Genomic DNA, 144,179 nt, shown 5'->3' with positions numbered 1-144,179 from the left:
TGTTATACAGACACACATACAGACACATAAGATAACATAGGTAAGCAGATAAATAAAAATATCACCTGCATAGACCATTTCCATTTCTGAACACAAAGTTGTTAGTCAAACGTATCCATCATATAACACACCTATAAGCTCTGCTTTGAAATTGGAGTTCACAAATTAATGTAATAAAATAAATCCATGACAATAGAAAAGATACAGAGGTGACGAAAAACACCTGAAAGTCATGATTAGCTACACAACACTCATGCAGATGGTATTTCACATCACCATACATACATGTATCATGGTGTACCGCTTAGTGGAGCTTAATTTCTGGTTAATTGAAGTCCATAGTTTTTTATTTTGAGAAAATATTTTAAAGATTTCATGGTGAGATTTTTTTATGCTTCCTTTACAGGCTTTCTCTCGCACTCAAAATACCTGCTCAGAAAAGCAGAAAAGCATTTAGATTTGCTTTTCTGCTGTTTAATAATGTATTTCTTAGGTTGGTTTGTTTCCACCTTTCCATACATATTTGGATACAGGTCCTGTATGCTAGCAGTATGGCTAACAAAGAAACTGTGAGATGTACAGCTATACTACAGTTTGGCTAATGACCTGCAGCTGGATAGCGACCTAACTGTGGAGCACTTCTACCTGTTGATGCTCTCACATCACCACAGAGGAGACTAGCTATAGAAAACTATCCACCAGTCTACCCGTTAAAAGCTATAATGCCCATGGTACGTCTATTAACTTGATGTGTCATGAACAGAAGCAATAATGTCATACAATTGTGTTACTAACTGCAACTCACAACAAGGAATAAGAAGCAAAAAGCATGGAATGTGGACTTTAAGTAACTACGCAGTGAAAGGTTCAGGTTCTACCTCTGCCAAAAGAATAACTTTAATGGTATCTCATTAATAATTATATAATTATTATCCATGTTTACCCCAAATGTTTTCCTTTGCAGCATAACAAAATGTCTCGCAAAGCATTTAAGACTTTAAAACAAAACAACCAACAACCTGAATTATATAATAATAACACGTAAAAAAAAATTCCTTCAACATTATTATTGGGTGATTCCAAATATCAAGAGCTTGATATGGGTCAAAAAGTTAAATAGAAAACGTGATTGGGAACTTGTAGTGTCGTAATCAAGTTACAAAACAAACTTTCTAGTAACTATCAAAACAAGCCAAAAGGGTCAGAGTCCAACTCTTTAACAGAGAAACTAAAATATTTTTTTTAACAGCAACATAAATTAACAGATAAGTGCAAGGGTGATAAGTAAGTAAGACCAGTCCATGGTGAGATCCAGAAAAACTGAGTTGGAGAAATATAGATTAGAATGTCACAGCCAGGACACGAGGTGAGGGAATAATATTCAGTTCTGAAATTAGTCGTAACTAATGTTGAGTACAAGTCACAAAAGCATGCTAATAGTTTCCTCAACTGTGTGTCTCTGTAAATATAAGTATATTAGGCATGAAAGCTACTTGCAAGAGTAGACACTGGCAGACAAGACCAGACAAGGAATCAGTTATACATATCAGTGCGATATACAGGAGCACTGAAGATCCTCATTATGTATCTCTGAGCTTTCCTGGTGGGACTAAGTGGTGTGTCCTACAGGTCAAAGAATCAACAATGGACACTCAGCCCATTGATAAAAAAAAAAATAAATTACAAAACATAAGTGTGGTTTATTCATCTTGCAAATTAAGCATTCTGTCAGCAATAACTGTCTTAACTTACGCTTCATGTAGGAGATGCATTCTGTACACACACATCTGTAGCAATTGGGATTTCTGTGGAATCTAATTCTAAAACACTGTTTTATGGAGAAAGTCTCTAAAGGTGCATTACAGCATGAACATCAGAAAGACTATGACAAGACACGAGTTGCTCAGTAACAAGCCAAACAAGTGAAAAAACAATGACCCAGCATAAATGTCCCCTTGTTATTGCACCATATTTATCATGCCAATAGTTGAACATAGAGGTTCCAATTTTGTAAGAAGTAAGAAGTTAGACCTAAACCTAACTCTGAAAATTAAATTTACACTTTCGTAGGTCGGCAATCTACTACATCTATGACACACAGTAAATGGTAAGCTGTAAGAATCTAGCAGGAGATTTCAGTTACTGAACTGGTCAAAGACACAAAGTGGACAAAACCCCTGGGAGGGGCAAAACCCAAACACGTAGCGTTGCCCTCCAGGAACTTTACATATACTGAAGTCGATTTTCACAAAAAATAGAAACTAAGACTTAAAGCCAGCCACTTAAAGCCAGTGAACCCCTGGTGGGCAATGCTACGTACCTGTAAGTTTTGCCCTCCATGGGGTTTTGTCCAAAATCAAAAATCTCCAGCAACACTGACAGAATATGTCAGAAATACAGCATAAAGTGTTAATTATTATGTATTTTGTTCTAAGCATAGAAATTCAGAACAAGTAGTAGTAGAAATGTGAAATCAGCAAAGTTCAGTTAATCATGACTCTACACAAAAGATTCAGGAGTTACTAGAATCATTCAAAAATATTAATACCATAACAAAGTACAGTTGATCCTGTCTGACAGCTCCCATCCTCTACACTCTGAGTTCCATGTGCTGCCTTCAGCTTTAGTCTGTTTTGTGTCAGTTTTACCTGTGTCAAGTGCTACTGTGCTGCTACAAAAATAATTGCCCCCCAGGGACAATAATGTTGTTATTGATTGATTAATTGATATTACATGGCATTTCTACCTTGCTTGTTTATTTAGAATAAGCTTAAAATCAAGATACAAACCTGTATCTTTCTGACCCAGTTCCATTTGGTACTGCAAAATGTGAGACCTGAACCTAACGCTGTTCAATAATTTTGCTTTACCTAATTAATGAATGACTTAGTAGTATAATTTGTCACACAACTTTGGGCATGGAGTGTCAAGTTACAACACACATTGATGCAGACAGCCTTTCGTGGATGAACAAATAGATAGTAAATGACATCAGTCCTACGACCAGTGACTTTTCACTTTTCCGTTGTTCTAATAAAATGTTGAATAATATTAAAGTTCCGCAGCTTGCTTTCAGTGGCTCAAGTGAACAGAACTTATCCATACCAATGCTACACATAAGAAGGCTGCCTTAACCCTAACAAACATCAGAGTGCTCTTTTCAAACATGCATTTCAAATGGCCATGCACTTTCCACATCAATGTCTTAAATCAGACATGCAAAGTGTGGACACTGTACTGTACCTCTAGTTGACACACAGTATGTTGCTGGATGTGACTAACTCCTGCAGGAGGAGACAGTGGGCGAGGATCGAGACATGGAGGCTCCGTGCTGGAGGTTTCAAGTACAGCAGATTTAGGGTCTGGGGTGAAATGAGAGGGAGCAGGGAGGGACAAAAATCCTGGGCAACTGAAGTGGTAGAGTGGGCCAGTGAACTCATCTTTCTCTGTAGGCAAAACCTTCCTGGCAACACAACGAACCACCTTTACTACTTTCTCAGGTGTCAGACTCTGGTCATCTGTAGTATCCATCTGGTTGGTGCTGGTGCTCAAGAGTTTGATATTTACTTCGGTTGTACCACTGACCGTGCTTTTATCAATCATGCCATTGTGTTCTCGCTCGCTGTTTACAATTGCCTCTGGGCTCAGAGGAGCTTGTGGTGATTCAGGACTCTTAATTTGGTCTGCTATCTTTAATGATAGCCCAGAGGTTTTGAAGCAATCAGGCACTTTAACAAATGTCCTGACTTTGGGTCGGGAGGGACTCGTGACACGGCCTGCTGACTCCATAAAGGAAACTGATGAAGGGAGGATCTTTTGCCCGGAATAACACCCTGCCAGGGTCTAGAGCTGGAACTGACTTGACCCGGTTGGGTAGCCCATCATCGTCTGACTACTCGCAGAGAAGAAAGAGGAGATATAAGGTAAATAGTAAATGAAAGTCCAAGGATCATGTTGTTTGGGAAGCAGAAAAGGTATATTTTTATAGCTTTTGGGCACATCCAAGCATTAAATGTCATAAGCATGGCCAATGGCATGATCCCAAAGGGATCATGCCATTGGAACTAATAAAATGACTACATCTACTTAGACTTTTGCTGCAGCTTGTTCTCTTCTTTGATCTAAATTAGTGGACATGAAAAATAACCTACACCAAATACTTCCCACTATGACACTGATGAAACACACACTATGCAAGCCTCGGAAGAAGTTTCTGACAGCAATTTTTGTTTAAAAATAATTTTTGTAGTCCAAAATTTGTTTCTTTAAATACAGTCTTCCCTAATATTTCAAGAACTCAACATTGACTAGTGTGCACTGGGTAAGTACTTGTAAGTCGCTTGTTAATCCACAAGGTAAAACACAGAAAAACTATGCAGTTTAACTTTACATAACACTAAAATGAGACTTCCCTTTGCTCCCAGAAGGTGAAGTGAGATGAGAATGCCATGCTGATCTGCTTTCATGGGCTGGGATGGATTTGATGACAGCAGAAGGAGGTAGAGAGAAACTGAGAGAGGTACAGTGGTGAGAATACAGATGCATGTACAGGAAATTAGAGCAGGAATACAGAAACGAAAACAACCCCACACTGAAAAAACATCAAACCTCTAAAAAAAAAAAAAAAAAAAAAAAAAAGGGAATCACAGATTATCCTACTGAAAGAGGAAATGTTGATAAGCACTCTTGTGAATAGAAAACTAAAACATACTAAGCTGAATAGGACCAACATTTTTAAAAAGCAAGATCAAATCTGATGCCACTAAATCTTTCACTTTTTACGCACTGTACCAATAAAAGAGCAATAATGACATCAATGCAAGCTTACATAGGACATATTTAATCATTTTTTTGATTGTCTGTTTGCACAGTATATTTTATTCTACTACTTACTGAACTTCTTTGTCACAAACATTTGCTATCCCCAGATTAAATTAAATCCAATACTAGATTGAATGCTTTATTCTTAAACTCTTTTGATGTCTTGCAGCATTTCTAAGAATCTTGTGCTGTTCATTTTTCTTTGATGTGAAAATGTTGCCACTTTATTGGTTCCTTACCAGTTAGCACCTTTGCTATAGATCAATTTAGCATAATATCGGCTAATACAACGATGACTGGTCAGCACATTATCCTTTTTTAATCTAACTATACTTTGCAGTATGATCAAGTAGTAACAGCAAATAGTAGTTGACCTTTCTTTTTGCCCACAAATAGAAAGATAGGGTCATGGGTTTTTGTAATATTCAACATTGGCCACATTTTATCTGATTTTGATGTCACTGTGGTGGAACAGACATAACTCTGCATTTGTGGAAGCTTAGATAACAACAAACATGGCTGACAGCGATGATGAAGGTAAAACCTCTGCTCCCTTTTCCTAACCTTTCTTCTCATTATCATTTGAACCAATCGAGGTGTACATAAATTGCATAAAAGCTAAAATATCCATCATTTGGTCTAATTAGCCCTGTCATTTTAATCAAAGTCATTTGATTTGTCATTCAAAGGAGAATTTATCACTTATCATTCTGGTATCTTTATTAATACATTATGGTAAACTTGTATCAGACTCAGCCATGTTGTATTGCTACTACCACACCACAGGTATAAGCTGATACCTCTCATCTGAATCTAAAAGCTGTTAACTTTGTATTACATGTTCAAAAGTTATCCTTTCTGTGCACAATTACTGTCAGCCTAGCCTTTAGCTAATTATTCTATTAAATGTTATAATAACCTTTATAATGAGTAAAAATGTTCATGAGTCATCTTATGCCTGATTTAATAACAAATAGTTCAACTTATATCTATGGTTGGAAGGTTATTGAATTCTTTTGTCAAAGTCGCCAACTTTTATTGACCATGATTGATTTGTAATGTCAATAAAAGAATGAATCATCCAAGGGATCAATACTTTTTATAGACACTATAACTATACAACTATATGTTGTAAACAAATATGAATTAGAACAACTAGTATATTTGAAGAAACCAGAAATATAAAGCTCCATCTAATCTGCTAATAACATGCCTTTAAAGTCCATTCGATCTTCAATACGTGGTTCAATACAACCTCCAGTACAAGCTCTGCTCCGTCATTCTGCTGTTCCTACCACAAGTTTCAGTAGATGTGCAGGCTATAACATTTGATAAGGAGAGATTTGATTGTGTTGTGACAGGTCCTCTTTTTCTGTGTGAGACAAGTTTTGAGCAGCAGCAAGAAAGAAGAGGAAGGCAGTGCAAAGAAAAGTAGAAGCCAAGTGTAACATGCTACCGGAAATACAATGCTGCCTTTAAGTGCTTGAAAGTGTGAAAACATTTATTTGCTAGTTTTTAAGTATAATCACAAATGTTGCATCATGAACGGATGATGCAACAAAAACAGAAAGTAAGTCCAGCCCTAGACTAAATGTAAACATGTATCCTGTTAAGGCAAAAGCAAAGTGCAAACTGATAAATCTAAAGGACTTTAAAATGTCAAAAATCTGTTGAAGACGACATCTTATAATTGCAGTTAATTTTTCAATATAGATCGAGTTTGTCCCCGTTTTGTTCTACTGCAGGTGCTTTATTTTTTGAGGTTTGTAAACACTATACATTATGTTTTAAGGGTCTGACTCAATAACTCAAATAAGAGTTGCACATGCATTCTAAATGCATGTTCATATTCTTTCCAGTTGCCAGTAGCTATTTCACATAATATAATGTAATTAGAAAGAGATGAATAACTCATTACTGGACCTGTACAACCTGCACCTGTTGTCTGTCTGACACTGTGGGGTTAGCTAGATGTGCTTTGTGTAGACTGTCAGCTTTAAACTAAAGCCTAGGTAAATATATATAGTATGAACTATGTAAGAGTAACATTACATGTTCTATATATAGACTACCACTTTGAGGGGCTCAAAAGTAATTCAGCAAACTAACCTCAAAAATCTTATTTTAGTTTTAACACTTCCTAGGATAATCTGTTACAGACAGTGACTGCTGAATATATTACATTGACAAGATGTTCAGTCAATTCAGGGAACAGTCGTCATTAATCAATAAATACCTGTAAATATTTGTTTTTTTCTCTAATGAGGCCTGTTGTTCTGCAGCATTGTTTATTGCATTTAGTACTTCAGATTATATCTAAAATTTGTCTGCACAGTGACACAGGAGTTGTAGAAGTAATTTAAAATGAAGTCACTTTGTTAGTAAGTTCTGAAACTGCTATTTAAATTACAAAAATTCTTTAAAATTGTGGCCAAAATGTCAAGTCAAACTGATTATGGATTGATAGATATAGATTGACTTTAGTACAGATGAAGAAAACAACTTTTCAGTTTACCTATCCTTCTAAAGAAGAAAAGCGATTTATATATTTGTGATATAGTGCTCAATAAATGAAGGTAGAGGAGAATCAGATTATTCATCTGCTGCATGTATATACAGCTTTACAGTACAGTCAGTCCCAGTCCTGTTTGTTATTGTCCAGTCCTGTTTGTTATTGTGTACTGCCCTCCTGTCCTGTACTCTAAGTTTTTAACTGAATTCTCAGACTTTCTATCTGATTTAGTTCTTAGTGCAGATAAAATCATTATAGTGGGTGACTTTAATATCCATGTAGATGTTGATGATAACTGCCTCAACACTGCATTTAATTCACTATTAGACTCCATTGGTTTTACCCAAAATGTAAAACCAACTCACTGTTTTAATCACACTCTTGATCTTGTTCTGACATACGGTGTGGACATTGATCATTTAATAGTTTTTCCCCAAATCCCTCTTTTATCTGACCATTTTTTAATTACATTTGAATTTGAAGTACTAAACTTTACTACACCTACGGCTAAGATTCACTACAGCAGATGTTTATGTGAAAATACTGTCAGCAAATTTAAGGAACTTATTCCATCTTTTAAGTACACTCGTACTTAGACTGCTTCCTCCCTGTAGATCATTCTGAATTCATTTCAGTAATTAATTCCTCTAAATCATCAACATGTGTCTTAGATCCTATCCCAACTAGACTCCTTGAAGATGTCTTACCTTTGATCAGCACATCCATACTAGATCAGATCAATCTATCTTTACAAATAGGCGACATACCACAGGCTTTTAAGGTTGCTGTAGTCAAGCCCCTACTCAAAAAGTCTACTCTGGACTCAGACCACCTGTGCAGCAATAACTTGTATGAAGATGCTCTTCCAGTCAGGATTTAGAGTACATCATAGTACAGAAACAGTACTGGTAAAGATCACTAATGATCATCTGTTAGCATCAGACAATGGACTACTCTCTATACTCGTCTTAAATCGTGATCTATAGATAACAACATTTTATTACACAGACTGGAACATGTCATTGGGATCAAAAGAACAGCAATAGAATGGTTTAAATCATATCTATCAGATAGATTCCAGTTTGTACATGTTAATGATGAGTCTTCCATACACAGCAAAGTTAATGGTAAATGGTACTTATATAGCGCTTTTCTACCTAGCTGGTACTCAAAGCGCTTTACACTGCGTCTCATTCACCCATTCACACCTGACTCACCGGGGGCAACAAGGGGTTCAGTATCTTGCCCAAGGACACAAAGTTAGCTATGGAGTTCCACAGAGATCTGTGCTTGGACCGATTCTTTTCACTATATATGTGTCCACCTTAGGCAATATTATTAGGAAACACTCTATAAATTTCCATTGTTATGCAGATGATACCCAGCTATACCCATCTATAAAACCAGAACTAATCAATTAGTCAAACTTCAAGGATGCTTAAAAGACAAAGGATGAAGGATGTCTCCTAAATCCAGACAAGACGAGAGGTTATTTTGTTTGGGCTTAAAAATCTCAGAGACACTATGTCTACTCACATTCTCACCCTTGATGACTTAGTATTGGCCTCAAGTAATACTGTAAGAAATCTCAGTGTTATCTTTGACAACAGGATATCTCCTTCACTTCATACATCAAAGAAATCTCTAGAACTGCCTTTTTTCACCTGAGAAATATTGCTAAAATTAGAAGCATCCTGTCCCAAAGTGACGCTGAAAAACTAGTCCATGCATTTGTTACTTCCAGACTATTGTAATTCATTATTAATAGGATGTCCCAATAACTCTTTTAAAAGCCTCCAGGTAATCCAAAATGCTGCAGCCAGAGTTCTGACTGGAATTAGCAAGAGAGATCATATTTCTCCTACGTTATCTCTCCATTGGCTCCCTGTAAAATCCAGAATTGAATTAAAAATTCTTCTCCTCACTTATAAATCGCTTAATAATTAGGCTCCATCTTATCTCAAACACCTCATAGTTCCATATTTTCTAAGCAGAACTCTCAGTTCTCAGACTGCAGGTCTACTTGTGGTTCCTAGAGTTTCCAAACGTAGAATGGGAGGCAGAGCCTTTAGCTATCAAGCCCCTCTCCTGTGGAACCAGCCCCCAGTTCAGGTTCGGAAGGCAGACACCCCCTCCACATTTAAGACTAGACTTAAAACTTTCCTTTTTTATAAAGCTTATAGTTAGAGATGGATCAGGTGACTCTGAACCATCTCTTAGTTATGCTGATATAGGTTAGTCTGCTGGGGGAACTCTATTGTTAAACTGAGCTCCTCTCCTCTCTCCTTTCTCCTATATCAATGCAAATGCCACCATTTCATGTCATTAACTTTGTGTCTTCTCTCTCCTGTAGTTGTGTTTCCTCCTCTCTGTCTCCCTCTCTCTGTACTTGTCTGCAGGTATCCTCAGCCTGGAGCTGTACATCTCCAGAATCCTGACCTGCCCAATGTTCTTGCTGCTTGTTGTTGTTTTTGTTGCCTGCCGTTCTTTTCCGTCTTCTCTTTCCACTCACCTCAACCGGTTGAGGCAGATGGCCGCCCATTATGAGCCTGGTTCTGCTGGAGGTTTTTTCCCCTCTAGAGGAAGTTTTTCCTCTCCACCATTTGAGCAAGCCTAAAGCTTGCTCAAATGGGATTGTTGGGTTTTCTGTATCATTTTTTGTATAATTATTCTCTGTAAGGTCTTAAACCTTGCAATGTAAACTGGCTTGAGAACGTCTGCTGTGATGTGGCTCAATAAGTTGAGCAGTTGAGGTCAGGTCAGCTGCATAGCAGCTCTACCATCGGTGTGTGTGTGTGCTTGTGCGTGTGAATGGGTCAATGAGACGCAGTGTAAAGCGCTATATAAGTGCAGACCATTTATCAGTAGCAACCAGCTTATGGCACCAGCGGCTGGGTCACACTACCAAGTTAAAAGAACTGAAAGATCTGGTGAATGGAGTGGACTTCTCCACAGAAACCGAGGTTTCTTTCTGTGAGGCATGTGTGGAAGGCAAACTGTCTAAACAGCTACACAAGTCGATTGGAGGGATTCGTTCCAAACACAGAACGCAGCTGATTCATAGTGATGTCTGTGGTCCCATGCAGACTGAATCTCTTGGTGGAGCAAAATATTTTGTGACTTTTATTGATGATTATTCCAGATGCTGCAAAGTGTACTTCCTGAAACACAAGAATGAGGTGTTAAATTCAAAGAACTTGAAAGAACATTCACAAATGGACAGTGTGGACAAGCTGTTAAAAGACTCAGAACAGACAATGGGGGCGAGTACACATCAAGAAAGTTTCAAGAATATTTGAAAGCTCAAGGCATCCAACATTAAGTGACTGTTCCTCACCACAGAAAAATGGTGTTGCAGAGAGAAAAAACAGGACATTAGTTGAAGCAGCTAGATGATGCTGTCAGAACAGGCTGCCTACATCGGTCCTAAAGCACCCTATGAGAGATGGTGTGGAAAGAAAACCTGACATGAGTCACATGAGGGTTTCGGATGCATTGCTTATGCATATATTCCAGATGAGAAGAGAAGCTTCGTTTTGTAGGCTATGCAAGCACTGCTAAGGGTTATCGCCTATAAGATGAAGAGAAAAGGAGGATTTTAATCCGTCAGGATGTCATTTTCAATGAATGGGATTTACCAAAAGATAGAAAAGCTGTAGGTTCAAGGTGGGTGTTCAAAGTCAAGCATCATAGTGATGGACAAGTGGAGAGATACAAGTGCAGACTTGTAGCCAAAGGCTACTCACAGCTGTATGGTGCCGACTATGATGAGACATTTTCACCAGTGTTGTGTTTCAGCTCTATTCGCGCACTACTATCTTTTGCAAATCAAAACAATCTACATGTAAATCCGATGGATGTTGTAACTGCATTTCTAAATGGACACCTGGAAGAAGAAATCTATATGGAGCAACCAGAAGGATACATCAAACCAGGACAGGAACACTATCATCGATCTGGACTGAAGCAATCTCCTCATTGCTGGAGCAAAGCCTTCACAGAGTTCATGATAGAACTTGGTTTTAAACAGAGCACATCAGATCCCTGTGCGTTTGTGAGATCAAGACAAGAGCTTGAGATCCTTGCAGTTTACGTCGATGATCTCATTCTTATAACAGAGTCGACTGAGAGAATGAACGAGCTGAAAGCAGCTCTCAAGAAGCGCTACAAGATGAAAGACATGGGTAAGCTGTCCTACATCCTGGGCATCCCTGTGGTCCAAGACAAACAGAAGAACTGTGTCTTTCTACATCAGAAGAACTATATTGAAGCCATGCTTAAGAAATACGGGATGGAAAATGCTAATCCTGTAGCAACTCCTGCTGAGACCAATGTGAAACTGAAAAAAATGATGGTGTTAGTAAACAAGTACACCAACAAAACTATCAGTCAATGGTGGGAAGTCTGCTGTATGCTTCAATAGCCACATGACCAGACATAGCTCAAGCTGTGAATGTTGTGTCAAAATTCAAAGCAGATCCCAATACTGGTCATCTGACTGCTGTGAAGAGGATATTTCGATACTTGAAAGGGACAGTGAATCTTGCCCTGAAATACGAGCGGTCAGACTCTGGATCTTTAATTGGATTTTCAGATGCGGACTGGGCTGGTGACCAAGATGACCGACGCTCAACAACAGGCAACATGTTTCAACTGAGTGGAGGAGCGGTGAGCTGACTCAGCAAGAAACAGGCAACAGTTGCACTCTCAACAGCAGAAGCTGAGTATGTTGCACTTAGTCAAGCTGCTCAAGAAGGAGTTTGGCTGAGACATTTACTATGTGATCTTGGAGTGGAGGAAACACTCACAATGATCCTGAAAGACAACCAAAGTGCCATTGCAATTGCAAAAAAATCCAGTGGATCACTCCAGGACTAAACACATAGATATTCGATATCACTACATCCATGAATGTGTGCAAAATGGACAAATAAAACTACAGTATTGTCCAAAGGATATGAAAGCAGATATTCTGACCAAGCCGTTGACCAAACAGGTTTGAAAATCTCAGAGGAGAGATTGGACTTTGTTTCATGTGAGAATAGTTGAATATCTTTGACAGGTGAATGCTGAATGCAACCTGATCATATAAAGATGTTTCCTTTGTTCAGTAAAATCAATATATAGATAAGAAAGGAAATAATTAACCCAAGGTTACTGAATACAAATAAGCGAGTTTAAAACACAGATATCTGAAATTTAAGTTGTTTTGTCTTTTAAAAGGAGAGTAGCCAACTTTTGAAAAAGAGAAGGGCTCTGTGGGTTTTGCTGCAAGTTTACATAGAAGCTGTAGTTATTGCTGGAAGTACCGCAGATTATTTATGATGACAGAAATATGTTAGGTAAAGAGCTACAACTTCTACTCTGTGTTCATCTCGTCTGTTGACATAGTTCTCATTCTATTTTGTGTCAGTAACGACAAAATCTGACAATGGGGATCACCTGGATGCAGTGAATGTGTCTCAAGTGATTGCAGTATAAAGACACTTGTGTCTGGAAAGTCCATTCACTGGTAAATCAGTGTTCCTGACTGCCGTTACACCATGAAGACAAAAGAACACTCCCAGCAACTCAGAGAACGTCTCCTGACTTATGCTTTTCAGTACCTGAAAAGCATAAGTCAGGAGACGGATACAAAAAAATCTTCAAGGCAGAACATCCCCTGGAGTTCAGTGAAATCCATCATCGAGAAATGGAAGGAATATAGCATATGTCTAAATCTGCCTAGAACAGGCAGTCCACACAAACGGAGTTATCGTACAAGAAGGAGACTGTAGAGAGACTGTACATACAACAACTGTTGCCCGGGTTCTTCACCAGTGAAAGCTTTATGAGAGAGTGGCAAGGAGAAAGCCACTGTTGAAGAAAACTCATGTTAAATCACAAGTTGAGTTCACCAATAGGCATGTGAAAGACTCCATGGTGAAGTGAAAGAGGGTTCTTTGATCTGATGAGACCAAAATGGTGACGCTATGTTTGGCGCACACCAAACACTGCACATCACCACAAACACACCATCCCCACTGGTGGTGGCAGCATCATGCTGTGGGGTTGCTTTTCAGCAGCCCTGGAAGGCTTGTTAAGGTAGAGGGTAAGATGAATGAGGCAAAATATAGGATAATACTGGAGGACAATCTTATTCAGTTGGGTTGGGTTAGGTCATGGCGTCCACAATATATCCTCCCCATTATTTGTCATATCATAATATCATAGATTTAGCTGCGCAATGACATGTTTCATACGTGCTATACCATCAGCATCTCACATGAACATACAAACAACAAATACTGAGGAAGGTCAAGCTTGCATGCAGGAGGAAGAGCTCATTCAGAGAGCTTCCTCTTTTCGTAAAATATTCAGCAACTAATCACATTTGGTGAATCAAACATTTGGGATTTGTAGGGTGTTAGAAACCCCAACCAACAAGTAGAAATGTGAATCAAATTTATTCTACCACCTTAAGCACAAACCACACACACTCTATTAACAGGAAAATATCGTGGCTGTCGGCTCTCCCACTAACTAGGAGGGAGCAGTTTACTGGTGGTTCTCTTAATTATAAAATAAGTAAAGTCTGAGCCAAAGACATAATGCCATTGTTGACAAAGACTTATAAAAGATGGATCCTAGAGACAACATGCTATGAATAATATTTCAAAAATAACTCATTCAGATTCTACTTTTAGGTACACGGGTCAGGGTTCTTATTTGAATTTGAATTTGCAGGAGTCTCAAGAATGTGGCCAAAAATAGTTTCATGCCATCATATTATGGCAGAAATATTGTAAAATGTTATTAAACAGTTTTAAGCCCATATTTCCTGAACCTAAGGTACATCTGTTTAAGTCAGTGTGGACTTAAACTAATTTTAGAAAACTCTTTACGAAACACAAGTACAGACATCAAGTATCTCCCTCGTCCAGCAGCCCTCTGCCTCAAAACCTAATTCCTCTTCCTTCATCAGAGAATCTCAGGGGAAAGGTCAGGAAGTGGCCTATTAGCTGCAAAGCAGATTCCTCAAATACCAGAGTGAGATGTAAAAGTAGAGGCCTATTTCCCATTGTTTTCTGTCAGCCTGTTTAGACAAGTGAAGATGGCTTCTTGCTTTTTTAACCACTGGTCTCCCTCACACTTCAGTCTCCATTCTGCTAAAACATTTGGAGGTTCTCATTAAGTACATAATAAAACACAATAATAACACAATGGGGATGGCTGTGGCTCAATAGGTAGAACAGTTGTCTGCCAATCACAGGATTGGTGGTTTGATTTCAAGCTGCCATGTCACATGCCAAAGTGTCCTTGGGCAAGATACTGAACCCCATACATAATACAAATGTCAACGAAAGCAGTTTAGGTGCTCTGTACAGGCAGTGTCTGTCCAAAGAATCTTTCAATTTGACTAGAGCCATTTTCACAGATGCACTCCGAACTATCTACAAAAGATCAGGTCCGGTTATTGCACAAACTTGTGCATTCACACATGCAGCACACAGCAGGAGAAAGTCCAAGGGATATACATAGTAAAGTAGGAAATAGTCCGTCTGTATAGTCAGTTTTCACCAGGTTTTCCTTTAATTACTGTATTTTCCGCACTATAAGGCGCACCTCAAAGTCTTAAATTTTCTCAAAAGCCGACAGTGCGCCTTATAATCTGGTGCGCCCTATATATGGATCAATATTGAGTCAGTCATGCAGTAGAACACGGGAATAGACGTTTATTAATGGTGCAGAAGTGGAGGCAGCAACAAGATGGCCAAGTAAAGAAGACTAAACAGAGTTTCAGAGGGAACAAAGCGAGATGGCTACAGTTGGAGGACAAACTCCTATCTTTTCTTTATGTAACTGAAAGAAACTAAAACAAATAATACACATCGTTACATGTTTGGTGTGTTACACTCGCACACGCTAGCTTGACTTGAATGAAGCTACTTACAATAACAGGCACACGTAATTTATCACATGTAACAGGTAACAACTAACAAACTTCTAATGACAATAAACATGTTAATACTTACAAAGACAAATGCTTTCCAAGGCACAAACGTATGAAGCACACTCAGCATATACATGAACCAGTTGGTTTTACTGTGCAAACTAGCTTAATTTACCGACGGAGAAAATACGTCAAAGCGATTGATTGTTCCCATTGTGCACCCGACAAACTCATGACAAACTAGTGTGGAGGACTTAAAGTACTCGATGGCTGAGGATTCTACTACACGGATTATTGCTTTGGAGTATGGACTGTGATACTTTTTCCCGGTTTGTGTTTTGTTGAATGCCGGTGTTTTTCGTTGGATTATTTTGGATTTCCTATTGGATTTGGATTATCTATGTTTCAAGGACTTTGATTTCACCAGGTATTAATATTGACTCCTTTTGTGTTTTTCTAAAGAAAAGACTGCTCAGCTGATGCTTGCGCTGTAGTTTTGTTTGTGTGCGGCAATAAACGCATTGAACTGAGTAGATTCCTTTGGCCTTATTATTGGTCCTACTAACTCCTGACACTCTGACTGTTTTGTTTACATTTCCTTTAGTGCAGCTCCATCTAATGTTGCATAACGTAACGCCAGCCTCTACTGTAGCGTCTATTCTATGCGCCTTATAATGCAGTGCGCCTTATATATGAAAAAAGTTTTAAAGTAGGCCATTCATTAAAGGTGCGCCTTATAATGCGGTGCGCCTTATAGTGCAGGAAAATACAGTAAGACAGTTTGCGCAGTAAAGACGCAAGAAGTGCTGACTGTGTGTCTCTCACAGTGCTGTAAATAATCTATTAATATGTAGCTGCTTAAATTGTTGTGGCCCGAACAAACCCCAATCCCCCCTCCACCTCCCCCCAAAAAAGGTAAGACTGGTCACTCAGAGAACCACATTTCTTCAGATTCCTTAAGTTTTGAAGCTCTAAACTCATAAAAGGTACAATTATACAGAGCAGAAAACATTAACTCTATTGGCATCAGCCAGAATCAGCTCTCATATCATGATCAGGAATTTATAGATGATATCTTAGAAACAACATAACTGACTGTTGACTGACTGACTGAATGACAGGCAGCCAAAATAGAGCACCACTGAACCCAGAGAACAGTGACTTTTCTATTTAGACATAGAAACTAAACAAGCTGCTTACATGTCTGGCCTCCCTGCGCAGGACCTCAGTGTTCCTCAGCCAGCAGCGGCTTAGCTCGCTCAACTCCAAGATTGCCTGCACCTTCAGCCTCACAGTGTCTCCAGACTGACGTATCATCTCCACTATCTCATCCCGGATCTTGTTCTCCACGTTTTGTCCATTTATTTCCACCAGTCTGTCACCTGGCACCAACCCTAGAGCCAGGTCCTTAGTGCCAGCACCCGGCTCAGCGAAGTGGACCACACGCCTGTACACTCCTCCATCAGGCTTGCGATCGAGCATAGTAGTGCGACGCAAAGAAAATCCAAAGTCCCCAGTGTTGCGCCGTTGGAGCTCCAACTCACGTGTTTCTGGTGCATTAGGTACAATCACAGCCGGCAACTGCAGATGTGCAGGGAAGGTCTTGTCTACCACTTCAGGGATGCAGACTTTTTTGGTGGCTAGTTCTCCAGGATAGTGCTTGAGGCTATGCTTGTGTAGCATGCTGAAAACTTTGCTCTCTATCTGAGGGGATGGGACAGCAGAGTTTTGGCCTGAGGGTGTGGAGCTTTCTGAAGGGCTTTCCTCTTTGCTCCTCTGGGAAAATGAGAAGCGTTTCATCATCTGACCCACCTGCGAAGAATTCTGCTTGGCAAGCGAACCAAAGTGAGCCACACGATCGCGTACTGAGCTACGATGTCCATCCTGTCCTCCTCCACCCTCACCTTTCAGGTCATCTATGGAGCTGGTCAAGCTAAGTTGGTCATCCAGAACCACACTGCTTCTGTTGCTCAAACCATCCGATTCAATGTCTGTGAGGGTGAGCTCATTGCTGCTGGCCACTTTGATGGGAATAGGGCTGGAAATCTCCAGTTTATTCTTCGACTCACGCTTAGCCTCCCTCTTCAGGTTGAAAAAACCACGCCGCATGCTCATCTCTTCCAGACTGCGCAGCTCTGCTGCAGACATCCTTTCCTTTTTATCCTTCTTTTCCTTCCTACTCCCTTCCCGCTCCTTATCCTTTTTCATCAGATTGAACATGTTGAAAAACAAACTTCTAAATTATTTTGTGCAATGTAGCTCTATTTTCCTCATCTGCTTCACAACTCAGGTGGTTTTGTTGTGAGCAACAGTAACAAATCCCCTGTAAAAAAAGACAAAGGCAAACTGTGTCAAAAACACATACTAAATAAAACAGACATATGACTTGATCATAACTATACCTTATTTAAAGAATCTGCAAGATTCTTTAAATAAATGAAACAACAACCACTAGTCTCAGAAGTATTTGAACTGTGACACAATAAGGTATGTACAGAGTAGGAATGACAATCATGTTTATTACTTTATTTATACATAGATGACTGCCATGGCTGCGTACAGATATAACTGTGCATTAAACAAATTAGAAAATGTAGAAAGAAAGAAATGTAAAATGCAGGTAACCTGTTCTGCTGCATAGAGGGTAAAAATTATAGTGTGTATGTGAAAAATAATTTAGGTAAATTGGTAATGGCCTGTAAGTTCAGATACTAAACTAAACTCGGAGTACAAAACATTCAGCTAAGAGCTTTCCTTTTAGCTAGTGCTAACTGCTGCATTTACGAGATTTTATGTTTGGTATTGTGTGTTTTCAATTATACTCATTTTAGTATTACCTTGACATTTACTGTGTTACATTTTTATGAGTCAACATAAAAATTACAGATATTCACGGTCTACACTATTCAATTGGTAAAATTAATATTTGCATTACTCGTATGTTACTTGTATTACTGGTTATAGCTTTGATGGATATCTCTCATGTTATCTTTCAGATTTTCATGGTGCATTTTGAAGGTGTGAAGCCCAGTAAGGCTAGCATTAACTTGAGAACTTAAGGAAGTTAATAGGGATATTAGGCCATACCAATGTATAGCCCAGACCATACAAATTGGCTGCTGAAAGAATTGTCAAAGGGTCACTGGGGGTCAGTTGGTAAGGCAGTCGCCGACAAATACCAGGATTGGTGGTTTGACTCCTGGTTTCCCCCCTTTCCCCCCGGTCGCTATGACGCCGCAAGTCTCAGCAGTTCTGTCCTTTTGTGTTTTTTTCTTTGCATTTTCTAATATTTTCTTCCACCCTATTTGTGTTTTTTGCTTTTTATATAAATCCATATGGAGTACTGCCACAAAGAGCACAAACTTCATTACTTTTGCACTTTATTATCTTCTTTCAACTTTTTGAGCCTGCCTCAGGGGACCCTTTGGGATGCAGTTCCATTGTTTACACTTGAGACCAGCTGTTAGCTCTTAGCCGAGCCGAGTTTCTCCATGCTGAAAAGCCAGAGATATGGAGAAAACGACGAGGCTGCAGAGCTGGAGTTACACGCCGGGAGAGAAGACGGAGGTACAAGCCATATGTACCATCCGTTATCATGGGAAACGTCCGCGCTCTCTCTAACAAGCTGGATGAGCTAACGACGCTTATGCGTCTGCAGCGCGTGTACCGGGAGAGCACCCTGCTGCGTTTCACCAAGATGTGGCTTAACCAAGACACACCAAACTCTGTGGTCTCTGTTAACGGATTCATGCTGCTGCAGGCAGACCAGAGCGTGGCGCAGAGCAGAAAGAAGAAAGGTGGCGACAGATAGTGTAACCCGAACAACATCACTGTTAAAGAACAACACTGTAGCAGGGACATTGAACTGGTGGCAGTCAGCGTTCGGCCGTACTACCTTCCACGGGAGTTCTCCCATTGAAACTGGTAGTCACCGTTTACATCCTTCCGTTGGTCGACGCCGCTGTTGCATGTGAGCGTGTGCACAGCACCATGTCTGAGCTGCACACACAACACCCACAGGCCCTGATTCTGATCTCTGGGGAATTTAACCATGCCTGCACCCCCCTCTCCGCCACCCTGTCCAACTTCACCGTATATAAACTGCCACACAGGGACAATAAAACTCTGGACCTTCTATATGCTAACGTCAAGAATGCATATACTTCTGCCCCCCTCCCCCCTTTAGGACCCTCTGTCCACAACCAGGTTCATCTCTCCCCTGCTTAAAGTACTCATTACACTTCAGTGGTGAAACAGCAGACACCACAGGTTAAGACGGTGAAGATCTGGACTGAGGAGGCAACAGAGCTAACTAAGGGACTGTTTTAACACCACAGACTGGGATGCTCTCTGCAGTCCACATGGGGAGGACATTGAAGATCTCACACACTGCATCACGGACTATATACATTTTTGTGTGGAAAACACTGTGCCAACAAAGACAGTGCGATGTTTCTCCAACAAAAAGCCCTGGGTCACTCCTGAGCTGAAGGCCCTACTAAATGAGAAGAATAGGGCCTTTCTCTCGGGGGACAAGGAGGAACTGCGCAGAGTACAGAGGGATTTAAAATACAAAATCAGAAGGTGCAAAGACAGCTACAGGAAGAAGCTGGAGCATCACCTGGAACAGAACAATGTCCGTGATGTGTGGAGAGGTCTAAAACACATCTCAGGCCTTGGTGAGGCTAGAAATGGTCGCCAGGTCACAGGTGACCAAGCTTGGGCAAATGAACTGAACCTGTTTTTTTAACAGATTTGATTCTGCCCAGCCCCCAGTCTCCACCCACATGGCCCCCTCTCCACACCTTTCTAGTCCAGGCATCTCCTCCCAGCTGCAGCTATTCACACCTCAGCACCAAGCAGTCCACTCTGCCCTTCCTCCACACGCAACAATGGGACTCCAGACCAGCCACCGCCCACCCCCCTCTGCCTCACTCTGAGCCAGGTTAGGAGGGAGTTAAGGAGGACAAAGGCCAGGAAGGCAACAGGCCCTGACAACATCAGCTCCAGGCTCCTCAGGGAGTGTGCAGACCAGTTCTGTGAGGTGGTCCTGTCCATATTTAACAAGAGCATCAGCATGGAGAAAGTACCAGTACTCTGGAGGACTTCCTGCCTGGTTCCAGTTCCAAAAGTACCTAGTCCTAAGGAGCCGAACCACTTCATACCCGTCGCCTTAACCTCCCACCTGATGAAGGCTATAGAGATGAACGTCCTCAGCCACCTCCGCACCCAGGTGAGCTCAGCACTGGACCCCCTGCAGTTTGCATATTGATCAGGCATCAGGGTGGATGATGCCATCATCTACTGCAGCATCAGGCCCTGTCTCACCTGGAGTCCACTGGGAGCACTGTGAGAGTCATGTTTTTTTATTTCTCCAGTGCTTTCAACACCATCCAGCCATCACTGCTGAGGAGGAAGCTGGAGGTGGCAAGCGTGGACCAACATCTGGCTGCTTGGACCATCAACTACCTCACAGACAGGCCAGTTTGTGAGGCTGCGTGACTGTGTGTCTGATGTGGTAGTCTGCAACACAGGGGCACCTCAAGGGACTGTGCTCTCCCCTTTTCTGTTTACACTCTCTCTGTTTACACATTGGACTTTAAATACAACTCCCACCACTGTCACCTAGAGAAGTTCTCAGATGACATTGTCATTGTTGGCTGTGTATACGGGGGAAGCAGGAGTACAGGGGGGTCATCTCTGACTTTGTGGGCTGGTGTGAAAATAACCACCTCATCCTAAACACCAGCAAGACAAAGGAGCTAGTTCTTGACTTCAGGAGGTCCCCTCCAACACACTCACCAGTGAACATCCAGGGCTCAGACATTGAGACTGTGGACACATTTACCTTGGTGTTCACATTAACAATAAACTAGACTGGTCTAGCAACACGGACGCTCTGTACAAGAAGGGCCATAGTCACCTTCACATGCTGAGGAGACTGAGGTCTTGTGGTTTGTGCAGACAGCTGCTAAGGACTTTTTATGACACTGTGGTGGCCTCAGTAGTCCTTTAAGGAGTTGTGTGCTGGGCAGGGGAAGTACAGGCAGAGACAGGAAGAGAATTAACAAACTGGTTAAGACTGGCTCTGTCCTGGGCTGCACACTGGAGTCCATTGAGGAGGTGGCAGACAGGAGGATGTTGGCTTAACTAACATCCATCATGGATAACCCCTCCCACCCCCTGCACCAAACTGTAGAGGCTCTGACCAGCTCCTTCAGCGCGAGACTGTTACACCCACAGTGCAAGAAGGAGCGCTACCGCAGGTCATTCCTCCCCACAGCCATCAGACTTTACAACACAGCACTACAGTAATAACACGATATGTACCTACACGGTGTATTTCATTCGTTGTTCCTGTTGTTGTTTCTGTCGTTTTGATCTTATACTGGTATCGTTGTTTGGTGTGAATTTTAATTTTAATTTAATTGTCGTGTAAGTTAAAGATGTTCTTCTATACTGCTGTCCTATTTAATGTCACATTGCTGCTGTAGACAAAGGAATTTCCCCATTGTGGGATAAATAAAGTATTATCTTAAAAGACACTGAACCCTAAATGCCTCAAATGCATCTGCCTATCCACAATTAGTATGTATTGAATGAAGTATGAATTATTATTATAGCAGTCTGCTCTCCAGTATGATCTGGCTCATCATATATTTCAAGTTTGTTTCTATGAATGACAATGGAACACCATAAAAAACTCATAACTTAAATTACAAAACAATAACATGCTTATTTCATTACACCTCTAAACACTGTCTCAAGTTGTTGCAACTGTACTGTCTGTGAATGGACTTACAACTCAAAATATGGACCAACTCCAATATTGTTATACTGCAGGGGACCACTGGAGGTGCTTGGCATGACAAAAATACATTCCTGGTTTTGAGAGTGAGACTGTCACTGCGTCAAACAGCCACAAACACATTGCTGGTTCTTATCTGGAATCCCAAACAAACAAAAAAAATGTCTCTTACTGCCTTAAGTAACAGTGGGTGCAGATTCTGTAGTGTCCAGTCTCAAATGTCAGTCAGCTGTTAAGAATGTTTAAATTAGCAATGTCAGAGCTGTCAGTTATGGTCGTAAAACAAGTTGGTGAAATCAAGTGTAATCGTTTAGAACTGCAATCAACAGATTAAATCGTGTAAGTCCAGTGATCTGGTAACTCTCTCGAAACAGCATGACTGTGACACTGAATCATTTGACACTATCTTGCGCAAAATCTAACGTTAAAATCAAGTTGGTTTGTAAATATTAACATATAAACAGTTTTCCAAAAATGTGTGTTCCAGTGATTAAATGTTACTTTTACCATTAAGCAGACTGTTTCAGCTTTAGTACACGAACTTAACGTTATGTTCTACCGTCATAACCAGGAATAGGGAACATTAAAATACATTAGGTAATGGAGAATATTAAAACGAAATGATCCATAACTGTTAAATCGCTCTTCCATTTCTGTTAAAGTGACGATGTTAACATCTGGCAGACTAACTAAGAAGGAGCAATCCAACTACTAATGGGGATAAGGGGGACAAAAAGCAAACCAAGACCAAGTTAGCTAAAATAACTACATTAGCTACATTAGCCAACTGAGCTACTGTTTGGTAGGCAGAGATAACGTTACCTTTAGCGTTGATAACTAATGTTTCTGTTTATTCCACGAAAGATGACGTTTCTGAAGACAAAACCCAGCAACAATTCATTGCGATTTTATTTAATTTTCAAATGAGCAATCCGCTACAGCTAACGTTAGCTAACTAGCCTAATTGGCTAAAGTCAGCCTTAGTTCTTTACCCTTATTTTTTGTGTAGTAAACAAACAAACTGGAAACCTCTGAAAACGGTTTTGTCAGCCCAACCGACTGCCTGCCTCAACTCTGCTGCCTGCTATTAAAATGCTTTGTCTAAGTAAACTATAACTATAGAACAAAAAAACTCACTGTTCTCCAGTACAGCAAAGGGTGCACCGCTGGTTCCTCCTTAATAATGGGTGCAGCTTGGCTCGTGTGGAACAGAAGCCGCAGACCACCTTAAAAGCTGGCTGCCCCTAGTGCACATCTGAAGCTTTACCATACACTACAAAGGTGCTAAACCAGCTACCCCTTCTGGACACATGCATAAGCTACAGCCTGGCTGCTGCACAATTAGGATAGTAGTCAAAACATTTTCATTGACCGCTGAATAGTACGTCGCCGCCATATTGGGCCGGTGTTATGCCGAGTTCTGCATGCCTGCCGAGATCACCAAGCGGGAGCGCGCACAGGTGAACGTAAACCCAGGAACAAATGATTTGTTAGACAAACAACGGTGTAAAATCAATTTGATCTATGTTGGAGATGTTAACGGATTATACGTCCATGCTAGTTTATAAATGTTGCTTCTGCGGCAGCTTTATTAGGCTAAACGTAATGATCAAGTATCGTAGTATTTCTATGTCGGGCTTCCCTCTAAAACGGTAGCTTTCATTGATTCATGTCTAAAAACATTGTTTGTGTGGGTAAAATCTTTGCCTTATTAAAAATGGTATAGCAGATTAGTAGTGTTGTGGTTAATGAAGGTTTTTATTGTGGTTCGTTGAATGTATGAATGTTATCAGTGTGTCATACTTTGTCAAGTCAAGCTCAATCTAATAAAATATCTGCTTATAATAACAGGATTTGCAAACTTCGGTATGATTTGAGCCACTCACACTTTTGTGAATTTTCACTGTCAGCTTAAAAGATGAACAAATGACAGCATTTGGTTATAACGTGTGTTACAGTTAAAAAGGGAGGGGGTGCAATATTTGGCAACTCTGAGTTGCCGAGATCTGAATCCCCCTCCCTGATTAGATTCAAAAGATTCAAAAAACTTTATTGATCCCAGAGGGAAATTGTTTTGCCTCATTACCACTGTTCTCAAAACAGACAGAAAGAAAAGGAACCACAACCAGGAAAGATCCAACATTAGAGTGGGGGATGCAGATTTCAGCAGGCATGAAAAGTCAAGTCTGCCCTATAAGCAAATACAAGCAAATAGGGAGTTGAGATTTTAATTCTATGACGATGAAAAAAAATTAAATACACATGAAGAAACTCTACACAACATTTCTACTACATTTCTACAACTCAGGTACGTTAACATGAGTAATATTCAGCTTGTTCAGTGTGTAGAGTGCAGGATGTTTAGACCGTCTTCCTCCGTCGTTAGCGATAATTTTACCTGTGACAGGTGTGTGTTAGTTAGCACTCTGACGGAGAAGATAACAGCGTTAGAGGAGCGCATCCAGACTTTAGAGAGAGTGAGAGAAGTGTTATGTCTGTAGCGGACAGTCTGGTTGCCGCAGGCGGAGAAAGCCAGTCCCCGACTCCGGCATTAGAGCCCTCACAGCGGGGCGAGTGGGTGACGACTCGGCGGCATACTCGCGCAGCCAAAGCTAAGTCTAAGGCAGGGGTGTTAAACTCAATTGCACAGGGGGCCAAAATCCAAAACATATTTTAGGTCGCGGGCCGAACAGGATAAACATTTATTGAGCACACTAAAACTTTTAAAACTTGACAAAAACTTATTTTGCTCTCTATAAAAACATATCCTGTCTAATTAAAAGTTAGAAATGAAGTAGGCCTAAACATTAAAAGAACAAACATTAAAAAAATGTCTTCAATCTTATGTCATTTTATATAACAAATAAACTTAAATTTTAAATATCCCAAAAGATTTTGCTCTCTATAAAAATATATCCTGTCAAAATTATACAAATTCAAAATGTGAAGATGCTGCATAACAAAACCTGGAAATATAAATAAAATTTGTGCTTTTCAGCAATAACAAATCAAATCATTCAGTCTTTGCTCTTAAGTCATTTTATCAGAGCTGCATCTGTTTTTGTCAACAACTTCGTTTATATTTGTTGTGAGGTTCTGTGTTGTGGAGATTCTCAGGATGGACTGTAGGTTCTCACCAGTGAGACGACTCCTGTGTGCTGTTTTGTTAGTCTTCATCACTAAGAAGAGCTTCTCACTAAGATTTGTGCTACCAAACATAAACAAGGTCCGAGCCTCATGTGGACGGAGCTGGGACATTTCTGCGGGAATGGAGTGAATAAACTGTGCGGCTCCTGCAGTGTCCTACTTTACCTTCCGTCATTACACTGCAGCTCAATCAGCTCCATCTGAATCTGCACAGGTGCAGTTTCCACATCGACGGTAAATGGGTTGCAAAGCAACTTAGAATTATTTTCTTGTTCGTCAAAGTCACCAAAGCTCCGTGAGAACTCAGTTTATCAGCAAAGTGCGTATTTCTGAACACCGTTGTAACGATATGGTTCAACATTACTTGGCATCGTGAGGACTAGCTTCATAATAACTTTCGGCATCATAAACTAGACTTGATTAACGCGGAATGTGTTCGGCAAGGCAGCTGAAGCGCTGCATTATGGGATCTGTAGTTTATTGTGTTACCAGCGCTTCATATCGCCGGGCCACTAATAACAATAATATAGAAATGATCTCGCGGGCCGGATATAATTACACGCCGGGCCGGATGTGGCCCGCGGGCCGTGAGTTTGACACATATGGTTTAGATGCTGTCTTCCCAACTCTCACTGATCACTCAGGTTTGTTGATGGTGAAGTGTTTGGTTGCTCTACATCCCAGGGAGCCCTCATGTCTGTGTTTCCTTCTGGCCCGCCCTTTTAGTTAGGCTGTCATAATTAGTCCTGCCGGAGTCCCTGCTGCACTATTCTAAATATACATTCACCTCAAACTTTATGTGACTGTGAACTAACTGCCACCTCTCTCTTTCTCTACCTCTCTATTTCCCTCTTCCTGTCTCTCTGTCGAGCTATGCATCTACCCTCTGCCCTCTGGACCTGTCTGACTCGTCCTGATGCTCAACTTCTGACTGGAGATCTGGTCGCCTGGATCCACCATTTGCCCTATGGGATGCGTTTGGAGACTGGAGTTGGTCACACACTACTATGAAGTCGGTCTTGGCCTCGGCGGACGTCGGAAGCTGTTTCTCGGAGGTCTCGACTCAACGCTCGATAGTCCAGGAATGGAACAAGTCTGCCTGCAATTAACTAACTGGACTCCACATTAACTTAAAGACATTAACTGTTATACTGGACTGCCTGCTGCCTACATAGCATGTAATCACCCATATGAGGATGGGTTCCCCGTTGAGTCTGGTTCCTCTCAAGGTTTCTTCCTGTTGCCTTCTCAGGGGGTTTTTCCTTGCCACCGTCGCCCTCGGCTTGCTCATCAGGGACAATCAGATTATTATGATTCATACACATTCACTGTTCATGTACTGTTCTTTGGTTGTGTAAAGCTGCTTTGTGACAATGTCAATTGTAAAAAGCGCTCTACAAATAAAATTGAATTGAATTGAATTGAATGGAGATTGAAGACGAAATGTTGAGAATGAATCAAACTCCGATCTTTTACGCAAAAGGTCGGCGAAACGCCTTGTGCAGATGAACTACTGACATTGTACTTCTGGTTTTAGTATCAAGGATATTATTTGTGTTTTAGCTCAAAACCACAGTGCGGTAATAAGAATTAGGACTTGACTTGATAGTGCCTATAGTTGCATTTGTTCAGAAGGAGAAACTATGCAAACTTGTAAGAGCTGGTTTCTGTAGAACACTAGCAGAACAAAAGGAAATAGCAGGTAATAGACCTCACCCTCCTGCAACACCCACATATGGACTTCCTCTTCCCCCATTCTCCACTCACTGCCGGACTAATTGCTCATTCATTTCACCTGTTCTTCCCTCCATTTTATAAGCACCCCTCAGTCCTCAGTTCAGGGCTGGTTTGTTGTCTTTCATGCATCATTCATGCTTGTGTCATTCATGCTCACACTACTCTGCACACTTCTCATGGATTCACAAATCATTCATGATTTGTCACTCAGCCCTTTTGGATCACTCTGGACTGCACTTCAGTTTGTTGGACATTGGTTTTGTGAGTTTACGTTTGTGAGTTTGTAAGTTGCCTGCCTTTTGCAGTGTATTTTAGTTGTTACTTTTTGTTTTGTATGTTCCCGTCCGTCCTGCCTTCTGCAGTGATTTTGGTTTGTTACTTTGTCCTTCTACTTTGTCTGTTTGTTTTGTCCACATTAGTACATAGTTTTCCGTGGTTACTTTGTATGTCAAGTTATGGTTTTGTTTGTATTTAGCCACCGTGTTTTTGGGTCTCTTTTATTTGATACTTTGTTAGATTGCGTTAGTTCCCTGTGTCCCCTGCCCTTTGATAATAAAACCTCATTTTGTTCTTACCTGTTTGGTCGCCGTCCGTCCTGTTTGTAACATGGACACTATAGCTTAAGAGGACTTTGTCCAAGAAATGGAGAATTTGGTTGAAAGAATGATGACAAGTCCTAAGGAAGACAATCACATCATATTAATGATGATGATGTGCAGCCAAGTCACAAAATCTCATAAGTAATTAGTTGCATGGCTAAAGCCAGAAAGACGAGCTTCGTGAATTCTCACAAGTGTCTAATACATAGTAATAAAAATTTCTGCTAGTTTGAGATTAGAAGCAAAGCATAAAGAACTATTAGCACATGATGCTTTTTAAAAGAAAAAATGAGAAAGAGGCCCGCTTAAAAACATGCAAAGAGCGAATCCTGAATTATCACACTCTCTCACTGGCATATTTACTCATCTGGCTCTCTTCTGTAGATCTCTGCTGCCAGACACAGTGTAAAAGCACTTTAAGTACTAGTAAGGTGGAAAAGCACTATATAAGTGCAGACCATTTATTATACCTTTTCTCATTTTCATTCTACGGTGTCTGGCAAGGTTTCTCAAATATGATCCATGATCCACAGATGCTACATAATCCACACATAATTATTTGTGAGTGACACACATAAATAATTGGTTGGTATTTATGTCTGCGGTGCACCCTTATGTTTTGTTTGCTACGCTAAATACTATGTAGAATGTAGTGTAGAATTTACATATTTTCTCAGACTGATAATAGTGCATGCTGTGTCACAAATTACAAGAGCTACAGAAAATACCACATGAAAATTACAAAGATGTTGATGAAACATATAGGAATATACACCTTACACAATTAAAGCTCATGTATCTTGGTTATCATTCTTCTTTCCTGGTCTTTGAAGAGAGGGTCTCCAGCTGATGATTTTGTTCAGTCAGTGGATATTGTCATTTAATACAGGGTGGACTGGGGAGTCTTCATGTACAGTAAACGTATGGTCCAATATGATATACTAAAAATTTGTTTTTCTAATGACAGTGTTTGTGCTAACTCTGGAAAACACCAATAATTAAATGAATAGCTGTAATTGTCATATACACTGCTGTTCTACTGCTGAGCTCCATTATTCAAAAAGGTGTCTCTATTAAGCCTGCCCTTAGTAAAATAAATGGAAGCAGATAGAATAACAAACATCTGTGAGCACACAGCAACACAATATAACAACAGCATAAGCTGAATCCTCTAAATTACACAACATAAGAAGCTTCATAGATGAAAGAAATATTGTAGAACTGTTGACTCAGAATTTTTCTTTTAGCTTTTAACTTGGAGAGAATTATTTAATGAGACACAACATATCGGTTGCCACAGCAGCTTATTCTGGATCTCCCTCCTCAAGGTCCAGGTTACATCTTGAAAGTGTCTTTATGGGTATCAATATCTTTTCAGAACACTGTTGCCTGGAGAGTTGTAACAAATATTCATATTTTATGAAATATGACAATTTACAGTAAAACTGTAAATATCTAGTCAAGGCTGCAACAGCTTATTATGGAAAACCTTATCTAAAATTGCTAAATCTAATCTAGTAATAGCATATTAGGCTACAGTGGCCTGTGCTCATGTGATGCAGGTAACAGGTTAATGTAATGTGCTGTCCTTTACAGAAAACTGTTGTTGATGATGCCAATGTCCAACAGCATTTTCTATTATTCATTTTCAGTAATAAAAAACAAAGCAAAACACAGAAATACATTTAGTAGAATATTTGACATTGAGCAGAGATGGAGAAGCTGCAGGATGACAATTCAATTCAATTCAATTCAATTCAATTCAATTTTATCTGTATAGCGCCAAATCACAGCTTCTGCTGGCACTTCTCAAGGCACTTTACTGTGTAAGGTTTAAGACTTTACAGAGTATATTTGTAAAACATTACATAGAAAACCAATAATCCCATTGGAGCAAGCTTTAGGCAACAGTGGAGAGAAAAAACTCCCTACAGAGAAGGAAACCTCTAGCAGAACCAGGCTCATGGTGGGCTGCCATCTGCCTCAACTGGTTAGAGTGAGTAGAAAGAGAAGAGAGAAAAGAACAGCAGGCAACAAAAAAACAGCAAGTAGCAAAAACATTGGGCAAATCAACTGGATTCTGGAGATATACTGCTCCAAGGCCAATGATACCTTCAGGAAAGTTTGTGGTTTTGCACACCAGGTCTTTCTTGTTGATTCCCCCACTCTTCCACCATATTCTCAAAAAATTCTCTTTTGTGAGCAAAGTGATTTTTCTGAAAACAACTGTTTCCAAGCAGTTTTATTCTGCCAGTCTGGGGTAGGTAATAGTCACTAGTCCAGAGAACAGTAGTAACAGCAAACAATGTGCCTTGAGCCAAACTTTTTCCAATATTAGCCTTAACCTGAAGAAGACTGTCCCTTATGGCACTTTGCAGTTAAGCACAGTAACCCTCAAAATCCTCAGAAATCCAGGCCTCTTAACAAATTAAAATGGCATATCTCCTGCAATGAAATATGAAATGGATTAGATATCATACATGACAAGGATTAAGGCTATTGATTTTTACGGGTTAGTAGCAAGACAAAACAAACAATTCATTTTTCTTTTATTGACAGGGTAGGCTATTAGCAAGTTAGACAGAGAAACCACAACACTTGTGGGTGGTGGTCACGAAGGTGACTCATAAAATTTGCAGCAATTTCATTTCTGCACGTTTTGCAGACAGGGTGACCATTGCCAATCAAGTTTCCCTCAGAACTAATAAAAAATATGACCAATGTCAAAATATGAACACACACTTTGTCACTGCCCTCCGCTATGTTTTTACAAAACAAACCCATGTTGTATGTATATGTATATCTATGCATAGGTGTCTGGCATACTCTTGCTAAGTCTAATGTATACTAAATAATAGTTAGTGGGCAATTTTTCACATTGCAGTAATTGACCTCAGTTTTAAAGTTGCCCATTTTCAGGTTTGAGCAACAGTCCCTCAACGTTTTTGTGCACGTCCCTGTATAAAAGACATTTTGCTGATGTTATACATAAAAACTGGTTGTTTGATTTATTCTCAACATCTCAACTTGGCTCCTAAAATTTTAATTTTAACTTTAATTTTAACTGTAATGATTGGACTGTTTTGTGGACTAGAATAAAATGCCAGACAAGGAGGTTAAAGGTAAAAGTGTCTATTCATACAACTGTATTAATAGTTTCTTATTTAAATAAGATTAAGACTATTAATACAGAGTTAATAGTGACAGTTGACGTGGGCTGGTGGCTCAAGACACATTGCCGCGCCGGATAAAGTGGCCAGTGGAGCTATGGATTCTGGATTCTGGAGTTGGAGTTCCTGATGGCAAGATGGCAGAAACCAGGCTCTGGGAACCATAGTCCATAGAACTATAGATTTTATATATATATATATACCTGTATATATATGGGGCAATGGGGCAGATGTATGATGGCATCATCCACTCCAAGTTGGGGTTGATAGGCAAACTAGAGGAGGTCAAATGAGAGTCTGACTTGTCTCGACTTGTCTCAAAAGCCTTCATAATATGTGAGGTCAGAGCCACTGGTTTGTAGTGAAGCCTGTTCAACTCTCTCCTCATGATCTGCTGAGATGGACATCATATGGGTGGTGGTTAAGTCGTGTGGGGGATGTGTTGAGGAGCCTATAGTGAAGCGTTCTGAGGCTCAGTCTGGAATCTACTGAAAAGATTATTAGATTTGTTGGCCTGGTCCACAGTCCCCTCAGTCACCTGGCTGCTGGACTTGTAGCCAGTGATGGGCCTCATGCCCCTCCACCTGAACCAATGGTGTGTAATGTGGGAGTGATCTGACTTTCCCAGAGGGGGGAGGGCAGTGGAGCTGTAGGCATAATAAATTAGTAAAATTAGTAAATTTAGGAAGTGTCTTGTGAGGGTGCCGTATAAAGTCTCCAGAGATCATATAGAAGGTCTCTGGGTGTCGGGTTTGCAGACTAAATCTGTATTCACAATATGATAACACGATTTGAGGATAAATTGCCTACTATCTTGGATAATTATCAGGTCATCTGTACAATACAAAATCTTAAATTAACAACATTTGGTTAACGAAATCGTCCCAACTGAGGGGGGCAGCAATACGCCATCACTGCGCACAGCCTGACTAACAAAAGAAGAAGAACCTCATCCTTATAATCCCCAGTTCTAAAATCAATCGTCCCGTTGCTCATTTGTGCCTCCTGTCTAAATTGTCACGACTGATGGTGATATTTGTTCAACTTGACTCTCTGTGATCCTACTGGTGAGTAACGCCACCATTGTTCCACGTTTTATTTGACAATACAGAGTTTTTAGAGTTGGTTCCAGCACTACGTTATTTGGGTTTACGGATAGCCACCGATTGTCTTTGTAAACACCAACACGACAAGGAGGTTGTTATTTTCACTGGCTTACGTTACATCTCCTGCTCTAAAAATCTGTGCATTTAGTAACATCTGTGTCTTGAATTCGACGACACAGTTAGACAGCATTTAATCGGATCAAACCGTTCACCGAGGCCCTGTTAGATGAGTCCTTGTTTGAAGGACCTAACGTTATTTGCCTGGTTGTGAATAGCGTAAGTTAACGGTAGCTGGAATAACTAGCGTAACATATCGCTGTTTACGTAAATCTATTTGCGTTCTTTGAGCCCCGTTTAGCTGACTTTTACGTGCACGACGCAGTTATTTTGAGACATGTTTTGTACTTTCGTCTTGTTAATGCATTCTCGTCATCAAAAATAAATAATAAAATAAACCACATTTTTTTTCAATTAAATATTGAAAAGTATATGTTAAAGATAATAGTTTTCTTCATCTAAAACATATGCCTAAGTTTACTTGATATTATGTTATAATGATGTAACATGTTATGATAGCATCCTTCATTCTGTCCTGATTCCAGTTGTCTCTCCCCTGCACACTGTCTCTTGATCTTTATGTCTGTTTTCTGGGGTTCTTTCTGTTCCTTATGGATCACAGATAAAACAAAGTGATCAAAAGTTGTGTATGTAGAAAATAATAATAATAAAAAAAACACTGTTACATCATACATGATTGTATATCAGTTATAGTTGCATCATATTTGTCTATATTTGTTTTTAAATTTTTACCCTTGTATTAAAATCAAGCTGGAGTGTATGTAATTTCTCATACCTCTTGCCTTTTGGAACCAACTTTCTGTTTTGTTCTGACCACACCCCCCTAGATGATGCTAGTAGTGCTAGGTAGTATGTTATGTGACTTTGAGTATATGCTTCCCCAGCAAGCTCTCACTATAAATTGTTTTGAACTATTCTTTTCATGGCAGATTTACAAGCCTGTTTTCTCATTCTGTCACAAATTACCTGTCTCCTAAATTATCAGAATTTAAAACAGTTGTATTTATAATTCTGTGAAAAATGTGACAAATGCATATTTGTCACTTCAGATCATCAAACTAATTTTAATAACACAGAGATAATCTGAGTAAATACAAGATGCAGCTTTTAAGTGATGATTTCATTTCTTAAGGGAAAGGCTGTCAGAACATACTTGCCTTGAAGCTGATTAAAAAAAAAACCAACATATCATGCAGCAATGTTAGTTAATTTGAGAAACTGAGTAATTTACTTTTAGCAGGCTGGAAAGGGTATCAAAGCCATGTCTAAGGCTTTCAGACCCTAGAGAATTATGGTCACAGCCATTATCCACATGGAGAAAAGTTTGAACAGTGGTAAACCTTCCAAGCAGTGGACAGCCTACTAAAATTATGATAAGAGCAAAACAACAACTCATCTAGGAGGTCGTAAAAGAACCCAGAATAACATGCAGTTGCACTTGCCTCAGGAACATCATGCAAGGAACATCATGCAAACAGTCAAACATGGTGGTAGTAGTGTGATAGTCTGGGGCTGCTTTGCAGCTTCAGGACCCGTACGACATGTCATAATTAATAAAACAAAGAATTCTGCACTCTTCCAGAAAATCCTGAAGCAGAATGTCCAGCGATTAAGTTGTGACCTCAAGCTCAAGTGCACTTGGGTTATGCAGCAGGACAATGATTTCAAGTTTCAAGTCCACCAAAAGCTTAAAACTAATTAAGGTTAGAGAGTGACCTAGTCAAAGTCCAGACTTAAAGCTCCCCTGTTATACAGAATGCAGTTATGGGAAATTTTGGTACATTTATATGATTCTAGGGTACATGTAGACACATACAGAGTATATTAGAAGGGCACTCTATATATAATGTGGAACAGATCAGCTGTTTTTGCTGTTACCACAGAATTTCCGTGATCCACACAGACACGGACAGGCCTGGATGTTACTCCTGGGATAGGAGTTTGTAAAGTAATGGTGAAGTTAGAATGATAAAAAAATAAATCACTTTTTAATTTAAGGTCTTGTAAAGGTCTATCAAAGGTGTGTCACCAACTCTTTTAGTCTCCAGGTCTTTACCGTTATCAGTTTAGTACATACTTGATTATACAAAAAAATGACTTCGAAAACCCAACAATCCCATTTGAGCAAACTTTAGGCAACAGTGGAGAGGAAAAACTCCCTTTATAGGAATAAACTTCCAGCAGAAGGCAGGCAATGATTTATGCACTGTCTATATTCAGGGTTTTCAAAGTCAGTCATCAAGGACCCTGTGCGCTGCTAGTTTTTCTAGCGAGGCAGTGTCCCTGCTACAAAACTAATATAGTTACTAATACAGTTTCACATTGTGTATCATTACTGTGGCAGCATAAAGGTGCTTGCTTGCTCTGTCAGAGGGCTCAAGTCGCATATTGTCTGACAGGCCAGTGGCAATCTACACAGTTTTTCTCATTCTTGGGACATCCGGGTCTGATATATATATATATATATATATATATATATATATATATATATATATATATATATATATATATATATATATATATATATATATATATATATATATATATATATATATATATATATATATATAAAATTTTGAGATGCTGTGGCAAGATATACAAGCTGGTCATGTGTGAAAAACCCTCCATTGTGGCTGAATTAAAACAGTTTTGCAAAGAAGAGTGAGTCAAAATTCCTTTATCACAAAGACTCATTGCCAGTTATAGCAAACACATGTTTGCAGTTTTTGTAGCCAATGGCTGCACAACAAGCTGTTAGGTTTTAGGTAGCAATTACTTTTTCACATGGGTTCATTCAGCTCCATACAGGTTTTTTCCCCTTAATAGATTAAATAGAAAACTGCATGTTGTATTTACTCTGGTTATATTATGTTAACATGAACGCTGACGAGGGGCCACTCATTGTTATTGAAACCTCTGTCATGGTCGATACCTAAACTCTTTTTTTTCTTTTTTCAAAAATTTCTTTACCCACATCTGCTGACACCATAGTTGACATAAACTAATTAAAAGACAGTCACAACACCACTGAGTGGCCCAAATTATAAAGCCCAAGCAGCCATTTCAGTACAATATATTTTTGATTAAGCAAGCGCAGCTTTTCAAACAATGTGTCATGTAAGGGGGTGTGGGAAAGGTAGGATATGATTTGCCATGGTGTTCCCATAAATATGGGTGTGGTTTGGTGTGGTTTGGTGCCGTCCTTTTGTCTAGATGAAAAGAAGGCTAAGTGTCTGGAGTATGAGGAAGAGGAGGAGGATGTTCCCCTGGTTCCCCTTCTCTTTGAAGCCTTTGATCTTTTTCATTCCACACCACACATGATTCATAATGTTATGCTCGAGCTGGTTCTCCAGCTTCCTCCTGGAGGCATCTTTACTCTCCCTCAGTCTCAATTTCAACTCCCTCTGAACCATCTTCACCTGGTCCTTGTTTAGGATTTCTTCTTACTGTTCTGCAGCTTCATCTGGTTGCAGTTAATCCAGGGCTTATTGTTGGAGAAGCACTTGACTGTCCTTATTGGGATATTATCCACACAAACGTTGTGGAGTCGATGTGGTCTCCATTCTGTTCACAGTGAACTTCACAGTCAGTGGCTTAAAAGCACCCCTGCCGAGTCTCAATAGCTGCCTAAGACCACATAGTCAGCACTCCAAGCTTGTCCATCTTATTTGCCAGGAACCTTAACTTTTCCTGCAATGACAGTAGGAAGAAAAGGTTTAAACCTTCTTCTCTGTGTTTTCTGTTTGAGTCCAGCCCTGCATCCCCAGCGTCTTCTTCTCAGCTCCACAGGGGTCTGGGGCCTCACTCCTCAACAACAGTGTAGGCCTGGTAAATAATGTGACTGCTTATGAACTCTCCGCTGCCATACCTGACTCCCTTGCCCTGGCGTGCTGGTAAAACAAAAGTAAAACAAAAAACAGAAAAAAACATACAAGTAATATATTGTAAACAACTTATTGTAATGTAAACAATACAAAAAAGAGTAGAAAGAACTACAAAAACAACAAAAACTATGAAGAAAGAAAATAGATCTAACCAGAGCTAGTGCAACAGGCTGCCACCCAAGGTGGCACCTACTCACTGAGATAAAGGTTTTTGTCCTTTCCTAGCTCAGTCTGAGAACTTTTCACAATCACTCTAGAAATCAGGCTAGAACTCCCAGGGACTTTTTTTTAAACCAAGTTAGCTCTCTGAGAGTTTTTGTAGCCTCTTGCCACTTAAACTTATGGGGTGGCTGTGGGTCAATAGGTAGAGCAGTTGACTGCCAATCACAGGATTGGTGGTTCGATTCCTGGCTACCACGTCACATGCCAAAGTGGGCAAGATACTGAAACCCAAGTTTGCCCCGTGAGTCAGGTCAGCCATGTGTGTGTGCTTGTGTGTGTGAATGGGTGAAGTGCAGTGTAAAGCGTTTTCAGTACCAGCTAGGTAGAAAAGTGCTACATAAGTGCAGACCGTTTACCATTTATATTTAAAGAAGTGAACTACAGAAACTGATCTCATAACCGAGTGTGAAAGTACGAAGTATGACTTGGTTTTATCCAGACATGGTGCTTGGCATTCAGGCCGAAGAGTTCAATCTTTGATTTATCAGACCCGAGAATCTCGTTTCTTGTAGAGTTCTTCAGGTGCAGGCAAACTTTTACTGAAGAGTGGTTTCCATCAGCGCACTTTACTATACATGGTGGAGTGGTGCAGAGATGGGTTTTCATCCACAAGGTTCTTCTCTCTCCACAGAGAAATGCTGGAGCTCTTTCAGAGTGACCATCAGGTTCTTGGTCAACTCCCTGACTAAGTCCCCTCTCTCTCAATTGCTTAGTTTGGCTGACCAACCCAGAAAATTTTCTGTACCCTTCCCCACGTCTGTGCCTCCATACAATTCTGTCTCGGCGGTCTACAGACAATTCCTTGGACTTCATGGCTTAGTTTGTGCTCTGACATGCACTGTTACTGGTGGAACCTTATATAAGCAGATGTATACGTTTCCAAATCATGTCCAATGAACTGTATTTCAAATCAAGTTGTCCAAACATCTCAAGGATGATTAGTGGAAACATAATGCACCAGAGCTCAATTTTGAATGTCATGGTAAAGACTGTGAATACTTATGTACTTATGTATTTATTTTTTTTTAATGAATTTGCAAACATTTCAAACAAACTTCTTTTACTTTAATATTTAGAGTATACATTATTTAGAGTTTAAAATATAGAGTTTTTTTGTAATATTGTGAGGAGAATAATAAATGTAATCATTTTTTAAATAAAGCTGTAACATAAAATGTAGAAATGGTTAAGCACAGTGCATACTTACTGGTTGCACTGTATGTATTTTTGACCTTGTGTTTATTTAAAAAAAAATCAAAATTTTGGCTAATTTCAAATCATGATTACATAGGTCTGAATTTGGGCACTATGACAAATGTGGTCGTGACCACAGTAACTATGGTCAGGGAAGCTAACAGTACATTTTTGGTAATAAGTTTATTTTAAACATTTATTAGTGATTACTTTCTTTAATCACCCTGCCAAATTAGGTAGCTTTCTACGTACCATCCATCAGTATGTCTGGGCTGTCTGTGTCTGTATGTCACACTGAACAAGATAAGGAGGTGTATTTTGTCTTATGTTGTCTATATTTGCAACCACATATCACCTATTAAGGTTAACTGTTAAAGAAATCAGATAGCCCCAAGTATATTGGAGATCAGATAAAGCTTTAAAAACACACCTACATGGTTGGAAAAAAATACATAAAGCCCCAGTCTATCACATTTTTACATAAAAATAATAAAATAATATCTTCCAAATATTTTTGCTGTTACACAGACTTAAGTAATAAGTCATAAGACAGCATGGCTTTGCATTGCCTTGCCACTGTCTGTCTGTTATTGCACTGTCAATTGTCAATGTCAATTTTAGAATCCTGTCCTCTCATGAAAGTAAGAGTAACACTGTAAGGCACCATGTCAAAACCTTGACACAGTTAACAGACTTCAACCCCAGACCAAAGAAAGCATGAATTTTGTCTCGCATAATGTAGATGCCAACTTCAAACAAAACTTGACTGTGTAATAACACTTTACACTCAAGTGTCCTTTGGACCATAGCTTGTTTTGGTTCCCATCTTGTGTGGCACTCTGCTTTGAGCTAGTGCTCAGGTAGCTTACGTTCCTTTTAGACCTCCAAAAGCTCCCTCTGCAATCTCCAACTGTGGATGAAGCATCCAACAGGCTTTTTGCATAGCATAATCTAGGGCCAGGTGATATTGCCTCAATATTCTATTACAATATTTCAAGGAAAATTTGTGATATTTGTGATAATCGTATGGTTTCTGAGTGATCAGTTAACCTAAGATGCATGCCTTTTGTCTGTACCACTCAACCATCTTTCAGTTATTTAGGTAAGTAAGAGTGTTCGATCACAGTGTTGGATCAGTGTCTGTAGTCCATGGGTCCACACTAGTTTTTCCCTTCTCCAAACTCATGCTGGCAAGGCCCTGCTTCATTCCCTGGGTGCACTCCTCTCCTGTTTAGTCCTTTAGGAAAAAGTGTGATCTGAAGGCAATGGCTTTCTATTTCTGCAAAATAAAGAATTCCTTGCACATCTGCCTGCCTGTGGTGCACTGAACATAGCAGGCAGCTCAACACTGGAAAATCAGCTGAAAGAGTTGAGTACTGCTTGTCTACACAGTTTTTCTCTTGAATATTTTGTTTTCCATTGTGTTGGTTAAAACCAGGTGAGATATGTGATTGCTTCTGTAACTTCCATGTGCCTTTTAGAATCAGTATAGTATATGATTTAATTTTTACATTAACAGTCTACTAAATTTTGGCACATCTTTTTTTCCAACAACTGCTTCCTTTACATACTTACATACAAACATTTCCCTTGATTTATTTGAGATGATATGAACATTTAGTACAGAGACACTCACTCATTTTTCAGGCGTTACAGAGGGAGACCTCTTACATTTCACAGACAATCTTTGGTTTCAAATAGCGGGGTTGTATTGACACACTGTTCTCTCTGATTGTTGAGATTCATTATAGAGTGATACCTCTTGTCTGCAATAGCCAATCTGTCTCTAAACAATTGGCAAAAAGCGCTCATACTGATAATAAAAAGTTTGTTCTGTCATCATGGAGACAGCTGACCTTATCTGCTGTTTTGACATTTTAATCAGCAAGCAACTAAACTACAGGTATGACAGAGTCCTGTAGTTAACTGATCATGGATGACACTGTTTCACTGACATTGAAAAAATAGTTGACCAGATATAATTGTGAGGCTATTGGTCACCTTGGTTTGATGCAGTTTGCCAGTGCAAACACAGCAGAACTGTCTTCATGTTAAAATTGCATAAGTAAATTGCATAGTTATGACTCAAGACCTAATATATCAATTAATCATGCAGCCCTAGCACTGAATTAACTACTTAACTACAGTTTTTAGAGAAAATCCCTAGGAGGTCTGGGAGCCATTAGTCTTTACAGTGTTTGTCTTACTAACTCATAGTAATGAACCTCCTATCTTCTCTCTCTGCAGGTGATGATTGTGATAGAGACAGGACATTTAACTTCCTAAGTGTTCCAGTCCTGGCACACTCTGTAATCAGCCATGCTGGATGCAAATAAATAGTGAGTAGCATTGGGCTGGAAAACACCTATTATAACTCACTTCCCAAGAGTGTCGTGTTTGTGTTAGAATGAGAAACTGAGTGAGGAAAAGTGAACAGCAAGTGAGACTGAACTCAGCCAGGTTCTTAGGATGACTAGCTTGTTCAGACGCAGCAGCAATGGAGGTTCCAGAAGCAGTGGAAGAAATGGTGGTGGAGGTGACAGTGGACAGGGACAGCTTAACAACAGCAGGCCTAACCAGCAGGTCAGACGCCTTGAGTTCAACCAAGCAATGGAGGACTTCAAAACTATGTTCCCATCATTGGACTATGAGGTGATTGAGTGTGTGCTGCGCTCCAACAGTGGAGCTGTGGATGCCACAATTGACCAACTGCTCCAGATGAGCATTGATGAACAAGCCTCAGATGACAGCTCAGACTCAGATGACAGCATCCCACCAGAGGTAAGAAGATCTAAGGCAATTACAGTCTGTCAGTAATAAACAGATGCCTTCACTTTGATGTCAGTACTCATAAAAAGCTAGACAATGCAGTGAAAAGTCAATGGATGGGTTCAAACAAAAGGGGAGTGTATATATACCTCAAATAATTGACTATAATATGTGTTTTTATATGGACTGTGCCTCTTGCTTGTTTTATGTTCAACATCCACTTGCCTGTGGACTAAAGTTTAAAATTACCTTTTTGGACAAATCTGACACATTTGACACCTTAGGGTGGATATGAGGTAAGGTAATATTTAAGGAAAAAATTAACTTTTTTAATCCCAGAAGGACATTTTTAAATTTACACTGTTGATCCCTGAAGGGGCAATTGAGATAGTAGAGTAAAGATCAGAACAAATCTAGAGGATAGTACAAAAAAGACAAAATAGAGCAATATTAGAAAATATTGAAACATAATTAGGGAGAAGAGATGCATTCCAGATACACCCCTCTCCATGGGACAACAGTGACACAGAAAAAAATTAGTATGCAGTAATTGGAGTCACTTTTTAGGACACTAGAGATCGTAGTGTAATCACAGCAGAAACAAAGAACCTGCTGCAGCATTGCTCCAAACGTGGGTTAAGCAGCATTATCCTCACCTGCTGGAGGTTATACAGGTGAGGTGGGGCTGGGGTTACACAACCATGTCCCATTATGTTGCATGATTGGCCTTAATCATTCATCCACTTAATTAGGGCAAGATTATGTCAATTTCCCTCAGCACATTCCAGCTCTGCAACTCTGCCTTTCAGGTCTCGTAGTTGGATTTCAGGTCTCACTCCTGGAAATGGGCCTGTGTTTTGCAGAACTAATAGCTAGCTAATAACTAGCTGTTGCTGTGTAAATAATGTGTTTTCAATTGTAACTTGTACCTCCAGGCACAGTCACAACATGGAGTCATAATCACAAATGAATGTTTCAGAAACTATATGTTTCAGAAAGATCCCAGTAAGTCCACAACTTCTCTATTGTGTGTTGTCCCTGATAAACAAAAAAATGAAGTGAACTTTATTGTCTAAAGTAGAATTATCCAAAATTGCAAATGCGTGATAAGGCACGTTTAAAAAAAATAAAAATAAATTAAACAAAGCTTTTGTTGCACTGTCGATTCCATTATAGATTTTGGAGCGCACACTTGAACCTGACAGTTCAGATGAGGAACCACCTCCAGTCTACTCTCCGCCAAAATATGATATGCATATTTATGACAGGAAATACCCAGAAACCCCACCAACACCTCTACCAAAGTAAGAACAAGAAATATAAAAAATATTTTTTTCCAGTTTGAGTTTTATTCTACCAAATCCATGCAGCTCTGATTTTATTAAATGGATGAAGTGTTTGTAGCTTAAGGTGTAAGGTGATGCAGAGTTGCATCTGGTTTTAGGCCAGTATTTATGACATTGGTTGACTGATTTGGGTTTTTCAAAAGAAATGTAATTTTTCAAGTCAGGGGTGTCAAACTCAAATTTGCAGTGGGCCAAAATTTAAAAACTGGGACATAGTCATAAAAACTGGGACAAAGTAACAGGCCAAACTCAGTGAATATATTTTGAAAAATTAACTGCAAATGTGCATGTTTTCCCATCTCTCAAGATACAGTATGTAATGTTGAACCTTTTCATATGGAAACAAACTTTAGTTTTGCATAAACATTGAATGTGGAGCAAGCAAAGCTTATTATTATAAACAAAAGAAAAATTACATTTGAAATAAAACACACATCAGTGGTATTCATTTCTTATTTAAATCAGTAAATGGTATCGGTTGGTGGTCTTGACTGACATGCTAACGCACTAACAAAACATTGTGCGATTTGTAGTATTAGCGGTATGTGTGCTATATACTGGGGGGCCAGCTCTAATACACATTTGATATAATCTCGCGGGCCAAATATAATTACACCGGTGGCCAGATTGGGCCTGTGGGCCTGAGTTTGACACCTCTGTGTTAAGTGAATTAAAAAACATATCAATTTTTAAAATAAATCCACCTAGCAATTACAGTAAGGCCTGAAAGTTTTTGGAAAGTGACAAAATTTTATTATATTGCCTTTATATTCCACCACAATGACTTTGAAATAAAACAATTAATATACAGTATGACTGAAGTGTTTCACAAAAATATTGCATTTATATTAAGAAACTACAGCGATTTTAAGCAGAGTACCTTACATCATTTTTAATACTTTAATGAAAATCTATCTAATTTATCTATTTATCTAAATACAAAGCATGTGATGCTATAAATGTTTTCTACCATAGTATAATCTGGCTTTGTTAAAAATCCTCTGTATTTACACTCAGGAAGGTTCTTCTTGATAATAGATTTTGACAATGATATGCCTCTTCTCCACGGTATACTTGACTCCTGTTGATGTTGTAAAGAGATGCTTATTAACCAAGGAAGGGGTTCATCCACTTTAGTTGTCCTCTTTGGTCTTTATGGCCTATTTATTTTGTTGAGCTCACAAATGCTTTCTTTTTCCCAACTATTTATTCTAAGTCTAAAGTATTTTGCTATCTGTCTTATAGATCTGTTGTTTTTTTTAGCCTCCTTCACTTGCATTAAGATCTCCTTGGACTTGTAGCTCCAGTCACACACCTGCCAAATGCCAACTAAATACCTGATTTCGACTATAGACTTGTAGACCAACTATATGGGGGATGGAGTGCATCTGGTCAATTAATTTCTTGTCCAAATTCTATTGAGTCTCTAAAAAATTAGGTACTCTGTTTAAAATGCTCCTGTTTAAAAAATTCCATAGTGGTGAAAGCAGAAATCCTGCCTCAAGTGGAGGAATTAGTATCTTGGGGTGTTGTTTAAGAGGGAGGGAAAAATAGAGACTGAGACTGACAGACAGATGTGCAATGCAATGTGGTCGATGTACATGGTAAATGAATGGTAAATGCAATATTTTTGTAAAACCTAAATCTAACTCTAAGTCTACACTTATTGTATTGTAATGCTATTTCTAAACAGATTCTGCAGAAATTGTAAAATTGTTGCTGTTGTCCTGGTCTACAAAATATTATCTAGGTGTTAACCATATCAAAATGTTATTCAACTAAAGCTATTCAACAATTTTTTTTTTTCATTGGCAGCTCCAGGGCTCTAGGCTTTGGTAGGCTGGCAGATTTTATAGTGCTTTTCTAGACTAATTTCTATTCTATCACAAGATAACTACATATTGCAAAAATACATACAGCTTACAGCAGTATTTTGCTCCTTGAACCACTTCAAGAATAACACATGAGCTGCTGGAAAAAACAATGGACAGTTGGACAGGACACACAGGATTAATAAGCCCCGGAAATCTGGTTTCTCTCATACTCATACTGTCATGATTCAGTGAACAGTGAGTGTTCACAAAATTGCACTGTTTTGGCAGAGCACATTCTAAGTCAGAAACGGTAGCCTGTTGATCAATATAAACATAGTAGTGTAGTAGTGTTGCCTTCAGAAGCCACAGAGATAGATAGATAAAGGAGAAACTTTTCATAGAATATAAAGCTGTTATGGACAACAGATATCTCAGCTTATAGACCCCCAGCTCAGCTGCCATGTGTTGTAGTTTTCCCCGGTGGATGAGAGAGTTGTTTCCCTGCGCCTTCGGGTAGGGGATAGGTCTCTCACTGTTGTTTGTGCCTACGGGCCAAATAACAGTTTAGAGTACCCGGCTTTCATTGGGTCCCTGGAAGGGGTACTGGAAGGTGCTCCGCCTGGGGACTCTGTCGTCCTACTGGGGGATTTCAACGCCAAAGTGGGCAATGACGGTTATACCTGGAGGGGCGTGATTGGGAGTAACGGCCTCCCGGATCTGAACCCGAGGGGTGTTTTGTTATTGGACTTCTGTGCTAGTCACAGTTTGTAACGAACACCATGCTCAAGCATAAGAGTGTCCATCAGTGCACGTGGCACCAGGACACCCTAGGTTGGAGGTCTATGATCGACTTTGTGGTTGTCATCTGACCTCCGACCATATGTCTTATGACTCTCGGGTGAAGAGAGGGGCTGAGCTGTCAACTGATCACCACCTGGTGGTGAGTTGGATCCGGTGGCGGAGGAGGAAGCTGGATAGACTTGGCAGACCCAAACGTATTGTGAGGGTCTGTTGGGAACGTCTGGTGGAACCCTCTGTCAGAGAGGTCTTCAACTCCCACCTCCGGGAAGCTATAAGGTCCTGAGGGAGCCTGGAGACACTGAGTCCGAATGGACCATGTTTTCCACCTCCATTGTCAATGCGGCTGTTCGGAGCTGTGGCCATAGGGTCTCTGGTGCCTGTCGCGGCGGCAATCCCTGAACTCGGTGGTGGACACCGGAAGTAAGGGAAGCCGCCAAGCTGAAGAAGGAGTCTTATCAGGCCTAGTTGGCCTGTGGGACGCAGCTGATGGGTATCGGCAGGCCAAACGTGCCGCAGCCCGCGCGGTCTCAGAGGCAAAAACTCGGGCCTGGGAGAAGTTCGGCGAGGCCATGGAGGAGGACTATCGGTCTGCCTCACGGAAATTCTGGCAAACCGTCCGGCGCCTCAGAAGGGGAAAGCAGTTTCCTGCCAACACTGTTTACAGTGGAGGTGGGGAGTTGCTGACTTCGACTGGGGACATTGTAGGACTTTGAGGATCTCCTCAACCCCGTCGATACGCCTTCTGCTGAGGAAGCAGAGGCTGGGGACTCAGAGGCTGACTCGTCCATTTCCCTGGTTGAAGTCACTGAGGTAGTCAGTAAGCTCCTCAGTGGCAAGGACCAGGGGTGGATGAAATTCGCCGAGTACCTTAAGTCTCTGGATGTTGTAGGGCTGTCTTGGTTTACACGCCTTTGCAGCATCGCGTGGAAATTAGGGACAGTACCTCTGCACTGGTAGACTGGGTTGGTGGTTCCTCTTTTTAAAAAGGGGGACCGGAGGGTGTGTTCCAACTATAGGGGGAACACACTCCTCAGCCTCCCTGGGAAAGTCTATGCCAGAGTGCTGGAGAGGAGAATTAGGCCGCTAGTCAAACCTCGGATCCAGGAGGAACAATGCGGTTTTTGTCCTGGCTGTGGAACACTGGACCATATCATACTCTTGCCAGGGTGCTCGAGGGTTCATGGGAGTTCGCCCATCCAGTCTACATGTGTTTTGTGGACTTGGAGAAGGCGTTTGACCGTGTCCCTCGTGACATCCTGTGGGAGGTACTTCGGGAATACGGGATTCAGGGCCCTTTGTTAAAGGCCGTTTGGTCCTTGTATGACTGGAGTAGGAGCTTAGTTCGCATTACCGGCAGTAAGTCAGACTTCCCGGTGCACGTTGGACTCCGACAGGGCTGCCCTTTGTCACCGATCCTGTTTATTACTTTTATGGACAGGATTTCTAGGCGCAGCCAGGGGCCGGAGGGAATCCGGTTTGGGGACCACAGGATCTCATCTCTGCTTTTTGCAGATGATGATGTCCTGTTGGCCTCATCAGACCGGGACCTCCAGCAGGCACTGGGGCGGTTTGCAGCCGAGTGTGAAAGGGCTGGGATGAGAATCAGCACCTCCAAGTCCGAGGCCATGGTTCTCAACCGGAAAAAGGTGGCTTGTACCCTCTAGGTTGGGGGGGATACTCCCTCAAGTGGAGGAGTTTAAGTATCTTGGGGTCTTGTTCACGAGTGAGGGAAAAAGGGAGCGTGAGAATAACATACGGATTGGTGCATCTGCAGCAGTAATGCGGTCAGTGTACCGGTCCGTGGCCGTGGTGAAAAAGGAGCTGAGCCGAAAGGCAAAGCTCTCGATTTACCGGTCAGTCTATGTTCCTACCCTCACCTATGGCCATGAGCTTTGGGTCATGACCGAAAGGACAAGGTCGCAGATACAAGCGGCCGAAATGAGTTTCCTCCGCAGAGTGGCTGGGCACACCCTTAGTCATAGGGTGATGAGCTCAGTCACCTGGGAGGAGCTTGGAGTAGAGCCGCTGCTCCTCTGCATCGAGAGGGGCCAGTTGAGGTGGCTTGGGCATCTGTTTCGGATGCCCCCGGGACGCCTCACAGGGGAGGTTTTCTGGTCCTGTCCCACCGGGCGGAGGCCCCGGGGAAGACCCAGGACACGTTGGAGAGACTATGTCTCTCGGCTGGCCTGGGAACGCCTTGGTGTTCCCCCCGGAAGAGCTGGAGGAGGTGTCTAGGGTGAGGGAAGTCTGGGCATCTCTGCTTAAACTGCTCCCCCCGCGACCCGGCCCTGGATAAGTGGTGGAAAATGAATGAATGAAAGAATGAATGAATGAATGATATCTCAGTTATCAGTCATCATGCTTTATCTGTTTCCTGCTTTATCCACATGTTTATGTGACTTTAAAGGGGGATAAAGTATCTCTTAACATTTGAAACTGTTATAAATTGTTGTTTTATTGGATGGGTGTTTTGTAGGATGAAGGATGTACAGTGTACATTATTAACAGTAGTCTGAGATAGCATGGGGTTAGCTGGTAATTTACTTAAGTAGAATTACTTATGTGTCTTGTTACTCCATGGGGTCTACCAGATTTGACGCCCATCCACCTCCAGATCACCAGTATCTCAGAAGCTACCGAAACTGGAACCCTCCTTTGCTTGGAAATCTCCCGGATGATTTTCTGCGGATTTTGCCACAGCAGTTAAACAATACAAAGGTATAAATGTCAGCCTACAGGTTTTGCTTTTTGTTTCTTAGGTTTTCATAAAAAACCATCAGCTCTCTGTATACATCAGCTGTAGTGTGAAAGTGGTCATTTAAATCTAATGCTTTTTGATGCGTTGGCATCACACAACTACTGTATATGGCAACTTAAATCTGTAAGTCAGATATAAACCTGGTGTGTGCTCTATATGGATATATGGATATAGATAATTATCAATAACAACACTCCCCATCCAAAAAAAAAAAAAAAGTCACACGCACTTTCGTTGGACAGCCTTTACCTTTGATTACGGCATGCAGTCACTGTGGCATCATTTCAATAAGCTTCTGAAATGTCAATGACATTTATTCATGTCCAGAGGACATTTTTTGCCAAGATCTTGTTTTGATTATGGGAGTCAGACCGCTGCACAAAGTCTTCTCCAGCACATACCAAAAACTCTCAATGGGGTTAAGGGTGTGGTGGCCAATCCATCTGTCCCCACAGGTTTGTATGGTAGGCACTAGGTATGACACACATGACCTTCCTCTATTGCTCCAGAGTCCAATCTTTTTACTCCCTACTTCCGATTAGCTTCACTGACAAGTGCGTTTTCTAAGGCTACACAGCTGTTAAGTCCCAATCCCTTGAGTTCCCTTTGCATTTTGCATGTGTAAATGCTCTTACTTTCTATTAAATCCATTTAAGTAATTGCAGATCACAATCATTCAAGATTTTTTTCTAAGCACATTTCTTCCTCGAAGATGATGGTTCCATTATCCATCCAGTTTTTAATAATGAGGTGGACAGTGCTTAACCCAATTTTACTAGTTTCAGAAATCTCCTTAGATGTTTTCTTTGCTTTGATGCATGCATTTGACCCTTCTGAAACAAATTAACAATTTTTTCATGACCACAGATTGTGTCTTCTGACATGGTTGTTTAAGAAATGAGAAGCTACTCACTGCATCAGTAAGGGTTAAATAACTTGTTGCCAGCTGAAAAATAATCATCCATGCAGTAGTAATCCAAGGGGATGCGCTTACATATTTGCTTAGTAAAATCCAGATAGTGATTTTTATTTTGGATGGGCAGTGTATGATAACATTTTATCTTAAACATACATGGATTATCACAAATTCATAAATTATTATATTCATGAGTATTCTGTTAAATTCCAAGACTTCCTGTTTGTGTCTTCTAATAAAGTAGTGACGTGCTTTATGGACACATTTTTTTGTCACATTTTTAATAAAGTCAGACTACAGAGCATTAACATTAATACTGCTAATGAGGAAGAAATGATGCATACTACAGTGTGTCAAGGTAGGCTTCCACTGTGTGTTCCACAATAATATGTGAACTGGAAGTTGAGTCATGGCAACTGGACTTCCTTTTTCAGTCTTAGCCTTTTTCAGAGACTGAAAAGCTACTTGGATGAGTAGTGAAATGGTTTTGCCTAACAAGAAGTAAGTCCAGCTGCTAACAAGAAGGAAGTCCAGTTGCCATGACTCAACTTCCAGATAACTTCACCTGGACGACTGAGAATCTTAACTGGCATATTGCTGCACATTTTAGGGCAGAAACCTTTAAGTTGGTGTGGGTCAGCTAGAATAATATGTGAAAGATTTATCAGCATCTAGTGGTCAGATTGCAACATACAACCGTCTGAGCACCTCTCTCACCCCACACCCTTGTTCTCATGCACAAGAGAGCCTACAATGTCTGTGAGGTGTCATGCCATCTTCTATGACTTCATCAACTTTGACATTGCAGAAAAACTGTCAGAGGAAACCCAGCAAAACATCCCTAGTGGGGTAACCGGACCATTGAGAGTTCACAGAAAAGCTTACATTTTACTCTTCACATTAGCTGTAGAATGCTGCACTGTAGTGCCTGAGTGTGAAGGGTAGTAGTGCTGTAACACTCTTCTCTTGATGATAAATTTGACTGTCTTGTAAAGATGTCTTATTGCATAAGCTTTATATCTACCTAACAGTCCTACTTTGTGCCATGTTTCCAAATCAAAGTGCTAAACAAACAGCAATGTTTTTTCTCTTTAAAATTAGGTCAAAATAGCTTGTGTAATCAGTTAAGTATAAAAAAAAACTCTTAAATCAAATTAATTAGATGAATTGATGGTATAACTAATATCTCTTCTGTCTTTACCTTATCAGAGTTCTCACAGCAGTGTATTCCAGCCTTCTTCATCATCATCTGCTTCAGTCTCCTCAGTGAGTCAGTGGGCAGCCCACTCCAGTACTTGGTCTGGAACGGCACAAACCTGCAGAAGCTCTGGTGTGATAGCAGGGGCTGCAGAGCAAGACAAGAAACTGAAGCAGTATCTGGAAGATGAACGCATCGCCTTGTTCCTGCAGAATGAGGAGTTCATGAGAGAGCTACAGCGCAACCGAGAGTTCCTCGTTGCCTTAGAGAGAGGTATAGCTTTACTTAACTCATTATACAGGATATTATTTCCGCATATAACCGCATTTCTTATCTGTTTTTGGTGGAACAATGTTGTACACTTTGTATGTATTAGTGGAAATACCTCATAAAATACATTCACAGTGGGCATGTGAGATAACTTAGAGGGAGTATTGAGGGACTGTCCTTTTAGACGTCAATGTTACTGAAAGTTCCCTGTGGAGCTGATTTCAATTTAGTTTATTTATATAGTGCCAAATCACAACAAAAGTCATCTTAAGACACTTTACAGCAGAAGGTTTAAGACCTTACAAAATAAAACTGTATGTACTATAGAATTATAAAGAAAACCCAACAATCCTATTTGAGTAAGCACTAAGCGACAGCGGACACGAAAAAACTTTATTATTAAATAAACCCTTTAATGGTATAAACCTACAGCAGAACCAGACTCGGGGTGGGCAGCCATCTGCCTCAACCAGTTTGGGTGACTGGACTACCATCGGTATTTTTCAGACAGGCTGCTCCTCAATATCTATGGAACGATTGAGAGAGTTTCAGTGACAGCAGAGTCCCTCGGAGCCTGTGGCGGGGGATACAGATCATTATTCAAGATTCAAGATTAAAAAAACTTGATAAATCCCAGAGGGAAATTGTTTTGCCTCATTACCATTGTTCTCAACACAGACAGAAAGAAAAGGAACTACAACCAGGAAAGATCCAACACCAACATAAATACACATAACCAATAACATCAAAATAGAAAAACTCAATATATATATATATACAGAATATGTAAAATAGACAAATAAAATTGGGTCAATATATATACCCTATGTGGATTGACACATAGGGTATTCCCCAACCCCTTAAAGAGGGGGGAGGAATTGTACAGATTGATGGCCACAGGTAGAAAGGATCTCCTGTGGCGCTCTGTGGAGCATTTAATGTTAATAAGTCTTTGGCTGAATGTGCTCCTTTGTCCAGCCAACAAACTGTGCAGTGGGTGGGAGGGATTGTCAAATCAAGTCAAGTCAAGAAGCTTTATTGTCATTCCAACCACATATAGCTGAAGCAGTACATAGTGAAATGAGACAACGTTTCTCCAGAACCATGGTGCTACATAAGACGGTAACAAGACAGAACATTGGGCTGAGGACTGCTAAGTAGTCCTAGCCACATAAAGTGCATCCTGTGCAACCTAGTGCAAACAGTGCAAGAACACAAAGAAAAAGTGCAGACAGACATCTGAAGACAGTGCAAAAACAGAACACAAAACAGCAGCGACCAGTAAAACTATGGTGAAAATTATGTGCAAGAACACCAGAGTCAAATGATTTGTGCAAAGGATTGTCCAGGATTGAGAGGAGTTTGGACAGCATCCTCCTCTCAGCTACAACATGTAGAGGGTCCAGCTCCACCCCCAGAACAGAGCCAGCCCACCTGATCAGTTTGTATAATCTGTTAGTGTCTGCCACCTTCAGGTTGCGGCCCCAGCAGACCACAATTCAATTCAATTCAGTTTTATTTGTATAGCGCCAATTAACAACAGAAGTTATCTCAAGGCTTTTAGAGGAAGAAACCTCTAGCAGAACCAGGCTCATAGTGGGCGGCCATCTGCCTCGACCGATTGGGGAGAGTGGAAAGAGAAGAGAGAAAAGAACAGCAGGCAATAAAGACAACAACAGGCAGCAAGAACATTGGGCAGGTCAACTGGATTCTGGAGATGTACAGCTCCAGGCTGAGGATACCTGCAGAAAAGTACAGAGAGAGGGAGACAGAGAGGAGGAAACACAACTACAGGAGAGATAAGACACAAAGTTAATGATGTGCAATGGTGGCATTTGCATTGATATAGGAGAGAGGAGAGAGGAGAGGAGCTCAGTTTATCCAGAGAGTTTCCCCAGCACGCTAACCTATAGCAGCATAACAGCAGCGTCAATAAGAGATGGTTCAAAGTCACCTGATCCATCTCTAACTATAAGCTTTATAAAAAAGGAAAGTTTTAAGTCTAGTCTTAAATGTGGAGGGGGTGTCTGCCTCCCGAACCTGAACTGGGAGCTAGTTCCACAGGAGAGGGGCTTGATAGCTACAGGCTCTGCCTCCCATTCTAAATTTGGAAACTCTAGGAATCACAGGTAAACCTGCAGCCTGAGAACGTAGAGTTCTGCTTGGAAGATATGGAACTATGAGTTCTTTAAGATAAGATGGAGCCTGATTATTAAGGGATTTATGAGTGAGGAGAAGAATTTTAAATTCAATTCTGGATTTTACAGGGAGCCAATGGAGAGAAGCTAACGTAGGAGAAATATGATCTCTCTTGCTAATTCCAGTCAGAACTCTGGCTGCAGCATTTTGGATTCACTGGAGGCTTTTTAATGAGTTATTAGGGCATCCTATTAATAAGGAATTACAATAGTCCAGTCTGGAAGTAACAAATGCATGGACTAGTTTTTCAGCATCACTTTGGGACAGGATGCTCCTAATTTTAGCAATGTTTCTCAGGTAAAAAATACAGTTCTAGAGATTTCTTTGATGTATGAAGTGAAGGAGATATCCTGTTGTCAAACAGGATATCTCCTTCCGACTTCCCGAGATTTCTTAGAGTATTACTTGAGGCCAATACTAAGTCATCAATGGTGAGAATGTGATTAGACATAGTGTCTCTGAGATTTTTAGGTCCAAATAATCCAGGCCTTTATGTCTTTTAAGCATGCTTGAGGTTTGGCTAATTGATCAGTTTCTCCTGGTTTCCTAGATAGGTATAGTTGGGTATCATCTGCATAACAATGGAAGTTTATAGAGTGCTTCCTAATAATATTGCCTAAGCTGGACATATATAAAATGAAAAGAATCGGTCCAAGCACAGAACCCTGTGGAACTCCGTAGCTCACTTTGCTGTGCATGGAAGAATAATCATGTACATGTACAAACTGAAATCTATCTGATGGATACGATTCAAACCACGCTAGTGCTGTTCCTTTGGTCCCAATGACATGTTCCAGTCTGTGTAAAAAAAATGTTGTGATCTATAGTGTCTGTACTATCATGTACTCTAAATCCTGACTGGAAATTTTCATACAAGTTATTGCTGTGCAGGTGGTCATATAGCTGCTTAGAAACTACCTTTTCAAGAATTTTAGAGATAAAGGGCAGATTGGATATTGGTTTATTATTCACTAAAACCCCTTAGTCCAGTGTGGGCTTTTTGAGTAGGGGCTTGACTACAGCAACCTTAAAAGCCAGTGGTACGTAGCCTATTTGTAAAGATAGATTGATTGAAAGGTAAGACATCTTTGAGGAGTCTAGTCGGGATGGGGTCTAAGTGACATGTTGATGTTCTAGAGGAATTAATTCCTGAAATTAATTCAGAATGATCTACGGGGAGGAAGCAGTCTAAGTACGAGCGTGCTCTTGCAGATGAATCTAGAGTTGTTGTACAGTCTCTGCTGTATGCAGGGATGATCTGATAAATTTTTTCTCTAATAGTTATGATTTTATTTGTAAAGAAAATCAAAAATCATTGCTGCTGAGAGTTGATGGAATACTAGGCTCAACAGAGCTATGACTCTTTGTCAGCCTGGCTACAGTGCTGAAAAGAAACCTGGGGTTGTTCTTATTTGCCTCTATTAATGAGGAGTAATATGAGGTTCTAGCTTTACAGAGGGCTTTTTATGTTTAGGTCTGGGGTTGATTAACAAACTTGAGTGGAAGACTGCTGCTACTCCTTCACCCCGACCTGTGTTTCTAGGAACATGATAATTAATATGACTTGAGGGGGTCGACTCATTCAGAGAGACATATTCATCCTGCTGCAGCCAGATTTCAGTAAGACAGAATAAGTCTATTTGATGGTCAATTATCAAATCATTCACTAACAGGGATTTAGACGAGAGAGATCTGATATTTAAAAGTCCACATTTGATTGTTGTCTTGTTATTTTGTTCTGAGAGAGGAGTCATCTTTATTTTTATTAGGTTTTTATGAATAACTCCTCTTGTGTTTGTTTTAGATATAAATCATTTAGGTGCTCGGGGAGCAGACACTGTCTCTATAGGGTTATAGTAGTTTTGGGGGGGTGAAGGCTGTAAGGAAGCTGCAGAGAGGTGTGTAAGACTGCGTCTCTGCGTCCTGGGCTCCACTCTGACATGTCAGGGTTTAGGTCGTCTAATAAACTCTGCCATATTCCTAGAGAGTTGATGGGATGGATGCCGTCTCTTCTAATCAACCCAGGTTTTCTCCAAAAAGTTCTCCAATTGTCTATGTAGCCCACGTTGTTAGCGGGACACCACTTAGCCAGCGGTTAAATGACGTCATGCGGCTAAACATGTCGTCACTGGTCAGATTGGGAAGGGGTCCAGAGAAAACTACGGAGTCCGACATCGTTTTGGCAAAGTTACACCCCGATTCAATGTTAATTTTAGTGACTTCCGTTTGGCGTAATCGGGCGTCATTAACTCCTGTGTGAATTATTATCTTACTATATTTACGTTTATCCTTACACAGGAGATTTAAATAGGACTCGACGTGACTTGAACCTGGTCGTGGAGAACCTTGGGCAAGTGTCTAGGGATATGCTTCCTACGACCTGTCACCCAGCCGGTCTGACTTTCCGGCTGCTCGGGAACTGCCGGGGGACAGCTAACAGGAGCTATGCTAGCTGGCTCCACACTGGCTACTGGGACCTGACTAGCTGGCTTGTTTTCCACGGTGCGGAGCTGAGTCTCCAAATCACTCAGCCTCGCCTCCAATGCTGCAAATAAACTACATTTATTACAAATTCCCTTCTCACTAAAGGAGGCCGAGGAGAAACAAAACATATGGCACACCGAGCAAGAGAGAGCAGGAGGAGAAGCAGCCATGGCTAACAGAGTTTAGCTAGCAGACCTCACAACACAAGAAAACAAGAGTATTAAGTATTATGAATGGCCCTTAAGCAACGCAGGTGTATGTTACAACTCTTACGCCAGTAGTGCTTTTCACTAAAACTATGAATTTAGTTTAAGGTTGGTTAAAGTTAGCAAAACAATCAGAGCAACTGAATAGCAAGTCAGCGTCGACAACAGGAAGTGATACGATATGCCTACCGTAGGAGGAGCAGCAGGTGATCTGTCTCTGCCTAAAAGATGACACTGGCCACCACAGACTCATAAAACATCCGCAGCATGGTGCTGCAGACGTTGAAGGACCTGAGTTTACTCAGAAAGTACAGCCGGCTCTGAGCCTTTGTGTACAGTGCTGCTGAGTTCTTAGTCCAGTCCAGTTTTTTGTCCAGGTACATTCCCAGGTATTTGTACTTGGACACGACCTCCACCTCCTCCCCTGTATAGAGAGAGGGATGACAGGACTGCCAGATTTCTTCAAGTCCATCACCAGCTCCTTTGTTTTATTCATGTTGAGTTGCAGATGATTGAGTCCACACCAGTCAACAAAACTGTCCATCACACCATGGTACTCTGTGACATCTCCACCCTTAATACATCCTACAACTGCAGAGTCATCAGAGAACTTCTGAAGATGACAGGACTCTGAGTTGTACCTGAAGTCTGAGGTGTACAGGGTGAAGAGGAATGGAGACAGAACTGTCCCCTGTGGACAGACCACAGTGTCAGCCACACAGTTCTGAAGGCGGGCATACTGTGGGCGGTTAGTGAGGTAGTCCATGATCCAGGAAATCAGGGGAGTGTTGACCTGCATGTTTTTTAATTTCTCTCCCAGCAGTGCAGGTTGGATGGTGTTGAATACACTGAAGAAATCAAGCCCCCAGGCTTGTCCAGGTGGGTGTAGGTGCGATGGAGCAGATGTATGATGGCATCATCCACTCCAATATGGGATTGATAGGCAAACTAGAGAGGGGGTCAAGTGAGGGTATGACCAGAGGTCAGAGGGACTCCAGGATTAGCCTCTCGAAAGCCTTCATAATGTGTGACGTCAGAGCCACTGGTCTGAAGTCATTGAGGGCTCTGGGACGTGGCGTCTTATTCTGGGGAACCAGGGACGACTTTTTCCACCCAAGAGGAACACTCTCCAGTTGCAGGCTGAGGTTGAAGATAATAATAAGGAACACTTTATTGATCCCCTTGGGGAAATTGTGGGTGGACAGCTGCTAGACTACAGGGTTTCGGTGTCTTGTCCAAGGGTAGCTCAGCGAGTAGCTAGGAGGAGCCGGGAATTGAACCACTCACCCTGGGGTTTGTAGGCGACTGCTCTACCCCCTGAGCTACTGCCGCCCCTAAATGATGTGTTGGAGAACACCACTTAGTCAGGAGCACAGGCTTTCAGCACCCTTGGGCCGACTCCATCAGCAGCTCTCTTCTCACCTGCTCAGCTGAGATTGTTAGGGTGGTGGCTAAGTTGTGTGGGGAAGGGACTGAGGAGGGGATAGTGAACTGAAGTGGGCTCTGTGGCTCAGCCTGGAATCGATTGAAAAAAAATTATTCAATTCGTTGGCTCCGTCCACTGTCCCCACATTCTCCTGGCTGCTGGACTTGTAGCCAGTGATGGTTCTCATGCCCCTCCCTGGTGTTGTTATGTTGAAGACTCTGTTCCAGTTTTCTCTTGTAAGTCTCCTTCCCCTCCCTGATCTTGACAGACAGCAGTCTCTGGACCCTCCTCGTTGCTCCCTGTCTCCTGATCTGAATGCTTTCTTTTTGTCATTCAGGAAAACTCTCTGGGCAAATAATATGGACGAATTCCCACAGCCAAAAGTTCAATATCAGGGCTGCATACACGATTACGTTAATGAGAACAGCAAACCCCCCTCCTCTTCTCTTACCTCTCGCCTCCTGTCCCAGCCCACGGTGCTGAAACCGTCTGTATTAACACTGGAGTCAGGAATACCATCATGCAGCCATGTCTCTGTGAAACACATCAAACTACACTCTGCAAAGATTTTGTCCATCCTCACCAGAGCTGTCAGTTCGTCCATCTTAACACCTTCGCTTACTTTGAGGCACAAAACAGCACCACTGCACAGAAAACTCCACCTCCTCCTGATGACCAGGTGATTACACTGTCCCCAGACAAGGGGGGGGGGGCTTCGGAATGGTGGTAATCCTATTACGATTAGTCATTCTGTCTCCATTCTAAGACAATAGTTAGACTTTGTTTGTTCTAGGACATAACTTTATGCACTGAACTCACACAAATGTTTTTGTAATTCTTTTTTTTTTTTGCTGTGAAAAGGCTGACTTCTTAGCCAAGACATCTTATCTAAAACAATATTGGTGTTGAACGAGATGTGTTTTATTGGTTATTCTAGTATAACAATGCCTAGCTGTTGTTGTATACTGTTTACTGTTTACTTTTTTGTCCGGTAAAGGATTTCCGCTCCCATACCAGAGCATATCATCTTTAGGTTGCTCACATGCTTTTATAACATTTTCTCTTTCTTTTTAGATCGCTTGAAGTATGAATCAAAGTCAAATCATTCATCTAACATGGAGATTTCAACAGGTACACATGACTTATCAAGCTTCCTTTGCTCTGCCAAACTATTTGCTACTCTGTCTTTGCACATTGAATTGTACTTGATAGAGGATATGCATAGATATACAGTATATAAACCCATATGTATATACTGTATGTCTGTATGTATATGTTCATGAGAGGATATGACTTCATTGCAGTTACACTGAGTGACGATAGCTGTTTGAGTGACTTTGAAAACCATGACCCACAGAAACTGAAAAACACATGTAATTTGGGGGAGCATAAATATAGATTAAACAATAAATCTGAAATGTCTGGTCCAACTAAAACTGAAACCAACACAAGGTGCCCCATAGACATCAAGATTTTTTTAGTTAATTCAGTAGTTTGTGCTTTGTTAAGGAGTGTTTCACATTTCTGTCAGTCAAATGTGAAAGAGATTCTGTTTTACTCCTTGTTTTGTCATTTGCATTGATTAATGCAGCCAGATTGTTTTGCCATTTAGTCTGAGTGATGGAGGCATGGTCTGGTGGGAAAGTGAAATCATACCCTCTATACTGGTCTTTGTGGGTGTTTACACTGCTTGTGTTTTTTTTATTTTAATTTGTGCTGCTGACATCACAAATTGCTTGTATGAGCATATTAAAGTGTACAGTGAAATTGTTCTCTATGTGTGCAGCAGAACAGTTGTCTGCAGCTTCAGCGGAGGCCATCTCAGATGACGCCCTTTTCAGAGACAAACTCAAAGTCATGGGAAAATGTAAGTCTCCCTAGAGTGCTACTGGTGTTTTCTAAGAATGGCAATATTTTTGAGATAGGGAAATAACAGTATGTTAAATTCATCATTTGGTATATGTTTGTAGATTAAAGCTGATCAGAAGCAAGCTACAGTGGCAACAAAATAATCAACAATTAACAGTTCATTTGTAGTTCTTTATGGTGTTTTTTAATGACTTTTCATCTGTCCCAATGTTATTCCTCTCTCCTACACTGTCCAGTACAACTACATGCAAACAGCTATTGTGCAAATTAGGCAATGACTTAATTTGGCTTTTAGGACAACCAATAGCTACTTTCTTTACTAGTAGTAACACTGGTCTTGCCTCTTTATTGCAAAGTTGTAAATTTTGTAAGTTGAATCTATGAATCCATTTGCACTCAGCTTTACTACATTCTCTTTTCTTACTTGTAATGAGCTAAATTTGCTCCTTTGATCATTGTGAGCGTAAGACTTTTGTTAATATCACTATTGCAATTGAAAGAGTAAAACCAACCTTTGGCAAGCAGAAAGCATTGTGAAAAAATGCTATTTTCAGAAATTAAATTGAAAGAGTAAAACCAACCTTTGGCAAGCAGAAAGGATTGTGAAAAAATGCTTTTTTCACAATGCAAAAGTGTTAATAACAAAATAACACCCCTGAACAGAGTGTATATGCTAAGGATTTTTTAACAAAGTATTTGGTGACTGAACTGAGTGCACCTTTCTCTTTGTATTGCCTTTGTAAAAAATTGAAACTAAATTTGTAAAGTACAAAATTATAAAAACTGAACAATATCCATGAAGATGAATACAGCACATTCATAATTAACTTAAAAGCCAGTCAGGCCCCTGATTTTTTTTTGTTCTGACAAAGTCACTGGAGCCCTAAGACCTGCTGTACCGTCAACAGTCCGTGATGGTGATAGGTTTGCATGGAAGGAAGTGCTTATATGAGGATAGTCCTGAACCTTAGATTAAGCACAGTGAATGCAATGGACCAGTGCCTGTTTGTAGATTATTTATGACAAACATCCTTAATTTCTTTCTGTTTTTCTGTAAGACTGCTGCATGATTTGTTTCCATAAATTTATAGGTGATGGAGCAGATGTGGAATCAATACAGATACATATTTACCAATGTAACCTAGGGCTGCCAAATGGTGGATCTAAATTTCATAGGAGGATCCCTCTCTGGCTTATCATTCCAAAAGCAGGCACACTATTTGAACTTAGCCAGCCAAACCAGCAGGGCGTACACTTGGTTGTACTGAGGGCTAACCCTACTAGCATCATTAGTCTAACTTACTTTTATTACTGACAGTAATTGTTGGGGTGTTCTTTTAAGGTCCTTGTCTAAAGTAGGTAATGATGTTGGGTATTTTCTCACATTCAGCAACAAGAAAGAAGCTGTTTGAAATTGCCAGATCCTTCTCAGAAAGGACAAAGAGGAGAAAGTCGAAAAGGAGGATATTCCTGAAGCATCATTCATATCCTTTGTCTGGCCAATGTTCCTTATTAATGTAAGGTAGAACAGTAGCCAAATCTTACTTAATTACCACAACCGTATGACCATATGAAATCGCCTATGATTGTCTTATATCATGGTCAGTCTTAAATTAGGAATTTCAGATTCTGACTGTCAACTGACAAATTGTTTAAAAAATGTTATGTTCCTTCCTACTGTTTGTAAGCTTGATACAGATGTTGAAGTCTTTAATAACATGCATCTACAGCAGTGCTGATTGGAAACAAATTCCACTGACTGTTTCTAGTTTTGGCTATAGTTGTAAGCACATTTAAAAACTGGAAAGAAAGATCAAGAAATCATAAAACATTTAAAAAGTGAGAATGATTTTATTCAGCAAATACAAGCATTTCTTTTCATTAACATCATTGAAATTCTAAATTCTCTGCATAGGTCACTTATAACCATAATTCATCAATATGAGCACATATATCATCAGCCATAACTGAGTCCATTGGTTTTCTTAACTAAGCTCCTTTCCAGTTTTGGCATAGCCAACTCAACAGCCAATCTCCTTGATGATGTAGAGGGAAACATCTGTGGTAAGAAATGCACATCACCCACACAATTAATTTGAAATAATAAAGCCATGGTTTTGCATCAGGGTTTACTGTTTCCACATGGGGCAGCTTTCCACCCATCTGAGAGAGAATAAACTTTTGTCAAAAAGTGTTTGATGACTTTGATCTTTGACCTCAATGAGATCATCAGCAAATTTAAATGAAAAAAATAAAAAATGTTTTATTCCACAAGCTGCCTCCCTATAGAAGGAACTAATTCCCTAAGGTATAAGTGACATGGAGGTTAGGTTCTTAACATAGACGTAAATAGCGATTAATATGGTGTGTGAAAACACTCTGGGCAAATAATATGGACATCTATATTAACGCTGGAGTCTGGAATACCATCATGCAGCCATGTCTCTGTAAAACAAGAGACTGCACTCCGCAAAGATTTTGTTTATCCTCACCAGAGCTGTCAGTTCATCCATCTTATTGTCCAGTGATCTCACATTGCCCATAATCGAAGATGGGAGATGCGGCTTAAATCTACTCACCTTCTCTGCGCTTCGCTCTTCTCCGTTCTTTATTTCCTCCTTGCCATTTTTTGCCTCGTTGTCCACTTTCTAATCTCTTAGAAATGGACGTTTAAATTCCCGGACAAAGTTTGATCTTTTATGCCTGCTGTCCTCAGTACAATCAGCTGATCCTAAGTGAAAACAAAGGAGCTGGCTCCATGGTATTTGAGCAGCTGCTGCGTCTTTTGGATGAGTGAAAGTATGACTCCAAGGGTAAAAACTGAGATAAAAACTCTCCCGAACAACATGATCTGACAGGGTATAACTTAATTTCAAAACTAGTTCTAGTTCTGCAGTCCTCACTTAGAGTGCTTTTTTATCAACTGCCTTCCCTTTTATTCACCGCGGGAGTTTGCCTCGTTTGTTCTGGCCAGCGTTTACATTCCACCTCAGGCCTGTGTAACAAAAGCGTTACAGAACCTGGCTGACCACATAACAGACGTGGAAAGAAAACATCCAGACTCCCTGCTCATCATCATGGATGATTTTAACAGAGCGAGTCAGAGCCATGAACTTCCTAGATACAGGCAGCATGTGAAGTGTCCCACCAGGGATATGAACACACTCACACTCACTGTCTGCTTCACCTCATCCCAATTTACAGGCAGAAGTCTCAAACCGATAAACCTGTGGTCAGGATGGTGAAAAGGTGGACAGAGGAGTCAAAACTGGAGTTCAGGGCTGTTTTGATTGCACTGTCTGGGAGGTTTTTGAAGCTGTAGTGAGAGACACCCACAAGCTCACTGACATTGTGACATCTTACATCAGCTTTTGTGCGTCAGGATCAAAACTTTGCGCACATTCAATAACAACAAGCCATGGTTCACTCCGGACTTAAAGAAGCTGTGCTAGGCCAAGGAAGAAGCCTACAGAAGTGGTGACCGATCCCTGTACAGGCAGGCCAGAAACAGGCTGACAAAGGAAATCAAAGCAGCTAAAAGGAGCTATGGTGAGAAGCTGCAGAACAGCTTATCAATAAACGATCCTGCGTCAGTCTGGAGAGTCTGCGCTGACCAGCTGGCGCCGATCTTCACTCAGATCTTCAACCGTTCTCTGCAGCTATGTAAAGTGCCCAACTGCTTCAGACAGTCCACCATCACCAGCCTGAACGACTACAGACCTGTTGCCCTGACTTCTGTGGTCATGAAGTTGTTTGAGAGACTGCTGATGAACCACCTGAAGGACATCACAGACCTCCTGCTGGACCCCCTGCAGTTGGCCTACAGGAAAAACTGGTCGGCTGATGATGCAGTAAACCTTGGACTCCACTACATCCTGCAGCACCTGGATCTCCCTGGCACGAATGTCAGGATCCTGTTCATGGACTTCAGTTCAGCCTTCAACACGATCACCCCTGGAATACTCGACCATAAACTGACCCAGCTCACCGTACCTGCTCCCACGTGTCGGTGGATCAGGAGCTTCCTGACTGACAGGAGGCAGCAGTTGAGGCTGGGCAGCATCACATCTGGCATCCGCACCAGCACACCGCAGGGGTGTCCTTTCTCCACTGCTCTTCTCCCTGTACACTAATGACTGTACCTCAGGGAACCTGTCTGTGAAACTCATGAAGTATGCAGACGACATTATTGGACTGATGCGAGACGATGATGAGTCTCCATACAGGCAGGAAGTGGAGCAGCTAGTCCAGTGGTGTAGTCAGAACCAGCTGGAGCTCAACACGCTCAAGACTGTGGAGATGACGGTGGACTTTAGGAACAACCGCCTGCCTCCCCTCCCCCTCACCATTCACAATACCACAGTATCTACCATGGACTCATTCAGGTTCCTAGGATCCAAAATCTTTCAGGACATGATGTCGTCCTCCCACATAGAAACAGTCCACAAAAGCCTCACCAGAGGCTGTACTTCCAGAAACAGTTCAGGAAGTTCAGTCTGCCCCGGGAGCTGCTGACCATGTTCTAAACCGCCATCATTCAGTCTGTCCTCTGCACCTCCGTCATTGTGTGGTTTGATTTCAGCCACCAAGCAGGACAGGCACAGACTGCAGCGGTCAGCGGTGATCTGGTCAGCAGAGAAGATCATTAGGACTGAGCTTCCTTCCATTCAACACCTGTACCGGTCCAGACTCAGAAAACGGGCTGTCAGCATCACTGCTGAACCCACACACCCTGCTTCAAGCTCCTCCCCTCTGGCAGGCGCCACACAGCTATAGCCGCCAGAACCACCAGACACAGAGTGAGCTTCTTCCCCCAGGCTGTGTGTAAGCTGAACTCTCCAATCCCATAAAGCAAGGACTCCATGGGATATAGGGTGCTGTTTATTATGTATATAATTGCAATTAACTATGTAAATAATTAATGTTTCATGCAACCAGAGGGTGCAAAAGACGGAGTCAGACCACATCCAATTCCTTGCTTGTCCTGTGCAAACTTGGCCAATAAAGCTGATTCTGATTCTGGAAATCTGGGAGTCTCTTTATACAGGGGGAGGAGGTGGAGGTCGTGTCCGAGAACAAATACCTGGGAGTGTACTTGGACAACAAACTGGACTGCACTAAAAACTCATCAGCACTGTACAAATGGCTCAGAGCCGGATGTACTTTCTGAAGATACTCAGGTTCTTCACTGTCTGCAGCACCATGCTGCGGCTGTTCTATGAGTCTGTGGTGGCCAGTGTCATCTTTAATGCTCTGGTCTGCTGTGGCAGCAACATGAAGGTGGCTAAACAAACTGATCAGGCAGGCTGGCTCTGCTCTGGGGGTGGAGCTGGACCCTCTACATGTTGTAGCTGAGAGGAGGATGCTGTCCAAACTCCTCTCAATTCTGGACAATCCCTCCCACCCACTGCACAGTGTGTTGGCTGGACACAGGAGCACATTCAACCAAAAACTTATTAACATTAAATGCTCCACAGAGCGCCACAGGAAGTCCTTTCTACCTGTGGGCATCAATCTGTACAATTCCTCCCCCCTCTGTAAGGGGGGTGGGAAGTGATAGTTGTGTCGTATACTTGCTGTCATTCCACAATAGGCTATAAATATTGACCCAATTTCATTCTTCTATTTTACACATTTTACATATCCTGTATGTCTATTGAGTTTTTCAGTATTGATGTTATTGGTTATGTGTATTTATGTTGGTGTTGGTTGTGGTTCCCTTTCTTTCTGTCTGTGTTGAGAGCAACTGTAATGAGGCAAAACAATTTCCCTCTGGTATTAATAAAGTTTTTTGAATCTTGAATATCTTGCATTTTGACACAAGTAGTGACGTAAAGGCCAGCGCTGTGGAGCACTTTATCAGCTCTTTGCAAGACCTCATGTGGCATTATTTTACAACCAAGAATACAAGTGAATATGTATCCACGTAGTTCAATTTCATTTAGTGAAAAGCTATAACAATAGTTACCACAAGATCATTAAAGTAGGATTCGTATGAGTGACGAGTGATAACCTTATTCTATCCTATACCTATCCTTCAGGTATTTCAAAATACCTGAAGGATAGACTCTTCATCAGAGCAATTAAAAAAAATTTAAAAACAAACTTATAGATGAACCTAGCATCACATATTTGCACAGATTTTTTCTTTTGCACATAAGCTAGGTTTAGCCTGTCTTGATTCACTGTGCTTTTTTTATAACAAGACGTATGGCATGTTTAGTTCCAGTCATTACAGTACTGCTGATTTGGAGATTGTTGTCTACAGTTTGGATTGCTACAGACAGCACGAGAGCATCTTGTGCTCAGAGCATGAGAGCCTGTGCAACCACTTGTAACTGGTAAAACACAATTCACACAGATATAGGCATCCTAAAAACCCCTTTAAGATTTTTGATGCCGTAGTAATGATCATTGTGGAGTAAAATGAACACTGTTTTGCCACCTATTTTCCGACCGGTGGTAAATATTCTGAAATCACTATGCCCGTGTTGCCTGTAAAACGCTACAATATTGCAATTTGGAGCTCTTTCAAATTGACACATATCAGCCAATGTAACGTGCATAACATTGCCGTATTAAGTAAGACCCCTCACCATTTAAGGAGAATTCTATATGTCAAGTTGCTTATATAAAGTCATTTATATACAGGTTTTCCTTATCTGTATATTGCTGCTCTTAGAGGGGGTCTTTCTGCATGTGTAGTCAATCCCCCACCTCCGTGCACATTGGGCAATCCCCCTCATGGTGGTTATCACACTGTCTCTCTTTCTCTTTAAAAAAAAAACAAAGAGACGTTACCAAGGAATTTTTTATTATTTGGGGACTTATTTCGTTACAGAACACTATTTTCATATATTAAACTGTTGTTTTATAGTTGATTTAATAATTCTACACCTAAAGTCTTGTGAAAACTCAAACAAAAATCTCTCTGTTGTTTTAATACATTTATGTTGGAATGTTTTTCTATGCTCGACACCTAGGATTGCTTTGCAAATTATTATTATAATTATAAATTATTGTGCTAAATAAATATATATCAATCTCTCTCTCTCTCTCTCTCTCTCTCTCTCTATTTCTGCTGTTTTAAATAATTTATGTTAGAATGTTTTCATTGCATTGCATTACCTCTGATGCACCGATCTGACTATCAATCCCTCGCTCCATCCTTCCCTCACTTGTGAACAAGATGGTTAAATTCCTCCACTTGAGGCAAGATCTCTCCTCCAACCTGGAGAGGGCAGTCCACCTTTTTCCAGTTAAGAACCATAGCCTCAAACTTGGAGGTGCTGATTCTCATCCCAGCCGCTTCACACTCGACTGCAAACCACCCCAGTACACATTGAAGGTCCTGGCCTGATGAAGCCAATAGGACAACAATCAACTGCAAAAGGCAGGGCTGAAATCCTGTGATCCCCAAACCAAACTCCCTTCTGCCCCTGGCTGCGCCTAGAAATTCTGTCTATGAAAATAATAAACAGAACCGGTGACAAAGGGCAGCTCTGCCGGAGTCCAAAATGCACTGGGAACAAGTCTGACTTATTGCCGGTAATGCAAACCAAGCTCATACTGCATTGTACAGGGACCGCATTCAAGATTCAAAAAACTTTATTAATCCCATAGAACAGCCCCTAACAGAGGGCCCCACACTTTTTGAAGTACTGGTTGGGCAAACTCCCATGAACCCTAGAGCACCCTAGTGAGGGTATAGAGCTGGTCCAATGTTCCATGACCAAGGCGAAACTGCATTGTTCCTCCTGAATCTGAGGTTCAACTCTTGGCCTCTGTTGTTTTAATTAATTTATGTAAGAATGTTTTACTCTGATCTGCACTAGGGTAGCTTTGCAAACTTTAATTGCGCTATATAAATATATTTAATCGCTCTCTTTCACTGTCTCTGTTTAATTGCAAGGGGGTAAAATTAAGCATCTGCAGGGGGTGGTTGTGATGTGCCTAACTCACAATATTAGGCACATCACAATATCTAGGAAAGACAGATAACATGCATTGTTCCCATATGTTCTAGTATGTTCTAACATAAATTAAGTGGCGACAAATGAGGATAAGACTGTGGGATGTTCTCATCTTACGAGTACGAAAATTGTGTGTGATCTCTGAACTACCCTGAGCTTGTGCACTTGTGTAAGATGTGTAGATGTTATGCACAAATGAGAAGGAATCAAACATGTATGTATAAAGATTTATTTTATTAAAAGTACAAAGAAAGGTTGACTGTCCTGTATGTCTGCCCTGCTATGGACTGGCGATCTGTACCCCCCTCTCGTTCGATTATAATTGGGAAAGGCTCCAGCACTCCCGTGACCCACTCTTGACTGTGCCAGCAGACCTAGTACAGTTGTTTTGATGCATCCATGTCCTTGCAGATGACCTAAAAAAAATACTACTATTCAGCGATTGGCGCTGTAGAGATATCAAATTTGTTATCCTCTGGATGTCTCATGTAGAGGTTGACCAAATCTCAATAAATCTATTTGGGGTCAAATGTAAAAGTCATCAACCATTTATGGACAGAAGCCATCTCCTTATTATAATGCAGAGCTGAGCTTTAATTTTGTTGAATTTTAAGTAGTAAATTAAATTAAGTTATTAAGTGGAGAGCTGTACTGTACCAGAGACACTCAATTCGGAGAGTGCAGACAGGAGGATTTGGTGTTGTATAGTGTTTAAAGGTTGCGTACAGGTGGAATGGGATTAACACAGAGAACTGACCTGCAGCTTTTGCAGTTTGCAGGGACTCTACAACCATCAGGAGGGCCCTTTCTGTAGAATGACCACTCCTGCAGCGAGATTGACTAAAATTTGTTTTAAGACTGCTTGTTCAAGAATGTTTGTGAAAAATAGAAAAAGAGAGACAGGTCTAATATGTCTTTCCACAAGGGAGAGGCTGACGGTAGGCTTTTTAAACATTAAACTAATCCAGGTGTGTTTTAATGTGGTAGAGGGAAAGGTAGTAATAGTAGTTCTGGGAATACCTGGGTACAGTTGTTTGTAGAAGAGTCAAGAAGATAAGGATCAGAGGCAAGATAGTAGGATGGCAGTAGGAGGGGAGAGTGGAGAATGAGGAGAGAGATACACTGGTGCATGAAATAGTCAGATTAGTCTGCGGGAGAGAACTGGAAGCTCGTGACCGCCACCTTATTCCTGAAGAAGTTGTCTGTAGTTGGGGGATAGGAGTGGGGTATTGTGGTATGGAATAAAACTATATTTAACTATAAAATTATTTTAGTATTAACTAGAAATATCCATTGTTAGTAGCAAGCAATGGCCTGGTTATAGCTTTGGTTATTGTGCTATTACTTAATTGTAACATTTTTGTAATTGAAATATAAACTATTATTTTGTTTTTATGTAAGAGTTGTGTGGGCTTAGTGTGGCTTACTGTGTTGTAAAAGTCCGACCAGAAAACATACAGTAATAAGTAAGTAAAGTAAAGTAAAGTAATAAAGGCTCTGTCATTATCTCTCTAGGTTTTGGTTTGTTCTCTACCTCTTTTTAGAAACAATTTATTTCATTTATGTTTACTTTTATATCTTCAAGTAAACAGAATTAATTCATTAAAAATGCACATATAACTTTGTTAATACATTTTTCTGTCTGCCTCCAGAGGAAGAATCTAAAAGAGCAATCACTCAGGAAGAGAATGAACACAAAGTGCAACTATCATGGTAAGACACTCATTTCCAAAATGGGCCTCAAATAAGAGTAAAAAAGTTGATATTGTAATTAATAGCAAAAGAATCAATAGCATCTCTGCATTTGATGTGAAATATGATGCGAATCTGGAATCTGATGTGTTAAAGATACATATGCAGCACCTGGTGGTGCAATGAGATTCGATTCACCTCCCAATCATGATGCAATGCAATTCAACACAATCTGATTCAACATAGCACAATGCAGTGTGATACAATTTCATTAGAAGTTGCAAAAGAATGATGTTGTGCAATACAATGAGTCTGAATATCTACTTATCAAATAAAAATAAAACCTTTCACAAACTTCTAAGTTCTACCTATCTAAGTGTTTTCTATCTGTACACCTTTGATACACCTAACTCAGGAAATGAAGGGTGCTCAAAATCAACAAAAACATCTTTTAAAAAATTTAAATTAATTAATCTTAAATTCGGTATGTAAAACTATGTGTTTTTAAGCAACAATTATTGTTAAGCTAACTCAGTGAGCAGCAGAAAGAAATTCCACAAACATCCTTTACACTGTACCTGCTTACAAAATAAAAACATGTAAACTAGTGGCACTGTTAGCAAGTTAAAAACATTTTGCTGAGTACTGGGAGTAGCATTTGGAAATGAATCTGAAATTAAGGTGGGGGTGCTGGGGCACCGGCAGAGACCTCCACAGTCACACTGTGACTTCGGGTGAGTTACAAGGTTAGTTGTCCAACGTATGAAAAACTGATTGTTTCTCCTCTATAACCTGTAGTTTTGAAAAACATTTGATTTGTAGTTTGGGATATTGGGTTTGCCACATTTCTGAATAAAGGCATTAAACAATGCCATATACTTGATCTAAAAATCAAGTACATGGGATTTTATAAATACAGACATGTAATAACTGACTTCTTTCCAAAATCTATTCACAGCTACTCTACTGATGTAATCAGCCAATTACATTATGTTGATGTTTAACACACTTTTCAAACACAATGACCAACTCTCTGCTCATAAGTAAATGTCCGCATGCAATTATTCAGGCATACCAGGTCGTTATCAAGAATGTATAGCTTCGTGTAGTGATGTCTTGCAATCCCAGAATTCCTCAGTAAACTGAAAATGTCACCATGTTGCCAGGAATAATGACAGTTGACTCATCAACCTGTAATCAAAAATGTATTGCACTTGTGTGATAAGTGCAATTAAAGCAAGGGTAGGTGGTTATCATAAAGACATAATTTCATGAATGAGGATGTGCCTTTTAAAGTTAAAAGGCAAAGCTATGTTCAAAAAATCTTTTTATTGCTTTGTACAGCCAGGGCGTTTCCAGGTACAAATACCTGGGAGTTGGTGAAGATTCTCAGTCGTCCATGTGAAGTTATCTAGAAGTTGACTCATGGCAACTGGACTTCCTTTTGTTGGTTGAAACGTTGCTACTCATCCAAGTAGCTTCTTCAGTCTGAAGATAGTTGGTTAGAAACCACAAATTTATGCTCCAGGTTTGGTTTCACTCCAGCCCTTGGCCTAAATAGGCTCGTTAGGTGAAACAAAGGAGACTGTGAAGGATGTAATGGTCACACCTCTACCCAAACCCTCTTAACACCTAAAGTGGGTCGGTACCTGGGAGTGTACTTGGACAGCAAGCTGGACTGGACAAAAAACTCTTCAGCACTGTACAAAAAGGCTGAGAGCTTGATGTACTTTCTAAGGAGGCTCAGGTCCTTCAACGTCTGCAGCATCATGCTGTGGATGTTCTATGAGTCTGTGGTGGCCAGTGTCATCTTTTATGCTGTGGTCTGCTGGGGAGCAACATGAAGGTGGCTAAACAAACTGATCAGGCAGGCTGGCTCTGTTCTGGGGGTGGAGCTGGACCCTCTACATGTTGCAGCTGAGAGGAGGATACTATCTAAACTCCTCTCAATCCTGGGCAATCCCTCCCACCCACTACACAGTGTGCTGGCTGGACACAGGAGCATGTTCAGCCAGAGACTGATCAACATTAAGTGCTCCACAGAACGCCACAGTATATGCTTTCTACCTGTGGCCATCAATCTTTACAATTCCTCCCCCCTCTGTAAGGGGTGGGGGAAATTACAAATTCTTGTCATATATCTGTTGTCATTCCACCCTTGACTTTAATTATTGACCTATTTTTATTCATCTATTTTCATCCATCTTACATATTCTGTATATATACTGAGTTTTCTGTATTTGTATTTGAGTTGGTGTGGATCCTTTCTAGTTGTGGTTCTCTTTCTTTCTGTCTGAGTTGAGAGCAACTGTAACAAGGCAAAACAATTTCCCTCTGGGATAAATTAAGTTTTTTTAATTTTTAATCTTGAATTAAGTGTGCATGTCTCTACTCAGTGTGCATATCTGTACTTATGCAGAACTGTAGTCTATGCTTCACTGCATTTTCGGTTTACAGTGGCAAGAAAAACTCTAGGAATTTTATGGTGTTCTGCATTAATTGGTCATAAAATGTGCTCTGAACTTCATCTAAGTCACAACAATGGAAAAACACAGTCTGCTTAATATAATACTACACAAACATTATATGTTTTCATGTTTTTATTGAACATAACATGTAAACATTGATAGTGCAGGGTGGAAAAAGTATATGAACCCCTAGCCTAATGAATTCTCCAAGAGCTAGTTGGAGCCAGGAGTGAGCCAACCTTAAGTATAATCAGTGTGATGATATTGGATATGTTGCTGAAAGCTGTCCTACCTCTTTAAAAACACACACCAGTTTTAGGTTTACTGGTTTCAAGAAGCACTGCCTGAGTGAACCATACCTTGCAGAAAAGAGCTCCCAGAAGACCTACGATCAAGAATTGTTGACTTGCATGAAGCTGGAAAGGGTTACAAAAGCATCATGTTCACGTGTCCACGGTAAGACAGACTGTCTACAAATGGAGAAAGTTCAGCACTGTTGCTACACTCTCTGGTCGCGTGGTTGTCCTGTAAAGATGACTGCAAGAGCATAGCGCAGAATGCTGAATGAGGTAAAGAAGAATCCTAGAGTGTCAGATAAAGACTCAGAAATCTCTGGCACATCCTAACATTGTTGTTGACACATCTACAATAAGGAAAACATTAAACAAGAATGGAGTACATGGGAGGACACCACGGAGGAAGCCATTGCTGTCCCAAAAAAATATTGCAGCACGTTTGAAGTTTGCAAAAGAGCACCTGGATGTTCCACAGCACTACTGGCAAAATATTCTGTGGACAGATGAAACCAAAGTTGAGTTGTTTGGAAAAAACACACAACACTGTGTGGAGAAAAAGAAAAGGCACAGCACATCAAGATCAAAACCTCATCCCCACTGTAAAACATGGCAGAGGGAGCATCATGGTTTGGGGCTGCTTTGCTGCCTCAGGGCCTGGATGGATTGTTGTCATTGATGGAAAAAGGAATTCCAGAGTTTATCAAGACATTTTGCAGGAAAACATAAGACCATCTGTCCGCCAACTGAAGCTCCGCAGAGGATGGGTGATGCAACAGGATAATGACCCAAAGCATACAAGTAATTCAACAAAAGAATAGCTTCAGCGGAACAAAATATGCTTCTTCTGGAGTGGCCCAGTCAGAGTCCTGACCTCAACCCTGCTGTGGCATGACCTTAAGAGAGCCATTCATACCAGACAACCCAAGAAAATTACTACACTGAATCGTTGTGCAGGTCTGATCTGCAACTACAGGAAAGTTTGGTTGAGGTTATTGCTGCTGTAGGAGGGTCAACGAGTATACTTTTTCCACCCTGCACTGTGAATGTTTACATGTTATGTTCAATAAAAACATGAAAACATATAATGTTTGTGTAGTATTATTTTAAACAGACTGTGCTTTTCTATTGTTGTGACTTGGGTGAAGATCAGAGCACATTTTATGAGAAATTAATGCAGAAAACCATGAAATTCCAAAAGGTTCACAAAGTTTTTCTTGCCACTGTAAATCCCTCTCAACCACTAATGGGTCCAAGGGCATTGTAGCATTGCACATCTATGCCCAAAAATTGAGACTGACTGATTTCACCAGTGCCACTTCATTGGGGATTTCATCCCCCATAATGCCGTAGCCTGTAGTTCAGCCAAAAGATGATGGTATTTGTATATTTTCCTAATCGTTCCAAATATATTAAAACAACTTTATTTCTGTGTGGTGCTGGTACCACCAGACGACCTTCCCTGGTTGAGCGCAGTGGACGGGAGGGGATGTAGACCTGAACGATTGAATTGAGATAAGATGGAGCTGTGGAGTTAACCACTCTGTGGGCAAGAGACAGAGCTTTGAACTTGATCCTTGCAGCCACCGGAAGCCAGTGCAAAGATCTGAAGAGCGGTGTGACATGAGACCTTTTTGGTTGATTAAAAATGAAGCGTGCTGCCGCATTTTGGATCATCTGGAGGGGTTTGGTCGTGGATGCCGGTAAACCCATCAGTAGTGCATTGCAGTAATCCAGGCGAAATAAGATCAACGCCTGTACAATGAGTTGGCTTGTGTACTCCGTCAGATAGGGTCTGATCTTTCTGATATTGTGGAGGGCATATCTACACGACCTAGCGACTGTGGCGATGTGATCTGTGAAGGTCGGCTGACTTAGTAGGGACAATCACCGCAGATCCAATGTTAATGCTGATGTTGTGTTGAGTTGAAGGTCTGGCAGGGAATACTAGAAGTTCAGTTTTGGGTATGTTGAGTTGAAGGTATCTTTTTCTCATCCAGGCACAGATGTCAGAGAGACAGGCAGAGATGCGAGATGAGACAGTTGAGTCATCCGGCGGAAAAGACAGGAAGAGCTGAGTGTCATCTGCATAGCAGTGATAAGAAAAGCTATGAGAATGGATGATAGAGCCTAGAGAAGAAGTATAGATTGAAAAAAGAAGAGGACCAAGGACTGAGCCCTGCGGTACACCGGTGGTTATGAGAGTCAGAGACACGCCCCTGCCAGGATACCTTAAAGGTTCATTCGGACAAGTATGACCGAAGCCAGGCTAGAGCTGATCCAGAGATGCCCAGGTCTGAGAGTGCAGTCATGAGAATCTGATGGTTCACAGTGTCAAAGGCTGCAGATAGATCTAATAGAATAAGGACAGAAGATTTACCTGCAGCTTTTGCCACCCGTAGGGATTCCACAACAGTCAGAAGTGCGGTCCCTGTGGAGTGACCACTCTTGAAGCCAGACTGATTGACATCAAGGAGGTTGTTCCGGGAAAGAAATTCAGAGAGTTGATTGAAGGCTGCACGTTCCAGAGTCTTGGCCAGGAATGAAAGAAGAGAGACCGGTCTGTAGTTCTCCACAAGGGAGGGATCCAGAGAAGGCTTCTTCAACAATGGAGTAATCAGGGCCTGCTTGAATGAGGTGGGAAAGGTGCCTGTTGTGAGAGAGGCTTTGATGATCTGTGTAATGGCTGTTATTAGTGTTGGTGCGATAGCCTGAAGAAGAGTAGAGGGGATCGGATCCAGAGAGCAGGTGGTCGGGCGATTGGAGAGGAGGAGAGTGGATACATCGTCCTCTGACAGTGTTGAAAAAGTGAAGTGAGATGCATCGTCAGGTTTAGTAAGCAGAATGTCATTGTCCGGAGGAGAGAACTGGGAGCTGATGGCTGCCACCTTGTTGGTAAAAAAGGAGGCAAAGTCGTCAGCTGTGAGACAAGTGGTGGTGGAGGTGGGGGTGGATAGAGTAGAGATTTGAAAGTTGAGAACAGCTTTCTGGTGTCTGTGGTGTTGCTGAGGTTGTCCTGGTAGTATTCAGTCTTCACCCTGGTGACACTGTAAGAGAAAGATTGAAGCAAATCCTGATACTCAGTTAGAGCAGGTTGAGACTTGGATTGGCGCCACTTCCTCTCAGCACTCCTGAGCACCGTGCGTTGTTCACGGATCTGGTCAGTGAGCCACGAGTTGGAAGCTGAAGGACGAGCAGGTCTAGTAGATGTCGGGCACAGACTATCCAGGCAGAACGAAAGAGTATCACAGAGCCTGTCCGTGGCTGCATCGGTGTCGTAGGTGGATAAAACCTGCGATGAGGGCAGCGCTGCAGAAACCAGGGAAGAAAACTGCTCTGGGTTGAGAGATCTGAGGTTGCGGCGGAATGTTTCCAATGCAGTGGAAGAATGAGATGCATTGGAAGAATGAGATGTCATCTACAGTGCAATTTCGGATCAGAACGAGGTCCAGGTTGTTGCCAGCTTTGTGAGTTGGAGGAGTGGAGACTAGTCTAAGGTCAAACGTGTTCAGAAGAGCGAGCACGTCAGATGCCTGTGGTTTGTCAAAGTGGATGTTGAGATCACATAAGACGATGAGAGGAGTGCCATCTTCAGGGAATTGAGACAATAGCATATCCAGCTCGTCACAAAAGTCCCCCAGCTGGCCCGGCGGTCGGTAGATCACAATGATGTGGGCTGTGTTCGGTGCTGTAATCCTAACGGCATGATATTCTAAAGAAGACAGATTACTAAAGGGTGCCATAGTGAAGAACTTCCAGGTATCGGCTATTAAGAGACCAGTCCCCCGGCGTGATGGGCGAGGAGTGTGAGAAAAAGCAAAGCCGGTGGAGATTGCGGCTGGGGTGGCTGTGTTTTGCGGAGTAATCCAAGTCTCCGTAAGTGCAAGCAGCTGAACAGCTGAGGTTGTAGCAAAAGCTGGAATGAAGTTCGCCTTGTTCTCCGCCGACTGACAGTTCCACAGGGCAAGAGAAAAAGAGGCCGGCGGCGAGGTGTTCTGGATGAGGGGCCGCAGGTGGGAAATGCATCGTCCTCTCGGAGAACTCCATGTCCTGCGTCTGCCGAGGAGAACTGGAATCTGCTGAAAACACATTGGAAGAAAGGAGACAGAAAGGCTTTCCGAAGCGGAAAGGGTTAAAGTGAAGAGAAAGAGAAAAGTGCAAATAAAGTTGGAAACCTTGCGTCTTGCGGTGTCCTTGCTCGGTGGACTCGCACAGGTAGACTCGCAGGTCTTTACCCAAATCGGTCTTCACACAAAGAGGGCTGAACACAAGGGCTGACGCTCCAGCAAGACAGGTGCTGTAAATACGGTCGCAATGGGCTACGGCTGAAACCGCCCCCGGTAGAAACCAATCTAATTTGTGTGCCTTTGTTAGGTCAAAGGTGTGAATGCTCGGTGATTACACACATAGATCATGGAATGCTTGGAACTGTACAAGATCAACAGGACTCTAAGACCTTCATCCAGAACTCAATGGGAAAGTGTAAAACAACCCCAGAGGCCAACTTCAACCCCACTGCAGTTCTGCATATGCCTGAACCCCGTCAGCCAGATCATCACCAAGACTAGCTACGGATACCGACTACGAAATGCCACAACCATCAGCCACCTCCTCAACATGGATGACATCAAGCTGTATGCCAAGAGCGAATGAAACATCGACTCGCTGATACATACCACCAGGTTATACAGCCAAGACATCAGAATGTCATTCGGACTGGATAAGTGTGATCGGATGGTAGCAAGGAGAGGACAGGTAGTCAGAACTGAGGGGATAGAACTACCAGAAGGCAAGATAGCAGATGTTGAGGATAGCTACAAATACCTTGGAATCCCACAAGCAAATGGTAACCACGAAGAGGCCGCAAAGAAAACGACAACAACTACAAGTACCTTCAAAGGGTGAGACAAGTCCTGAGAAGTCAGCTGAATGGGAAGAATAAAGTCTGGGCAATCAACACCTACGCCCTCCCGGTCATCAGGTATCCCACAGGAATAATAAGCTGGCCAAAGGAGGAGTTGAAAGCCACTGACATCAAGACAATGCATGGAGGGATTCACCCCAAATCCAGCACCCTGAGACTGTATGCTAAGCGGAAGGAAGGAGGCAGAGGATTAGTGAGCGTCAAAGCCACTATTCAGGATGAAACAACTAAGCTCCATGAAAACATCAGGAAGATGGCCCTAATGGATGGCGTGCTTAGCAAATACCTCAGGCAGCAGGCTCCAGAGCAGCAAGGGAAGGAAGAGGAGGAACCCTCATGGAAGGACAAACCCTTGTACAGTATGGTCCACTGGCAGATAGAAGAAGTGGCTGATGTCGACAAATCCTACCAGTGGCTGGCAAAGTTGGACTGAAAGTACAAGATTGATAGAGGCTGGGATCTACTATACCAGGCAGGACCTCAGGTGCAGGCTGTGCAAAGATGCCCCTGAAACAATCCAGCACATAACAGCGGGATGCAAGATGCTGGCAGTCAAGGCATTTTTTTTTTTTTATTTAAGTATCAGCTAAAACTTGAAAGTGTATGAGTGAATAAATTCTTGCATTTTGCTAAATATTCAAGCGTGATGATTCATTGTAATTACTAAAAGCCATATGCTCAGCCTGTGGATATAATTATTGGTACTTTGTGTTAGTTTTATTTTCAGTCAGGCTTTAGGTAGACTTTAAAAATGAGGCATTGCTCCACAATTACTTCTTTCTCATGCACCCTCCTGTTATGCACATTTACTCTAAGAGAATAGTTTTTACTCATCTGTTGAAGTAACTACCTTTATAGGTACTAAATTAGGTGCTAATCATTATTGACGCACACTAGGTAGTGTAAATCCGTCATATGTCATTATGCCATAACATTGATATCGTGAAATTACACTTTTATTTTGAAGTCCTCACTGGAATTGCAGTACGTAAAACATTGAACAAGCAGGGTGTCTATGGCAAGACACTACGAAGGAAGCCGCTGCTTACTAAAAAGAACATTGCTGCACGCCTGAAGTTTGCCAAAGAGGACATGAACACTCCACAGCAGTATTGGCAAAATTGTTTGTGGACTGATAAAACTATATGAACTATTTGGAAAGAACACTAGAGCACTACATTTGGCGTAAAAAGAGCACAGCATATCATCATGACAACATCATCCGAACTGTATGGTGGAGGAAGCATCATGTCATGTGGGCCTGCTTTGATGCATCAGGGCCTAGCCAACTTGCAGTGTGATTGGGGGAAGATAATTTCCCAAGTGTATCAAAGAATTCTTCAGAATAAAGTCAGAACGTCTTTACGTCAGCTGAAACTCTGTAGGTTTGCAACAGACAATGACCCAAGACAAACGGGGTGGCTGTGGCTCAATAGGTAGAGCAGTTGCCTGCGAATCATAGGATCAGTGGTTTGATTCCTTGCTGCTGTGTAAATGGTCTGCACTTATATAGCGCTTTTCTACCTAGCTGGAACACTGCGTCTCATTCACCCATTCGCACACTCAAGCACACACACACTCCCACACCGATGGCAGAACTGCTATGCAGCTGCCCTGACTCACCAGGGGCAACTTGGGGTTCAGTATCTTGCCCAAGGACACTTTGGCATGTGACAACGCAGCCGGGAATCAAACCACCAATCCTATGATTGGCAGACAACTGTTCTATCTATTGAGCCACAGCCACCCCTAATTGAGCCCTAATTGTCACATGCAGCATGAAGTGCTTTGGGTTCTACCAGTTAGGTAGAAAAGCGCGATATATAAGTGCAGTCAATTTTATTTGTATAGCGCCAAATCACAACAGAGTCAGAGCTTTTAGTCAGAGCCCACACCTCAACTTAAAAGAGATGCTAGGGACTTAAACAGAGCCACACATAAGAGGTTTTTATGGTTGTTCTAAAGAAATACATGCAAGATCTGATTTTTTTGTTTGTGTTATTATTTTAGGCACGTTATATTTGTTAATGACTTACATGAAGATCAGGTCACATTTTATGACAAAGTACTGCAAGAATTCCAAAAGGTTCACACATTTTTCCTGCCACTGTATATGTGGTGTCCATACATTTGGTTGAGTTGGTAATGACAGAGCGTTGAGTTATTTAACTTCTTTAGGATACACAGTTCGAATGTATAAAATGTATAAATATACAGTTAGATTCAAAAGTACTTGGACAATGACAGAGTTTGTAAGATATTTGCCTGTAAATGCCATATCTTTGTGACACCTCTTAAAATAAAGTTGAAAGCCTACACTTTGATCACTTTTTGTTTGCTTTATTTTAAATCAATTGTGGTGGTGTATATAAAAAACAACTATGTCACTGTCGAAAGAGACATAATGTAAATGTCCCTTTCAGTGTATCAAACACTGTGTTCTGGAGTTCTGTCAGCCAGCTCTTTCAAAACCTTCTTAATAAGGCACAGATAATATTCTTATTTATTTTCTTGTTTTAGAATGAAAACCCCAGTTATCAAGGCTGTCCTCTGTATTTCAGATCATCCTGTGCTGCACCATATCAGGGTTACCATGAGAATACATAACCCATGGGTATTGGTCTTACAGCTCTTCCTGTTGCCCCCTGGGCCTACCCCACATCTTACCCTACCATGGAGAAGAGATGGACTATTCTCAGCACCGGGCTTATTGTCTGTTATTGCTTCATCTTGTATTATAACATTTTGTTATACTGTAAAAAAAGCTGTATTAGTACTCACTTGTATTTGTTAACTGCCTCCTTTTATTCACTGAGAGACACTAGCATATTAATTATCTTGCCATGGAACTTTATACTTTTTCAGTCCAATACAGTGGTAGTGTTTCTGACTGAGTTCCCTAACGCTGGGCATTTTACATCCAAAGTGTGCACATTTATAGACTATAGACCATACTTTTTTTACTATGTTTTTTAAATCAGATTGTAATATTTTTGTGGTTTTGACTGTCATGGTCTTACTGACATTCTTGTGTCAGAATACAATGTTATTTTGCCCAAATGTCAAGATGTTTGTTAAGTTTCTCAGTCAAAGGTCATAGTTATCCCAAAAATTGCTGTTCTGTGGCAACTGGACTTGCTTTACATTCTTGAAGATGTTTTACCTTTCATGTAGAAGGCTTCATCAGTTCTGACTGACTTACTGTTGAGTCATAGTGTTGTTAGCACTTAATGGTTGCCTAAACAACAACCTACAGGTGACCATCAAGTGTTAATGGCTTAGTAACTCCAAAGGGTTTATAAATCTGCTTTTCCAGCCTGTCAGTCACAACAGATGAAGTCTTCTGGGTATAGGAGAAATCTCCGAAAGTACAGTTGCCACTGAACAGAAATTGAAAGACCTTGCCAAGGCTATAATAACTAGTTTAAAGATTTGTGTTTCAGAAAATATGTGTATTTTTGAAGTTGTTTTTAGTTTTGTTTATTGGCTGAGTCAAAACTGTTTTATTCAGTCAATTGTAGCACCATTAACAACACAGTTGTAGGTAAAGGTTGTGTTAAGCTATGTTGTCAGAACATTAAACAAGTCACATGAAGGGTAAAGGAACTTGTTTAGTCTCCATTTTTTTAACAGTTTACTTTCACTCTAAGATAAACTAAAAAAGGATACTATCATAAACAGAGATAAGATGCAATTAATGTAAATTAATAATACATGCAGTGTACCCCTTTTTCGAGGGATTCAGTTTTATGTTTATCATATCATATGAAATATAATGTGGGAATGAATGAAAAGATGCTTTAAGAGAGATAGTAAAACACCTTGACACATCTGGCTATTTACTGTGTCAAGTGTAATTATAGCATTTTAAATTTAGACATCGTCAGATGTTGCCCATCCAGTGCTGTGATAACAATGGTGGGGTTGTTGTGAGTATTAATGTCAGCAAATGGTTGTCATACTAGCAGACAGTCTGCCAATCATAGGATCGGTGGTTCGATTCCTGGCTGCCATGTCACGTGCCAAAGTGTCCTTGGACAAGATACTGAACCCCACGTTGCCCCCGTGATTCAGGTCAGCTGCATCGGGATGTGTGTGTGTGAATGAGATGCAGTGTAAAGTGCTTTTTTTTTTTTTTTACCAGTTAGGTAGAAAAGCGCTATATAAGTGCAGACCATTTAGTTGCAGTGCTACAAAATAATATATCTTGCACCAAGCCTGATGCATAATATTCGCTTGTTGGAAAACCCCACCCATTTTTCCCCTATTGTGTATCACTGGCAGTAAAAACACATAGCTGGAGAATTCTATATTGTGAAAATATATAGTGATTTGGGTAGAACGTTTATCAGCCATCATTATCGTTAACAGTGGCAAGGTACATAGGGAGTTTATAATACATTGTGTGCACAATAATTAAGCAAGTGAGTATTTTGACCAAATAATTTAATGCATACTTTTCAACTCCAAGCTGTATAAACATGAATGCTTATTGGATTTTATCATATCACGTGATGTGTATTTGCGTAATGTGGTAGAGTATTGCCTTAGGAGGTAAACACATTATAAACATTTTTTTTCAATTGTAAAAAATATTTTAGAGGGATGCAGACCCCTTGAAATTGCTAAGGTATTGGGGTGTAATCACAAAACCATCAAGCGCTTTGTTGCAAATAGTCAACAGTGTTGAGAAAAGTGTGTTGAGAACTAAAGATGCAAATTAGGAACCCATTTCCCTCTAGTGCTGTCATATTCCAGAACTGCAACCTACGTGGAGTGGCCAGAAGTACAAGGTCCTTAGTGCTCAGAGACATGGTATAGAAGGCTGAAACCCAACCACTACTGAACTAGACACATAAGTTGAAATGTCAAGACTGGGCCAAGAAATATCTGAAGACAGATTTTTTTTTTTACAGATTTTATGAACTGATGACATGAGAGTGAATCTTGACAGACCAAATGGATAGGCCCATGGCTGGATCAGTAACAAGCACAGATTGAGTTTAAGGTAAAGATGAGCTATTTGACCTTTTGGGGTTGAAGATAGACACAAATCAACTCCCAAACCTACTGCCAGTTTTTAAAATAAATTTTCTTCAAGCAGTGGTACAAGAAAACATTTTAATCTTTAATGAAGACCATGATATTTATGCAGGACAATGCTCCATTGCATGCATTGAAGTACTCCACCGCATAGCTAGCCAGTAAAGGCATAAAGTTGAAACAATAACGATGTGACCCCCTTTCTTACCTAAGAAAGGTAAGAACCTTAACCTAAACACTATTGAGAACTTGTGGGAGGTTTACAGTGAAGGAAAACAGTTTACATCTCTGGTGGTTGCTGCTGCACAAAAAGTTGATCGTCAACAGATTAAGTAGCTGAAATACTCCATGAATGGAGTGATGATGGAAGACTTATGAATGGAAGACTTATGAAAAGAATGGTGCCTATATTGGCCACCGATTTTTTTTATGTCATGACTGTTGATTTATACATTTTAAATTGTTCATAATTCTCACATTAACAGATGAAAGTAAACTAGTTTACCAAACTAATGTTTTTTTTATTTAGTTTCCCAATAATTGTGCAAACATAGATGGTAAAATGGTCTACGCTTCTCTACCTAACTAGTACTGAAAGCGCTTTTACACTGTATCATTGTATTTTTGCTACAACGATGTCGGACTCCGTAGTTTTCTCTGGGCCCCTTCCCTATCTGACTTGTGACGGCATATTTAGCCGCATGTCGTCATTTAACCGCTGGCTGTCTAAGTAGTGTCCTGCAAACAATGTCGGCTACATAGACAACTGGAAAACTATTTGGAGAAAACCTGGGCTGATTAGAAGAGACAGCATCCATCCTACTTTAGACGGTGCGTCTCAACTCTCTAGAAATATGGCAGAGTTTATTAGATGACCTAAATCCTTACATCTCAGAGTGGAGCCCAGGATGCAGAGACGCAGTCTTACACACCACTCTGCAGCCTCCTCACAGCCATCAACCCCCAAAACTTCCATAACCCCATAGAGACAGTGTCTGCTCCCCGACTACCTAAATTATTTAAAAACCAACAGAAAAAGAGGAGTGATTCATAAGAACCTAATACGAATAAAGACGACTCCACTCTCAGAACAAAATAAAAAGAAAACAATTAAATGTGGACTGTTAAATATCAGATCTCTCTCGTCTAAATCCCTATTAGTGAATGATTTAATAATTGACCATCAAATAGACTTATTTTGTCTTACTGAAACCTGGCTGCAGCAGAATGAATTTGTCCGTTTGAATGAAACACGTATGCTGGAAAGGAGGTGGCGTTCCACCAATTTAGATGAATATTGCCTAGCCTGGAAAGATAGTTAAAAAAATATATTATATTAAAAAAAACCCTCTGTAAAGCTAGAACCTCATATTACTCTTCATTATTAGAGGCAAATAAGAACAACCCCCGGTTTCTTTTCGGGTATGTAGCCAGGCTATGTAGCCAGGAGATATCCTGTTTGACAACAGGATATCTCCTTCACTTCATACATCAAAGAAATCTCTAGAACTGTATTTTTTACCTGAGAAACATTGCTAAAATTAGGAGCATCCTGTCCCAAAAGGATGCTGAAAAACTAGTCCATGCATTTGTTACTTCCAGACTGGACTTTTGTAATTTATTATTAATAGGATGTCCCAGTAACTCCTTAAAAAGCCTCCAGTTAATCCAGATTTCTGCAGCCAGAGTTCTGAATGGATTCGGCAAGAGAGATCATATTTCTCAAACTCTCTCCATTGGCTCCCTGTAAAATCTAGAATTTAATTCTTCTCCTCACTTATAAATCACTTACTTCATGGTTCCATATTTTCCTTTCCCAGTTCAGGTTCGGGAGGCAGACACCCCCTCCACATTTAAGACTAGACTTAAAACTTTCCTTTTTTATAAAGCTTATAGTTAGAGATGGATCAGGTGACTGTGAACCATCTCTTATTGACGCTGCTGTTATGCTGCTATAGGTTAGTCTGCTGGGGGAACTCTACTGACAAATACTATAGCAATGTAAGTCCACCATTGCACATCATTAACTTTGTGTCTTCTCTCTCCTGTAGTTGTGTTTCCTCCTCTCTGTCTCCCTCTCTCTCTCTCTGTACTTTTATGCAGGTATCCTCGGCCTGGAGCTGTACATCTCCAGAATTCAGTTGACCTGCCGAATGTTTTTGCTGCTTGTTGTGGTCTTATTGCCTGCTGTTCTTTTCTCTCTTCTCTTTCCACTCACCCCAACCGGTCAAGGCAGATGGCCGCCCACTATGAGCCTGGTTGTACTGGATGTTTCTTCCTCTAAAGGGAGTTTTTCCTCTCCACTGTTGCCTAAAGCTTGCTCAAATGGGATTGTTGGATTTTCTGTATATTTTTTTGTACTTTTATACTCTAAGGTCTTAAACCTTGCACTGTAAAGTGCCTTGAGATAACTTCTGTTGTGAATTGGCGCAAAAAACTGAATTGAATTGAATTTAATTCTTTCCCTTCCTGATCCTGACAGATAGCAGTCTCTGGACCCTTTTCGCTGGCTCGCTGTCACCTGACCTATATGTCCTATTTTTGTTATTCAGGATGGCTCTGATGTCCTTGGTGACCGAGGGCTTGTTGTTGGGAAAGCACAAATAGTTTTCATGGATATGTGGGAGAAATTCTTGTAATAAGTGATGCGGTCTGTCAGTCCATCAATGTCTACACAATGAGGCTCACATAGTGTGATGGCCGCACTTGCTGCCACACAAGTGAACTGTGGGTTTAGATTTACATACTTTAACCACCATCTTCAGTTTATACATTTAGAAAGATTAAGTTTATACACATAGAAGGTAAATAAAGACAACAGTCAAAGTTTATTTAATATGCTTTATTTAGTTTGTTTGCCAGTACATTAGTTTCTATTTGTAGCGCGCACAATTAGTTATCTTCTGTACTGTCATCCTAAGTTTAACAATTCTTGCATGTGTTAATTTATATTATTTTGAGTTACCAGTGCAGAGGTTGCTGAGGCTAGTTGCTGTTGCTGCTGCTGCTGGTCATCTTCTCAGGTCGAGGGAAAAGGATGCGGCCCTGAATACAGACCTGTTTTATACAGGAAGATGGCTCATTGGACTGTACCGTAGCCTCCCACCTGTAAGGGGGATTTAGGTTGGCATGTTGTATACTATGTTGGTCTATGTTGATATTAGTCCTTTGTTGAGGGAGTTGCTTTTGATTAATTGTTTAATTATTTACAACTGAAAATACTTACTGTTATGTTAGTGGATTTTGGGGTTTTGTTGGTACTAGTTGTTTGTAGTTACCACCTGTGTGTCAAATGGTCTGATCAGCCATTATATATGTTCCCTTGTGTGTTCCTTTAGGGAGGTCAGTCGATTAAGTTAAGTTTGTCTAGTCTTTAAGTGTGGTTTCTTTTTGTTGACCTCTTTTATGGGCCCTAAGAGTTCTTAAATATTTTGTGTAATTTTCCTTTCACCTTTTTGGGATAAATAAACCTTTTTTTGACAATCCACCTGTGTTTCCTCTTGCCTGGCTGCTTGGTCCCTTACACATAGAATCTTCCAGTCTGTAGCTTCAAAATAAGATTGTTTAAAACAAGCTGGGACAGAGGAAACAAAAGGCAGGGGGAAAAAAATAAACAGATAAAAATAATTGATACTAACAAGATAGAACTGGAAGAACATTTTGCAACTAATTAGGTTAATTAGCAAAAGGTAAGTAACATGATTGGGTATAGAAAGAGCATCTTGAAGAGTCTCTCAGAAGTAAAGATGGGCAGAGGTTCACCAATCTGTGATGAGCTGTGTCTACAAACTGTCACACGATTTCAGAGTAATGTTCACAACATAAAACTGCACACACTGCATATAACATAAAGTACAGTACATAATATAAACAAATAATTCAGAGAATGTGGTAAAATCTCTGCATAAGGTACAAGGCCAAAACACAATATTGGCAGTGCATTAAAAACAGGCATAATTATGTAATGGACATCACTGCATAGACAGGTAAATACTTTCTAAAAATCTGTCTGTGAAGTTCACCATGCCATCCAAAAATACAAGTTTAACTTGTATCACGCAAAGAAGAAGCCAAATATAAAAATGATCCATTAATTCAAATTTGGATTTTATATTTAAACAATGGTAATGCCTCAGGGCTAAAGAGGAGAGAGAACTTCAGGGTTGTTATTAGCCCTCAGTTCAATAGCCTGCTTCTATGGTGGTATGGGGGTGCATTAGTGCCCATGGAATGGACAGCTTGCATATCTGGAGAGGCACCATCAATGCTGAAAGATAGAAGAAGTAGAAGTAAACCTTTATTAGGCCCACAGTGGGGAAATTGCAATATTACAACAGCAGAGGTACAGTTTGAATATCAAAAAGGCCAATCTGACCAAGGAGCATTAAAGACTAAGCTGGCACAGTACAAGCTAGATAAGCTAAAATACAATGAGTGAATCTAAATAATAAAATAAAACACAATATATGTACGTACTGTATATGGTTGCAATGAGTGTATGTACAGTATTTGGATATTAATAAATAGTTTTGAAAAATTGTAAATAATGAACATTGTAAAATCCAGATGACAACTCAGGACAGAGCTGGACTTCCTGACTACCTTGTCCAGCTTCTTCCTCTCCAGAAAACCACATCATACAGGATGGCAGATGCCACACAGAGTCATAGAAGGTATTCAGGAGTGCCCCCTTCATTCCAAAACAACGTAGTCAGGAGGTAGAATATGTTAAGTGCGTCAGTGCACTACTCCTCTTTCCAGACTGGACTATTATTATATCAATAGCATGTCCAAATAACTCCTTAAAAAGCCTCCAGTTAATCCAAAATGCTGCAGCATTTTCTACAGTTTTGACTGGAATTAGCAAGAGAGATCATATTTCTCCTACATTAGCTTCTCTCCCTGTAAAATCCAAAATTGAGTTTAAAATTCCCAACATTCTTGCAGCTTGTTGTTGTTTTGGGTTTTCTATATAATTTTTTGTATACTAATACTCTGTAGGGTCTTAAACCTTACACTGTAAAGTGCCTTAAGATGACATCTGTTGTGAATTTGCACTATACAAATAAAAGTGAATTGATTTTAATTGAATTGAATTAAATTAGTAACATTAACATTAATTTGTAAAAATGTAGCACAAGTGATCGACAAGTCAGCGACCGCAACAGGAAGTGATGCAATACACCTACCATAGGAGGAGCTTGGAGAGAGGTTTCAATTTGTTCACATTAATGATGAGTCTTGAAGCGATGAACAGGCAAACAAGGCCCTGCTGCCATCTTACTTCTTTGTCTCCATCACTTCCAGCAAACCTAAGTAACCTGGATAAACTCAGACTAATCTGCTTAATTTCTCAATTTAAAGGCACATGTCAATTCAGTGCTGTTGTTGCTTCACACAAACTGTATCTGCTGTAGCTGAAACATTATTACATTATTATATTTTAGCATAGTCTAGATTAGGTTTGTTGTTTTTAACATTTAATATCGTTTTGACTGTTGCTGTGATGTGAATTTTCCCTGACTCACCGGGGGCAACTAGGGGTTCAGTATCTTGCCCAAGGACACTTTGGCATGTGACATGGCAGCCAGGAATTGAACCACCAATCCTATGATTGGCAGTCAACTGCTCTACCTATTGAGCCACAGCCACCCCTAACGTGTAACCACGTCTTGCCCAGTGACAACTGAAACTGGCTCCAGCAGCCCTGCAACCCTTAAGAGAACAAGTGATTAGAAAAATGGATAGATGGGTATATACCAAAACTTGTGGAGAGGTGCTGTTGAAGCCTTGGCCCTGACTCATTGAATGGCACTGGTGGATTTTTGAGTAATGTTTCTCCTATTTAACTACTCAAAGATTTTCATATATTTTTGCTTAATTAGTAGGTTGTGGAGCTTCTTATTTATCATAAGTTTATAATGATGACTACCCGAAGCACTGGGCTGAGTGTGGCAGAGCAGGGAGAGGGAGGGCTGTGTGGAGCAGAATAAGATTGATTTAGTCACATGTTAGCACTACCTTAAGTTGCATACTGCAGCTCATACAGCTGCAAGTCATTTTGTTTATGTTAAGAATATACACCATTATTTTGTCAAAACTCTTTATTTAAACTATGAACATGTACAAACACAATAAAATTATAAAAACATTGCAGAAACTGGATACATTCATATACATTTCATTTTTTTACCACTTCATACTGGATCTCACTGAGACAGAACCATGATTTTCCCAAACACAGTAGTTCCAGGTATAAATATATAATGTAATGCACACTCCTGTTAAGGTTCTCTATAACTAAGCCCATTTATAAGACACCCTCCATTTATCAGCAAAAAACAAAGAAAATTACTACACCCTTTAAATACACTGCATGAAAAGGAAACCTTTGGCATTAGTACTGACTGTCAGAACATCTTACCAATGATTGGCAGCTGCTAAATTGAATTGAATTGAACAAACTGAACATGACAATCATGGTTGTAAAAATGGTCTTGCTCAAGTTAGGAATTATAATATGATTTTATCAAGATTTCAGTGGTGGTGATGATGGCTGAGAATAGCAGCTCACTAGTTGGTTATTTTTTAATACTTTTCAGAGTTGTTGGAATTGCTAGTTGGAATTTATACATGGTGGCAGGGCAGGAGCACTCATAAAGACTAAATTTGACCCAAAACGTGACGTTTGACGCTGGGCTTTATTAGTAGGACAACATTTTGATGGGAATTTTCATATTTAAACAAGATTGACATTTATATTAAAAATAGATGTTGAACAGAACAACTGATGTTTATAGACATACAATTTTGTATATACATACATACATTCATTCATACATACAGTTGCAAGACAGTGTAATGGCACCTAATTGTCAAACACAATATTCATAAGCTGATAAAACTGTCATGATCTTTTATGTTATCTTATTTGAAACACCCATTAAATATATAGAGTAGTAGTAGTAATTGCATCTGTATAATAAATTGCTCCACCTTTGGCACCAATAACCTCAAGTAAGCACTTTCTGTAGTTTACCAGAGACTACCTTGACACTATGATGCGATCGGGACAAAAAAGCAGAAGTGGAACTACAAACATGAAAACATGATCCAATATTGAAGTATGGTGGATGGAACATCATGATTTTGAGCTCCTTTTTGTTTTTGTCAGTTTAGATATATTGTGTTGGTTGATATTCGTAACTTAGGTGAAGATTAGAGCACATTTTATGAAAAATTTATGCAGAAGACCTGGAAATTGCAAACAGTATATTATTTTTTATTCCACTACACCTATCATGGAACTATGAAAAGTTCAAAATCTAGTTAACTGCTTTATTTTAGAAGGAAATTAAAAAATATTGCCCTTGGCATGGCACACATGCACACCAAGAATCACATACATTCAAACATACTGTTATAATTTAGACTCAGTTGGCAGTTTATTGACACCTAGCTAAATCTAATAAATTCTGATAAAGCATTCCTTCAACAAACCTGCAAAACCTCATGAAGGTTAGAATTCCAACATGGTTTAGTTACTATAGTTTTAAAAGGCACCAATTCAATAAATAGCCAGCTGAGTGCATGTAACCAGTAAGACATTTTTGGGTGCACTATGGGTGGCTAAAACTGCACCAATTTAGGGTTCACTGATGACCGTTAGATACAGATAGATGGCATTTCCTGAATCTCTGATTTCAGCTACCAGTTCTGTAGAAAATAGCAGATTGTTTTTTAGCATTTATTTTGTCATTAGACCTAAACAAAATTCTACGGGGGACTGCATGAAGTTGCTGACGCCAGTGGAATGACATAATGACTATATCAGACGATTATAATAAGTTTCACTTACTGTTTTTTTAAACAAACTGAAAACAATAAATGTACTGACCAGGTCATTTTCACCCACTGAAATTGCCCAGTTTGGCATCTCTGTAGTAATTTCTTGTCATTCAGATTTAACATTTAGATTCAAGATTCATTAATTTACTACCTGATATATTAACTGATACTGACATAACAGCTTTTTTCTTTTCTTATTGAGCTGGTTAACTGGGACTAGCAATGGCTAATGAACTAACTAGTTAAATAGCTAGCTCCTGAATTTTCACTCTGCCTGTTTCTATTATGACCAAACAATAGAAATAAAGCAAACTAAGTTATATACTGTATCGTATCAATAGTTGCTGCATTTAAAAAACCCATACAAAAGTCTGGGCTTCAGTGACAAGTGCAATAGTAGTTAAAATATGAAACAGAAGATATGAGCAAACACTACTGCAACATCTCAAATTAAGTGCAACTGCCATTTCAAGTCAAAAGAAAAACTTAAGAGCTTACTGAACCTGATAGACAGTTGGAGCCACCTAGAAAATGATCTGAATACTTATTGATATCACACAAATATGGTGGAACATAAAGAACTTGACCTTACAGGCATGGATGGTGTGCTGACCCCAGCACACTCATTTATTAAATCACCTAAAAAAATAAATATGTACAAAATAACACAATAATCTGCCGTAAGTGGATGTGTTGGAGGTTTAAGACAAGGATGTGGCTTAAACCATTTTCTCCTTTGTTTGTTCAACAAAGTCCTCTGAAAAATTGTTGATTTTTCGGCATGTTGATGCTAAAGCATTTGCAGATAGATCTGCTACTGCTAGGGTAATGCAGGGAGATTAGATGACTTTGTATGTCAGGTAGTCACAAAGTGGAGTGGGTATGGCCAAGGCCTCTACCTGCTGGGTCGTCATCACTCGTCGGAGAGCCATCCTGCATAAGTGCTGCAGACTGGCAATGCTACGAGGACACTCCCAAAAGTGCACACTACCATCGCGAGTTCTAAAAAAAGAAATAAAAATGATAATGATAATGAAGGAAGTAGTATAGCTCTAAGCTGCATAAAATTGCACTAGTACGTTTTAAGCACACCATGAGTTAAGTGATTTTTTTTATCTTCTCAATGTAAAAACAGCTAAGAATGCATACACCCGCATAAGGCAACAGCAATCTAAGATAAAATATGAAACCTTTGGCTCCTGTTATAGGCTAGGAGTCACAAATATGAGAATAAAGCAAATGTAAAGTGATCTGTGTGTAGAGTGATGTGTCTGAACATGTGTCTTACCCAGCAGCAAGGACACTTCCTTCAGCAGAGAAAGCACAGCAGAGCCCATTAGAGAGGGTGGCAATGGCCTGAGGAGCCCTTTCCTCAATACTCCAGAAACGAAGCCATCTGAGAAGACACACATAACAGGGACAATACTATCAGAATCTAAACTACATGCAAGACACTAGACAAAATTTTTGTTTTTAGTGTTTACAGATTATATTAACTAAAACTGTCATGATTCCAGCCTCGTTGCTGTTTCCCCCTTGTAGTTTTATTTTGGCAACTTCCTGTTTCCTCTTCCCAGTCTGTTCACACACTCACCCAATTGACGACACCTGGTCTCCCCCACACTATAAATACCGGCCCGCTCACCGGTCTCCTCTGCCAGATAGTCTGTTCTGGACACTATCCAGCGTTTCTTGTGGACTGATTTGTTTGGATTTTTCGGACTCTGCCTGATCTGGACCCCGTCTCTTGCCTGACCCCCTGGTGCTGTGAGTTCTGTTCATTCCCTGTCATTTCCCCTGCTCACAGTATCAGTCCCGTACCTGTGCCTGCTTGATTCCCTTTCCCGGACCTGTACCCCTTCTACCCTGTCTACTCTGGATTCCCCCTTACTGGACCAGCCTGACCTGACTCTGCTTCCCGTCTTCCCCTTTGGTTCAGTGAGTGTTTTTCCATGTTCTGTTTTCTCCCTTGTTGTCCCCTTCCCTGCTCTGACTGTTTGGACCGCCTTTGTGTTTCGACCTGGATTGTCTTTCTGTTGTGGATTTTGCCTGCCGGACTTGCCTCTGAACTGCCCTAACTGTGTATTACCTGGATTACCCTTGACCTGAGTTTAGCCTTTTGATTTACTGTTTGGACTGCCTAGTTCTTCACCATAAACTGCTTACCCACACTGTGTGGACAGTTGGACATTGGTTTTCGTCACGTTCTGTTACTGTCATTGTACGCCTGTGATAATCTGTTTACACTCCTGGACACTCTCCACTGGTTGCCACCATTCACCACCTCCATTGCCCTCCATTTTGTTCCATGTGCTGTTTTTTTCGTCACTTCCGGTTTTCAACCCAGACCACCATACTCATCCTATGTCATCTCCCCCCATCTGGTAACTGCTGACTTCACTGATTTACTGTTGATCTGCCGTTGCAAATAAAGATTTACTACTCAGTTCTGTCCTTTGTATCTCTGGCCATGGAGCCCTTCATGCAGCTAGTGACAAATGTGTCATTATCAAACTAATGCCACCTCAGTGCTCTTGTCTACTTGTGCAGAAAGGTTTTCTTCACACATCTAATGAAAATCACTGATTCAACTTTAACTAATGTTAACTAGATGACAGTATGTATAATCCACAGGCCTGTGTTATAAACTTAGAATGTATGGTTGAACAACATGAATATTTATCAAGCTGAGAATAAAAAAATCCCTCTAGGATTTCCTGAGATGTCACATTCGCAACAAGAATATATTAATTTTTATTTATATTAATATTTAATTATCTGGATCATTTAAGTCTACCAATATGCAAAAAAAAATAGAAAATCAGGAAGGGGGCACATACTTTTTCAGAGCACTGTATATTAAGAATTGAACACTCAATTTAAATGTACACCATATGTTGCCAATCTTTACCTACTGTATACCATATTCTTAGAACTTGTCTACTAGTCCCCAACATATGCATGCTGCCACTGTGACAAGACTCAAGATAAAGGAAAGAAAAGTATTAGATGGGTGATATATGCTCTTGCTGATTTAGTAGCTGAACCAAGTAACACAAGCAAACACAGAACTAAAAAAGAGGGAGTCTTATTCTATGTCTTTACATTTAGGCATTTATCAGATGCCCTTATCCAAAGCGACTTACAAGTCGGTACAAGGGTAGGCAGGGTAAGCGTGAGGAGGTCTTGCCTGAGGTAGGCATGGTGGTGATGTTACCACTACACTAACCAATCTTACCTGTCATCTGTAAGGCTGGCAATGTGGCGGCCATCTGGGCAGAAGCTTACAGCACGAACCCAGCGGTCATTTGCCCCTCCAGCAAAAATAGGTGATGGAGGAGGGAAGAGATGGCTGAAAAAACACAATAGCAACAGTATTGGAGTTAGAGAGATCTATTTAACCCTAACCCCAGAGTTAATCATAAATATCTAAGAGGAGCTAGGCACCCATTAATTTGTGTTTGTTTCTCCCATCTCAGCTGCAAAAGCTTTTTACTCTTTTAGAGGCATCATGGGTGTCTTGATTGCCTCCCTCACCAGTCCACATCTTGCATATTGTTAAATATTTCATTCTGTGTACTATTCCTTACCCCAGTTCCAGCAAGACAGTGGCCTTGTGGTGGTCCCATACAATAACTCGAGTGTCATAAGAGGCAGTGGCCAACAGTGCCCCATCTGGTGAAAACTCACAAGACACCACATCATTGTGGTGTCCCTCCAGCTTCTGAATCAGTGTGTGCTCATCCATGTTCCACAGGAACACCTGCAATGTGACAAGAGAACTGTTATAGCCTATAGAATGATTTCTGATGTGCTATCTTATACTTATGCCTACTATATGCAAATAAATGAGAAAAACAAAACAAAACAGAAAAACAGAATTAAACCGTATAAGCGTATACTTATGTTATGCTCAGTGTCACTGTAAAGCTTTGTAATCTGAAACCACACCAAACAAACAAAAGAGCACATGCTATGCCAATATGCAACTCTTCACCTAAACTGACAAATAATTATATTAATAAAAACAGTTGAATATTTACATAATATTGTAATTAATTATATAATATTTAAATTCATGACATATTATACAGTATTAATTTTGAATTAACACTTTATCATTTTCACAAAAGCATCTATAGAAAAAAATAAATAAATAAAACAAGGAGTAACTTAAGGTAACATAATGTTACTCCACTGGTTTCTCCTTTCAGAGTTTTAGTTCACTGTGTTTACAATAGGCTCACAGCTCCAGCAGATGCCTACAAAGAGAGATAGATAATACAAGAAAAAAATAATATTTTATGCCCAAAGGCTTGATACCTCTGGCACAGTACACATTTGCATACACACACACACACACACACAAAAACACACACTCACACACATACAAACATACCCACATGTGGGCGGACACACAATCACATACACAGGTAGAAATGTGATTTCTGCTTTGTTTTTGTCATGTATGGTGATTTTCTGTTAATAAATAAATACACAGACATGGACAAAATTATTTGCGCCCTTCCCTTATAAAATAAAAATATAATAGTAATAATAACAAATAAAAATTTACTAAAATTTAACTTAGAAAATCAGACATTGCTTTAAGGTTGTGGTTGAAATAAAGTTAAAAAAAAAAACTAGCTTGGACAAAAATTATTGCACTCCTAGAAAAGATGATAAATAGACCATAGGGACTTGTTAACACTAAAGCGTGTCCTGTAATTAGCATCACAGGTGTCTTCACACTTGTAATCAGTATTGTCAGTATGCCTATTTAAAGGGTGAAAAGTGGTCACTGTGCGGTTTGGTGTCACAGTGTGTACCACACTCAACATGAACCACAGAAAGGTTTTCTCAGGAGATTAGAAAAAAAATGATAGACAAACATGTTAAAGGTAAAGGCTGTAAGACCATCTCCAAGCAGCTTGTTGTCGGGACTGTAGCCAACCTTCCTGACATGGCCCTAGGGGATAGTCGATGACAAATTGAAGATAATACAAATGGTAAGAGCCCAAAATAACTTTCAAAAAGATTAGAGGTGAAATCAGTGGTCAAGGTACATCAGTGTCAGATCACAACCAAAACACAGCTAAGATTACCCAAGAATGGCTAAGAACCAATCATTGGACTATTTTGAAGTGGTTCTATGAGTCCTGATCTATTCAACATATGTGGAGTGGGGAGAAGGCACCCTTCAAACCTCAGACAGCTGGTGCAGTTTACTCGTGAGGAGCGGGCCAAAATACCTGACAGTCTCATTGAGAGTTACAGAAATCGCTTGCTTGCAGAGATGCCTCAAAAGGTTGTGTAACAAAATATTAAGTCAAGGGTGCCATAATGTTTGTCCAGGCCAGATTCATTAGTTTGTTTTTTAAAAAACAGTTGAACCACAATTCTAAAGCAATATCTGATTTTCACAAGTTAATTTTTTGTAATTTGTTTTTTATTATTACTTTTGTCAGTTTCAAGGTATTTCGGTTGTGGGTTTTTCTTTCTTTAATGAAATGGTGCCAATAATTTTGTCCATAAATACATTTGGACTGAGGGAAATGGCTCATCAAAAAGCTATGCAATTACAGGCACTTCAAAACATATTCACACCACTTCAGTTTTTGCACATTTTAGTGTGTTGTATTTTATTTTACAGTATAAAATCTGTTTTGAGTTTATCAATATGGGTAATGTCTAGATCAGCCTATAGACAATTGCCCAGAAAGTGAATATATATTTTCAGAAATACATGCTTCAATCTCTGATTTATAGCTATACACATCATAGCTCATAATAATGAAGTAAAAACATATTTTATAAAATGCTTGCTTTAATTTCTAATTTACAAAAGTATTTACACCTTTCTTTGTAGAACCAGGTCTGGTAGCAATTCCAGCTTCAAGTCTTCTTACTATGTGTCTAAAAGTTTTTGCATTCTTGCTGACAGATTCTCTCGAATTTCATCACATTGGATGGGACATGTCTGGTTTAAGTCTTCCATCTTGCATCAAAAGATGTATGACTTTGACAGGACCACTCAAGGCTTGTCCCAAATGCATCCTTCACTCAGTTCTGACAGGAAAGATGAATGCAGCCAAACACATAGCTGTCCTTCAAGAAAATCTGCTCCAGAGTGCACGAGACACAAGCCTGGGGTGACATCTCACCTTTCTTTTTTTCAACGACGCAAACATAGACTAACACTCCCACCACAGGGATGGTATTAGCCTGATCATTCTGTTGAACTCACAGTACTGTTGTACTGAAAATCAGACATTGCTTTTGATACTCAGTGCAGATTGATGAGCAATTCCATTTCAAATAAACTAACAATTTTACTATATCTGGCTGCTCAATTATCAAAATCATAAGAACAATTATTTAAGTCAATATCCAGATTGTAATTATTTACACAATTGCTCACTGATTTTGGAAACAATGTTTTTATTTAACTTTTTTTTTTTTTACTTCTAAAAAGCATATTGCCTTGTATTTTAACCTACAATGAAAAACTAATTTAAATTTTCGCAAAAAATAGTTAAACTCCATTAAAGTGTTTTAAAGTGAAAATTGGTTAAGTACTATTTTGACAGCCACAGCATGGCATTGTTTGCAGAAATGTGTAGGTCCTTTGGTAAATGCATTTTATTCAGTAAAGCAGATAAAAGCAGTAGAGAAGACTACTACTATAAAATGCACAAAAACCGAAGAGGTGTGAATATTTTCTTAAGAAATTATATATTATTTGGGCATCTTGTCACTCTGTCAGTGCTCTGTAGAGAGGCAAATACTACTCATATGCAGGCTAATGGTTCAGCTCAGTTTGAGCAGGTTTCTCCCTCTTTGTGCTAGCTAGTTTTCTAGTTTCTTAATTTAATGTTGGGTTCTCCTAACTTGTATGTTTTCTTTAGCAAGTAACGCTAGTTTGTGAACTGTAACAGCTAGGAAATGCAGATGATCAGTTGAACAATTTAAAGATGAGGGGTGAGATGAGGAAGTGGGCTTGAAAAGAGGTGGGGGTTAAGAGAGGTTGGTATTTATCTGCCAGTTTGATGATAGTTTTTATCTGAAATTAATAAAATAAAATAAGGAACTGCAACAGTAGAGTTAGACAGACATGGAGCACCACCTACGTACAGATTGACCTTGCGGGTCAGGTGCCTGGCTGCCCCTGGCCAGGCCTTTGGGCTATGCGCACTGTGCATCCCCGGTTTACACCGGCTGCGCCAAATGTCAGCGTGGCGCTCCTTTCAAAACCAATCACACACTGAGCTCTGCCACCACCTGTGACAGGAAGAGCAAGACACACACTGTAGGGACACACAGCCTAACAAAGCTATGACCATGTCTACCATTACCACCATGTTAAAATGAATTTAGGACTGCAACAGCAGATAGGTTGAACTAATTGGGGCCAGTCTACATTACTTTTGTCTATGCAGAAACGTGTTTATTGTACTGTCTGCAGAAATATAGGAGGTGTATCTGACCTTCACTACCATGCCAGGTATGGCTCAGTATTTCTTTTTAAAGATTTCCCTGCAGTAATAACGTTAGGTTTTATTTCGGGTTTCCCCCACTTCAACATAGACACATTAGAGAGTTACAGAACGTGTGATTTTTTTTTATTTCATTTCAGCTAAATAGCAATGATGAAACAGTTGTCTGCTCTGCATGCAAATTTCAAAACATATATTTCTTATTCCATTACAAAAATCTAACAGAATCTAGATGTAGGTATATCGATTTATTATGACACTGAGGACAGTTTGTTCTAAGGTGGGAATTGAAAGAGAGAGATGGGGATTTTTTTTAATTTGTAGGCTGATAACTGAGCATAACTAGTCACAAACAACTGCAAAAAATTAGCTAGCAAACACATAAAACAAAGTGAAAAGGAACTCTGTACATACTGCTTTGCCAGCGCCAACTGAGCAGAGGATGGAAGAGTCAGGGGAGAAGGCACTGCAGTACACCCAGTTTTGATGCCCTCGCAAAACCTTCACCATGTTACCTATACAAGACGCAAACAATATTATTAATCACTACACCATTTTAATTTACTGAAAAGGTTATACTAATGTCACAAGCCATGATTATTATATTATTATTATTTTTAAAATGTTGCTACATAATAAGATAAAATAATTCTATTAATTCTTATACATCTAACGTGGTTGTTATAAAACAATTATATAAATAATTTGTAATTAATTTAAATAAATAAAATTGTGCTTTAAGTAGAGGCAAAAAAGTAGGGCATTGAAGCCATGATTAAAATTACACGACATCAGAAAGTAAACAGCAAGTTGCATTTTGGAATAGACTGGCTCCACTATGCCTCCATATACCGTACCTGTCCTTAGGTGTCTAATGAAAAGTATAAATACACTACACTTTACTTTAGACTTCTATCTGAATCTAAAGAAGACACAGATGTGAGATGTGTGTGAAACATTAGTCTAGTTTGTTTGCACCATTAAAAGTTACCCTGTTAGACATGTAGCACATGTCTGAAAGGGTGACATGTAGAGGCTGACATGTAGAGACCAAGATCCCAAGTCCTTCTTGCAGTAAGGTCACAGTGCTAACCACTACACCACCGTGTCGACCCTTGATTCAGATAATCAAACAAATTTTAATATTGAACCCACTGTTGTTTGAAGAACTTTTTAAACTCAGCCACAGCATCTCAATTGGTTTTAAGTCCGCACTTTGACTAGGCCATCCAAAACCTTTTTTTTCCTAGGAGCCATTCAGAGGTGAACTTGCTGTTGTGTTTTCACAGCACTGTATTTAGATGTAAAACACTCCCAGTGGAGGTTGCACATGTGTCTGCAGGCACTATTAATGTTAATGTAAGCATGTGTGCAGACATTCGCTGATGCCAAATAATAACATTAATAACCAGTTGGGGTGAGTGAAAAGTGGAGAGAGAAAGGAAGACCAGACCATCTATGAGATTCCAGAGGTTATGACAGTGTGAATTTCTGATGCCCATGCTACAAAGGGATTAATTAAAAGTTGCATATAGTGGCTTTAAGTGAAAAATAAGAGAAATATAGAAAGAAAAGCAAATTAAAGACAGTTGAAATAAAATAATATTCCTCCATCAAAGACAGATCATATATATATATATATATATATATATACCATCATCTTTGAGGTCCCACACACGGAGAGTTTTATCCCTGGATGCAGAGACCAGCATAAGGCTGCCATCAGGAGCAAAGGTCAAGTCACGCACTACATCCGTATGGTCCATCAGATTCAGCAACAGTTTTCCTGCAACAAGTAATCAAATCAAACAGCTGATTAAGGAAAAATTTGTCCCTAAGTGCAACTCCTCCACAGTCAAATTTATAAACTAGTGAGTAATACACTCATGCACAGCAATTCTCCAGCTTTACAGCATAAACAATTTTCAACACAGTTCTACAGTTAATCATTTAATAAGCTTTACCTATAAAATGAGTAATTCTCATTTTAACATCAAATTAAATACCACATGCTCTGGCTTAATTTGTCTGTGATCTGCTGTTTAGAAAAGTCCGGAGTCTGATAAATGGTAAATGGACAGCAATTATAAAGCACTTTTTACACTGCTTCTCATTTACCTATTCGCACACACTCTCACCCCCATGGGAGAGCTTCCATGCAGCTGACTTGACTCATCAAGGGCTACTTGAGCATCAGTATGTTACCCAAGGATACTTTGACATGTGACAGGAGGAGCAGGAATCAAACCATCGATCCAACAATTGCTTGATGACTGCACTACCTCATAGTCACAGCCACCCTTTTCCTTTCAGTATCACAAACTCTGTATTGTTTTTTTTTAGTTTAATTTTTCAGTTTAATAACGTTTCAAATTAATAAATTTAATTAATTTGAAATAAGTTAACATACTATTAATTTAATACAATTAATAAAAAAAAACAATGACAAAGTTAGAAATAATTACCTTTTATTGAATCAGTTTAAAACAAACTTCATTCGCTTTCAACCCTTTCTAACCTTTGTTCTCATTGCAGCAATTACAGCCTTACATGTTGAGGTATTCTGAGGAGAGTTTACCCTGTGATTCCTGAATCACCATCTGACTTCTCCTTGCCTAAAAAGTTCTTGGGTAGTCTGGAGTTATGCTTTGGGTCAATGTCCTCTTGTAGGAAATTGTCTCCAATCAAGGACAACCCACAGTGAATTACACTGCGTTGCAAAGTAGAGTGATAGCCTCTTTTTATAAAAAACTCCCACTTTTTCTCCCATCACAGTTTAATTTGATCTTAAACCTAAACCTAAATCTTCAGTGTGCAGAAATATTAATTGGGTGTGCTTTTCCAGTATGTTTGGGGGGCACTGTAGACTCCAGTAAACTTATAGACGCATCTAAAGATGTTTTTCCTTTGTCCTAGGCCAAATAAGGAAAGGAGGGTCAAGAGTTTAAACTAGTGGCATGTTTGGATGTGTTCTTACCAGTATAAACATCCCAGATCTTGATACGGCCATTGTTGAGACCTGTTGCCAGTAGGAGCTGGTCCTGGCCAAATTTGAAGCGGTGCCATTCAATGTTAACACAACGGCTCTGCTTCTCTGGCACAGAGGACCCAAAAGCCAAGCCCCAGACAATGTCACCACAGTCAATGGTATGTTCACAGGGCTCTCCAGCCATCAGCATTACCTGACCTTCACTGTTCTGATGGGACAAACGCCGGGGGCTTGAGGCATTAGTGCCCTCTCCATTATGGCCTACTGAACTACTGCAATGGAGAATGGAGAAGACAAAATATGGTCATCTAAAGACATCAGTTGTGTAAAAGACTATAAAGGGAGTATATAGGTGAATCCTATTTAATACTGTTTCTTTATTAACAAAGGACAGAGCAATGCCGTGAAAGCAATACTGGTGTGTTGACATGTTAACCAGGTTACTAAAAATAAACCAGGTTTCTCTAAAGTTTATATGCACTAAAGAAATCTGGTTACTGGAAATTCACATATTCATATAGCAGATTGAGTAATCGGATTTTTCCTCTCCTTAATATTTTGGAAGCATGGTTCGCAGTATACATATTTAGATACAAAAAAGACCAGAAGGCTTTACCAATTCTAAACTGATGAACCTTCACCTTCCATCCAGAAGGCTTAGACTGTGAAATATCTTCAAGAACATAATCTACTTGCCACTGAAGAGAAATCTTTGGGATAACCATGTCCTGGATGACTGAGAATCTTCACAGACAATAAGAATTCTAGGCTTTAAACACAGAAAAAACACAGCATGGTGTGTAATATTTTTAATCTATAATATACAATTCATTAGGTGAGAATTTTAAAGTATATGATATATTGTTATGCTAAAATTTTGTGCCTGCTGTTCTTTTCTCTCTTCTCTTTCCACTCACCCCAACCGATCGAGGCAGATGGCCGCCCACTATGAGCCTGGTTCTGCTGGAGGTTTCTTCCTCTAAAGGGAGTTTTTCCTCTCCAATGTTGCCTAAGCTTGCTCAAATGGGATTGTTGGGTTTTCTATATCATTTTTTGTATAATTATTCTCTGTAAGGTCTTAAACCTTGCACTCTAAAGTGCCTTGAGATAACTTCTGTTGTGAATTGGCGCTTTTTAAGACAATTAAGACAAATTGGCCTTACACTAGCTAAATATATATACCTAGTGTTAGGACAATTTGTCTTAGTTCAGAGATAAAGACTAATTGGCTTGACATTGGTATGAATTCTAAAAAACAAGTTGTACATTCTTAGGCATCATCACATTTCATTAAAATACATGGTTTATCTTGACTAAAATCTAAAAGAAACTGAGCCCAAGGAGTGGCTGGCCTACCAAACGTATTGCAAGAGTATGACGATGACTCTACCAGGAGGTCGTAAAATAACCTAAAGCAACATCTAAAGAACTGCAGGCCTCAGTTCAATTTAAGTGTTCATGATTTAACAAAGTAGAGAGACTGGGCAAATATACATCCATTGGAGAGTTCCAAAGTTAAAATCAGTGCTGAACAAAAAGAAAACTGAGTTATCTCACAAAAAACATCTGAACTAGATGACATTCCATAATTAATGAAACCATGAATTCTGTGCTCTAAATTCTGCAGGCCAAAATTCCGCCACAGCTATGTTAAAGACTCACTGTCACTTGTCGGTAAAGATTCTCAGTCGTCCAAGTGAAGTTATCTGGAAGTTGAGTCATGGCAACTGGACTTCCTTTAGTTAGAAGTCCAGTTGCCATGACTCAACTTCCAGATCACTGTCACTTGATTGCTACCACATTTGGCACAACCAGTTTTTGGGTTTGGGGGGCAATTACTCTCTCCACATAGTGCCAGGCAGGCTTGGACAACTTTCTTTTGTTGATAAATCATATCATCATTTAAAAATCATTTTGTATTTACTTTACTTTATATGCAAAAAAAAAAAAAAAAAAAAATTTGTAAAGCACAGACTATGAATAAATATAGACTGCTGGACTTCACACAGGTTGTACTGAAGCAGAACACATACACGTCATGTATAGTCTTCTTCTCTTTCGGCTTTTCCCATCAGGGGTCGCCACAGCGATCATCCTTTTCCACCTCACTCTATCGTGGGCATCTTCTACCCTCGCACCAGCCAACCTCCTGTCCTCTGTTATCACATCCATATATCTCCTCCTTGGTCTTCTTCTTGCCATCCTGCCTGGCAGCTCCATCTCCAACATCCTTCTACCAATATAGTCAATATCCCTCCTCTGCACATGACCAAATCATCTCAGTCTGGCTTCTCTGACTTTGTTGCTAACGCAGGCAACGGGAGCTGTCCCTGTGATGTGCTCGTTCTCTATTCTGTCCAACCTTGTCACTCCTAAGGAGAACCTCAACATCTTCATCTCTGCTACCTCCATCTCAGCCTCCTGTCTCTTTCTCACGGCTACCATCTCTAACACATAGAGCAGAGCTGGTCTCACCACTGTCTTGTAAACTTTTCCTTTGAGCCTTGCTGACACTCTTCTGTCACACAACACTCCTGACACGTTCCTCCACCCGCTCCAACCTGCCTGTACTTGCCTCTTCACTTCTTTTCCACTCTCCCCATCACACTGAACTGTTGACTCCAAGTACTTAAACTCCTGCACCTTCTTCACCTCAGCCCCCTGTAACCTCACGCTTCTACCTTGATTCCTCTCGTTTAGACACATGTATTCTGTCTTTGTACGACTGACGTTCATGCCTCTTCTTTTCAGAGCAAACCTCCACCTCTCCAGCTGTTCCTCCACCTGCTCTCTACTCTCAATGCAAATCACAATGTCATCTGCAAATATCATTGTCCAGGGAGGTTCCTGTCTGACCTCATCTGTCAGACTACGTAATGTATAGTATATGGCAAAAATATTTCAATCTTTAGGACCTTCTGGTCATTTTTGACAGTTTAACGTGCAATATATATATATATATATATATATATATTGCACGTATATGGTAACATAACATTTTCATTATTATTTTATAAACTCTGCCCACTAACTGACATGCAATAAATCATGTTTTGGCACCCTGCAGAGACAAAATGTCAGATACTTACAAGTTTTTCAGGCATTTTGTCCAAGGGATAAGCCTAACAATGCGATGTCCCTGAGACCAAGCGAAGTAGGAACCATTCGGTGCAAAAGCAACTGTCCAAGCCTCGTGCCCAGACTTCTGGTCAAAGGGAGCAACAGGTACCAAGAGCTCCCCAATGAACTTCGCCTTAGCTGAAAAAAAGCAACACAGTGACTTTAGTTACACTTATAAATTTCATTTATTAGTGTGTTACAATCTATCTGCTTATTCAAGCCAACCCACATGAATTACAATCATCCCAAAGTAACCTCTACAGCATATGTGTCAAACTCACGGCCCGCGGGCCACATCCGGCCCGGCGTGTAACTCTATCCGGCCCGCGATATTATTGTTATTAATGGCCCGGCGATATTGTAACACAATAAACTGCAGATCCCATAATGCAACGCTTCAGCTGCCTTCCCGAACACATTCCACGTTAATCAAGTCTAGTTTATGATGCTGAAAGTTATTGTGAAGGTAGCCCTCACGATGCTAAGTAATGTTGAACCATATCGGCACAACGGTGTTCGCAAATACGCACTTTGCTGATAAACTGAGTTCTCACTGCGCTTTGGTGACTTTGACGAACAAGAAAAGAATTTTGAGTTGCTTCGCAACCCATTTGCCGTCAATGTGGAAACTGCACCTGTGCAGATTCAGATGGAGCTGATTAAGCTTGAGTGTAATGAAACACTGAAGACAAAGTAGGACACTGCAGGACCTGCACAGTTTATTCACTCCATTCCCGCAGAAATGCCCGAGCTCCGTCTACATGCGGCTCGAACCTCACACCAAACATAAACAAACTTGTTGCCAAAAAAAGATGCCAGGCGTCCAGCTCTGATACAATGACTGAAGAGCAAAGACAACTGAATGATTTGATTTGTTAATGCTGAAAAGCACAAATTTTATTTATATTTCCAGGTTTTGTTATGAAGCATGATCATTTTTTGAATTTGTATAATTTTGACAGGATATATTTTTATGGAGAGCAAAATCTTTTGGGATATTTCAAATTTAAGTTTATTTTTTATATAAAATGACATAAGAGTAAAGAAATTTGAATGTTTGTTCTTTTAATGTTTACGTTATTTCTAACTTGTATAACTTAGACAGGATATATTTTTATAGAGAGCAAAATATTATAAGTTATTTAAGGTTTATGTTCAAAAAAGTTAAGTTTTAAAAGTTTTAGTGTGTTCAGTAAATGTTTATCCTGTTCGGCCCGCGACCCAAAGTGTGGTTTGGATTTTGCCCCCTGTGCAAATGAGTTTGACACCCCTGCTCTACAGTCACAATCAAGTAGGCTTGTCTCTGAAGAAGGCATTTGATTGGTTAGCTGTAATAACCAAACCATCTGTATAAAAGTCGGGGGTGGGGAACCTTACTAGATAGAGAAGTTAAATGTGCTATCTAACAATGATTTATAACAATTAAATACCAACTGAATTACAGGCGAGTTTAATGAAAAAACTGTAAATTAAACCTCTAGACAAAATAATCCAGAATCCATTCAGAATTATATACCATAAATAAATAAAGAAAAAACTTTTACACAGGGTAGTAGTGTGGCTTCAGCTCTTTTAAAGACCAAATGTAAACAGAGCTGCATTACCTGTCTGAGTACAGAGATAAATAGGTAAAGACTATATTATAAGTGTGTCATATGTATTAAATTTCAATTCTCTTATTGCCTAAAGAATTAATGCTAGACAAAGGCTGATGGTAAGACATCCCACAATCATATTTAGGGAAGTACAACTATGCCTTTAGATGTATTTAACTAGCTAGTAAACTAACATTTACTTACAGAAAGACATTATACACACACATGTTATATATATACGCACATATACATATATAGCCATATATTGCGTGTTGGTATGCACGTAGTCTAGTCTCGTGCCAACTATGAATTATTCACTGCTAGTGTGTGGGGGAGGGGAGGAAACGAGACGAGATTTGTATCAACAACCCAGCGGAAAAGAAATGGATCAGTTACGTATGAGAACGTATGATGAAACAAATAATTACAACCATAACCAAAATATAATATACTGACGTAATGTTATATGTTATTTGATACAGAGCTACACAGCCTATGAGAGGGTAAATACAATTTACTATGACACTTTTCTCAGACACCGAAAAGTGCTAGCTGGACTATTATGCTAGCTGTAAGGGCAAAATTCAGCTCAATGTACAAACAATCAAAATATATACAACAGCATCGGACAAAACGGCAACTCGATATAGTTTAGCTTATACCGATTTCAATAGCAGCTTCGCTGATAAAACATGGTTGGCCCGTTTACGCTAAATTAAACGAACAAATGTTAGGTTAGTGTAGCAATTTCAGCCGTTAGCATTACAGAATGTCAGAAGCCAATACTGTGCGAAAACTAAGGTTAGCGCTGTTACCTCGCCGCTCCCAGAACATGGTAATAAAATAAAGTAATAACGAAATATATATTAGCATATCGACTTACCTATATCATTTTCGTTAACAGAGTCTGGGAAGCTTGCCATTTAAATAAGGGCAAATACCGAAGAGAAAAGCCAATCACGAACTTTAGAGCGAAGCTAACGTTATATGAGGGAAAAACAGTTGGTGTGTATTTCCTTTTTCGAATTCAACTTTTTAAAGTCGAATAGAGTTCCCCGCTAAGCTAAAAAAGACATTGATAAACCGTAAATTTCTTTTTCTTCTATCTGTTAAAGTCTATGCTTATGCTGCTAGAGTCCCTCTTTGACTAAAACACTTGATTCTATAGCTTAAGTACGATCGGTGGTAACGCAATAGCTTTTTATTATATAACACTACATTACACCAAGCTATTTCCGTCTGAGGGCGGTTGAACATAAAACCCGGGGAGGGTTTTATTATACGTCAGCGCGGTTGCTATGGTAATACTATTAACACCTCCCCCTACTGCATTTTCTTTGCTTGCTGCAGGGCAACTAACGAAATATACACGTACCCAGATACCCTGAAACCCGCGTCTGTCCATTGGTCGCGATACGTCAACCTGGTTGCCATGTTGGATCAGGGAATCCGTGCCCCACGAGGCATTTATGGTTATGGAAGCAGAGGGTTATTCACATTTAGTTATCCATAATCATAACGCGCTAAATTTACTGCCGATTTTCGAGCTATTGGGTTTCTTAGAATGCCATAAATATATTTAAGAAACAGGAATGTTGTTAAGTTAAAAATACGAATTATTTATGAAAAACCACAACTCTTTGGTAGACTGACACTAATATGCTGTATTTCTAATAAAATATTTAACATGAACTTCCCCTATGTACTTAACTTAAACTCTCTCTGGCAGCACTGATCACTCTTTCCTGTCTTAGTTGTCTGTCTAGTCTTGTCAAATAACAGCTGCGTTAACTATTTACCTCAAAAAATCTTTCTTCAATACTACTCCTGTCCCCATCTTTTGATTTTATCTTTTGTCTAAGGTTGACACTCCCCTGATTTCATGGATCATAAACTACCTTACCAACCCCCCTAGTAGTGTTGTCCGCCTGCAGAATTGTGGGTGGAAGTCACAGGGACAGGGACAGTCACAGGGAGTCCCGTCATCCCTGTCTTTATACAGGGGGAGGAGGTGGAGGTCATATTCGAGTACAGATACCTGGGAGTGTACTTGGACAACAACATGGACTGGACAAATAACTCAGGAGCATTGTACTAAAAGGGTTAGAGTCTTATGTACTTTCTGAGGAGGCTCAGGTCCTTTAACACAGATCCAAAGAACATCTGCAGCATGGTGCTGCAGACGTTCTTTGGATCTGTGTTGGCCAGTGCGACCTTCTATCCTGTGGTCTGCTGGGGCGGCAACCTGAAGGTGGCACACACTCACAGGCTGAACAAACATCTGGAGGGATGGCTCTGTTCTGGGGGTGGAGCTACATGTTGCAGCTGAGAGGAGGACGCTGTCCAAACTCCTCTCAATCCTGGACAATCCATTGAACCCACTACACAGTGTGCTGGCTGGACAGAGGAGCATGTTCAGCCAGAGACTGATTAACATTAAGTGCTCCACAGAATACCACAGGAGATTCTTTCTACCTATGGCCATCAATCTTTGAAGAATTGTCAGTTGTCAATTTCTTCCCCTTACAGAGGGGGGAGAAATTGACAACAGACAGAGAGTAGTTAAACCAAAAATCCTAATCCTTTACCACTTAACTCAGTCATCTGCACATAAATAATCCCTGTTAGTTTTATCTGTATTGTTAAATACATAGCTAATCATTTCTGAAGTCATGCCATGCAAAGCATGTCATATTTATGTTATCATTCCGCTCTAGTCTATTATTATTGACCCATTTCATCCTTCTCAACACATTCTGTGTATATTTTAAGTTTTTGGATTGATGTTATTTTTTATTTGTTTTGGTGTAGGTCTTTTCTGGTTGCGGTTCTTTTTCTTTCTGTCTAGGCAGCTGCAAAAAAGCAAAACAATTTCTCTCTGCGATGACTAAAGTTTTTTGACTCTTGAAACTTGAAAATAATTTTGGGCTTATTCCCTTCTATTTTCTTCTGGATAATTCCCACTAATGCTAGTCCCTGTTCTTACTGAGATCTTCCTATTAGTTAAGGATTTTTTTGTTATCCATTTATAAAGTTTCTCTGTGATTTCTATGAGATGTTGGACACAAATCTCAGCCAATCAATGCTAATCTTGTGTCTTTATTGAGAACCATAAAACAAGACCAACACCATCACAGTCTAAGTAGAAAAAGTATCTGACACCTTAAATAATGACCTCAAAAAAAGCTAAGGTTGATGAGTTATGATGAGCAATGAGACGTTTTTACTGGGCTATCTTTATTATCTGGTCTGGTTTTGGTTTTGCTTAACCCACTGTCATTATAATCATCATAATCACTGAAAAACTGTAAACAAAGATCAACTTTATTGTGAGAAATATAGATATTGTGGCCAAGACATTTTCATTCAGAGATTGAATGCTACTTTGATGTGCCGCGTATTCAAACATCTTAAAATAAGTTAATGTCCACTAAAGTTGACTTTAGTATATTTGACTCTTCTTCTCTAGCAAGAGTGACTCTGTCATTTTGAGTTTAAATTACAGCTAAAAAATCCAACATACACAGCTTTCCTACAAACTCATCAGTCTACACTTCTTCTCCTGAGATAGGAACGTTATTCTTTTTCACATACAGGCAAAAATCAAACATTTCTGTAAAAAGTTGCATGCTGCAACTGGATCTAATCTGCACACCTCTATTCGTATTGGGAGAAGGCTGTCCATCGAGTGGTTGAGAGGATTCAGGATGGACCTGTATGCAAGATTCAGTTGGAAACTGGCAATAAATGGAACCTGTCACTACCTGTGGAAGACCTCCCTGTAAATTTAGAGAACCAGAAAAACAACAGCTGAACCTGTTGAGAAAGTTGGTCCTGAGGTTGAAAGCTCAGATGAGGAGTGGTATCATTCACACACTTTTACCCCTTCTGATAATCACAGCAGCCCAAAATCAGAGACATCTTGAAGGGAAGAGAGCACAAATCTCAGAGCAAGTGCAAGTGCAAGTGCTGCACTTGCACAAGAAGCCTCCACAATGTAGAGGAAGAGGATCAGCTTCTACCAGAGCTGACATTACCTAACCAACTGAAAAACATCAGCTGAGCAAGCAAAATGTATGGATAAATGTACAGGTTTTTTATGTTAAATATACCTTACAGATTTTTAGTAGATAGATTTTTCAGATCTCTAACTATATAGGTTTTATTGCTGGACAGTTCCAGAAAATAGGCCTAAATGGTATCCTGAACACTGCACACTCTTTAGTACTTTGAGACTACTGCCAAGACTGTTATCTGATTTAGAGTGATGAAAAATTTCCATTCCATTGAAAGCCACAACAGTTATACATTTTATCCCTATTTATTTTAAAGAATTTCAGTGAAATGGATTGTTGTTGTGGGACCCTTATAAAAGGTAATGCCTCTGATCTGAAATCTTCTGCAAAAATCACTGCACTTGCACCTCATGAAATGGAAACAGTTTTTCCTAGAGCACTTGACTTAAAGTTTTTCTCCTTGATTTAGATATTTTGCTTGCCTTGTACCTCTCTTGCCACTCACTAAGTCAAACTTTTTTCCACACTGCCTCTTCAAGGTGTAGCAACTTGAAACAACTTGCTCAAAATGGTGATGTAACTGGATGTACCTGTAATATTGTTTTTCAAGAGAAATATTTAGCTTTTAAAGTTTGGAAATCTTGTAATTTTTCCTTATGTTGTTATTCATTTGGATATCCAGTTTCTAAATCTATAGTCTTATGTCTTGCTAATTAGGTTTAAATTTATGATACACACAACATATAATTATTAGTTTTTCCCCTAATTTATAGTCTTTCTAGAGATTCTGCACATTATTTATGAATTACTGGAAGAGCCTGACACAGAAAATGCAGTCGTGGGAGAATATTTAGTTATTTATTAAAATGTATTTTAAAAGTTTCAACTCTTTTGACTCAAAAGGATTGGTATTCTGCCTTTGTATGTTAGTTTTTTGAGCTTCAGAGTTTGTCATAGAGGCGAACTTTTTGCCCACAGAATCATTAGTAATGCTTCAGATGGACCATAAATAAATGATTAAATAATATAATTTATTCTTTTAATTTCTTCATTTAAAGTTATTAGCCCCCACTTCAACCTCATTAGAAAAAGGATTCCTCGCGAATCTCAATTTAGCTTGCGTATATGTATGACAAGTACTGCTATTAGGACGCTGCAGAGGGCTTCAATGTATCGCGAGATTTGCGAGTCTGTTGGCCTGTGTTTTTTTTTTTGTTTTTTTTATTAAGTCTTCACAAGTCTGATGCTAGTCGGTCAACACGTGGGGAAGAGAGATTGCTTTTTTTACGGGGACACGTGCAGAAAACTCACAGTTCCACTACCGCTATAATTGTGGTGGGACTAAGGACCTTGTACATTGTAAGTATTCTAAAAACTCTTGAAAAGAGTGAGCGCACTTAATAATTTAAGGACAAGACCGTGTTAGCCATTAGCCACCATGTCGCATTCACACGCTTTGATTAAGTTCTAATTCATTCACAGGGTTGTGATGCTCGTACATTGTATACAACTAAATTCGCTGTTATTTCAATGCGTCTGTGCAAGGGATCTACAGTTTGTCTGTCACCTGTTAAGTGGAGAAAACCTTTGTCATTGAACAACTGCACATCAGCAAGTTAACAGTCAACACACTCCAGCTAGCCTCTGTCCTTGTCCTCTGTAGCTTAAGTTAACGTTACCTTAATTTTGTTTCTTATGCGGTCCATGTGCACCTACCAACAAGATCACATTGATACTACTGAGATGGCAACAACTGCTTATGAGCAGTTGTCAGCAGTAAGGGCTACAGTTGGGTGTCATTTTCGGCAGGCCGGCTAGCAAGCTAATGTGAAGGTCTAAGGCCCAGGACAGAATCACTCTCGTAAGTGGAATGCCTTATATTCTTCACTGGTATTTGATTGGATGTAAAGCAGTCTTGTGTAGTAACGAACGCGATGGTCAGTCTGTGAAATTAAACTGATGTCGACTCCCACACGAGGCTTTAATTATGTCATTTTAAGAATCCCTAGCAATGTTTTTTCCGAAAAAAAAAATAATACTGTGGCTAGAAGGAGCGATTTGTTGGCTTAAATACAGGTTTATGTACGCAGAGGTTTTAAATCGGAGCTAGTCTGTTAAATTGATATAGTGTATAATCTTTGTGACCTTTCAATCAGCCATGCTTTATTCCCAATGGTGTAAAGTTAGCGTTAGGTGTCATATTCACCACTGGTACCCGATTTCATTCCAGGCAACGCTATGACGTGTACTTGCAGGCAGACCATTGATTATTATTAATGAAGTTTGCTATTTTGAAACTACAAAATTTGTACCGAGTTCATTCATGTTGTATTTTTATAGAATAAACATTTTAAGTATGTTATGTGAATATTACACTTCGAGTTAATGGGTTTATATGTACCAGCATACATACATGCTTGACACGATGATCAGTAAAATAAAATATACTTGTTTTATATTGTGTGTGTGTGTGTGTGTGTGTGTGTGTGTGTGTGTGTGTGTGTGTGTGTGTATACACACCTTGAGTACCATTAGATATTGGGATAAAATGCATGGACCAAAAAAACAGGGTTTCAAATTTAGGCTGTAGCTAGAGACCGCCTGAGTTCTTCTCTTTGAATGACTAAGGTCAAAGTATGAGTTTTAACTGTAAGGTCAACATAAACACCAATGGAGAGGTCTAGGTTTGTTTTCTTATAACTACTGTAACCTTGACCAAGGTGAATGTAGTGTGGTTCACTATTTCTTAGGTACACATATACAGGCTTTTGAGTACTCTTTTGTTCTGGTTTAGGAGACCATTTGGAAAAATCTCTGTTGTAGATTTCATATTCAGTTGGATTGTACAGGGCTTTACACTTTTTTCCCCAGGAGCACGTGTGGTATAAACACCTCAATAATATGATTAGAATGCATTTAATTATTTTCTTGGACAGATTAAGTTTTAATCAAAACAAGTAATATCTAACATCTAGCATTTAATAGGAAATCAGTCACTCTAGGGGTTGTGAATATGGCAAAAATATCCTCCCAATTGTTTTTCAGGCAACATTAGGATTCACTATTTAATCAATTATTTTACATGTTGGTTTATAAAATCTTTTGGAAGTTACTGCACTTTACAATTGTACTGATTTCCCTGTCATAAAAAATGATAGCCTTTCAAGGTAACAAATGGTCAAGTTAGTTAATAAAATGAATGACAGAAACAGTTAAGTGTGGCCATAAATCAACCCATCAAAACTTATATACTGGTTTGCTTGTGTAAAGTTGCCTTGGGCAGGGTTTGGACTGAGGCTGAGCAGGGATTGAATATCTAAGACTTAACAGTTTGACATTTTGAGTGCAAATTTTGAATTGACCATTCAAGGACTGGTTCAACAAAAAAGAAAAAGTCCACATCTACTGTAACATACCTGTTGTGTGTCTACATGCACCACAGAGTCAAACAATACCCAACCTACACGTTTTCTGTTTTTGCTTATCAATTCTAGTTCTTATTGATTCCTAGTTTCAATTCCAAAATGAAAACCAAAACTAAAATGTCCAGATAACACAATTGGTGTATTATGTTTTTCTTTTAAGTTACTTGAACATTCATACCAGCAGTGTGGCAGCTAAAGCAGTACCAGTAATGGCTCGTGGTAGACAGGAAACATTAAAAAGGAAATATTTATACACGAGTATCCTACCATAATTATTATTTTTTTGTTTGTTTTGATCTTTTTGAGAGCTGTGAAAGGATGTAGCCCTCATACCACAAATGACCTTACTGCTCTGTGACAACTTTTCTGTCATTGCCACAGAGATTGGTGTGTCTCGACTGACTGTCCCTGGTTCTACTGTTGGCTGATGACCACTCTGGCTTGAAGACCGTAAGACTTCAAACACTATACAGACTTAAATGTTGATTCTGTGATGCTTTGAATGTTTGGTTAGATTTGATGTGCTACGAGGCTTTCAGCTAATTAGCTTGTTTTAACTGGATATGTTGTTTTTGCTACGGGTACCATTTTGAATTTGGCTTTAATTTGAAATTACAAATTAGTCTCCAACCCTGATGATGTGATTTTATTTTTCCTTTTCATGTAAACAAAAAATGTATATTATGCTGCTGATATTTATCTTTATTTTTTTTTACTCCTTGACATTTTTAAACACAGAAGTTTCCTAACATACCCAAGTTTTTGTTTCAGCACCTTGACACTTTAACACTCTAAAGAGTTTTACAGTTGTATATAGAATTTGTGTAACCACGACCACATTTGTATCAGTGAAACTGGTCTACAGAAATACTTTTTTGTGCATTTCAATAGCATCTTCCAATTCAGGGAACCCCCCAAAAATAGCAGTCACAAGACACCTAATATCTCCTGTGAAATAAATGTAAATGCTAAATGAAATATTTAATAGTCCCTTAGGCTTTCCTTCACTTGGTGAAGTTTAAAGTTCAATGAATATATAAATCAGTTGTCATTGATTTGCATGCATCTTCTCTCTCTACTGCTGAAATGATTTGTTGGTGGGCAAGTAGTATGTTGTTGGTTTTATGCCAGATGTAATGGGACATCTTTATTATCCACTTTATAAGACTTTTGGGCAAATCTTCAGACTGATGGGGGAAATAAAACAAACTATTTGGAAGCTGTGCACTTCATAAAAAGAACATCATACCAACAGTCTAATGTGGTGGTAGTGTGATGATCTGGGGCTGCCTTGCTCTGGACGACTTGCCATAATTGATGGTAGCGTGAATTCTGCAATCTAACAAGAAATCATCAAGGATAATACCCAGCCATCACTTTGTGACTTAAACTCTTAGTTCTTGGATTATTCAGCAGAGTAATGATCCAAAACACACCAGCATGTCCACCCATGAATCGCTAAAAAAAAACAAACAAAATTAAGGTTTTGGGGTAAACTACTGAATGTCCTGTTGAGATGCTGCGGCATGCAGGCCATTCATGCTCAAATCCTCCCAATGTGGCTGAAAAAAAAAAAACTAAAACAATTCTGCAAAGAAGAGTGGACCAAAATTCAAAAGACTAGTACACTAGTACAAACACTTAAGTGCATTTGTTGCTGCCAAGTTTGCGGGGGCAATTACTTTCTCACATATGGCCAGTCAGACAGAAAGCTTTTTTCCCTTAATAAATGTAATAATCATTTAAAAACAGCACTTGTTACCCAGGTTATTATTAATGATGATCATAATAATTTAAATGTGACAAATACGCAAAAATATAAAAATCAGCAAGCAACCACATATCCTTTTATAGATAGAAACTCCAGTAATTAACTATCAACTCAAAACCACGATAATTTTATTGTGTTTTAAAAAGTTCACTCCTTTTATCAAATTTTTGTCTATATTGAATGCTGGATAGTTCAACAAAGGACCTGTAGTTTGTCTTTTGTTATTAGTATGCACATGTAAATATAAAGTTTTACAGCTGTAAATTATGAGAAAGCAAAATCTAATTACATCACAAAAAGGCACCTGCAGCACACTGCAAAGTAGTGAGTTGTATGAGTCTGAGAAGTAAAAAGTCTCTTTTTCCCCACTTTATATCCAGCTCGTCTTAAACACTAAACTTAACCTGGACTCATACACCTGGTGAACATTCTGTATTACTCAGGCTTTTATTGTAAAGTGCTAGGGAAATGTATTGTGGTAAGTTATTCACACAGGTACACCACCACAGCAACACACAACAGTATTGTTTTAGCTACAAGTCACATCAGTTTACAGTCTTTAAAGGTGATCAAACAAATAAAAAATAAAACATTATGAAATATTAAGGAAATTGAGTAGTTAAGAATTGTAAGTGGGACATTTTTCTTTTTGGCTTTTATTCATCCTTGTCAACACTTTTGCATGGCATTGTCCTTTGGCTTGCCCTTTTATCATGCCCATTGTGTTTCTAGGCTCATGTTGCAAGCCCACATTCTGGTATGTATGGAAACACATCATCATGCAGCTATATTGTCATTATCGCATTCTGGCAAATTTCCTATGACAGAAAGTTATTTAAAGTCTATAATTTCAGTCGCATATTTGCGCAAAAAGTTGGCCTAATTAATTAGCTGGGTGACTGGTACCGGCAAAAAATCAATGCATTCTTTTCTTTTATCTCACAAACTCAATGAATGACTCCTTAGATCAGATTTTAACAAGAAGCATGACAACATTGCTTTAAAGTGCATTTGCAAGTAGTAAGCCGTTTCTCTATGCACATATTGACTTATAATACTAGCAAACATAGATTTTCATTAATTTTGTGGTGTTGGTGTAATTTTTACACACACTTCCCTCCAAAAATATAGCAACAGCGAGGCCAGTTCCTTTATTTTTGCTGTAGACAAAAAACATTTCGGTATGGCATCAAAAGATATAAGACAAAAGACGTGCATTTGGCCCTACATTTCTAGGTCTTTACTTCTGAATCTGATACACAACTGGGACCTTTTGTTTAAACTCACCAATTTTTCATGTGAGCAAAAGTATTGGAACATGTGCCTGACAGGTGTGTTTTGTGTGATTATTCAAACAATAAGTAGCACTGTATGTCTACTCTCAGTTTGGTTTTGGTTTTGTAGGTGGTGTAATAACAGATGTTAAACAGGTAAACAATAAAACTTGAATAGGTAATCAAGGTAAACAACAGCAGTTGATGACAGAAACATTTTGAGAGCTGTAAAGAAAGACCATCAAACAACTGTTTTGACATCAGCAACAACCTCCAGAGGCCAGGAGTGAAGGTATCACAGTCTACTGTTTGCAGAAGACGTTATGAACAAAGATACAGAGGCTGCACCAGAAAATGCAAACCAGTCATTGGTAAGAAGAATAGAAAGGCCAGGTTAGAGTTTACAAAATGGTACAGAAATGAGCCTAAAAATCTGGAACAGTTTAATGTACTGATGAGACAAAGATTAACAATTACCAAAGTGATGAAAAAGGTAAAGTTTAAAGAAACACAGGATCTGCTCATGATCCTACATACAAGCTCATTTGTGAAACACAGTGTAGGTAATGGGTTGGGCTGCATGTCTTCTTTTAGGATTTTTGTCTGCAAAAAGAAAGACCTCATTCACTCAAGACCAATTCCTCATTATGCAGCAAGATAATAACCCAAAACACACTGCCAAAATAACAAAGGAGTTAATCAGGGGCAATAACTTGAAGTTTTTAGACTGGCCAAGTCAATCTTCACAAATAAACCCTAAAGAGCATTGATTTCACCTGCTAAAGAGAAGACTTAAGGGAAAAACACCCCAAAACGAACAACAACTGAAATAGATGGCAGTGAAAGAGTGTGAGAGTGCAGGTCTGCTTGTGGTTCCTTGAATTTCCAAATGTAGAACTGGAGGCAGAGCTTTAAGCGATCTAGCTCTTTTTTTTCCTCCCCCACTGTCACCAAGCGCTTGCTCAAGTGGAATTGTTGTGTTTTATATATGTTAATAATTTCTTTTCTAACCTTACATTGTAAAGTGCCTTGAGATTACTTTTGTTGTGATTTGGTGCTATATAAATAAAATGGAAATGTTAATGTATTTTAATAATCTAATACTTTGGCCCACATGAAAATGGGTGGGTTTAAACAAAAGGTTTTATTTTCTAAGTTGTGTATCAGATCCAGATGTAAACATATGATGCAACATCTGACCTCCTCTGACCTTTAAGAAACTGATCAAAAAATAATAGATAAATTGATAATGCAGCCTTGTCTGTACCTGTCTGTACACCTCTTTGATTGTGTAGTAAGCTTTGTGAAAACTATTGGGTGCTGCACCAAGTCTCTATATGGTAAGGGAAATTGTAACATCTCTCCACATATTCATACTAGCCTAATATCATTAATCAGGCTTTTATTAAATCTTCATGGAAATGTACAGGCTGATCCTGGCCAGTTCAGATAAGCTATACATTGTATTCAACAAAAGGTGTTACGCACCTGCTATAATTGTAATTTAATTTTTTTGTTTGTGTTTGTAGATTTCAGTTGTAGCTGCTAGTGTCCCAGGAAAATGCCACTGAGGTTTCGCTCTGTTGTGCCCTACACCCTTCCTGGAGTACTCGCACTGATCGGCTGGTGGTGGTACATCACGCGAAAGAAAGAACGTCTGATCCGGCCAGATACCAAAGATGCGGGTCCAAAAACTGACGGCCTTAGATCATCTACAGCAGAGGGTCGACACTGTGTGGTTGAAAAGAACACAAATGATACAGAAATCCCTACTTGCACGCCTTTAAAGGTTACTAAACAGAGAACAGGAAATGAAAATATTTTCCACATTCACGTTCAGAACACTGAAGCAGCACCTTTACTGGAACAAAGTTCTGAAGAGGCTATGCTAGAGCTTGGCAAAATAAGAGAAGAGGGAGTTCATAAACCCTTAGTCCAGGCATCTGGCAAAGAAGACAGTCTACAGAAACTATTGACAGATCATAAAAGCCCAGAAAAATCTTTGCCATCTGTCATAGTTACAGAGTTGGAGAAACATCTAGCAAAAGATCAAGTATCTGCTGCAATAATGCTTGTGCCCTGCAAGTCTACCAAAGTCACCCAGTCATCCCCAACAGCAGTTGACCTAACCGATGCAAGGAGGCCTGAACCAGAGGGAGAAGTTGCAAAGCACCACAATAATGTTGGTACACAAGATGAGATGGTTGTTTCTGCAGTAACTCCAACTAAAATGCAGAGAGTTATCTTATCACAGGCAGACTATCTTGAGACACCCCCTTCAATGCAAGATTCCCACCAACACATTCTAACTAGTACACCTACTGCCCTGGCCCAGACCTCCACAGCCTTGAGCATAGTCAAAAACTCCATTACTACATCTGTGAACACAGAGGACATCCAGATAAGCAGTAGGAGTGGAGAAGAGCAGGATCTGGAACTTCTGGCAGCTGGACTCATAACTGAGGTCATCTCGGCAGCCACCCAAGAGGTCCTTGGTGTCAGCAGCTGCCAGATCACAGATGACAACCATCCCAGCTGCAATATCAGTACAGCACTGGCTGACGGCAGACTATGCTCCCATCAGGCGCCAATCACAGCAGTGCAGAGGCATCACAATTTACTTAAAAACTCCTCTGTGCTAAGCTATGAATCTAGAGAAGCAATAGAGAAAGATGGGCAACAAATGCATAATGGATGTTCCTCGGCTCTAGTATGGAAGCCTGCTGAAGTCAGTCGAAGGGTTCATCAGACAGACATTGTACAGAGAGGCCACTGGCCCGCACCATCACACCAAGCACCACAAAGTAGCCCTCTGCTGAACATGAAGCTAAAAGGAGACAATGTAGCTGTGCTGGTGGAGGACTCTGTTTGCAGCACTTGTCCTTCTGAGGATTGTATTAGTAGCGAGGACTTTGAAAGCAGCATGTTTGACAACCAAACAGATGTGATTCAGGTTACTGACTTGTCAGCAAGAGAATCCACACAACCTCAGTCACTGTTTAAAACCACCACAGAGGCAACGGTTTTGGCCGCAAGTGAGGAAAACTCAGTGGATTCTGTATGTGAGAAAAAGAGGCTTAATGGACTAGCCCTAAAGAATGGAGCTCATGGCATTTGTGAGGTGGAAACAGACCACTCTGGAGGTGAGACAAATAATTTTATTTCTGGGAATTTGTAAAATAAGAGTATATCCATATCTTGATATTTACTGATATATTAAATGGTCTGCACTTATATAGCGCTTTTCTACCCAGCTGGTACTCAAAGCGCTTTACACTGTGTCCATTCACCCATTCACACACCAATGGCAGAGCTGCTATGCAGCTGACCTGACTCACCGGGGGCAACTAGGGGTTCAGTATCTTGCCCAAGGACACTTTGGCATGGGACGTGGCAGCCGGGAATCGAACCACCAATCCTCTGATTGGCAGTGCGTAATTTCATGTGTCACACGAGTAAAATAAGAAAACATGAAAAATTAAAAACAGAATATAGAATTGAAATGAAAAACCCATCGACGGGAAAAACCCAGCTCTTCTTATTTATATTAATTGCCAAGTACAGTGTATCCAGAAAGTATTCAAGGTGCTTAACTTTTTCCACATTGTTATGTTACAGCCTTTTTCCAAACCGATTAAATTCAATGTTTCCTCCCATACAAAAATACCCACCAAAGTGAAAATCGTGTGCATAATTATTAGGCAGATTCTTCTCAGGAAAGAAAAATTCAACTGACTCTGAAAAGTCAAAAATTGTAAAAAGTCTTTCACTGTGATGCAGCACTATTGAAATATCTAAGATATTGGGGTGTGATCATAGAACCATCAAACGTTTTGTAGCAAGTCAATAGGGTCGCAAGAAACGGTTTGAAAAGAAAAGACGCAAAATTAACCGTCAAAGATTTGAAAAGGATCGAACATGAAGCTACCAGGTAAATGGTCTGCACTTATATAGCGCTTTTCTACCTAGCTGGAACACTGTGTGTCATTCACCCATTCGCACACTCAAGCGCACACACACACACACACTCCCACACCGATGGCAGAGCTGCTATGCAGCTGACCTGACTCACCGGGGGCAACTAGGGGTTCAGTATCTTGCCCAAGGACACTTTGGCATGGGACGTGGCAGCCGGGAATCGATCCTGTGATTGGCAGTCAACTGCTCTACCTATAGTGCTAGCATGATGGTATTGCTGTCACACACATTTTGCAATATGATTTATCCCCATCTTATCTGTGCTAAAAAAACACAAATTATTATTTCAGGCCTACATTACTATGCAAGTACATGTAGGAGATGCATTAGTAAAGGCTATCTTCCCAGATGCCCTTTGCATAATTTTTCAATTTGACAACATACTTTAAAGATTTAATGATTAGATTTTGTTATGCTTTCTTAAACTTTTCCCTTTCACTTAAAATGTCCCTACTCTTACTCAGATTTGCTCTACCCATGTTACAATTATATTTGTGCTTTCAGATTTACTTAGCTTAGACAAATTTCCTGTGCTCCTGCTGAAAGCATTTGCTCACACATGTAATGGAGGAGGGTCCGAACAAGTATGCTAAAGGAAAACTATGTACTTATGTAGCCTAACTGTAGCATTGTGATGTGCTCACTATGTTCAAATTGGTAATATGCTGGACCTTAGAGGGTGTGTATGTTGGGTACATGCTTCTAATGTTTTGTCTAAAACAACAGTCCTGTAATACACTTAATTTTCTTTGATGATGGTTATATTTAGTGTATGTTCAAGATGTACAAACAGGTGACTGTCTTTTAACTTACCAGCATAAATATAAAATGGAGTTGAACTTTAGAAACACAACACAATGCAACATCATCCTCACTCTTTCAAAATGACCCCACATGAAATATTATACATTTTAAATTAAAAAATGTGTCAATAGAATGCATTATTTACAAGCCCCGTCTGTATGAGGCAGTGTTGGAATCAACAGTATTCTATCCATTCTAGATATTTACATTTAGCTACATTCTTCCAAATATAGATTGTGTCCGATTGTATGTCATACATAAAATATGCCACGTTATCAGTGCACGATTGTTGTTTACTGTATGGTTTGAAGAAAACGGATGCCAATTAGGAGTGTTTCTTGTTTTACTGTAAAAGTTGCTGTGGTATTTGGTTGAAACAGCAAGTATTCTGCAGTCTGGTTGGAGGCAATGGAAGTTCCCTAGAACAGTCATTGCTCCCAGTCTGCTGTAGATGTCCTTCAAGTCCCACTGGCTACTTATTTACATATGTGAAATTGCACATTTAAAGTTGTAGTATTATTAACATTAGTACTACTATCATTTTGTATTACATTGTTTCTTCTAATACAGCAGTTCACTTGTATGAATGCCCTAAGCTAAAGTGTGCGTTTGTTAATGTATTAAGAAATGCACTTAAGAAATACAATTGCAGTACTTGGCGTGCACACCAAAGTGCAGCCTAAACAGCCTTACAATAAATTCTTGTTCAAAAGGTGATTATGTTCAGTATCTGTAATAAGTGCAAAGTTGAATCCTATTTAAAACTCCTAAGTAATAAATGCAAATAAGGACAACCCAAGGCTTCTTTTCAACCCTGTAGCCAGGCTGACAAAGAGTCATAGCTTTGTCGAGTATGCCCTTAACTCTCAGTAGTAATGACTCTATGAATTTCTATATTATTAAAACTATTAGAGGAAAAAAAAATAGCAGAAATGTATCAATTCCTCCCTGCAGCTGCATGGATGGTCTTGCATGTACAACAACTCTAGATTCATTTGTAAGACATCACTCAGTGCTTCTTCCCTGTAGATCATCAGAGTTAAAGATGTTATAACTTTGCTTAGCATATCCATATTAGATTAGATCCAACTATCTTTATTAACAGGCTACATACCACAAGTTTTTAAGGTTGCTGTAGTCAAACCTCTACTCAAAAAGCCTACTCTGGACTCTGTACTGGGGTTTTAGCCAATTATAGACCAATATCGAATCTGCCCTTACATGCCCCATCTCTAAAATCTCTCTAAAAGACAGAGGTTATGTAGTTTGGTGCTAAAAACCTCAGAGACAAGATATCTAATCTTATTCATACCCTAGATGATATAGCATTGGCCTTAAGTAATACTGTGAGGAATCTTAGTTATTTTTGGATAGGATATCTCCTTTACATCATACATAAAAGAAATCTTTAGATCTGCTTTGTTCCACATGTGGAATATTTCTCAAATTGGAAGCTTGCTGAAAAACAAGTCCATGCATTTGTTACTACCAGACTGGACTACTGCAGTTCACTATCAATAGGATGTCCCAGTAACTCCTTAAAAGGTTTCCAGTTAATCCAAAATGCTGCAGCCACAGTTCTGACTGGAAATGGCAAGAGAGACATCAGCTTCTCTCCATTGGCTTCCTGTAAAATCCAGAATAGATTTTAAAACACTTCTTCTCACATATAAAGCACCTAATAAATGAGCTCTATTGTATCTTAAAGACCTCATAGTTCCATATTTTCCAAGCAGAATACTTCTCAGAGTGCAGGTCTACTTGTGGTTCCTAGTGTTTCCAAATGTAAAATGGGAGGCAGAGCCTTTAGCTATCAAGCTTCTGTCCTGTGGATCCAGCTCCCAGTTCATGTTCGGGAAGCAGACACCCACTCTAAGTGACTTTAAGACTAGCTTTAAAATCCTTTTTTTTTATTTATAAAACTTATAATTTGGCATGGCTTAGGTGACTCTGGACTATCTTAGTTATGCTGCTATAGATTAGTCTCCTGGGAGACCTCTACTGATACACTGAGCTCCTCTCCTATCCTCTCGTCTTTTCATTCAAATGCTACCATTGCATATCATTAACTTTGTCTTCTCTCTCCCATAGTTGTGCTTCGTCCTCTCTGTCTCCTTCTCTCTGTAAATCTCCTGGCGGTATCCTTGGCCACAGAGCTTAATATCTCCAAAGCTAACCTGATATACTGACATGTAGATGATGATTTACATTTTTACTCCTTATTAGCAGATAGGAAAAGTCCAGGAACGTCAAAAGAGCAGCGTTGCTCTTCTCATCTATACCCACATATTGTTAAATCTTCAATATCTACAATGTGGATAAACAGCACAATTACTTTACAATTACACAATTACAGTACCAAGGAGGTGGAGGTGTGTCCCATTTTGACTTTGGCACAATAACAGTTGAGTCTGCCTATTAATTATGCACACGATTTTCACTTTGGTGGGTATTTTTGTATGGGAGGAAACATTGAATTTAATCGGTTTGGAAAAAGGCTGTAACATAACAATGTAGAAAAAGTTAAGCACCTTGAATACTTTCTGGATACACTGTACTTGGCAATTATTATAAATAAGAAGAGCTGGGTTTTTCCTGTTGATGGGTTTTTCACATGAAATTACGCAGCAATAGTTTTTCACACAGCTATACAATACACTAGGCATACTAATCCCTGACTAACATGAGAGAGAGAGGGGGGAGTATTTTAAAATGCTCCTGTTCGTTTAAAATTCCGGTATGTTCTATGTAAATGCCACTATTAATTGTAAAGTTGACTGCTTTAAATTTGTGTGTCCAGGCTCTGATGTGAATAGTATGGATTCAGTGGACAGTGGCTACAATTTGGGTGCTGGGGAAAACCAGAGCAGCCACGTTGCCTCTTCAAACTCTGCAATCATCATCTGGGAAATTGAGGTGCCAAAGGTAAGTCAGGACAAGACACAATAATTAAAAACCCCAGTCAGTGATATCAGCCCTATTTACACAGCACTCTGTGTGTCTAAGTGTCTTTAGGTTTGATTATTAATGTGAAGGTTGTTTATACACTATACCAAACCGGGGCTGCATGTGATTACTTTTTTTAGGATTAAGGCAATGATTTTGTTTTACTTTCCGTTTCCAAATTAAAGTTTAAATTTAAGGAAAAAAGGTAACAATTTCCAGAAGAAATCTTAAAATACATTAAATATGTCAAGGTTGTAGAACAACATGTACTACTTTCAAATGCTCCATACATGAAACTTTGCGTTCGGAGCTTGGGAGGTAGATTTTATGCCCCAGACCTTATGCCCCAACTTGTCATACAACATACTGTATGCTCTATGTATTATATGCAGGTGCATCCTTGCATCTGTCCATTACCAGCTATTTAAGTTTGTAAGACTGTAGCCACCTCATTAAGTTTGTGCACTTTCTCCTTCTGAACAGATGCAATTGTAGACATGATCACTCTGAAGTCCTAATTGTTAATACCACAGTGTGTCTGTGAGCTAAAAGATAATATATCCTGTTATTAAAACCAAATCAGTATGCCACTAGCTTTTCCACCTTGGTCCACTGGTACTCAAAGTGCTTATACACTGCGTGTCATTCACCCATTCTCGCACACACTTGCACACCGATGGCAGAGCTGCAGGTGGTCTGCTTTTTCAAGGATCCCAATCTACCAGAGGAAGGTCTGAGCCTAGTCTAAACCTGATCACTTCAACTTAATTGCTAGCAGGAAAATCTGTCAAAGTGCCTTTTTTCTCACAGCTTTAAACATCCACTGGGCTTGAAAGGGACAGAAGCTGCAAGCTGTTATATCAGTTTTAAAAAAAACATTTTAATCATTTTTATTTATTATTTTGTCTATTTGATATCTTATTGTCTCATTTTGCTCTCTTTCCTATACCAGCATCTTGTAGGGCGGTTAATCGGGAAGCAGGGAAGATATGTGAGTTTCCTGAAGCAGACCTCTGGTGCAAAGATTTACATCTCCACCTTGCCTTATACTCAGGAGTTCCAGATCTGTCATATAGAGGGTGGGTTAGGGGACCAGGTCCCCATAAAATTATATTTTTGAAGTGTTTGGGTGGGGTTAATTGAAAAGGAATACAAAGTCTTACAGGGTAAATCTTCAATATTTAAAATCTTTTTATAGATCCAAATGTCCATGGCCCTATGACTTTGACTTGATCTCTCTCCAGGTATACAGCAGCAAGTTGACAAAGCCTTGTCACTGGTTGGGAAGAAGTTTAAAGATCTGGACTTGACAAATGTATATGCACCTTCACCTCCCCCACTCACATTGCCATCACTTCCCATGACCTCCTGGGTAAGGATGCACTCTCTGGCAGCTTTGTGCTATTGTTTATCTCTGATTGTTTAAGTTGGTACAAATGTGTGGGACAGGTTTAATTATTTAGATTAACAGACAGTGGCTACATTTCTCAGAATGGGTTATGTTTTTACAATTTGGTGCTAGTAGGCATTTATCAAATATAGCTGTGTAGTGCATCCCTGTTGATCTTCAAGGCCCCCTTATGTCATTTTTCTTCTCAGCTTCTGCTTCCCAGTGGAGTGACAGTAGAAGTGATAGTGGTAAACATTGTGTCAGCTGGTCACATCTTTGTCCAGCAGCACACCCATCCTACCTACCATGCTCTGCGAAGCCTCGACCAGCAGATGTTCCTGTGCTACTCCCAGCCTGGCACCCCTGCCCTGCCCTCACCTGCTGAAGGTAATCTTAATCACAAAGTGCAGTTTTTGTTAAAATACACTGAGTGTTTGTGCTGTAGTTCAAGCAACATGTGCATATTTATAAAAAGAAACAACAATGAATTTCCTTTTGGATTAATGGACATATGAAACTTTACCTGTGGGAGGGGACTACAGATGGAACAGTAGTAAAATTTGATATGAGTATAACCACATACTGACTAAATTATCACAGTTATCAGTATTATCATGGTATTGTTAGGTGGGGCTGGTTGGTGTTGCATGCTGATAAATCCACAAATGGTCTATCATGATTTCCACTCCATTCCAGGTGCTTATAGATGAGTGTTGTTGTGGCATCCTGCACTTCCCTGTTGGTTCTGTGGGCACACTTCAAGAGGTCCAAAAGGACATTTGTATTGATTAATATGTGTTTTCTAATACATTTCTCAACTTATTTCATAACCCCTGAGGGTTAATGCTACATGCCTATAATTATTCTGCCTCTTGGGGTGGGAGAGCTTAGGAATTGCGATCTGTTAAATGTTTTCATTGTGTCAGCCCCCTCTGCTGGCTCATCTGTATCCATGTTGCTCAGTACTTTTTTTTTTCCCCAGAATTACCGTATTTTCATTGTCATTGAATGTTCTATTTTTGAACTTTTTTCACATATAAAGCGCACCAGACTAAAAGGCGCATTAAGCGAAACAAAACAGTCAGATAAGTCAGTCAAACTTTATTCAACGTTTTAAAAAAAAATTACAATCTGAGGCCGCTAAATCAAACGATGGCGTATTCACAATAACTCATAAGTGTTCAGTTAACATTATAACAAAATAGAACATGATACACTCACTTTTTCAGTTCATTCCTTGTCCATAAATCCCTCAAATTCTTCATCTTTCGCACCAAGTTAAAAAAGTTGGGCGATTACGGGATCCTTGTGTGCCCGGATCCCTCTCGTCATTATCCGAGTCAGTGTCGTTGCTGTGGTTTGGCAGTTCAGTGATGATTCCGGTCTTTGTGAAATCTTGGACCACAGTTGAGACTGATACCTTAGCCCGGGCATCCACGATCCATTGGGAGATGTCCATTGGCGCTGTCTCCCTGTCTTGGTGAATGTGTGTTCGCCTTCTGTCATGCACTGCTCCCATGCAGCTTGCACCTTGAACGACTTGTTGACACCAACATCTAGCGGCTAAAGTTCTTTAGTTAATCCACCCAGAATGATAGAAAGCACTGAATTAATTTGCTTCACTTGTTTTTTGAAAGCATCGGTGAGATGGGCATGCATGGGGTCGCAGATCAATGCGGACGGAGATTTGTGGGAAAAGCCATCCGGTCTCTTGATGTAAATTTCTCTCAGCCATTCGCTCATCTTTTCCTCGACCATCTGTTCAATAATCCACTGTTCAATTTTGTCCTCCAACTGCCATCTCGCTTTGTTCCCTCGGAAACTTTGAGTTGTCTTCTTCACTTGGCGCAGGTCATCTAATTGCTTCCTCCACTTCTGTACCATTGATTAATTAATGTTGAATTCTCTTGCAGCTGCTCTATTCCCATGTTTTACTGCTGATAGCCTTGAGTGTAAAGTCCACGTCATAAGCGTGCCTCATGACGGGTGGCATTTTGGGATAATATGGTGAAGCACAGTATGTAGTACAAGTGCAATGTTGCAAGTGCAAAGCGGCTTTGTAGTTTACTAAAGTCATATCAAGTTACTCGAATATATTAATTTATAAGGCGCTCTGCTGTTTAAGATTGAAGTAGTCCTAGTCTAAACTTTAGGCACTAAAATAAATATACTCATTCAACTCTATTAAACATTGTTTTTATGTTGAGAAAGAAAGCTACCACAGATCAATCCTGAATCATCTTTTTCCACCTAACTCTATCATGGGCATCTTCTACCCTCACACTGGCCAACCTCATGTCCTCTGTTAACACATCCATGTATCTCCTCTTTGGTCGTCCTCTTGCCCTCCTGCCTGGCAGCTCCATCTCCAACATCCTTCTACCAATATATTCACTATCCCTCATCTGTACATGTCCAAACCATCTCAGTCCGTCCCTCTGATGTGCTCGTTCCTTATTCTGTCTAACCTGGTCACTTTCCTTTGAGTCTTGCTGACACTCTTCTGTCAGACAACACTCCTGACACTTTCCTCCACCCGTTCCGACCTGACTGCACTCGCCTCTTCACCTCTTTTCCACACTCCCATCACACTGAACTGTTGACCCTAAGTACTTAAACTCCTGCACCTTCTTCACCTCAGCCCCCCTTTAACCTCACGCTTCCAACGTGATGCCTCTCGTTTGAACACATGTATTCTGTTTTACTACGACTGACTTTCATGTCTCTTCTTTCCAGAGCAAACCTCCACCTGCCTTAATGCCCTATTTTAGGTCACCTATGAGGTTTTGATAGTTTTGCGGGGTTGCCTGTCAAGTGACTGCATATCTGCATCCTGAGCTCCCGTCTTGAGTTGTCAGGATTGAGGTTTTCTAATAAGCTCAGACATATTTCTAGATAGTATAGATGGGCCGTCTAAAGTGGGATGGATGATGTCTTCTGTCAGCAATGGTTTTTCCCCCTAAAGTTTTCAAATAGCCCAAAATTGTTCGTGGTCACACGTGCTCATTGGAGCACCAATTAATGCAGAAAACCATGAAATCCCATAGGGTTCACATTCTTTTTCTTGCCACTGTATATCATCACTGGTTAGATTTGCAAGTTCAGAGACAACTACTGTCTGACATCATTATTGCAAAGCTACACACAGATTCAACATGATTTTTAGTGACTTCTGATTGTCATTATTGGGTGTCATTACACTTGTGTGGATTATAATCTTTCCATATTTGTTTGTCCTTACAAGGGAGTTTCAAATAGGATTCAACATCACCCACTCTGGCCCAAGGAATACACCTGACTGTACCCACAGAATTCACTAACTTCACGTTACTCATTATAGAGGTGCACATTACAAATTATAGTTTGTTTTTCAACTAGTGTTTTGCTAGATATGAAGGCGCCTGTGGAGAACCTTGAGCGAGTGTTTAGGATTAGGTTTACTGGAAAACGTCACCCAGCCAGACTGGTTTCCCGGCTACTTGGGAACTGCTGGCAGACAGCTAATGGGAGCTACTGGGGCCGAACTAGATGGTTTATTTTCCATAGTGCGAAGCAAATAACACGCATATATTACAAATACCATTATCGGTGAAGAAGGCCAAGGAAAAGCTAAACATAAGGCACACTGAATATGTAAGAGCAGGAGATACAGAGGGAGACTGGTAAGCTATGGCTCACAGATGAGCTAAATGCTAAGCTAAGAAAACAATATAATTGTAAAATTAGCAGGACATTTCAACAGGTGCTTGAGTTATACAAGCGTAAGGTATGACTTTTAAATCAGTTGCTGTCAAGTAAAATTGGGTATTCAAATCTGCTGGGAGAACATCAAATTGCAACTTAAGTTGGCTTCTGTAACAAGAAGTGACATAAAAGGCCTATTTTAGGAAGTCCATGCTGCCGTTTTTAATTGTTTTCTGTTTCTGTCTCTTGTGCAGTTGGTGTAATCTGTGCAGCTCCAGCAGTGGAAGGAGCCTGGTGGAGAGCTCAAGTCATCACCTTTTATAAAGAAACAAGTGAGGTTGAGATAAGATATGTGGATTATGGAGGCTATGACAGAGTGAAGATCGAGTCACTAAGGCAAATAAGGTGAATATCAAAAGGTGCCAGTATAGTAAAACTGTGTAATTGAAAAGGACAGTTTTTTTTTTTAATGTATGATGACTTCTAAACACTTGTAGTGTAAATAAGTTCTTCTTTGAATGTATTTTTCTACCAGCAACACTAACTTGTAAAACAACAGTGTGGAGGGAAATGAGATCTCATGAGCTGTTTGACATTTTACGCAGCAAACAAGTAACCTACAGGTAACTGCAGAGCATAGGTGAAAGTGTCATGTAGTTAATTGATCACAGATGGCACTATTCTCCCAGACATAAAAAACCATGTATTGTTTAATACATTTCATGTCATTTCACACACAAAAATGTGTACAGTGCTAAAGGTCAGAGACTGAAATATATTTTACCCTCATGATTTATAGTTGGATAAGATTGACTAAGGTATCTGGGTAAAATACCGAGTTGTTGAAAAAGCATCTAAGCTTTGATTGGGGAGAGCATTCACTGGTTGTTTTAAGTAGTGACAAGCAGGTAATTACTGAACCAGCGGAAGTCACAGCAGTAATTACTGTGCTGGTGGTTAAACAAAATACATAATTATCAGTATGTAAAACTATTTAAACTACATTGTATTAAAGTTATATTTTTTTTTTCCAGATCTGATTTTGTAACACTACCATTTCAAGGTGCTGAAGTATTGCTTGATAACATAGCCCCCATTCCAGGTACAACATTACTTGTGTTATAAACAAAATACAATGATTGTGGCTTTTTTTTTTTTTTTTTTTTAAATGAACCTTGTATTTCAAATGTCTTAACAGGGGAGGATAGTTTTTCAGCAGAGGCCACATCAGCCTTAGAGGAGATGACCCGAGGAGTGGCATTGCTTGCACAGGTAAGACCACTTTTGTCACTAAACCCACTCCAGTGTGTCAGATGTAATCTCTAATATTATTTTCTGTTTCCATAAAGGTGTCAAACTACGATAACAGCACAGGCCTCCCATTGGTTCATCTGTGGAACATGGTTGGAGATGAGGTACAGTATATGGATACACCTGGTTTTCCCACTTTTTTTCATGATATAGTTCTTTATACTGAATAGGAGACATTTCAGGATTATGTGTGCTGTGTACTTGTTAAGTAACTAGTAGTACAAGTCTCAGGCCGTCTACATTTTAAAATGTTTTCTACACAATAAATACATTTTGCTGCATTAATTGATCTTTCAATTCTGCCCTTGGAGTTGAAATTGGCCTACTATATAATTTGCCAACTATAGTCTTGGAACAGGACTGTTGTCATGACTTTTGTTGCCCCTTTTTTTTTTACCACTTAAGTCACGTGCAGACTGTCTTAGTTTATTGCAAGTTACACTATGTTACATGGTTCTAATAACCTTGGGTGGACCTATCATATGTCGAATGTACATTGACAATACCTGGTTTATTGAGGCATATAAACAAGTGTATATTTGTATTTCCCTGGTCTATTGAGGCATATACATGCTACTTTACCACCATCCAAACCACTACTGCCATAAATAGTTTTAAAACTTTCATACAGTGTCTCCAAGACATCCTGACAGACCTCCTTTCTCCTACTTTACGGTCTGAGAAAAGCTAATATTATCCACATTATCGGTGTAGCATTACTGTGTAGCTATTGTGTTTGCATTCAAGAAGTCAACCCAGTAAACAAAAAGCACAAAATATTCTGTGTTTGTAACAATTACAGTTTCAAACTGAGGCCAAAGTTTAGGTCACAGACAGTCCATCTTTTAGCTTGTGGCATGAAGCTCAAGTGAGTCCAGCAGCCACGAACTGGAAGTTTTCGGCCGAGGCTGTCTCGGGCAGTGTTTGGACCGATCCTGAGGAGGGATTGGGTCGATGAGATGGCAAGTTGTAATTTTTGGAACACTTAATGGACCATTTAAGGACTGGTGTCCATAAAACAAAAAAGACACTTGAGTGTAGAAAGCACCAATAAGTTATATACGTGTACAAAGCATGTTTGTCACTATCACGGTGCTACATTTAAGCAGTATTATATTGGAAACTTGAATGATAAATGATTAGAAGAAATCCACCATAACCCTAACCCCCTCTAAATGTGCTCCAATGGATAAAACCCCAAAAGATCTTACCTTTTTTACATGGGGTTTAGCTGCTCAGTGGCACGAAAGTGCTTAAATTATGCTTAGAAATGGTGCATAATGGAAAATGTTATTATTCTTTTCATTTTAACTCGTTTCCCTTAATCCTCAAACTTTCTTATATTGTAAAGTTTATTTACTCTAATTCTCGCCTAATTCTCTTTTTCTTCCAGGTTATCTCAGTGAACCGTACACTTGTAGAGAGGGGCCTGGGATCTTGGGTGGATGGATTTTGAACTCCTAAACCTGCTTTTACCTCTACACTTCCCATCCTGTCATTTTCTTGCAGTAAGCGGTCTGACAGCCAGGACATCATGTGTTCACAATCACACCTGGATCCAAGATTTTGTTTTTGTTTTTTGAGTTGTGATTTGGTTTTCTTTTTACCTGCCCGATTACATTTAAAAAGAAAGAAGAATTGTTTGCAGGCAATAGCTATGACAATACAGCACTGCCTCAAAATAAGACAAGAAAAGAACGGGGTCTTGATACTTTTTTTTTTTTTTTTTTTTTTTTTTTTTTTAAAGCAAAATTTGTATTGTGACTAAATAAATGTTGAATCAATACTCGCCCAACCCCCACCCCTTCATTCCACCTTATTTTTCATCTAGGCCTTTGCACTCTGAGGGTATCCACCCTCATGCTATATTGAAGGGCAGGTGGCTCCATTGGACTAACTAAACACAGCAGAGTTTCACTGACACTACGACTGTTGAGATATGTAGGTAAATGCTCATTTCAGAGTTGAGCAGATTCTTGAAAGTTAGTCTGATGGGTGATATTGTAAAATGCAAATGAGATTTGAAGTAGCTCCTGGCAAATCACTTACTACTCAGTTGGTCTGCTCATCCCTTTGCCCTCACGACATGGACTTGCCTGGGTTTTCCATCTAGAGATCGGGCTGCCTTCTGCTCTATTTTTCTCCACCAACTTGCAGTGAATCACAGAGGAGCAAAGAATTCCGACCAACAGACAAAATGCAATTTTCAAATTGTAAAATTGGAGAATTTTAGACATTTGTCTAAATTGATTGTTGTTGGACAAGACACCAAAACCCTGTGGTAGTGGCATCATCTACTGTCTGGCAGATGGACAAGGACACCTTGACATGTAGACAGGAGTAATCAGGTGTTAAACTAGTGACCCTGGGGCTAATAGATTACTGAATCCTGATATTACACTGTTTGGTACATAGGTTTTCATCAGTTATTGTTCTGTATATACCCATGATGGATTTGAAATGAACCACTATGTTCTGTTTAGTCTACTGTAATATAAGGGGTTGGATGGCCCAGCTGGCCCTTAAAGTCCAGCTCCATCCACCGTACCATTTTGCTTCAGAGATAGGGGTCCTACAGATCTCTCAGGTAAGCTAACAGTTAGCCGTTTTGCAAGCTTTAACTCTGCATTGCAACGGCAGTCTAAAAACCACATTTCACTAAACTGACATCAGTTCATGTAGTCACATTTGCAAGACTCAGGTCACAGAGACGATTGCTAAATAAAGCATTGTTCATACATGTTGTTTTATTGGACAGTTATCACTGCAGATCCAAACAGCTCTTGAAATTAATTATTTAATACCCTCCTTCCTTCTATTGGTGTGTCAGGTTATTACAGAAGTGTTGTTAAATTAGAACTGTCACGTACTGTAAATAAGTGCTTCCCAATTTTTAGGTTATTAAGCATAATTTTTTTTTATGAAAACCCTGTCTGCAACAGCCTAAACAAGACAGAGAGGAGAGCTGATTTCACACTGAAACATCTTCCCAAGTTCAGAAGGTGAACAAAAACACACCTGATGTTTTTGTCTTGATTAAAATGTTTGAGCTTTGCTGTACCTGTGTCATGGACGTCTTGAATTGCATACACTCAAATGAATAAAGTGAAAAGGGCCAGAGCTGCAGTGTATGCATTTCTTGCCGCTTTCACACAGATTAAAAAAAAAGAATTGTTTGTCAGAAAATCTGTTAACTTATAAGTAATGGCTTGTTGCATGAATGTAGATGGTTCTGGACCATCCAACTCCAGCTTACCGCAACCTGCCGCCAGTACTACTGGATAATTATAAGGCAGACCATGAAGCGCAGTAGGAATACGCATTGTGACAGTTCTCAAGCTTATGTGTAAACACGTTTCAAACTCAGTTGGGGTAAGTTAACTCACTAAATAAGCATGTGTTAATACATTGGAAGAAGTAACAGTTTAATAAATTAAGTATCACATATCCTTAATGGCCAAAGATACTCTTGTAGAATGACTAGTGACCAAAACTGATTAAGTTAAATTTAAAATTTGTTGTCCTAGCCCATTGTGTTGTGGGGCCGGAGTATATGGCTATGGCAAGTTAATGTTAAAATATATTTTAAGTATTAAATAATGTAAAAGTAAAAGGTGCTTTTCTGTATTTTATATTTGTATCTAAGGCTGGTCAGTACCATGTAGTTGCAGTAACAACTGCTCAGAAGGACAGGTACAGGAGCTGATTAGAGTTATGTTGAATCACCAAGGATGACTATTGAATGTCGGCTCACAACATGAAAGCAGTATGAATTTGGTAGATATGTAATTTACAAAATGCTTACTAATTTCCCTATTTTAAGTGGATAATCTGAAATATGTTCTGACTTCTGACTGACAATCAAGAGTTAAGTAGTGTACAGAAAGTAAAAACACCTGCTACAAGTTAAGAATTAAAAGAACTGAAGAAACTATGTACCCAGGAGTGCTTAGTATTTCTGTCCTTCCCTGAACATTTTGGGAATGCCATTGTATATATTTGGACTATTTGGGTAAATAATGAATAAATAAAGGACTAATTTATACTTAGAGCAGCTGATAAGCACATTGTTAAGTTGCTTTTAAGCCCCTAAAATTCAAGGGACTATGGTGAAAAAATGTAATTCCCACATTAATTAATATTTTTATCAAAGCTGACATTGTTTACTTAATGCACATTTTGCAAAGTTTCATTGCAAATCCATTGTGGTGGTTATGAGAGCCAAAATGATGAAAAGTGCGTGTCTGTCCAAATTTATATATATATATATATATATATATATATATATATATATATATATATATATATATATATATATATATATATATATGATCAAATAGACTATTCTACAGTCCTCTCTATTTTGCTGTTTATAGTAATCTGTGTTGAAAGTCTGTGTTCTGTGTTGAAATGCGTTGTGATGCAGTACAGAGCAGGACCTTTTCCTTTATATGCATAATGGGCTTTAAGACCTCAAACCTACAAAAATGTTATAGGAATTTGAGTTTAGGGATTGCAGCACAAAGCAAGTTTAGCTTAGTCTGGCTGTCTTTGAGATTTCTGGCTTCACTGAACCAGGACTAACCAGTGTCATACACCTGCTTATGAACTGCTGGTTAAATGTAGGTTTTTCTATTGAGCTACAAACACAATTTAATTTAAGTTCTTAATTTCAGATGTCACTGTGACTATGTAACATCAGATAACATCAGAAGGTTTATTGTAGCTGCAAAAACAAAAATTGTGTTTGGTAATGTATGAAATGTATGAAAATAAATACATAAATTGAATATCATGACAGTAGAAAATGGCATTCAAATATTAAAATGTACTATTTTAAGCAAAAGACAATGGCTGAGGTTAGAAATTAGTGTATTCAATTTATTAAAGTAGTTGAACTCAAATGTAAAGCAATTTTTTTCGCACTGTGAATTAAACACATGGGAAGAATACTGCAATATAGGAAAGATGAGCCTCCCAACATTTTAAACATATTAACATAACGTTATGTTTTAAATTACATTATATTATTTAGATTTATTATACACAGTGACACACAGTATATTTCAACTCTTTATTTTGTTAATTGTGATGATAATGACTTACAGCTAATGAAAATAAAATTACAATATTACTTAAGACCAATTTAAAAAAAAAGATTTTTAATACAGAAATATGCCTGAAAAGCATGCCCATGTACACTATATGCACTCAACACTTAGTTGGGGCTCCTTTTGCATGCATCTATGGGGTATGGCACTGCTGAGGTATTATGTAAGCCCAGGTTGCTGATCTGCATTCTTGAGTCTGATGTCTCATCTTCCTTATGACAATACCCAATACATTCTCTATGGGGTTTAGGTCAGGCAAGTTTGCAGAAGTGCTTTAGAATTTTGTGGTAGACGGCTGCACTGACAACAACTTTACAGTCTATAACACTGAACTTTTTTATAATATTTTAATTTTCTGAGGGTTTGGGTTTCATCAAAATTGAAAAGATATCATTTTCACATTTTGAATGGAATTGCTACAATAAATTAACATTTTGGGGATATTCTAATTTATTAAGATGCAGATTCAGTTTTTATAGTACCAAATCCATCACAAGGCACTTTACAGTATATGGTTTAAGAATCCTTACAGAATATAATTATATAAAGAGTTATGTAGAAAACCCAATGCTCTCACTTGAGTAGCAGTAAGCAGCAGCGGAGAGGAAGAAATCACTACAATGGAAGAAACCGTCAGCAGAACCAGGCTCAGGTTGGGTGGGTGGCCAGCTGCCTCAACTAGTTGGAGTGATTGAAAAGATAAGAGAGCGAAAACAGCATTTCATTGTTTCTTTTAAGTTGAATCTGAATGTCTAGTTACTGCATTAGATATGTAGTTTTATTACACTAGAAATCATGTTTATTCAGAATAATGAAATCTGACCTTTCCCATGTTTGCACTTATTGTATGGTAGAATCCCATAAAGGGGTTAAATGAAAAAGGGACTAATTTCCATGATAACTATAATTCTCAAAACAGTAAAACACGTGTTGTTTTTTCTTCCCGGTTCAGTTGAAATGTAATCATGATTTCTCTATTAGTATTGCAGTATTAGTTTGACAAATTTAGTTCTAATTCAAAGACAGAATAAAAGGTGTACTTTCAGATGTTATGTTCAACAAAAAAACAAAAAACTAAAAAATGTTAACCTGCCCAACTTCTCTCTAGTTTTTCAAAGCACTCAAATACATAACTTCAGTAATATCTCTCAGGAACGATTAACTTGGCAGTTGATCAGTGAATCACCATGCCTCTGGGCAGATGATAGAGGAAATGACATACACAATCACAGACAATACATATAATGACAATACAGTGTCGGAGGGGATATAGACATGTGGGAGCCGGATAGGAGCTGAAGCTGTATTGTTTGTGGTTTGCTTGTATGCATCTTTCCTGTATATTTGACATGATTGTGTCCCTGTTTGTGCTTTTACTGGTATATTTAACACATCTTCTGTAGTTTCTATGTATATAAAATACTGACTATACTTTTCTGTGACTCTAGAGAGAAAGATATAAAGGGAACATTATTGTTTTTGTTAAGTTTGCTCTGGTTCATCCTTTCGACAGATTTTTTGCAGTGTTTGCATGACTAGGCAGGTCATCATTTCATTATTTAAGTGTGTGTTAAATTATTTTGGGCACAAAAGCAAAAAACATGTACAGATAGGTTGTTAGGCTGATTTTAACTTTGAAGTACAGAGCTATTAGGGGAAACATATATATATATATATATATATATATATATATATATATATATATATTAAAAGGAACATATGCAAAGGATTATGTTGTTGGTCAATGAATGTCTGATAAGAACACCAACAGTGTACAGTGGAGATAAGTAGTTCAAAGTTCTCCTAGTGCTTATGTTATACCACTGTAAAGAATGAAATGGATATAATAATGGTTTGTTCCATTTTTGTATTTTGTTTTTACTTTACTGCCATGTACTGGAGTAAAGTTAAGATGATAAGATGTTCACAACTTTTGCCATGACACTGAAAAATGAGCTACTTCCTGTTTCCACTCGTGAAATTAAAATAATTTGAAATCACCAGGACACTTCTTGGAGCATGCCAGCCAGCCCAAATGAGTGATCAAGGGAGAAGGGCCTTAGTTAGGGAGGTGACCAAGAACCCAATGGCCAAGAGCTCCAGTATTTCTATGTCGAGAGAGAACATTCCAGGAGAACAACTATCTTTGCAGCACTTCATCAATCAGGCCTGTATGGTAGAATGACCAAACGGAAACCACTGCTCACTGTCTTTCAGCGGCAGGAACTGTGAGACTAGTCAGGATCGAGAAAAGATGTAATGCACAGAGACATCCTTGATAAAAACCTAGATCTTAGACTGGGGCATGGTTCATCTTTCAACAGAACAACAACCCTAAGCATACAGCCAAGATTACAAAGGAGTGGCTTAATACATACATACATACATACATACATACATACATACATACATACATAATGAATTTAATCAATTTTGCAATAAGGCTGTAACATTACAAAAAACGAAAACCATTAAATACTTTCTGGATGCTCTGTAGTGTCAGACAAAGGTGAAACCAATAAGACTGAGGGTCAAGAGCGTCAGTGTGAAGAGAATCTGATCTGACATCACACAACCCTACTGCAAAAGGGCCAAGAACTCTGTCTCACACTAACAAGCCTTAATCAATTTCCCTTGCTCATTATATAGTATTGCGCCCAGCAGGAGCAGGCCACAGATATGGCAATTGCTGGATCATCCTTCCAGAACAAGACTAAAGTGCCCAGAAACTGGATCTTCATAATACCAAAATCCTCCAGATAAGGGAAAACAAAATGATCTGAGAGGGAGAAGCACCCACCACAATAGAGCGATAAGCTTTCCTCTTTGTGCTGGCTAGGTCCATGTTGGCCAGATTGTACTATGAGGGAGAACAGTTTTTAAGGACCCATTTAAAATATCAGGCACAGGTAAAGTAAAAGTAATAGGAATTTATTGTCCAAAGGTGATGGTGAATGATACAGGGGACATGCAGGGAAGGTAGGGAACAAAAATACTAAAAACAAAAGGATAAAGATTAACAACTAAACAAAGGTAGGAGTGTGACAAGTTTCAAAAAAAGTTAAAACAATAAATCAGTTTGAGACTCTGGTGTATGACAAAGTGGATTAACCTGAAAGAAGTGAAAACAGATTTCCTTATATGTTAATTAATTTTTACAATGGGTGTGGTATTTTCCAGAAAATAGGGATGACTTTAGATTATATCTGCCATGACCAGGAGGCTAAAGCAACTGTAGAAATAAACCCAAGACTTGAAATAAGAGTTGTAATATGGGGTGAAATGAGATGTCATCCAGAATCAGAAGGAGCTGTAAGACAAGAACAAGACAAAAAGGGTAGACAAAGGTACATGGAAGCAATGACACGGAGGAAAAAACATAAGAAAGATACAGTGCTTATTAAAAAAGTATTCACCCCCTTGGATGTTTCATTCTTTTATTGACATTATAAATAAATCATTGTCAATACAAGTTAGACAAAAGAAAGTCAGAAAATACCTCAATATCAAACTAAAAACAGGTTTCTACAAATTAATGTCAATTAAATAAAAATATGTAAGGTGAAATCAGTGCTTGCATAAATATTCACCCCCTTCAGGTCAGTAATTAGTACCTTTGGCTACAATCACAGCATGGAATGTATGTGGATAGGTCTCAATTAGCCTTGCACATCTAGAACTTGGAATTTTATGCCATTTACAGTATCTTTGCAAAACTGCTCAAGCACTGTCAGGTTGCATAGGCTTGGATTTGAACATTCACCTTGTTTTTGTTAAAAATACATTTCTATGTAGCTTTCGCTGTATGTGCCGGAGTTGTCTTGCCGACTGAATAAAACTGTCCTTCAGGATTGTCCTATATTTTGCCGCATTCATCTTGCCCGCTACTTTAACAAGCCTTCCAGGGCTGGCTGCCAAGAAGCATCCCCACAGCATAATGCTGCCACCACCGTGTTTCAAAGTGGAGATGGTGTGTTTGTGGTGATGTGCAGTGTTTGGTGTGTGCCAAACATAGCATCATGTCTGATAGACAAAAAGCACCATTCAGGAGAGCCCTCTTCCACATGGACCTGCTCGTCCTTCAGCTTCCAACTCGTGGCTCACTGACCAGATCTGTGAACAACGCACGGTGCTCAGGAGTGCTGAGAGGAAGTGGCGCAAATCCAAGTCTCAACCTGCTCTAACTGATTATCAGGATTTGCTTCAATCTTTCTCTTACAGTGTCACCAGGGCGAAGACTGAATACTACCAGGACAACCTCAGCAACACCACAGACACCAGAAAGCTGTTCTCAACTTTCAAATCTCTACTCTATCCAACCCCACCTCCACCACCAACCTGTCTCACAGCTGACGACTTTGCCTCCTTTTTACCAACAAGGTGGCAGCCATCAGCTCCCAGTTCACTCCTCCTGACAATGACATTCTGCTTACTAAACCAGACGATGCATCTCGCTTCACTTTTTCAACACTGTCAGAGGACGATGTATCCACTCTCCTCCTCTCCAATCGCACGACCACCTGCTCTCTGGACCCAATCCCCTCTACTCTTCTTCAAGCTATCACACCAACACTAATACCAGCCATTACACAGATCATCAACACCTCTTTCACAACAGGCACCTTTCCCACCTCATTCAAGCAGGCCCAGATTACTCCACTGTTGAAGAATCCTTCTCTGAATCCCTCCCTTATGGAGAACTACAGACCGGTCTCTCTTCTTTCATTCCTGGCCAAGACTCTGAAACGTGCAGCCTTCAATCAACTCTCTGACTTTCTTTCCTGGAACAACCTCCTTGATGTCAATCAGTCTGGCTTCAAAAGTGGTCACTCCACAGAGACGGCACTTCTGACTGTTGTGGAATCCCTACGGGTGGCAAAAGCTGCAGGTAACTCTTCTGTCCTTATTCTATTAGATCTATCTGCAGCCTTTGACACTGTGAACCATCAGATTCTCATGGCTGCACTCTCAGACCTGGGCATCTCTGGATCAGCTCTAGTCTGGCTTCGGTCATACTTGTCCGAACAAACCTTTAAGGTATCCTGGCAGGGGTGTGTCTCTGACTCTCATAACCTCTCCACCGGTGTACCGCAGGGCTCAGTCCTTGGTCCTCTTCTTTTTTCAATCTATACTTCTTCTCTAGGCTCTATCATCCATTCTCATGGCTTTTCTTATCACTGCTATGCAGTTGACACACAGCTCTTCCTGTCTTTTCCGCCGGATGACTCAACTGTCTCATCTCGCATCTCTGCCTGTCTCTCTGACATCTGTGCCTGGATGAGAAAAAGACACCTTCAACTCAACATTCCCAAAAAAACTGAACTTCTAGTCTTCCCTGCCAGACCTTCAACTCAACACAACATCAGAATTAACATTGGATCTGCGGTGATTGTCCCTACTAAGTCAGCCAGAAACCTGGGGGTCATCATTGATGACCAGCTGACGTTCACGGAACACATTGCCACAGTCTCTAGGTTGTCTAGATATGCCCTCCACAATATCAGAAAGATCAGACCCTATCTGACGGAGTACACAACCCAACTCATTGCACAGGCGTTGATCTTATCTCGTCTTGACTACTGCAATGCACTACTGATGGGTTTACCAGCATCCACGAACAAACCCCTCCAGATGATCCAAAATGGCAGCACGACTCATTTTTAATCAACCAAAAAGGTCTCATGTCACACCGCTCTTCAGATCTTTGCACTGGCTTCCTGTGGCTGCAAGGATCAAGTTCAAAGCTCTGTCTCTTGCCTACAGAGTGGTCAACTCCACAGCTCCATCTTATCTCGATTCAATCATTCAGGTCTACATCACGTCCCGTCCACTGCGCTCAACCAGGGAACGTCGTCTGGTGGTACCAGCACCACACAGTCGACACCAAGGAAAACTATTCAGCTCAGTGATCCCACGATGGTGGAATGAGCTGCCTATCTCTGCACGCTCAGCCACCTCACTAGCAATCTTTAAAAAACTGCTAAAAAACAGAACTCTTCCGCATCTTCCTTTGCACTTTGCAAAAAAAAACAACCTTTTCTACCCTTTCATTTTCACATCTCTTGAAACAGAAACACTTTTTTGATAGAACTTTGCTTTGATGTTGTTTCTTCTTGACTTAGATTTTGTTTGCTTGCCTTGTTCCTCACTTGTAAGTCACTTTGGATAAAAGCGTCGGCTAAATGACTAAATGTAAATGTAAATGTAGGAGTCTTTCACATGCCTATTGGCGAACTCAATTTGAACCCAGGCAACAGCTGTATGTACAGTCTCTCCTTTCTCAGTTGCTGAAACTTGTAACTTCCTCCAATTAATCATCGGTGTGTTAGTGCCCTCTCACTAGTCCCCTTGCACGATCACTCAGTTTGTGTGCACGGCCTGTTCTTGGCAGATTTAGACGTGCCATATTCCTATAATTTCTTGGTGCCTTGGAGATTTTTTTGTATCCATTCCCTGACTTATGTTTTTGAATGACCTGTTCTATAAGTTGATGGGAGTGTCCTTTTGTCTTAATTGTGTAATGGTAGCCAGGAATACTGAAAAGCTATTAGCTAAGAGCTAAGCTAAAGCTAACACCACACCAGCTATCTTTGCCCAATATTTTCCTTGCTAATGTACGGCCACTAGCGAACAAAATGGATGAGCTTCGGCTCCACATCAACCACAGCAGGAGACTCTGGAACTGCAACGTCATAATCTTCACCAAAACTTGGCTAAACAGCGGTATACCAGACAATGCTATTACCCTAGCTGACCACCACACGTTCCGGGCAGACAGAACAGCAGATGACTCCGGTAAGACCAGAGGAAGAGGACTGTGCATTTATGTTAATAAAGCTTTTTGCATGAACTCTGTCAATTCAATTCAATTTAGTTTTATTTGTATAGTGTCAGACAGTGTGACAGAAGTTATCTCAAGACACTTTACAGTGCAAGGTACTTACAGAGTATAATTATACAAAAAATATATATATAGAAAACCCAACAATCCCATTTGAGCAAGCCTTAGGCAACAGTGAAGAGGAAAAATTCCCTTAGAGGAAGAAACCTCCAGCAGAACCAGGCTCATAATTGGCGGCCATGTGCCTCAACTGGTTGGGGTGAGTGTAAAGAGAAGAGAGAAGAGAACAGCAGGCAACAAAAACAACAACAATCACCAAGAACATTGGTCAGGTCAACTGGATTCTGGAGATGTACAGCTCAAGGCCGAGGATACCTTCAGAAAAGTACAGAGAGAGGAAGACAGAGAGGAGGAAACACAACTACAGGAGAGAGAAGACACAAAGAAGTTAATGACATGCAATGGTGGCATTTGCATTGATATAGGAGAAAGGAGAGGAGCTCAGTTTATCAATATAGTTCCCCTAGCAGACTAACCTATATCAGCATAACTAAGAGATGGATCAGAGTCACCTGATTCATGTCTAACTATAAGCTTAATAAAAAAGGAAAGTTTTAAGTCTAGTCTGAAATGTGGAGAGGGTGTCTGCCTCCCAAACCTGAACTGGGAGCTGGTTCCACAGGAGAGGGGCTTGATAGCTAAAGGCTATGCCTCCCATTCTACATTTGGAAACTCTAGGAACCACAAGTAAACCTGCAGTCTGAGAACCTAGAGTTCTGCTTGGAAGATATGGAACTATGAGTTCTTTGAGATAAGATGGAGCCTGATTATTAAGGGATTTATAAGATAGGAGATAAGATAAGATAAGCTTTATTGTCATTGCAACATCGTACAACGATGTAAAGGTGCCGACCAGTCTGTGCCATATATAAAAAGAAAAAAGAAATAAAAACAGAATAAATAAGCAGCTGTCTGATAAAATGTGTGTGTGTACATGTATTCTGTAGGAGCCACATGGTGATGGAGCAGCATGGTGATGTCATTGTGTACCTCCGTCCTTCACTCTGAGTTTTTAACTGAATTCTCAGACTTTATATCGGATTTAATTCTTAGGGCTGATAAAATCATTGTAGTGGGTGACTACTAATATCCATGTAGATGTTGATAATAACTGCCTCAACACTGCCTTAATTCACTATTAGACTCCATGGGTTTTACCCAAAATCTAAATAAACCCACTCATTATTTAAATCTCACCGTTGATCTTGTTCTGACATACAATGTTGAAATTTATCATTTAATAGTTTTCCCCAAAATCCTCCTTTATCTGACCATTTTTATTAACATTTGAATTTACAGTACTAAACATACTTCACCAAAAAATAAGATTTACTACTGTAGATGTTTATCTGTAAATGCTATTGACAGATTTAAGGAACTGATTCCATCTTTTAGTTCAGAGCCATGTATCAACACAAAGAATGGCAGTCATCCTAACTTTACACCAGCAGAAGCAATAGGCAACTATATTGTTAGTAACACTGCAGCCTCACTCCCTACATTTGACATGAATGGTCTCGTACGTACAATAGCTCTAGATTAATTTGTAAGACCACACTCGCTCATACTTAGAGCCCATCCTGACTAGACTGCTCAAAGATGAGCTGATGACTTACCTTGATCGGCATGTACATAATAGATCAGATTCATCTATCTTTGCAAACAGGCTACGTACCACAGGTTTTTAGGGTTCCTGTAGTCAAACCTCTACTCAAGGCTTGGGCAAGATCCTACTCTGGACTTAGGGGTTTTAATAAATTATGGACCAATATCAACTCTGCCTTTTATCTCTAAAATTCTTGAAATGGTAGTTTAGTAGTTTAGGTCAGACAATGAACTTCTGTTATTTTGTTAGATCTTAGTGCTGCATTCGACACTATACATTACAACAAAAACATTTTATTACACAGACTGGAACATGTCATTGGGGTTAAAGGAATAGCATTAGGCTGACTTAAATCATATCTATCAGATAGATTCGTAAATGGCGCCAAACTAAATTGTTAGTATTTCAGATAGCATGGAAGGAGAGCATCCTGAGCTATAAAAAAGCTCTTAGTGCAGCTAGATCAACATATCTCTCCACTCTTATAGAAAACAACAAAAATAGCCCTAGATTTTTATAGTAAACAGTTGCCAAATTAACTAGAAAGTAGACCACTGCAGATATCTCCACAACAACGTTGTGCAGGAGTGAGGACTTCATGAACTTTTTCAATAACAAATTTTAAATATAAGGCATACAATTCAGGCTTTAAAACCAGACAATTTAGTTGACGCAAATGATAAGCTAACCACAGCAGATCAGTACCTAGAATACTTTACTCCCCTTGAAGAGAATGAACTAATTTCACTCATCTCTTCTACAAAATCATCAACTTGTACATTAGACCCTATACCGACACACTGTTTAAAACAGATAGTGCCAGAAATAATAAAACCCCTGCTGAAAATAATCAGTTCTTCACTCATCAGAGGGTATGTCTTTCAAATTAGCAGTTATTAAATCGCTAATTAAGAAACCTGATCTTGACCCCTGGAAGCTGTCTAATTATAGGCCGATATCAAACTTCCCCTTTATCTCCAAGATTCTTGAAAAGATAGTAGCAGGGCAGCTATGCTCATATCTACATAGAAATAACATACACAAACTCTATCAGTCAGGATTTAGGCCTCATCACAGTAGAGACAGCACTTGTTAAAGTAGTAAATTACCTCCTATTGGCCTCTGATCAGGATAGTGTCACGATGCTTGTGCTACTCGACCTCAGTGCAGATTTTGACACCATTGACCATGGATCCTATTTGACTGATCGTTATCAGTGTGTAGATCTAAATGGCTGTTAAAGTAAAAATTATTTACTCAGTGATAATTATCTAATTCTCTTATTACATTTTTGTTTGATTATTGTTTCTTACTTCTTGTCATTATGAAGGATACATGTTTTTGATATTTAATCCTGTCAGCAACAGGAACATGTTATACTCTGCTGATGCTGCACTCTGCACACAGACATAAAACAGGACAGGTCAGAAAAAGGTCAGCATTCTCAGAGTTGAACAGTTCTTGTTGCTATACACCTATGAGCAGTGTTTTGTCCTTATATGGAGTTCTTTTTCATTGTAAAATGATCATCCTTTAACCATACCAGCCCCCATCTGTGACTTTAGGGTGTGTCTCATTTGTAATAAAAAGCTTGCACAAAGGGGGAACGGACGGAGTTGGAGATAGGAAATCCTGGGTGAAGCATTTATGATGCTAAGACCTCAGGCCGGCTCCCCTTGCAAGTAAAAAGGCCGAGTGTCCTTGTTGTGCTTTATTGTCTCCATCTCTTAGTGTATGAATGGTGTTGTGTTAATTTTGGACCCAACAATGGCGATTACTCCACATGCTCTCCAGTGGAGCTTGGTGTTCCACAGGGTTCAGTTTTAGGCCCACTGCCTTTTTCCCTCTACATGCTTCCTCTGGGCAACATAATCTGTAAGTATGGTATTAACTGTCATTGTTATGCTGACGACACACAGTTATATGTTTCATCAAAACCAGATGAGATCAAACTGCTTAATAAAGTTGAGCAATGTGTAAAGGATATACGAGACTGGATACTAATTAACTTCCTTCTGCTTAATCATGATAAGACAGAAGTACTAGTCATAGGATGCAGCTAGAAGCAAGATTTTAGATCTCACCGTAACTCTAGATGGCCTTGGAAATCTTGTTGATGAGGACACAGAATTGTTCACACCTTGTGTGTGTGAATGGGGAAGTGCTTTGAGTACCATTAAGGTAGAAAAAAACATTTGCCATTGTGAGTTCTACCAATATTTTAGAAAACAGAAATAACACCCTGTTGCTAGTTATGACTTCTAATTGTCTTCTTGCCACATAGCAAAATTGGTATGGCCCACTTCTGGCCCACACAATTTACTTACAATTGGCCTATATACCACAAAGAATGAAAGCATTTTAGTGGCCCAGATCTGGTTTGCCAGAGGTCGGTAATACGAAACCAGCTCCAGACACACTGCACAAAGCATTTTTAGCACTGTCACCAGATGTCAGCCTAATGCCTCAACAACAGTTTTTTAAATATTGAAAGTGAGGTGGCTGAGCGTGCAGAGTTTGGCAGCTCATTCCACCATCGTGGGATCACTGAGCTAAAGATTTTTCCTTTGTGTCTACTAAGTGGTGCTGGTGCCACGAGACGTCGTGATGTAAACTTGAATGATTGAGTCGAGATAAGTTGGAGCTGTAGATTTGACCACTCTGTAGGCAAGAGACAGAGCTTTGAACTTAATCCTTGCAGCCACAGGAAACCAATGCAAATATTTGAAGAGCAGTGCGACATGAGACCTTTTTGGTTGATTAAAAATGAGTCGTGCTGCTGCATTTTGTATCATCTGTAGGGGTTTGGTCGTGGATGCCGGTAACCCCATCAGCAGTAGGCAAGACGAGATATGATCAACGCCTGTACAATGAGTTGAATCATGTACTGCGTCAGGTAGAGTCTGATGTTTCTTATGTTGTGGAGGGGCATATCTATATACAGATCCAATGTTGATGTGTTGAAGGTCTGGCAGGGAAAACTAGAACTTTAGTTTCATAAAGAACATAAAGATTGGACTCAATGGAAGGTGATGTGGTCTGATAGGTGGAGATTTACCCTGTTCCAGAGTGATGGGTGCATCAGACTAAGAGAGGCAAGTGAAATGATGCACCCATCATGCTTAGTGCCTACTGTACAAGCCCGTGGTGGCAGTGCTCGTTAAAAGTTGTTGATGAACGGTGGTGCCGTGGATGGCTGCCTTATTCGGTGTGGTCTACTATGTCTCTTTTTGTGTTTTAATTCGGTTTTCTGC

General features: G+C 39.8%; 5 protein-coding genes across 11 annotated transcripts in view; 2 read left to right on the top strand and 3 right to left on the bottom strand.

Moving 5' to 3' along the window:
- The window catches only part of LOC113164671, a 4,770-nt gene extending 263 nt beyond the window's left edge, over positions 1-4,507 (bottom strand). The window contains exon 1 of the mRNA XM_026364069.1: positions 3,244-4,507. Coding sequence (XP_026219854.1) covers positions 3,244-3,789 — 546 coding nt within the window. The 5' untranslated portion in view covers positions 3,790-4,507. The remainder of the gene's footprint in view (positions 1-3,243) is intronic.
- myo18ab (myosin XVIIIAb) overlaps positions 1-23,469 on the bottom strand; it is a 145,847-nt gene extending 122,378 nt beyond the window's left edge. For 4 of the 5 annotated variants that reach the window (XR_003299023.1, XM_026364021.1, XM_026364045.1 and 1 more), the window contains exons 1-2: positions 23,212-23,469; positions 16,467-17,589 (exon numbers count right to left, since the gene is read on the bottom strand). Coding sequence is in view for 4 of the 5 variants with exons in the window: in XM_026364021.1 (XP_026219806.1) it covers positions 16,467-17,486 (1,020 nt within the window). In the remaining variant the exon portion in view is untranslated. Of the gene's footprint in view, positions 1-16,466; positions 17,590-22,896; positions 23,041-23,211 lie in introns of those variants that run through there. The other variant, XM_026364029.1, reaches the window with a different exon arrangement.
- Positions 23,470-31,662: 8,193 nt separating this feature from the next.
- Positions 31,663-78,241, top strand: LOC113167994 (CUE domain-containing protein 1). Of its 3 annotated transcripts, XM_026369031.1 has the most exons (12): positions 31,663-31,794; positions 39,459-39,550; positions 39,893-39,992; positions 41,157-41,284; positions 46,533-46,659; positions 48,825-49,086; positions 56,473-56,529; positions 57,185-57,265; positions 58,658-58,751; positions 59,273-59,331; positions 66,893-66,953; positions 77,179-78,241. In XM_026369031.1, coding segments are annotated over exons 2-12 (990 nt in total). In that variant the 5' UTR covers positions 31,663-31,794; positions 39,459-39,530; the 3' UTR covers positions 77,180-78,241. The 3 variants fall into 3 exon arrangements, with proteins under 3 accessions (XP_026224816.1, XP_026224808.1, XP_026224799.1); XM_026369023.1 differs by having other exon boundaries at positions 31,671-31,794; positions 39,459-39,992; positions 57,188-57,265; XM_026369014.1 differs by having other exon boundaries at positions 31,671-31,794; positions 39,459-39,992.
- A 7,514-nt stretch (positions 78,242-85,755) lies between these two features.
- wsb1 (WD repeat and SOCS box containing 1) lies at positions 85,756-103,952 on the bottom strand. Its single transcript, XM_026366751.1, has 9 exons — positions 103,592-103,952; positions 101,083-101,251; positions 97,982-98,265; positions 96,659-96,790; positions 95,419-95,519; positions 91,099-91,271; positions 90,747-90,860; positions 88,797-88,904; positions 85,756-88,510 (listed from the first exon to the last, which is right to left on the bottom strand). The coding sequence occupies exons 1-9, from the start codon at positions 103,629-103,631 to the stop codon at positions 88,348-88,350; spliced, it is 1,284 nt and encodes a 427-aa protein (XP_026222536.1). The 5' UTR covers positions 103,632-103,952; the 3' UTR covers positions 85,756-88,347.
- A 4,008-nt stretch (positions 103,953-107,960) lies between these two features.
- Positions 107,961-130,427, top strand: akap1b (A kinase (PRKA) anchor protein 1b). Its single transcript, XM_026368698.1, has 12 exons — positions 107,961-108,083; positions 110,531-110,599; positions 114,724-116,337; positions 120,777-120,901; positions 121,875-122,001; positions 122,167-122,294; positions 122,522-122,699; positions 126,251-126,401; positions 127,031-127,098; positions 127,195-127,268; positions 127,346-127,411; positions 128,701-130,427. The coding sequence occupies exons 3-12, from the start codon at positions 114,756-114,758 to the stop codon at positions 128,761-128,763; spliced, it is 2,562 nt and encodes an 853-aa protein (XP_026224483.1). The 5' UTR covers positions 107,961-108,083; positions 110,531-110,599; positions 114,724-114,755; the 3' UTR covers positions 128,764-130,427.
- Positions 130,428-144,179: the final 13,752 nt, after the last annotated feature.

This window comes from Anabas testudineus, chromosome 13 (assembly GCF_900324465.2).
Source record: "Anabas testudineus chromosome 13, fAnaTes1.2, whole genome shotgun sequence".
Classification (NCBI taxonomy): Eukaryota; Metazoa; Chordata; class Actinopteri; order Anabantiformes; family Anabantidae; genus Anabas; species Anabas testudineus.
This window is presented reverse-complemented; position numbering and strand designations above follow the sequence as displayed.

Excerpts from the sequence above, each read along its gene's own strand:
- LOC113167994 (XM_026369014.1), top strand. The coding sequence starts at position 39,681 with ATGACTAGCTTGTTCAGACGCAGCAGCAATGGAGGTTCCAGAAGCAGT. Across the intron at positions 39,993-41,156 it reads ATGACAGCATCCCACCAGAG|ATTTTGGAGCGCACACTTGA; the intron begins GTAAGAAGATCT and ends ATTCCATTATAG. Across the intron at positions 49,087-56,472 it reads CCTCGTTGCCTTAGAGAGAG|ATCGCTTGAAGTATGAATCA; the intron begins GTATAGCTTTAC and ends CTTTCTTTTTAG.
- wsb1 (XM_026366751.1), bottom strand. The coding sequence starts at position 103,631 with ATGGCAAGCTTCCCAGACTCTGTTAACGAAAATGATATAG. Across the intron at positions 96,791-97,981 it reads GATCTGGGATGTTTATACTG|GAAAACTGTTGCTGAATCTG; the intron begins GTAAGAACACAT and ends TACTTGTTGCAG. Across the intron at positions 90,861-91,098 it reads ACTGTCTTGCTGGAACTGGG|CCATCTCTTCCCTCCTCCAT; the intron begins GTAAGGAATAGT and ends GTGTTTTTTCAG.
- akap1b (XM_026368698.1), top strand. The coding sequence starts at position 114,756 with ATGCCACTGAGGTTTCGCTCTGTTGTGCCCTACACCCTTCCTGGAGTA. Across the intron at positions 127,099-127,194 it reads TAACATAGCCCCCATTCCAG|GGGAGGATAGTTTTTCAGCA; the intron begins GTACAACATTAC and ends ATGTCTTAACAG. Across the intron at positions 127,412-128,700 it reads GGAACATGGTTGGAGATGAG|GTTATCTCAGTGAACCGTAC; the intron begins GTACAGTATATG and ends TTTTTCTTCCAG.